At 35.5% G+C, this 144,179-nt stretch overlaps 4 protein-coding genes, 1 long non-coding RNA gene and 1 other non-coding gene across 7 annotated transcripts; 2 read left to right on the top strand and 4 right to left on the bottom strand.

Moving 5' to 3' along the window:
• The first annotated feature begins 25,475 nt into the window (after positions 1–25,475).
• On the top strand, positions 25,476–46,787 carry LOC120577349 (uncharacterized). Its single transcript, XR_005643402.1, has 2 exons — positions 25,476–25,852; positions 46,594–46,787. It is a non-coding gene; the product is annotated as an uncharacterized lncRNA (long non-coding RNA).
• LOC120577804 (small nucleolar RNA R71) lies at positions 30,015–30,121 on the bottom strand. The gene has a single exon (XR_005643784.1). It is a non-coding gene; the product is annotated as a small nucleolar RNA R71 (small nucleolar RNA).
• A 9,081-nt stretch (positions 46,788–55,868) lies between the features above and the next one.
• On the top strand, positions 55,869–72,957 carry LOC25502389 (probable LRR receptor-like serine/threonine-protein kinase At1g56130). 2 transcript variants are annotated; one of them, XM_024771724.2, is made up of 24 exons: positions 55,869–56,055; positions 60,751–60,934; positions 61,035–61,106; positions 61,634–61,705; positions 61,793–61,864; positions 62,679–62,750; positions 63,375–63,446; positions 63,554–63,625; positions 63,806–63,877; positions 63,985–64,056; positions 64,173–64,244; positions 64,595–64,666; positions 64,759–64,824; positions 66,075–66,140; positions 66,627–66,671; positions 67,522–67,586; positions 69,238–69,650; positions 69,762–69,960; positions 70,067–70,225; positions 70,529–70,650; positions 70,901–71,111; positions 71,227–71,455; positions 71,584–71,734; positions 72,382–72,957. In XM_024771724.2, the coding sequence occupies exons 1-24, from the start codon at positions 55,926–55,928 to the stop codon at positions 72,769–72,771; spliced, it is 3,150 nt and encodes a 1,049-aa protein (XP_024627492.1). In that variant the 5' UTR covers positions 55,869–55,925; the 3' UTR covers positions 72,772–72,957. The 2 variants fall into 2 exon arrangements, with proteins under 2 accessions (XP_024627492.1, XP_013445225.2); XM_013589771.3 differs by having other exon boundaries at positions 55,870–56,055; positions 70,532–70,650.
• Positions 72,958–73,907: 950 nt separating this feature from the next.
• On the bottom strand, positions 73,908–79,394 carry LOC25502388 (F-box/FBD/LRR-repeat protein At4g26340). The gene is made up of 5 exons (XM_039829395.1): positions 78,832–79,394; positions 75,830–76,277; positions 75,503–75,655; positions 75,042–75,320; positions 73,908–74,284 (listed from the first exon to the last, which is right to left on the bottom strand). The coding sequence occupies exons 1-4, from the start codon at positions 79,020–79,022 to the stop codon at positions 75,057–75,059; spliced, it is 1,056 nt and encodes a 351-aa protein (XP_039685329.1). The 5' UTR covers positions 79,023–79,394; the 3' UTR covers positions 73,908–74,284; positions 75,042–75,056.
• A 13,274-nt stretch (positions 79,395–92,668) lies between these two features.
• Positions 92,669–93,226, bottom strand: LOC112417346 (uncharacterized). The gene has a single exon (XM_024772926.1). It carries the CDS (start codon positions 93,224–93,226, stop codon positions 92,669–92,671), a length of 558 nt encoding a protein of 185 aa, XP_024628694.1.
• An 8,025-nt stretch (positions 93,227–101,251) lies between these two features.
• LOC25502386 (uncharacterized) lies at positions 101,252–102,095 on the bottom strand. The gene has a single exon (XM_013589768.3). The coding sequence runs from the start codon at positions 102,047–102,049 to the stop codon at positions 101,426–101,428; it is 624 nt and encodes a 207-aa protein (XP_013445222.1). The 5' UTR covers positions 102,050–102,095; the 3' UTR covers positions 101,252–101,425.
• Between the last annotated feature and the right edge of the window lie 42,084 nt (positions 102,096–144,179).

Here is a 144,179-nt window from a genome sequence, read left to right as displayed (position 1 = left end):
CTTTGGGAAAATTATTCTACAGCTTAGGTTAGGGTTTCTGAAATGTGAGTATCAAACATTTCCAGTTATGCACACAGTGCTGACATGTACGACATTTATCCATTTTGTGTTAGTTCATCGTAAGAGAGCACCATTGAATCACATGTTGTAATTTTTAGAATATTATTTATATTTCGAAAGTTATATTGTCATACTAATCATGTGCTACTATGTTGCCATTTCTTAAATAATTCATTTGAGCAATTATCTGCTGAGTCATTGCAAATAACTATTATTAAAGCACAATTAAATTGCTTACTAAGTCAAGGTTGTTACCATTTCTTCACAACGTTAACTTTGAGCTATTATTATGCCTTTATTCTAGCATGACTAAGCAGTTTGTTTTGCGGAATCTGGTTCGTTGTTATTTGAAGTTGCGGCGGCTGCGTTGTTATTGGAAGTTGTGATTGTTGCGTTATTATTTAAAGTTGTGGTGTTGCGGTTGCTGTTTACACGTGCAACAATCTTGAAATTTATTGATTAAAACTGTGACCGCAAATTAAGATTTGGGTGATTAATTTACAAGGTACACAAGTTTCATTTAACAATTAATTCACAGGCCAAATTGCCGAAACTTATATTGTTATATAATTGCCTTTTGAAATAGAAACATTGCTATTCATTCACTTAGTTTCATACGTGATTGCAATTGTTATTATCTTATTTTATTATTATTATTTTTATTATTATTATTATGGAATCTACTTTGTTGAAAAGCCCTTACAACAAAATTTTTAAATCAAAAATTGGACACCATATTGCTAAAGCTCAATATAGTTACAAAGATGGAAGAGAAATGATATTTGTACAACCACTTTCTGACAACCTTTTGACAACTTTCTCTCTCATACTCACATTATACTCTTATTCTCTCTCTTCCTTTTTCTCTCTCCATTGATTTTAACCAATAAAAAGATAGAAAAAATAAGTTGTCACATAAGTTGTCTCATTTAGTTGTTCAAATAACACTACTCAAGATGGAAACATCCAAGCTATCGATTCTAAATTTAATTTACAAGTTTTGACAAATGATATACATGTGAATGTTGTTTCTCATACAATACTTTCAATGAAGGAAAAACCATGGGTGGTAGACTCAGCCTCTACCTCACAAATTTGTGCAAATAAAAATATGTTCACATCTTATAAAACTATAGGGAAAAGAAAGGAACATATCATTTTAAGTGATTCGATAACAGTTGATGTTCTTGGTATAGGAAAAGTGGATCAACCTAACTTAAAATATTTAAAAGTGTGGGGGTGTCTTGCTAAAATCATGTTACCTGAACCCAAGAAAAAAAAGTTAGGATCTAAAACATCTGATTGTATGTTTATATGATGTGCTCAAAATAGTGATGCCTATAGGTTTCTTGTTTTGAAAAGTGATGTTTTAGGTTGGTGCCAAATCTTCAAACAAGATTTTGTATTTTTAAGTTTTTCCTTCAATACAAATCTTCCCTAACCTTCCACATGAAAAGATTTTCACTTATCTATAACAAACTAGTTGTAACCTGGAAGATCAACCCAACATTTGGGTATGTGTTGGGGGCGCGGACCCCTATTTTCCTCGACAACTGTTAAAGAGATTGAGCAAACGTCAAACAAACTTCTAGACAAAGTAGTTTGAACACAGTTGGATCAATGCACGCACAATCTTCTGACAAAAAGAATATATCAAGGCGAGTTATAGAGAGGTCGTCACCATGATACCAAGCAAAATTCCGACCACACAAGGAAAGATAGAAAAGAATGTTGTTGTCGATAAACTTGTTGAATAAAGAGAAATCATAATGCATGTAGCCTGCTGTTCTAATGATGTGTTCTTCTGCTAATCGGGTGGCATTAATGTCACTACACATACACACACCAATTATCTCCCCCATTAGAATTAATTACATCACCCAATCTGATCCACAAGTCTTGCCTACCGTTCGAATCACACGGAACTAAACATTAGCAACAATGAACTCACCACCACTTTGCACACATCTACCTTTGATAATCAACACATTAGTCATACTCAGAGTAAACTTTCCTTTTAAATAGCTCTCGAAGTTGCCCGAATCAACGGACCAGATGAAGTGTACACAGAGAGTCGAAATCAAACGTAGTCAAAGCGACGTGCTCGTGAAGCGTTTTCTCCGAGAGGCATGGACTTCACGAAATCGACACGTGGAAAAAGCAGGTTGAACGAACAATCAACCAAAAACCTTTCAGTTCAAGGCATTAATTGCTAACTGCTCCCACTAACTTACGTCGGGCGACACCTCCTTGCGAACGGAATAAAACCTTCTCATCAAATGCGACAAACGCCATTGCGTCAACCACTGAAGGCGCTCCATCGAACGCCTCCTTTCATAGCTAAAGCCATTGCGCCTAAAGGCATCACTAGCTTGGGGGAAATTGTTCTTGATCGGTTAGAAGACCAATCACACGTTACATGTGGCATAACTTGCACCGCCTTAAGGCTCCGTGCCTGAGGGAACACACCAACCTAAATGTGCTGTGCCACACAATAGCGCGATTACCTTACATGTGTCCTCTAACCATCCATAATCACAGGCCGCATAACCCGGAGACGGTTATGCCCAACGCGCCCCTATACAAGGGTGAACTTGCTTCACCCTTAAGGTACGATTCATTTTTCACAACACTTTCTACACACTCTTTCTCAGTTTCATTACTGACTTGAGCGTCGGAGTGCTAACGAGCATGCAGACACCTTCAGATCCATCGCGAATACTCAACGCCGCCGTACTGAAAGCCATTACCGTCACACCGGAGCATTATCTGCCACCGTAGTCACTCATCCGTTTTCATCGGATATATCAAATATGGTACTAAGACAACTCTGATATCGTATTTCCACCATTTTAACCTCTTACTTCTCCAAGGGCATAAAATATGGAAATGGACTATATTATTAAGATCATTCTTATTTTCCGAAGGGACACTTTATCTCGAAAGGGACTATGATCTCTGAAGAATACTCTTATTTCCGAAAGGAGGAAATTTACAAAAGGGATTATGCTATTAAGACCATTCTTAATTCTCAAGGGACATTATTTCTCGAAGGGACTATGTGTAACACCCCGATTCCCCAACAATTAAATTATTAAGTAAAATCATAGTTAATCAACAACGGAGTGTTACACTGCTTTTCAAAAATCCTTGAATAAGATAAAGTGTTATTCATTAAATAATAGTTTCAATAAAACATATCAATTCATCGCAGCAGAAATATTTTTCAACGTTAAACAACTTTCAATAAATCCTTGGCACATGGCCTCAACAAAAATATCTTTAAATATGAAATTCAACGTCAACAGGTTCATAACGATACATAAAGAATGAAAACATCACAACAGTTTCCCATCCCGTTACGTATCAGAGCCCTACGACACTTGAGCCACCTCTCCTACTAAACTTCATTACCTGCAAGTTACCCATACGAAGGGCAACATTTCCAAGCAGAAGGGGTGAGATTCACAAACAATAATAATAGATATATAAATCATCAACTTAATTAATTAACATAATTAACAACATATATTCACCAATAATACTCATACTTCTGCAATTTTAATAACACTTATTAAATCAACCAGCGACGACGACAACAACCCAATCGACAACCTCGACAACAACACAATCAACAACGGCGACAACTCCATCGACAACCATGACAACAACACAATCAACAACGGCGGCAACAACAACTACAACCACTAAACACATGGTACCATTTTCAACGTGTTGAATGACTAAGCATTCCGGGGCATAAGCCCCCAGCAATTGAATGATGAACATTCCAGGGCATGAGCCCTCAACAGATTGAATGACAAGGCATTCCAGGGCATGAGCCCTCAACGGTTTGAATGGCAAAGCATTCCAGGGCATGAGCCCTCAACGGTTTGAGTATACATCGGACTCGACTTTGTGTATATCAACATACAACTCAACTACAACATCGACAACATGGACAACAACAACTATTACCCAACAGTGCATATTTAAATATGTCTTACACCTCAACATCTTAACAACTTAGACAACTCTTTATGACTCCAATAACTTGGATCAACATCTTACGACTTGAACGACTTTGACCAACTTAGAATTCTTAATGACATTATTACTTCACAACAGCAAGGCAGCATCATATAATAATAAGCAGCAAGTCAACAGCAATAATAATCATCATATACAACAAGTATAACTCATATCAACATCTTTCATAATATTTAACTATCTCCTCATTTGTTTATTAACTTAAATCGACGTCATTAAACATTATATACATCCTCTCTGAATCTCTGTATAATCATAAATAACTTATCTCCTAGCTCAAGGGTCCTCTCATAACATCACGTGCGACAAAAGATCGCAAAATCCTAAACAAGGTTTCTGTAATTGGACAACTCGCGAGGCGAGAGCCTCGACTCGCCATGGCGAGTTAGGGTAAAATACTCACCATTCCATTTTGAAGCTAATCCGAGTTCAATCTCATTCTACAATCTTTCCTAATCATTAGTGTGCATCTTCAGGCACTCAAAAACATCTAAGGTTCCACTAAAAAGTCAAAATTCCGAAATCTTCATCACTCTCTGGTCACACTCGCTACAGCGAGTAAACTTGCTCGCTATGGCGAGCTGCGAAGTGCAACTCGCGAGGCGAGTAACTCCTGCTCGCGAGGCGGGCGATGATCTTCATCACTCGCCGTGGCGAGGATCATCACTCGGGAGGCGAGCGATGAATAACAGTACGGGCAAATTGCAGTTTTTCTCCAAAATTCACCCAATCCCATGGTTCTAACCCCAAAACCAATTCTAAACATCATTACATGAAACATCTAAGGTCTGTTCATCATTTCTACATCAATTCACCCTAATTCCATCATTTAATCATCAATTCTCAACATAACCCTAATTCCCAATTCTCCAATTTATTCATAACCTTTATTAAAACAGAATCAGAATTATATAAACTAATATCATTGCAAGTTAGCCTCACCCTTACCTTAGATAATCGAAATCGCAGCCCTTCTAGGTCCTCTTCCCTTTTCTTGACTTTTCTTCCTTTTCTCTGTTGTACGTGAAAACTGTAACATAAAAATTTCATAATATAATCAGAGTAAAACAACAAACGGAATGTTACACTGCTTTTCAAAAATCCATAAATAGAATAAAATACTATTTATTCTTAACAGTTTTGTTAAAACCTATCAAACATCGCAGCGGAAAGTATTTTTCAACGTTAAACAACTTCCAATAAAACCTTGGCACATGGCATCAACAAAAATATCTGTAAAGATTAAATTCAACATCAACAGGTTCATAATGACACATAAGGAATGAAAACACGACAACAATTTCCCATCCCGTTACGTATCAGAGCCCTAAGACACTTGAGCCCCCACTCCTACTAATCTTCATTACCTGCAAGTTACCCATACGAAGGACAACATTTCCAAGCAGAAGGGGTGAGATTCACAAACAATAATAATAGATATATATATATATATATATATATATATATAATCATCAACTGCATTTAACAACTTAATTAAATAATATAATTAACAACATATGTTCAACATTAATATTCATACTTCTTCAACTTTAATAAAACTTACTAAATCAACCAACGACGACAACAACAACTCAATCGACAACTACGTCAACGACACAATCAACTACAACGACAATAACTCCAACAATGACCACTACAACGGCATAACAAACAACAATAACAATAACTCCATCAACGATCACTACAACGGCATAATCAACAACAACGACAACATCTAAAGGCTTGTGGTACCATTTTCAACGGGTTGAATGACTAAGCATTCCGGGGCATAAGCCCCCAACAATTTGAATGATGATCATTCCAGGGCATGAGCCCTCAACAGATTGAATGACAAGGCATTCCAGGGCAAAAGTCCTCAACAGTTGAATGATTAACATTCCAGGGCATGAGCCCTCAACAGATTGAATGACAAAGCATTCCAGGGCATGAGCCCTCACCGCTTTGAACGACAAGACGTTCCAAGGCATGAGCCCTCACCGCTTTATATGTAATGAACTCGACTTTGTGTATATCAGCATACAACTCAACTACGACAACGACAACAACTGTGCATAATAACTATGACTTACTCCCCAACTTGGTCAACATCAACAACCTATGGCTCCGTTACTTAGAACGACAACTTGCAAATTTTACAACTCGAACCTACACCTTGTGTATTCTAATGGAATGCAGTTAAACATAAACCAGTAATCAGCAACAATCATACTCAATCAACAGCAACACAAACAGTATACAGACAGCGTGATATAACAATATCTTTGCAATTCAACACTATCTAACATTCCCACATAACACAAGTAATGCGTATGCAATTATATCATATTAAAAATAACCTCAATTCATCACAATCAGCTTCACAGATCATCCTTAATATCCTATACAACTTTCATTGCTATCCCAAAGTTCAACTCACAACATGAATTAAATACTCTTAAACACCTTAATTGAACTCATAGTACTTCTAGTTTTAAGCTTTGGAATTATCCCATAAGTTTTGGATTAACTTAGAAACGGTTATGCTGAATTTTCATAAGATTTCACTAAGACCTCCTTGGAGTATTTTCATCATATCTTAAAAACTAAAAATCATTTTCAAGTCAAACCAAATCCATTTTAAAGCTAACAAAATTATCTACAACTTTCATGTTTACACCAAAACCCAGTTCGAAACGGAAACGGGTGAAAAATGTGAATTTTTCCAGATTTTCCTGACAGAAAATCGGTGGCCGATTTTCGTCGAACCAAAGCTAGAAAATCAGCTCAGAAATCGGGGGCCGATTTTGGAAACTCGGCGGCCGATTTTGAGCTTCACATCAGTTCAAAAATCAGTTTAACAATGCGTTTTTCACCTAAGAATCACTCTTAAATCACTAAACTCAAACACAAACTCTCAAATTTGATAAGGAACATCACCTATTAAATAATAAAAATATCCATTTAATAAAATACACCACACCACAAAATCAACCTAAATCATTTAAAAATCATATAAAAGACTTTAAATCAACTAAAAATAATTAAATAAAATTGGGGCGTTACAAAAACTGCCTCCCCCTTCTATTTCCTAATTCTTTAATAAATATAACCTCCCAATATTCTTTAACTCCTCTTAATTCCATAAATTCTAATTTAACCCCAAACTCCAAAATAATTCCTAATTCTCTCTTATTCTATTAAATAATAAAAATAGTCATTTAATAAAATACACCACACCACAAAATCAACATAAATCATTTAAAAATCATATAAAGGACTTTAAATCAACTAAAAATAATTAAATAAAATTGGGTCGTTACAACTCTCCCCAACTTAAAGAATTTTCGTCCTCGAAAATATACCTCAGATCCGACGATCCCCATCTGCCGTCTGAGTACCAGCTAAAGCAAACACCTTACGGTAACGCTCCTATTTCTATTTAAGCAATTAAACATGCGAATAATACATTTATTCAAGAAATAGAGATTACGTCTCATTCAAAATTCAAAACCGATAGACATGTATGTAAATCTCAACAGTTACAGCGGAATACAAATCAGAGTGATCAAATATATACATGCCATGAGCAAATAAATCATGTCTCAAAGATAAATCTCAAAACCCAAACATACGGGTAATCATCAACAAAATCATAATCCAACGGAAAATACAAACAACCTAATCTAGACCGACACGACAAGCCTAGATCAGAGCCGACACGACCCAATATCGGAGAAAGCTCCTGATATCCCACGCAAAGACTCACCGAGCACTACTCCTTCACAACTTCTACTCACCCATACAGGCAAGTAGGCGGTTAAAACCACTGGGGGTAAGCATTACATTATCATAATCCAGATAATAATCAAAACAGATAATATCATGTACTTGAATAATAATAGTCATGCATAAATATTTACATCACCACTTGATAGTTCGTATCCACATATATCAATCACATGAATAATTTATCCAATCACAAATATTCATTCACAACATCAATCATAGACAATCATTATCAACATTCATTCATCTCAATTCATCACCAATCACATAATTCACATAGGACTCATGCTATGATATGCACTTATGGACACACAAATGCATGCGGTACCAAATCTCAACAAGGTCGTCACCTTTCGATGCCACTTGCACATCGAATGTAAGGGCTCACACCTGCCTTACAATAATCTCGAAGTAAAAGAGTCATCCCTTTTACAGCAACAACGACTATGATGCATGGACATGTATAAGGACTCGATAATGCGACAACAATTCACAATCTCAACTCAATATATAGGATAACACCACCATTATATTGATTATCTCCACAACATTGCATTATCAAGAAAACATGCCCATGCACAAATAAATCATAGTATTCATCACCACACATTATCATGATTATCAATAATCAACAACATCATTCAACATTAACTATATCATATAGTTTCACCATTCCAAATAATTCTCATATTCCAAGTAAGAGAACATACAACATCTCATGACAAATATCATATTCAATACAATCATTCATTCATACAACTTCACTTAGTCATACAAGAATAATCTCAATAACTCACAAGACAATTTGCTAAAGAAACATTTCCGACAAAATCCAAATCATGTGGCAAACGGCCAACATTGATAATTTTCAAAGTTAGGCAACTTATTCAAATTTGAAATCCTACAATTCAATCTTAATCATTCATGTAGCCAAGGACTTAAGCCACTTACAAACTATTAGAAATTAGTTCAAAGGATAGCTCAAGTTCGTATGAGAAATTCCAAGACAAAACAACATTTAGCTCAAAACCCGTTTTCACCGATTCAACTCCGCCCAAAATATTTCTTAAACCATCAACACATTCACATTCCCAAATGCATACTCAATTATTCACTCTAAGTACTTCATTAAACCCAATATCAAGTTTGGAAAAGTTCCACGGCTCAAAGAAAAAGTTATGATAAGTTTTCACAAAAATCCACATGACCCATGTGTAGTAATTTAATCATATCTCAAGTTCTAAAAATCATTTGGACGTCAAACCAAAGCCATTAGAAAGCTAATAAAATTATCTACAACTTTCATGTTTACACTAAAGTCCAATTCAAAACAGAAATAGGTGAAAAAGATGCAAGAACGCGAAACAGGGGGTGCTGTCACTGTGCAGCTCGACTCGCGAGTGAATCACTCGCCATGGCGAGTTGACACAGTGTCCACTGGCCCCCAGCTCGCCTCCAACTCGCCATGGCGAGTTAGGATAGTAAGAAAAAGTTCTGTTTTCGTAAAAATTCCATTTTCACCCCAAAATCTCAATTTTTGACTTCCCAATACCTAAATTTGATCCCAAAGTGTGTTAAACGTTTCTAGACATGAAAAGACACTCAATTCCATATACAAACTTGAATCAAACATCATTTTAAACAAAATCATCATTGACCCATTTTCTCAAAACAACAACAACATCTCATTTCTCATCAGCAATCCATAATTAAGTATACCCAAGTCATGATTCACTCACAACAGCATCAGTTAACAATAACAACATCAATGGAATATGAATTACATCTCATTTCAATCAAAACATATCAAATTTCATCAATGAAGTATAATTTCATAACTTAACATTTATACATACTTTGAAACATGTAATTTCACCCACAAACATACCATAACCATCGATTCATGCACAAGAAAATAGCATCACAGCAAGAGCACGAATTTAACAATAATTGTTCATCAACCCATTTTCATACAACATGAAAAGATGTAAAATTTGAAATTGATTATGATAATAACTAACCCCTTACCTTAGAAGAAGATTAACCAAACTCTTGCTTCAATTTAGCTCCTAAGCTTACCCAATTGGATTCTTCAAGTTCTTCTCTCCAAAACCCTTTTGCTCTTCTCTTCACCTCTTTCTCTCTCTACCTCTCTCTAGAAATGTTTGTGAAATGAATGAATTGGTTCTTCTAACACAACCCTAGTGTTATCTCCACTAATGGGCTTAACTTAGTTTCTAGTGGGCTTAACCCATTTCTATTCAAACCAAAAATATTACTACACTCCAAACGATATTTTAATTAATAACGGTAAAATGTAATCAACGGTCACTAACAGTAAAAACTAATCACTACACTAGTAACTTAGTAAAATAAGGGTTCTCGCTAATTATTAAAATAATTCTCACCAAAATTACCATTTTACCCTTACCCGTCAAATGACTAAAATACCCTTCTAATACGGTAATTCACGTAAATGCACCCGATGACAATTAAATACACACAAGCACAAATAATCACACACAAACACATAATAAAAGTAATTAAAATAAATCTAGCTAAAAATCGGCTGTTACAACTCTCCCCCCCTAAAAGAATTTTCGCCCTCGAAAATTTACCTGAAGGAAACAACTCCGGATGCGAAACCCTCATCCTACTCTCCGGCTCCCAAGTGGCACTCTCACCAGTTGGTCCAACCCAAATCACTTTGACCAAAACAATCTCTTTGCCACGCAAACGCTTCAACTCGCGATCCTCAATCCTAACCGGCCAAGTCTCAACGGTCAAATTATCTCTGACTTCCAACTCATCCACTTGAATCACATGAGAAGCATCATGCACATACTTCCTCAACTGAGACACATGAAACACATTATGAAGATTCGACAAAGACGGTGGTAACGCAATCCGATACGCTACAACCCCAACCTTCTCAATGACATCAAACGGCCCAACAAAACGAGGAGTCAACTTCCTACACTTCAAAGCACGACCAACACCGGTCATAGGATTCACCCTCAAGAACACATGATCTCCAACCTGAAACTCAATATCCTTCCTCCTCTTATCATGATAACTCTTCTGTCTACTCTGAGACGCCTTCATCTTCTCCTGAATCATCTTAATCTTTTCCGTAGTTTCTTGCACAACTTCCGGTCCTAACAAAGCATTCTCTCCGGACTCAAACCAACACAACGGTGTCCTACACCTCCGACCATACAAAGCCTCAAACGGTGCCATTCCGATACTAGCATGAAAACTGTTGTTGTAAGTAAACTCAATCAACGGTAAACATTCGTCCCAACTGACACCTTGCTCCAAAACACAAGCTCTCAACAAATCCTCCAAACTCTGAATAGTCCTCTCCGTCTGCCCATCGGTCTAAGGATGGTAAGCAGAACTCAATCTCAACTTAGTTCCCAAAGCAGCTTGCAAACTTTCCCAAAACTTAGAAGTAAACCTCGGATCCCGATCCGACACAATACTAGAAGGAATACCATGCAATCTAACAATCTGCTCAATGTAGATCTCAGCCAACTTCGCTACCGACATACCAGTCTTGATAGGAACAAAATGCGCTGACTTCGTCAACCGATCCACAATCACCCAAATCGAATCAAAACCCTTACTAGTCTTAGGCAATGCTCCAACAAAATCCATAGAAATGCTATCCCACTTCCACTCTGGCACAAACAACGGTTGCATCAAACCCGACGGTCTCTGATGTTCAATCTTCGATTTCTGACAAACCAAACAAGCATAAACAAACTCAGCGATATTCTTCATCATTCCAGGCCACCAAAACAACCCTTTCAAATCTTGATACATCTTAGTTGCTCCTGGATGAATACTCAAACTACTTCTATGACCTTCGTCCAAAATTTGCCTCTTAAGCTCAAACACATCCGGCACACAAACTCGATCACGAAACATCAAAACACCATTCTCATCCAATCTAAAGTCTCCACCTTTACCTTGATTAACCAACGTCACTCGATCCACGAGTTTCAAATCTTCCTTCTGACCCTTCTTGATCTCTTCCAAAATATTGCTTGTCAACTTCAACATACCCAACCTCACACCATCAGGTGTCAACTCACTAACCAAACTCAAATCTCGAAACTGCTCAATCAATTCCAACTCTTTAACCATCAAAGCAGACATATGCAAAGTCTTTCTACTCAAAGCATCCGCAACAACATTAGCCTTTCCGGGATGATAACTCAACTGAAAATCAAAATCCTTAAGATATTCCAACCATCTTCTCTGCCTCATATTCAACTCTTTCTGATCAAACAAATACTTCAAACTCTTGTGGTCACTGAACACCTCAAACTTAGAACCAAACAGATAGTGCCTCCAAATCTTCAATGTATACACAACTGCTGCCAATTCCAAATCATGAGTCGGATAATTCTTCTCATGCACTTTCAATTGCCTCGAAGCATAAGCTACAACCTGACGATTCTGCATAAGCACACCACCAAGACCCATCTTAGAAGCATCACAATACACAACAAACGATTCCTTCGGATTCGGCAAAATCAACACCGGAGCTGAAGTCAACCTCTTCTTCAACTCTTGGAAACTCTTCTCACACTTGGCATCCCAAACATAAGCTTGTCCCTTCCGAGTCAACTGCGTCAATGGCAACGCCAACTTAGAGAATCCCTCAATGAACCTCCGATAGTAACCGGCCAAACCAAGAAAGCTTCTAATCTCAAAAACAGACTTAGGAGACTCCCACTGCAACACTGCATCAACCTTGGAAGGATCCACAGAAATACCACCCTTAGAAATCACATGACCAAGGAAACTCACTTCCTTCAACCAAAACTCACACTTAGACAACTTGGCGCACAACTGGTTCTCTTTCAAGACTTGCAACACAATCCTCAAATGCTCAGCATGCTCTTCCTCGGACTTTGAATACACCAAAATATCATATATGAACACCACCACAAAACGGTCCAGATAAGGATGAAATATTCTATTCATGTATTCCATAAAGACACCTGGCGCATTAGATACTCCAAATGGCATCACAGAATACTCATAATGTCCATACCTCGTTCGGAACGCAGTTTTGGATATATCTTCCGCCTTTACTCTAATCTGATGATATCCTGATCTCAAATCAATCTTACTAAACACCTCTGCACCAACTAGCTGATCCATCAAATCATCAATTCTTGGAAGTGGATACCGATTCTTAATCGTCACCTTGTTCAACTGCCGATAATCCACACACAACCTTATGCTTCCATCCTTCTTCTTAACCAACAACACTGGAGCACCCCACGGCGAAACACTCGGTCTAATAAACTGCTTCTCAAGCAACTCTTCTAACTGATTCTTCAATTCACCCAACTCTGATGCAGACATCCGATACGGCGCAATCGAAATAGGACTCGTGCCTGGTACCAAATCAATTGCAAACTCAACTTCCCTCTCCGGCGGTAACTCGGTAATATCCTCTGGAAAAACTTCAGGAAACTCTTGCACTACCGGCAATTCACTAACTCCTTTCTCACCACTAACCTTCAAGGATGCAAACATCATAAACACACAAGCCTCACCTTCTAAAGACTTCTTCACTTGCCCCGCGGTCAAAAACTTCCTATCTAACTCTTCTACCGGCTTAGAAAAAGTCACACTCCTAGTCAAACAATTAATGCTAACCCCAAAAGCTAACAACCAATCCATACCAAAAATGACATCCATATGCTTCAACGGAAGACAAACAAGATCCAACTCAAAAGCAACATCCCCAAAATTAACAGGACACTTAGCACACATAAAAGAAGTAGTCACCGAACCGCTAGCCGGGGTGTCAATAACCATTCCACGCAACAAAGGAGTTACAACCAAATCCAAACGTTCAACACAACTAGCCGAGATAAAAGAATGAGTAGCACCAGTATCAATAATTGCAATCAAAGGAGTACTATTGATAAAACACATACCTCGGATAAGATTATCCGGCTGCTCCACCTCCTCCGCATTCAAAGCAAACACCTTTCCCGCCGCCTTCTTTGGCTTGGTACACTTGGTACTAATATGACCCTTCTCTCCACAATTGTAACAAGTAATCTCTCTTGCAACGCCTCTGCAATCGGCCGCCTTGTGACCCGCTTTCCCACACTTGTGACAAGTAAAATCGTTCTTGCAATCACTAGCATAATGACCCATAGCTCCACACTTAAAGCACTTGACATCCGCCAAACTTAGCTTAGAGCCTCCACCAGATTCTCTCTTCTTTCCTTTATCCTTGCTGTAAGGTTTCCCAACTCCATAGCCCCTTCCTTTCTTCTCATTCTGAGCCTTGTAGTAATTAGACTTAACCTTCCCAGCATCATCAAACATACGACACTTATGCACCAAAGTATCAAAGTCTCGGATCTCCTGAACACACATGTACTGATAGATATCCGGCCTAAGCCCACTCTCAAACTTCACACACTTCGAAACCATAGCATCCTCAGCATTGATGTAGGGACAAAACCTTGCAAGCTCCTCAAACTTCGCCGCATACTCGGCCACGGACATACTCCCATGCTTCAAATTCAGGAACTCCACTTCCTTCCTAGTCCTCAAATCCTCTGGAAAGTACTTCCTCAAAAACTCAGTCTTGAACCTTGTCCAAGTCACAACCTCTCCATCAATCTCAAGTCTCCCCTTAGCATTGGTCCACCAATACTCAGCCTCCTCAGCAAGCATGTGAGTAGCCAACCTCACCTTCTGATCATCACTAGTCACCATAGCACGAAAGATCCTCTCCATGCCTTGCAACCATGTCCGAGCTCCATTCGGGTCGAACCTTCCCTTGAACGTAGGTGGATTATTTCGCAAGAAACGATCAAGCCTCCGCTCCTCAGTTTCTCCCTCATTCCGACGACCAATCGCCGCTTGCTCATTCGATTGAGCCAACACCTGAGCCATAGCTGCCAAAGCTTGTGCAATCGCCGCATCATCACGACCTCCTGCCATCTCAGCACTACACAACCATCTAACCGATAAGAAACAACACAACAAAACAAATGTAGAAGGTACTAAGCTACCATTCCCATACAACAGGGAAAAACAACAAAGATTAATCCAAACACGACTAACCAGGCTCTGATACCAACTTGTAACGCTCCTATTTCTATTTAAGCAATTAAACATGCGAATAATACATTTATTCAAGAAATAGAGATTACGTCTCATTCAAAATTCAAAACCGATAGACATGTATGTAAATCTCAACAGTTACAGCGGAATACAAATCAGAGTGATCAAATATATACATGCCATGAGCAAATAAATCATGTCTCAAAGATAAATCTCAAAACCCAAACATACGGGTAATCATCAACAAAATCATAATCCAACGGAAAATACAAACAACCTAATCTAGACCGACACGACAAGCCTATATCAGAGCCGACACGACCCGATATCGGAGAAAGCTCCTGATATCCCACGCAAAGACTCACCGAGCACTACTCCTGCACAACGTCTACTCACCCATACAGGCAAGTAGGCGGTTAAAACCACTGGGGGTAAGCATTACATTATCATAATCCAGATAATAATCAAAACATATAATATCATGTACTTGAATAATAATAGTCATGCATAAATATTTACATCACCACTTGATAGTTCGTATCCACATATATCAATCACATGAATAATTTATCCAATCACAAATATTCATTCACAACATCAATCATAGACAATCATTATCAACATTCATTCATCTCAATTCATCACCAATCACATAATTCACATAGGACTCATGCTATGATATGCACTTATGGACACACAAATGCATGCGGTACCAAATCTCAACAAGGTCGTCACCTTTCGATGCCACTTGCACATCGAATGTAAGGGCTCACACCTACCTTACAATAATCTCGAAGTAAAAGAGTCATCCCTTTTACAGCAACAACGACTATGATGCATGGACATGTATAAGGACTCGATAATGCGACAACAATTCACAATCTCAACTCAATATATAGGATAACACCACCATTATATTGATTATCTCCACAACATTGCATTATCAAGAAAACATGCCCATACACAAATAAATCATAGTATTCATCACCACACATTATCATGATTATCAATAATCAACAACATCATTCAACATTAACTATATCATATAGTTTCACCATTCCAAACAATTCTCATATTCCAAGTAAGAGAACATACAACATCTCATGACAAATATCATATTCAATACAATCATTCATTCATACAACTTCACTTAGTCATACAAGAATAATCTCAATAACTCACAAGACAATTTGCTAAAGAAACATTTCCGACAAAATCCAAATCATGTGGCAAACGGCCAACATTGATAATTTTCAAAGTTAGGCAACTTATTCAAATTTGAAATCCTACAATTCAATCTTAATCATTCATGTAGCCAAGGACTTAAGCCACTTACAAACTATTAGAAATTAGTTCAAAGGATAGCTCAAGTTCGTATGAGAAATTCCAAGACAAAACAACATTTAGCTCAAAACCCGTTTTCACCGATTCAACTCCGCCCAAAATATTTCTTAAACCATCAACACATTCACATTCCCAAATACATAAATGCATACTCAATTATTCACTCTAAGTACTTCATTAAACCCAATATCAAGTTTGAAAAAGTTCCACGGCTCAAAGAAAAAGTTATGATAAGTTTTCACAAAAATCCACATGACCCATGTGTAGTAATTTAATCATATCTCAAGTTCTAAAAATCATTTGGACGTCAAACCAAAGCCATTAGAAAGCTAATAAAATTATCTACAACTTTCATGTTTACACTAAAGTCCAATTCAAAACAGAAATAGGTGAAAAAGATGCAAGAACGCGAAACAGGGGGTGCTGTCACTGTGCAGCTCGACTCGCGAGTGAATCACTCGCCATGGCGAGTTGACACAGTGTCCACTCGCCCCCAGCTCGCCTCCAACTCGCCATGGCGAGTTAGGACAGTAAGAAAAAGTTCTGTTTTCGTAAAAATTCCATTTTCACCCCAAAATCTCAATTTTTGACTTCCCAATACCTAAATTTGATCCCAAAGTGTGTTAAACGTTTCTAGACATGAAAAGACACTCAATTCCATATACAAACTTGAATCAAACATCATTTTAAACAAAATCATCATTGACCCATTTTCTCAAAACAACAACAACATCTCATTTCTCATCATCAATCCATAATTAAGTATACCCAAGTCATGATTCACTCACAACAGCATCAGTTAACAATAACAACATCAATGGAATATGAATTACATCTCATTTCAATCAAAACATATCAAATTTCATCAATGAAGTATAATTTCATAACTTAACATTTATACATACTTTGAAACATGTAATTTCACCCACAAACATACCATAACCATCGATTCATGCACAAGAAAATAGCATCACAGCAAGAGCACGAATTTAACAATAATTGTTCATCAACCCATTTTCATACAACATGAAAAGATGTAAAATTTGAAATTGATTATGATAATAACTAACCCCCTTACCTTAGAAGAAGATTAACCAAACTTTTGCTTCAATTTAGCTCCTAAGCTTACCCAATTGGATTCTTCAAGTTCTTCTCTCCAAAACCATTTTGCTCTTCTCTTCACCTCTTTCTCTCTCTACCTCTCTCTAGAAATGTTTGTGAAATGAATGAATTGGTTCTTCTAACACAACCCTAGTGTTATCTCCACTAATGGGCTTAACTTAGTTTCTAGTGGGCTTAACCCATTTCTATTCAAACCAAAAATATTACTACACTCCAAACGATATTTTAATTAATAACGGTAAAATGTAATCAACGGTCACTAACGGTAAAAACTAATCACTACACTAGTAACTTAGTAAAATAAGGGTTCTCACTAATTATTAAAATAATTCTCACCAAAATTACCATTTTACCCTTACCCGTCAAATGACTAAAATACCCTTCTAATACGGTAATCCACGTAAATGCACCCGATGACAATTAAATACACACAAGCACAAATAATCACACACAAACACATAATAAAAGTAATTAAAATAAATCTAGCTAAAAATCGGCTGTTACACTTACCACCTGTCCTAACCTTCTTAGGCTTTTTGCACTGCGAACTGAGATGACCCTCTTCTTCACAATTGAAACAGACAATGTCACCACGCTTGCATTCAGCTATCGTATGCCCCTTCTTTCCACATCGGAAGCACTTCTTCTCCTCACCATTGCAAACATTACTCTTGTGGCCCTTCTCACCACACTTGTAGCAAACGATCTCAGTAGGAACATCTCCTCTCTTAGGTCTCCTCTCATCATTTAGTCTTTGCTCTCCTTTGTCAACAGGAGCACTATAGGGCTTCGGACGACCTTGCTGACCCTTGTTCCTCCGCTCATTCCTAACCTTATAGTGAGCTCTCGTATCCTCTTCATAAATCCTACTGCTGCTTACCAATTCAGAAAAATTTCTAATCTTCTGATAACCTATGGCTCTCTTGATGTCAGCTCTCAAGCCATTCTCAAACTTGATACACTTAGAGAACTAAGCTGTCTCTGCCGTGTAATGAGGGTAAAACTTTGCAAGTTCTACAAACTTTGCAGCATACTCTATAACAGACATATCCCCTTGCTTCAACTCCAGAAATTCAATTTCTTTCTTTCCTTGGACATCCTCCGGAAAGTACCTATTCAGGAATTCTCTCTTGAATACGGCCCAAGTCACAGCAGCACCATCCTGTTCCAGCACAGGTAACAAACTTACCCACCAGTCATCAGCTTCCTCAGCTAACGTGTGTCCCAAACCGCACTTTCTGCACCTCTGAACACTGCATGACTCTGAAAATTCTTTCAACTTCCTTAAGCCACTTCTGGGCGCCATCAGGATCATACCTTCCCTTAAAAGTTGGTGGATGATTCCTCAGAAAAGTTTCCAACATTCTTACTCCATCGTTACCAGCACCAACTTGTGGATGTTGTCCTACAGCTTGAGCTACAGTCTCAAGCGCAGCAGAAATAGCAGCATCATTTCTCCCAGCCATTTCAAACTCTACACCACAAACAATAGTCAGAACAACAAAAGACAGTTTTAAAGTCAATACACTACACTATGTGGCTCAACACGACTCTACTACTTGGCCGGACGGACCAACCTGCTCTGATACCAATTGTAACACCCCGATTCCCCAACAATTAAATTATTAAGTAAAATCAGAGTTAATCAACAACGGAGTGTTACACTGCTTTTTAAAAATCCTTGAATAAGATAAAGTGTTATTCATTAAATAATAGTTTCAATAAAAGATATCAATTCATCGCAGCGGAAATATTTTTCAACGTTAAACAACTTTCAATAAATCCTTGGCACATGGCCTCAACAAAAATATCTTTAAATATGAAATTCAACGTCAACAGGTTCATAACGATACATAAAGAATGAAAACATGACAACAGTTTCCCATCCCGTTACGTATCAGAGCCCTACGACACTTGAGCCACCTCTCCTACTAAACTTCATTACCTGCAAGTTACCCATACGAAGGGCAACATTTCCAAGCAGAAGGGGTGAGATTCACAAACAATAATAATAGATATATAAATCATCAACTTAATTAATTAACATAATTAACAACATATATTCACCAATAATACTCATACTTCTGCAATTTTAATAACACTTATTAAATCAACCAGCGACGACGACAACAACCCAATCGACAACCTCGACAACAACACAATCAACAACGGCGACAACTCCATCGACAACCATGACAACAACACAATCAACAACGGCGGCAACAACAACTACAACCACTAAACACATGGTACCATTTTCAACGTGTTGAATGACTAAGCATTCCAGGGCATAAGCCCCCAGCAATTGAATGATGAACATTCCAGGGCATGAGCCCTCAACAGATTGAATGACAAGGCATTCCAGGGCATGAGCCCTCAACGGTTTGAATGGCAAAGCATTCCAGGGCATGAGCCCTCAACGGTTTGAGTATACATCGGACTTGACTTTGTGTATATCAACATACAACTCAACTACAACATGGACAACATGGACAACAACAACTATTACCCAACAGTGCATATTTAAATATGTCTTACACCTCAACATCTTAACAACTTAGACAACTCTTTATGACTCCAATAACTTGGATCAACATCTTACGACTTGAACGACTTTGACCAACTTAGAATTCTTAATGACATTATTACTTCACAACAGCAAGGCAACATCATCTAATAATAAGCAGCAAGTCAACAACAATAATAATCATCATATACAACAAGTATAACTCATATCAACATCTTTCATAATATTTAACTATCTCCTCATTTGTTTATTAACTTAAATCGACGTCATTAAACATTATATACATCCTCTCTGAATCTCTGTATAATCATAAATAACTTATCTCCTACCTCAAGGGTCCTCTCATAACATCACGTGCGACAAAAGATCGCAAAATCCTAAACAAGGTTTCTGTAATTGGACAACTCACGAGGCGAGAGCCTTTACTCGCCATGGCGAGTTAGGGTAAAATACTCACCATTCCATTTTGAAGCTAATCCGAGTTCAATCTCATTCTACAATCTTTCCTAATCATTAGTGTGCATCTTCAGGCACTCAAAAACATCTAAGGTTCCACTAAAAAGTTATAATTCCGAAATCTTCATCACTCTCTGGTCACACTCGCTACGGCGAGTAAACTTGCTCGCTATGGCGAGCTGCGAAGTGCAACTAGCGAGGCGAGTAACTCCTGCTCGCGAGGCGGGCGATGATCTTCATCACGCGTCGTGGCGAGGATCATCACTCGGGAGGCGAGCGATGAATAACAGTACGGGAAGATTGCAGTTTTTCTCCAAAATTCACCCAATCCCATGGTTCTAACCCCAAAACCGATTCTAAACATCATTACATGAAACATCTAAGGTCTGTTCATCATTTCTACATCAATTCACCCTAATTCCATCATTTAATCATCAATTCTCAACATAACCCTAATTCCCAATTCTCCAAATTTATTCATAACCTTTATTAAAACAGAATCAGAATTATATAAACTAATATCATTGCAAGTTAGCCTCACCCTTACCTTAGATAATCGAAATCGCAGCCCTTCTAGGTCCTCTTCCCTTTTCTTGACTTTTCTTCCTTTTCTCTGTTGTAGGTGAAAACTGCCTCCCCCTTCTATTTCCTAATTCTTTAATAAATATAACCTCCCAATATTCCTTAACTCCTCTTAATTCCATAAATTCTAATTTAACCCCAAACTCCAAAATAATTCCTAATTCTCTCTTATTCTATTAAATAATAAAAATAGCCATTTAATAAAATACACCACACCACAAAATCAACATAAATCATTTAAAATCATATAAAGGACTTTAAATCAACTAAAAATAATTAAATAAAATTGGGGCGTTACACTATGGTCTTGAGAATACTCTTTAAATTCGACAGGACAACAAAAGAGGGAGAAGAAAATAATAGTTCGTCAACACGAGCTATAGGGGGAGAAGAGAGAATAGTTCTTTGACAACTCAATAGAACTTTTGGTTTAAGTAGAAGTGAGGGATGTGAGCTATATTTATAAGTGAGGAGCCAAAAATGAATTTCAGATCGAACGACCAATATCATTTGACCATTACAAAATTAATGATTTAACATCACCTCATAAATGAGCAATAATTGAGAAAGTTGACATGAATATATTTTTTAATTCACACTATAACACCCTATGTGTTCCAATAGACTCCTTATAGAATGAACATAGATTGATAAAAGATGAATAAAAAAGTATAATGGTGATAATTATTTATATGAATGAGTTAGTCTTACTAACTCCTAAGCACCTAACTAATCAATTAACCATAGTTTATCTATCAACTAAGTATAGATAACTCACATAACATTGGATCCTTGGACTCTTCATGTCCGATAAATTTCAAGATGTACTCTTTTTTTTTAAATAAAATTCATGAATAAGCCACGTGTCAGGTGATTGGATAAATAACAAATGAAAAAAATAAAGAAATTACACAGTTAGTGTGCCACATGTGTAGATTCTATTGACTGAGTTAAATAAGGGATCAAAAGTGAAGGAATCTGAAATGACACGGATAAAATTTAATTTTTTTTTAAAAAGAAACAAAATCAAAATTCGCTAATATTACATGGACCAAAAGAGGTATTAACCCATTTTTTTAGGGACTTAAAAAACCATTAAAATTAATTAAGAACTAAACTTACAAGTTCTCAATTTTATAGGGATCAAAAACATATTTAACCCTATTTTATTTCGGTTTATTATTTTATTCTCATGGTTGTATTTTTTTTTTGAACAATCTCATGGTTGTATTTAAGCTTGCCTTTGTGATTCATATGAAATCAAACACTCAACAATTATTTTTTCTTTCTAAAACCCTAAAACTCTTATTCTTAAATATTCAGAACAATTTCTCCTTAATATCCGATTCTATTCTAAATCATTATAATATTTGCACTCGAGACTTGAATTTTATCTGTTCATCTCTATAATCCCATTTTACCATCTAAGTTTCAAACGTTATAAAAAAAAAAAGTGTACCTTCTATTAGGCCTCAATTATAGATGGTTCAATATTATTTAGGTTAAAGTGCACTTTTCCGCCCTTAAGTTTCAAAAAGTTACGATTTTAGCCCCCTATGTACAAAAACTACAATTTTGACCCCCTAAGATTTAGCCTTTTTGCATCTTTGGTCCTTTTGACCGGTCAATGTCTACGTGGCGTCCCACGTATGTAATTATTTAATTAAAAAATTAAAAAAACGATATAATTATTTTTTAAATTAAATAAATGAAAAATGAAATTATAAAAAAAAATAAAAAAATCAGGAAAAAGATAATTGTGTAATTAAAAAATAAAAAATAAACAAAAAGGAATAGGAAAGAGGCACGTGAGTCTCCTCCTCTCCACCTCTCATTTTCAGGTCCACCATCTCTCTCTATCATTTTCTTCCTTTCTTCCCTTCCTGCAAATTCAACCTTCAAACACACCACCACCCATTTCCTCTTCTCTCGAATCTCTCCTCTCTTCTTTCTTTTCCTTCATGTTCTTTCTTTCTCGTCTCTCTCTTCAAGTTCATATTGAATCTAGCTAGATCTTTCACTTTCTTCATTCTATTCATGTTCTTAGAAATGAAATGAAACCAAACAGCCACAAGTAATGAACTTTAACCCAACATAATGAATATGAATAAAATGAAGAAAGTGAAAACATGATGCAAAATGGGTTAAATTCTATATTACTATGTTATCAATAGCAAATTATTAAAAGAAGAACGAAAAAAACGGGTGTGACATAGAGTTGGGTGACATTGGTGATATTAGCCAATCACAATGTCACAATGCTTGTGAAAGAGAGAGAAACACAAGCATTGTGACATTGTGATTGGCCAATGTCACCAATGTCACCAACTCTATGTCACACAAGTGTTATCCGAAAAAAAACATGGACGGAGTTTCTCACAGTTAGTGGCGCCTACGGAACTCCGGTAGTGTTTCTGGTGTGGAGTTCAGTGCGACTCCAACTTGGTGTTTCAGATTTAGAGGGTAAAGCTATTTATTCTTCAAAAGATAAAACGAACTCATGAATTTAGAAATGTTCTTATTTCATTTTTAATATTCATATTCATGAATCTAAGTTCGTGTTCCTTTTATGAAAAGCTAAAGTTATCAAAGAATGCTCGTGAAACACATGTAGGGAATTTGCAAGCTTTAGTTTGGACAAATAACACAAACAATAAGTTAATCATCTAAATGAAGAGAGAAAAGATAGTTGACAATGTTTTGTGATGATGATGAATTGATGATTATGATCTTGGTTAAGATAAAGGATGATGTTCGATTTTTTTTTTTCTGCCCTAATTTATGCCAAAAAATATAAAAATGCTTCACTTTTTCGAAAAATTGCATAAATGCCCTACTTTTTCAGAAGTTCTGGTACCACTCCACTTGGAGTTGCGGGGTACCCTAAAAAGTGACAAAATTTTTGTCCTTATTGTACTCCTCTACTTGGAGTTGCGGGGTACTTTCCTTTTTTTTTTATTTGAATTTTTTTACTACCCCGCAAGTCAAACTTGCGTTTTATATATTGGTTTCTTTTTTAAATTTTTTTTAAATACCCCTCTACTTGGAGTAGAGTGGTATAATAAAGACAAAAAAAAAAAAATCAACTTGTAATAATTACTTTAATAATAAAAAACTAATTAAAATTATATAACAAATAAAATACCATAAAATCTATAATTATTTGCGGGAATGACCAGGCATCCTACAAACGAAATAAAGACTAGATTTCTACTGATGTCTAATATTAATGCAATCTTTGCGGGAATGACCAGACATCCTACATACGCCGCATCTTCTCTCAGTTTCCACATCGTCCATCTCGGTCCTAATGCGAGTAATTGGTGGACGACCTTTCTTTGCCCTAGGGCTCTTTATCGTCCACCAATTACTCGCATTAGGACCGAGATGGACGATGTGGAAACTGAGAGAAGATGCGGCGTTTGTAGGATGCCTGGTCATTCCCGCAAAGATTGCATTAATATTAGACATCAATAGAAATCTAGTCTTTATTTCGTTTGTAGGATGCCTGGTCATTCCCGCAAATAATTGTAGATTTTATGGTATTTTATTTGTTATATAATTTTAATTAGTTTTTTATTATTAAAGTAATTATTACAAGTTGATTTTTTTTTTTGTCTTTATTATACCACTCTACTCCAAGTAGAGGGGTATTTAAAAAAAAAAAAAAAAACAATATATAAAACGCAAGTTTGACTTGCGGGGTAGTAAAAAAATTCAAAAAAAAAATAGGAAAGTACCCCGCAACTCCAAGTAGAGGGGTACAATAAGGACAAAAATTTTGTCACTTTTTAGGGTACCCCGCAACTCCAAGTGGAGTGGTACCAGGACTTCTGAAAAAGTAGGGCATTTGTGCAATTTTTCGAAAAAGTGAGGCATTTTTATATTTTTTAGCATAAACTAGGACAGAAAAAAAAAATTCGCCATGTTCTTCAAAAAAGATGAAGATGATGTTGACAAGAATTGAGAACAAAAATGAACCTCACGCCCCTTCCAATTTTCTATTTTTTTTAGTTACACAATTGTTTTTTTTTCCTGATTTTAATTTTTTTTTAATTTAATTTTTTATTTATTTAATTTAAAAAAGAATTATATGGTTTTTTTAATTTTTTTTAATTAAATAATTACACCACGTAGATGTTGATAAGTCAAAATTGGTCAAAAGGATCAAAGATGCATGAGGGCTAAATCTTAGGGGCCAAAATTGTAGTTTTTGTACATAGGAGGCAAAAATCACAACTTTTTGAAATTAAGGAGGAAAAAGTGCACTTTAGCCTATTATTTATATTCTTTTTTATATATAAAAAATGTATCTCGTGATCTCACTGAAGCTGGACTATAGCCAAACCAAAAAGTTTGAGGAAGAACATTAATTCTCCATCATACAATCATTCATACCCGTAGTTGTACTGCAAACACATAAAAACCTTTAGGGGGTGTTTGTTTGAGGGTAGTAAAAATAATTTCAAGGAATCTAAGGTTGGAATTAAACATTCCTTTGTTTGGTAGGTGGGAACCACACAAATATGTCCAGGAATGCAATTTTCCCAGGAAAGCCATCTACCCACGTTTTCCCCCATTTCTTCCCCACGTTCACCCTTTGTTCCATCCCTTTTATTCCCATGAGATAGCTTGGGAAAGTTTTATTCCCAGGAAATGGAAACCCATGATCTTGAATAAAATACCATATTTTCCCTTGCCATTCCCGCTAAATTTTTCTCTGTTATTCCCGCTAATTTTTTCACCCATGATCTTTGTAGTGTTCATCAACTGCTTGTTGTTTGAGTTTTGGATTTCACTCTTCTCTTCAAGGTACCATCTAATTTCATTTTAATTCTTCCATTACTCAACATAGATTTGGTGATTTATATCATTTCTCTGTTTTTTTGTCTTCTGATGTTGCTTATTGCTTTGTTACTTAATGAATTTGTCATTTCTCTGCTTGCTTATTGCTTTTGATGTCGCATCATTTATCTGTTTGCTTTTTGTTCTTTTTTTGTGAGAATTTTAACCCAACTTTGATACTTAATGAATTAGTCATGTACAGATTCAATTGTTTTAAATTGTAGATTTAATACTCAAATAAATTGCTAGTACGGGAAAATTATGTATCGGAATTTTAAACTGTAGATTTTAAAGTGTATGAACTATGAATTATATATCAGAATTTAACTCCTCTAAAATAAGTGAAAAAAGAAAATAGTTATTATATATGTATGTGGAGTATCAAAGTGCTCATAATCTCAATCATTAAATACATTGTGTACTTGGAACCGTGTAGCCATAGGATACAACAACTGAGCTCCTAGTTGTATTGTTAAAGCTTAGCAACTTGATAGTGAAAATCTGCAAGATGTGGTACATAATCTAAGTCAAGTAGTATGATGTTCAATGTTATATCTCTGTGCACAATTTGGCATTCTTTTGTTTTTTCCATCATGATATTCCCAAGTGTGAAATATTATCTAAGAAAGTGAGATTTGTCAAATTTGGAATCACAATGTATTTGGATGTTTGTGCTCTGTTTAGAATGTTATATATGGTGTAATTCCTATGTCTCTAATATAGTATTATGATCTGCAGCAATTTTTTGTTTTTAATCATGACACATTTGATGGAAATACGTGAAAGGAAGAAAAAAATTATAGCAATGTTTATGATATATATGGAGATGTTGAATTACTTTATGTTGATGACAATTGTGTTATGCTACCTTGAGTTAAGTAAGCGTTCAAAAAAGTGAAAAAGGTCATGGGATTTTTATGAAAGAAGTTTAATTAGAGAAGTCCATTTTCGTAGAATTATTTACATAAGTGATTTGGCTTGCATTGAAAATACAAGGATGGATAGAGCTGCTTTCCATAAACTATGTGATATGTTGCAAGTTATTGGTGGATTGCTTCCTACTCGACACATGTGTGTGGAGGAGTTGGTGGCCATGTTTTTACATATATTGGCACATCATGTTAAGAATAGATTGATTAGAAGCCTATTGGGTTTGTACGTATACTTGTTAAATATCAGAAATATTTCAATAAGAACCGTGTATCCTTCTCTGTTTGGGTCTGTTTTGGTGTCCGATTGGTGTTGTTGGCTGCTGGTCCCGAAGTTATGGCAGGCCACTGTTGGATTTTTCTGCTATGGTTTGTCTGTGCCTCGGCGGCTGGTTTTTCTGCTATGGGTTTGGTGTCCAATTGGTGTTGTTGGCTGCTGGTCCAGCAGTTATGGCAGGCCAATGTTGGTTTTTTCTGCTATGGTTTGTCTGTGCCTCGGTTGGGATTGGCTTTAAGGTCCATTTAGGCGTTTTTTTAGGTGGTTTAGGCGTGTCAGTATGTTGTGTGGCAGCAATTGCGTGCTGTTGCTGCAGCTTCTGTTTTGGCCTCTTCTGTTGTATCGTTGCCTCCCCGTTTAGCACGTCTTGTGTGGGGCTTGTGTTAATATATTATTTTGATTCAAAAAATAAAAATAAGAACCGTGTATTTTTTTATGATTGCTCTGAGGATTTGTATTCAGGCCTGAGTATATGAATATTTGTAGAGTTGTTGCTAATCTCTAGTTTATCCCTATTTTACTTACAAGACTAACCGATGTCAATGTTGTAACACCCCGTTTTCCCAACATAAAAATTTCTTAAACATTTATCAGAGTAAACAGCATAAACAAACGGGATATCACATTTAACATAATCCAAAACAGTTAAATAACAATTTAACCAAATATCTTAAACATTGCAGCGAAATTATATTATAATCCATAAAACGCTTTGGCACACAGGCCTCATCAATATAATCTCAATGAGTTAGTTCAATATCACAAATAGCATATTACTCACGTAATAGAACGAAGCATGCATAACATATAGCCCCATCCCGTTACGTATCAGAGCGACCTAGACGACACTGTGAAGGCAAGGCCACTCACGACGGCAACTGTACACTAAGCACGATCACCTGCAAGTTACCCATACGAAGGACAACATTTTCAAGCAGAAGGGGTGAGATTTCATAACAAAATAATATTAATCAAAGTAATTTGAATCATAATTAACATCATATCAATTCTTAAACAACTTTTTATATTTGATAAACAATTATCACGTAATCACATATTCAATCATCATCAACAACATAACATCTTAGACACGACAATGCGACAATGCTCTTTGATGAGTCATTTATTGACTATTTTTATATGCTTTTTAGTTTAGTTTTATTTAGATTTTATTTTATTATATATTAGTATTATTTCCTTTTTAGGATAGTTTACTACAAATTGCATTTTATTTTATTTCAGGAATAAATATTGGATGGATTGAGTCTTGGAGCAAAAGAAAGGGACTTGGAGCCGATTGGATGCAAAAATATGAAGATTGAGAGACAAAAATATGTCTCCCCACAGTCAGAAGCTTTGCACGGCCTGTGCTAGCCTTGGCACGGCCGTGCCACCCTCCAGAGTGCCTTTTGCTGCTTTTTGCTTAGATTTTAAGCTACTCTATTTTTAGCCCAAATGTAATTGCTTAGATTTTAAGTCAAGTGTATGCTATAAATATAGTAGCCATCCATCACAAATCTTCATCTTTACTTGGAATACAATAAGTGACAATTGCTTTTCTAATTAAAGTTCTTTTCTTTTCCTTTATTTTCTTGTCATTTACCTTTATGCTTTCTCTCTTCTCCCCCATGTCTACGATGAACATGAGTGAGTAGACTTCTCCTTGTCTTGGGATTGTTGGATAAGTCTAAATGACATAATCCTAATCAAACCAAGCTCTAAGCCTTAATCTTATGTAACCCTAATTTCTTATCTAAATTCACCGCTTTAACATGGATCAACCATTATCAAACTGTGGAAACGAAAGTGGAGGGTTTGATAATTGTTTCTCCATTATTCCAAATATCAATTCATAAAACGAAAGTGGAGCTTTGATATTCGAACAAGTGAATTTAGACAAGGATTGCAAAGTCAGCGAAATAGGCTTTGCAATCTTTGAGACATATAGTTTCGATCTTCAAGGGAACTAATAACAATCAAGTCAGTGAAATAGGCTTGGTTGTTAGAGGAACCAAAATCTAATAGTAATCAAGTCAGCGAAATAGGCTTGGTTGCTAGAGGAACATAAGAGAAACTGTCTTGAGAAATTAGGTCTAACATAACATTATAAGCTTATAGTTTTGGTTTGAGAAGGACTTGTTATTTAGATGAAACCAACGATCCCAAGGCTCTTTTTATATTATTAATTTTCAATCGTTTGAAACCCCCAACTTACAATTCTTTTCTCTTCTAATCATTTCCAAAGGTTAATTGAATTAAACTATTCCCTGTCGGAACGATACTCTTTTCATACTACTTCGATAAGACCGTGCAGTTGCGGTTTTATCTCATCAAGTTTTTGGCGCCGCTGCCGGGGAGTAAACTAATTTAATTAACTTTTTCTTTTTGATTAGAACTCCTTTTTCTCTTCCTCTTCTCTTCTATTTCTTTCTTTGTATTACCAATTAACTTCTTGGGTTCTCGATTTCTTATGCGAAGAAGTAAAAGTCTCGGAGAATTTATTCCTAAGATCGAAAGATATTTGCATAAGAAAAAGAGAGAGGCACAAAATAATACTGTTATGGCTGAACGCACTCTCAAAGAGTATGCTACTCCTTCAACGGAAGAGCCACAAGCTATTATCGTGTACCCAACGGTTGAGGGTAATAACTTCGAGATCAAGCCTGCACTACTCAATTTGGTGCAGCAAAATCAGTTTTCTGGATCACCCACTGAGGATCAAAATCTCCATATTTCTTCCTTCCTTAGACTCAGTGGCACCATAAAAGAGAACCAAGAAGCCGTAAGACTTCATCTCTTTCCCTTTTCCTTAAGGGATAGAGCTAGCGCTTGGTTCCATTCCCTAGAAGTCGGTTCCATCACTTCATGGGACGATATGAGGCGAGCATTCCTTGCCCGATTTTTCCCCCCATCTAAAACCGCTAAACTTAGAGATCAAATCACGCGGTTCAATCAAAAAGATGGGGAATCTCTCTATGAAGCGTGGGAGCGTTTCAAGGAAATGCTTAGACTTTGTCCCCACCATGGCTTAGAAAAGTGGCTTATAGTCCACACGTTTTATAATGGCTTGTCATATACCACTAAGATGTCTGTTGATGCAGCTGCAGGTGGAGCTCTAATGAACAAAAATTATACGGAGGCTTATGCCTTGATTGAAGACATGGCTCAGAATCACTACCAATGGACCAACGAGAGAGCCATCACTGCTCCTACTCCCTCTAAGAAAGAGGCAGGTATATACGAAGTCTCTGAATATAACCACCTTGCTGCTAAGGTTGAGGCATTAACCCAAAAATTTGAAAAACTTAATGATAATGCTGTCACACCTTCTTCTGCATCCCCTCCTTGTGAAATCTGTGGTATATCCGGTCATATCGGTGTTGATTGTCAGTTAGGTAGTGCTGCCAATATTGAGCAACTAAATTACGCTCAATATAACCAAGGAACGAGGCCAAATCAAAATTTTTACAAAAATCCTCAAGGTTCCTATGGACAAACAGCACGACCTGGCTATACAAACAACCAGAGAGTGACTCAGAAATCAAGTTTGGAGATTTTGTTGGAGAATTGCATAGCTAATCAAAATAAAAATCTTCAAGAACTAAAAAACCAAACAGGATTTCTGAACGACTCTCTCTCCAAACTCACTACCAAGGTTGATTCTATCGCCACACACACCAAAATGCTTGAGACCCAAATCTCCCAAGTGGCCCAACAAGTGGCCACCTCTTCTCAAACACCAGGAATCTTTCCTGGTCAACCTGAAACAAACCCCAAAGCTCATGTCAATGCTATTTCTCTTGGGGGCAGTAAGTTAGAAGAGACCGTTACTAAAGCCAAAAAAATTAAGGGAGAGAGTGCTAAGTTTTTTGGTAAGAAAGATGAGAAACTGCTTGATAAGAACAAGGCCCTTAACACATTAAGGCTTACTAAGCTCAACTTGGAGGCTCAATTCTCTAAATTCTTAAACATACTTAAAAGGATTTGTATTAAAATTCCCTTTGCTGAAGCTTTGTCTCGTATGCCTCTATACGCCAAGTTTTTAAAAGAAATTTTTTCAAAGAAAAAGGCTATAGATCACAAAGAGACAATAGCTTTAACTAGGGAAAGTAGTGCGATCGTCAAGAAGCAACCCCAAAAGATTAGAGATCCAGGTAGTTTTTCCATCCCTTGTGTGATAGGGAAAGAAACCGTTGACAAAGCCTTGTGCGACTTAGGAGCCAGTGTTAGTTTGTTGCCTCTGTCCCTCTTTAAAAAGATGGGAATAGGAGAGTTGAAACCTACCGAGATGATATTAAAGTTAGCCGATCGTTCTATTATCCCGATAGCTGGATATGTTGAAGACATCCCCGTTAAGATAGAGGGGATATACATCCCAACTGACTTTGTGGTTGTTGACATCGAGAAAGACCATGATTGCCCTATGATCCTAGGAAGACCCTTCCTCGCCACTGCGGGTGCTATAGTTGATGTTAAGAGTGGTAGGATAGTTTTTCAAGTGAGTGATGACATGGTAGGATTTGAGTTCGAAAATGTTAAGGAAGGTCCCGCCCTTTATTATTACAATATGGTCAAACAACATGCTGTGAAAGAACGTTTTTTAGCGTCATCTACACAATACAACAGCTTTGACCCTTTCTAATGGACACTTTCTTTAACGTCAAGCTAATGACTATAAAGAAGCGCTTCGTGGGAGGCAACCCACGCATTTAACTGCTTTTGTTTTGTTTTGTTTTTGTTATTTTAAGTTATTTTGTAGGTAATTGTCCGAATAGGATTCAAGAAAACAGAAAATTTTGAAGCCTCGTCCTCCAGAACCTTGGCACGGCCCGTGCTTGTAACACCCCGTTTTTCCAATATAAAAATTTCTAAACATTTTATCAGAGTATTCAGCATAAACAGGATATCACATACAAAACATAGTCCAAAATTAGTTAAATAATAATTTAACTTTAACAAATATTTCAAACGTTGCAGCGGAATCTAGTTCGTAATCCATAAATCAGTTTGGCACGTAGGCCCCATCAAAATATCTCAAATGAGTTAAATCAACTTCACAAAACATCATAATTGTTCAACGTCATAAAACATAAACATGATAGTCACGTAAGAGAATGAAGCATGCAAATAACCCCATCCCGTTACGTATCAGAGCGTCCTAGATGACACAGTGAAGGCAAGGCCACTCACGACGGCAACTGCACACTAAGCACGATCACCTGCAAGTTACCCATACGAAGGGCAACATTTTCAAGCAGAAGGGGTGAGATTTCATAACAAAATAATGTTAATCAAAGTAATTCGAATCATAATTAACATTAACATCATAATCATTCTTAAATAACTTTGCATATTCAAATGACAAGTATCACGTACTCACATATTCAATCGTCATCAACAACATAGCATCATGGACATGACAATGTGACAATGCTCTTAGACTCCTTATATGCATGTGGTACCAATCGTCATCATAAGTATTAATATACTTTAATCGTGCGGAGGACAAAGCTCCTATAAATCATGCGGAGGACAAAGCTCCTAATAATCGTGGTGAGGACTACGCTCAATGAAATGCTATGCATGGACTCTTATGAACAAATCACCGTAATCAACATATCAACATGCATCCAATAATTTGGAGCTAAACTTCATCAGTTCATCATATAAATACACTATGCACTTAGTTAAATAACAGCAGCAGCATAAACAAGTCACATAACAGGATGGTATCATTATATCAATAGCACATCATTTGTATCATAGTTAAACCTTCATATCTTACATAATTGCACTATACATTAATCATACTCAATTAATATCAACATATCTTAAACAGCTTTACAGACTGCATTAAACGTCATCATTAGGTCTCATTATCATAAGGGGGTTCACTCTTGATCCAAACGTGCGACACAGATCGCACAAACACTCAAGACACTCAAAGCTGGAAGTGCTCGCAAGGCGTGAGTTCTTACTCGCCATGGCGAGTACCAAACAATTCCCAAACTAAAGTTGTTATGGGTCCACTCTTGTCCTACATTCATCCCTAATCACTACTAGGTATGTTCAGGCACTCAAAGGCGCTCAAGGTCCAACTAAAAAGGTCGAAACACAAAATCTAACATGCTCTCTGCCTTAGCTCGCTATGGCGAGTAAGGTTGCTCCCTATGGCGAGCGATACCAAAGGAACTCGCGAGGCGAAGGAAAAAGCTCGCGTGGCGAGCGATGAAGATCATCACTCGCGAGGCGAGGTTCATAGCTCGTCGTGGCGAGCGATGAATGTCGCTACGGCCAGGCTTCATATTTTCACAAAAATCCGACGATTCTCAGGGTTCTAAGCTTAGTATTGATTCCAAAGTTTGTCCTAAACATTATCTAAGGTCCAGGAACACTTTCTACACCAATTTAATCAATTCCTACCGTTTAATCATCAATTTTAGGGATTTGACCTAGTTTTCGTTTTCTCCAATTCAATCCTAATTCTTGCTAACTAATCATCAGAATTACATTCAATTAACAATACAGAGTTATTAGTCTCACCCTTACCTTAAATTGCAGAAAATCGCAGCTCTCCCTCTTGGTTTCTCTTCTCTTGGCTTTTTCTCCCTTTTTCTCCAAAAACGTACGTACAACAATGTTTTTCTAAAACTAGGTCTAACTCTTTTATATCACCTCTTAATTACTTATCTTATCTTACTTTCTCCCCCAAAACTATCTAAAATATCAAAATAGCCCTCAACTAAATATTTTCTATTATTTTCAAATCTTTATTTTATTTAACAATAAAATAAATCCCTTAACCTTATCAAATCTTCCAAAACTCATAACTTATCACAATATCAACCAAACCATCAATATAGTCGTAAATCATTCTAATCATATCAAAATCATGCATATATTATATAAATATAATATAATCGCCTAAACTCAATTAAATAAGCAATTAACAAAAGTGGGCGTTACAACTCTCCCCCACTTAAAAGATTTTCGTCCCCGAAAATTTACCTCAAGCAAACAACTCTGGATAAGACTCCAGCATCTTACTCTCAAGCTCCCACGTCAAGCTTTCACCAGTCGTCCCCGTCCAAACGACTCTCACGAGAGGTATCTCCTTGCCTCTCAACGTCTTCACTTTACGATCATCAATCCTTACCGGGACATACTTCCGAAGTTGCGACACATGGAAAACGTTGTGCAAATTCGAAAGATGAGGTGGTAAACCCACTCGGTAAGCCACCGTTCCAACTCTCTCCAATATCTGATACGGACCAATGAACTTCGGGGTCAACTTCTTTGACTTCAAGGCACGTCCTACACCAGTCATAGGAGTGACTCTCAAAAATACGTGGTCTCCTTCCTGAAACTCAAGATCTTTTCTACGTTTATCGTGATAACTCTTTTGTCGACTCTGCGACGCTTTCATTTTCTCTTGAATCATCTGAACTTTCTCAGTAGTCTGCTGAACAATCTCCGGTCCTAAGACCACTCTTTCACCTGACTCAAACCAGCACAACGGAGTTCTGCATCTCCGACCATATAAAGCCTCGAAAGGTGCCATTCCAATACTAGAATGATAACTATTATTGTATGTGAACTCGATCAACGGAACATGACTATCCCAAGTTCCTCCTTGCTCAAGAACACAAATCCTCAACAAATCCTCTAGCGACTGAATTGTCCTCTCCGACTGACCATCTGTTTGTGGATGATACGCCGAACTCAATCTCAACTTCGAACCCAAAGCCTCTTGCAAACTTTTCCAAAATCTAGAAGTAAATCTTGGATCTCTATCTGATACGATGCTCGAAGGAACACCATGCAACTTCACAATCTCCTTGATATAAATCTCTGCAAACTGGGCAATAGGGAAACTAATATTAATCGGTAGAAAATGAGCCGATTTCGTCAATCTATCAACAATAACCCAAATTGCGTCGTTCCCTCTAGGAGTATTCGGCAAACTCGTCACAAAATCCATTGATATACTATCCCATTTCCATTCTGGCACATCTAAAGGTACCATCATTCCGACAGGTTTCTGATGCTCGACTTTCGACTTCTGACAAACTAGACAGGAATACACAAACTGTGCCACATCTCGTTTCAAACCAGACCACCAGAAAATCTTCTTTAAATCATGATACGTCTTCGTAGCTCCCGGATGAATACTCAAGCTACTCCTGTGACTCTCTTCAAGAATCATCTTCTTAATCTCTTCATTGTCTGGAATACAAATTCTTCCTCGGAATCTCAACACACCTTGATCATCGATTTTAAAATCACTGTCTTCAGTCCGATCTCTAGCAACCAATAAGTCCACAAACTTTAGATCAACTTTCTGTGCTTCCTTGATACTTTTTCAGAAATTCACTATCAATCTTCAGCATACCCAGTTTCACACTCTGAGGTGACCATTCGCAAACCAAACTCATATCTCCGAACTGTTCAAGTAATTCGAACTCTCTGACCATCATAGCGGACATATGCAATGTCTTCCTACTCAAGGCATCTGCAACAACATTAGCTTTACCTGGATGATAATTCAAACCAAAGTCATAATCTTTCAGCAATTCTAGCCATCTACACTGCCTCATATTCAATTCCTTCTGATCGAACAAATACTCCAAACTCTTGTGATCACTAAACACCTCAAATCTCGAACCATACAAGTAATGTCTCCATATCTTCAATACAAAGACTACGGCCGCCAACTCAAGATCATGCGTAGGATAATTCTTCTCATGAACTCTCAACTGTCTTGAAGCATAAGCTACCACTTTACCTTCTTGCATAAGCACACCTCCTAAACCCAACTTGGACGCATCACAATACACCACAAAAGGTTCATCTGACTTCGGTAAAATCAGCACTGGAGCAGTCGTCAGACGCTTCTTCAACTCACCAAAATTGTTCTCACAATGAACGTCCCACACAAAAGTTTTACCTTTACAAGTCAACTGCGTTAGCGGAAGAGCTAACTTGGAAAACCCTTCAATAAACCTTCTATAGTAACCAGCTAAACCCAAGAAGCTTCTAATCTCTGTAACGGACTTAGGAGTCTCCCATTGCGACACCGCTTCAACTTTAGACGGATCCACAGCAATACCATCTCCGGAAATAACATGGCCAAGAAAACTCACTTCTTTCAACCAGAACTCACACTTAGACAATTTGGCATAAAGTTTCTTCTCTTTCAACACTTGCAAGACAATCTTCAGATGCTCAGCATGTTCTTCTTCAGTCTTGGAGTAAATCAAAATATCATCGATGAATACAACTACGAACCGATCCAAAAATGCATGGAAGATGCGATTCATATACTCCATAAACACTCCAGGTGCATTGGTCACACCAAAAGGCATAACTTTATATTCATAGTGACCATAACGCGTTCTGAAAGCCGTCTTCTGCATATCCTCATCTTTTACTTTAATCTGGTGATAACCTGACCTCAAATCGATCTTGCTGAAAACACGTGCACCCACTAGCTGATCCATCAAATCATCAATTCTCGGAAGTGGATACCTATTCTTGATAGTTACCTTGTTCAACTGTCGATAATCAATACACAACCGCATACTACCATCTTTCTTCTTTACTAGCAAAACCGGCGCTCCCCAAGGTGAAACACTTGGTCTAACAAACTTCTTCTCAAGCAAGTCTTCCAACTGTTTCTTCAACTCAGATAACTCGGAAGCAGACATACGATAAGGTGTCATCGAGACCGGCTTCGTTCCAGGAACAAGATTAGTAGAGAACTCAACTTCTCTCTCTGGAGGCACATCAGGAATCTCATCTGGAAAAACTTCAGGAAATTCACACACCACCGGTAACCTGTCAATCACTGCTTGATTCTCAATAGATAAGGAAGCCATCAATGAAAACATCAAGATACCATCGCGTTCCAGTTGCTTCAGCTGCTTAGTAGATAAAAACTCTGCACCACTTTCCTCTTCGACGGAAGAGAAATGTACTGACTTGCTAAAACAATTAATAAGAACGTGGTTGTACTCTAACCAGTTCATACCCAGAATCACATCCATACCACTCAAAGGTAGACAAACTAAATCCATTTCAAAATCACGACCAAACATAGACAAAGGACATTTCAAACATACGAGAGAAGTAGTCACCGAACCCTTAGCCGGAGTTTCGACAACCATCTCTCCATTCATATCAGACAAATCAAGACCCAAAGCAGAAACACAATCGAAAGCAATAAAACAATGCGTAGCACCAGTATCAATAATAGCAACTAAAGGAGTATTATTAATATAGCAAGTACCTCTGATCAAACGATCCTCGTTCTCCGTCTGCGTACCAGTCAAAGCAAAGACCCTACCAGTAGTCGGCGCCCTCTTAGGCTGAGTACACTGTGAACTAATGTGACCCTCTCCATTGCAGTTAAAACACACAATGTCCGTACGCTTGCAATCCGCTACAATATGACCTTTCTTGCCACACCGGACACACTTCTTGATTTCCTCAGGGCAGACATTGCTTTTGTGGCCTTTCGCACCACAATTGAAACACACAATCTCAGTAGCATCCTTCTTCTTAGGCCGCCTATCATCGACCATTCTCTGTTTCCCTTTATCAGCAGGGGCACTGTACGGCTTAGGACGACTCTGCTGTCCCTTGCCCTTCCTCTCGTTCACTATCTTGTAGTGAGCCTTGGTATCCTCTTCATAGATCCTGCAGCTATTGATCAAATCCTGAAAAACTCTAAGTTGTTGGTATCCAATCGCCCTCTTGATGTCGGGCCTCAAACCATTCTCGAACTTGATGCATCTCGAGAACTCAGCATTCTTAGCAGTATAGTGCGGGTAAAACTTCGTCAACTCAACAAACTTGGCAGCATACTCAGTCACAAACATGTTTCCTTGCTTCAACTCAAGGAATTCAATCTCCTTCTTCCCGCGAACATCTTCCGGAAAGTATCTTCTCAGGAACTCTCTCCTGAACACAGCCCAGGTCACAACAGCTCCTTCTTGCCCAAGGGTAGGTAGAAGGCCAACCCACCAGTCATCAGCTTCCTCAGCTAGCTGATTAGTACCAAACCGCACTTTCTGATCTTCAGTGCACTGCATAACACGGAAAATCCTCTCAATCTCTTTAAGCCACGTTTGGGCTCCATCAGGGTCATATCGTCCTTTGAAAGTTGGAGGGTTCTTCTTCATGAAAGTCTCCAACATCCTATTCTCAGCATTCGCACCAGCATTTGCGTTAGGTTGTTGTCCCACAGCTTGGGCAACAGCTTGTAGTGCAGCAGCTAACGCATCATCGTTTCTTCCAGCCATTCCTGATATTCTTCAAAAGTAGCAACAACAACATAAGATAGTAATATAAATATTACTAAGACTCGACACGACTCTTCTAATTGACCGGACGGACCAACCTGCTCTGATACCAATTGTAACACCCCGTTTTCCCAATATAAAAATTTCTAAACATTTTATCAGAGTATTCAGCATAAACGGGATATCACATACAAAACATAGTCCAAAATTAGTTAAATAACAATTTAACTTTAACAAATATTTCAAACGTTGCAGCGGAATCTAGTTCGTAATCCATAAATCAGTTTGGCACGTAGGCCCCATCAAAATATCTCAAATGAGTTAAATCAACTTCACAAAACATCATAATTGTTCAACGTCATAAAACATAAACATGATAGTCACGTAAGAGAATGAAGCATGCAAATAACCCCATCCCGTTACGTATCAGAGCGTCCTAGACGACACAGTGAAGGCAAGGCCACTCACGACGGCAACTGCACACTAAGCACGATCACCTGCAAGTTACCCATACGAAGGACAACATTTTCAAGCAGAAGGGGTGAGATTTCATAACAAAATAATGTTAATCAAAGTAATTCGAATCATAATTAACATTAACATCATAATCATTCTTAAATAACTTTGCATATTCAAATGACAAGTATCACGTATTCACATATTCAATCGTCATCAACAACATAGCATCATGGACATGACAATGTGACAATGCTCTTAGACTCCTTATATGCATGTGGTACCAATCGTCATCATAAGTATTAATATACTTTAATCGTGCGGAGGACAAAGCTCCTATAAATCGTGCGGAGGACAAAGCTCCTAATAATCGTGGTGAGGACTAAGCTCAATGAAATGCTATGCATGGACTCTTATGAACAAATCACCGTAATCAACATATCAACATGCATCCAATAATTTGGAGCTAAACGTCATTAGTTCATCATATAAATACACTATGCACTTAGTTAAATAACAGCAGCAGCATAAACAAGTCACATAACAGGATGGTATCATTATATCAATAGCACATCATTTGTATCATAGTTAAACCTTCATATCTTACATAATTGCACAATACATTAATCATACTCAATTAATATCAACATATCTTAAACAGCTTTACATACTGCATTAAACATCATCATTAGGTCTCATTATCATAAGGGGGTTCACTCTTGATCCAAACGTGCGACACAGATCGCACAAACACTCAAGACACTCAAAGCTGGAAGTGCTCGCGAGGCGTGAGTTCTTACTCGCCATGGCGAGTACCAAACAATTCCCAAACTAAAGTTGTTATGGGTCCACTCTTGTCCTACATTCATCCCTAATCACTACTAGGTATGTTCAGGCACTCAAAGGCGCTCATGGTCCAACTAAAAAGGTCGAAACACAAAATCTAACATGCTCTCTGCCTTAGCTCGCTATGGCGAGTAAGGTTGCTCGCTATGGCGAGCGATACCAAAGGAACTCGCGAGGCGAAGGAAAAAGCTCGCGTGGTGAGCGATGAAGATCATCCCTCGCGAGGCGAGGTTCATAGCTCGCCGTGGCGAGCGATGAATGTCGCTACGGCCAGGCTTCCTATTTTCACAAAAATCCGACGATTCTCAGGGTTCTAAGCTTAGTATTGATTCCAAAGTTTGTCCTAAACATTATCTAAGGTCCAGGAACACTTTCTACACCAATTTAATCAATTCCTACCGTTTAATCATCAATTTTAGGGATTTGACCTAGTTTTCGTTTTCTCCAATTCAATCCTAATTCTTGCTAACTAATCATCAGAATTACATTCAATTAACAATATAGAGTTATTAGTCTCACCCTTACCTTAAATTTCAGAAAATCGCAGCTCTCCCTCTTGGTTTCTCTTCTCTTGGCTTTTTCTCCCTTTTTCTCCAAAAACGTACGTACAACAATGTTTTTCTAAAACTAGGTCTAACTCTTTTATATCACCTCTTAATTACTTATCTTATCTCACTTTCTCCCCCAAAACTATCTAAAATATCAAAATAGCCCTCAACTAAATATTTTATATTATTTTCAAATCTTTATTTTATTTAACAATAAAATAAATCCCTTAACCGTATCAAATCTTCCAAAACTCATAACTTATCACAATATCAACCAAACCATCAATATAGTCGTAAATCATTCTAATCATATCAAAATCATGCATATATTATATAAATATAATATAATCGCCTAAACTCGATTAAATAAGCAATTAACAAAAGTGGGCGTTACAGTGCTCACACTAGCACGGCCGTGCCAGACCTTGACAAACCAAAACAAGCCATTGTTCCAGAAAGTTGGCACGGCCGTGCCCGATCATCAGGTAGGTATAACCACACCTTTTGGCCTTCTTCTTCCTTCACTCTCAACCACAAACATCTCTCCACCTTCAAACTTCTCTCTAAAAACCTCCATAACCATACAACCTCAAACCTTCACACCCCCCTCAAAATCTCACCAATTCCCAAAATTTCTCCACCTAATCAATCACATACACCATTCCAATCATAACCCACCATTCAAAAACAAATTTCATCCATCCAAACAACATCACCTAAATTCGTAACCCTCATTAACCTAACCCAAAAACCAAAAATTCTTCACCACATCACTAAACCAACCTTTTCCACCAAAAAGACAAACCATCACCACCACCACACCAAAAGCAAGGTCAAGGCAATGGCTTCAAAGGGAAGTGGAAAAGAAGTTGCAAGCTCATCAGGGGGACCTCCACCAAAGAAGAAAACACAAGCCAAGAATCATGGCATCACCTTCAGGGACAACAAGCAAAGAGATAGGTACAAAATTCTAATCTCTAAACCTTTACATCCTTGCAGGTACCCTGTTAACCATGACTTGAATAAGCTAGGACTTAAAGACAATGTGTTCAATCTGTTAGAGAGGTTAGGCTGGGTTGATATGTTACAACCTATGAGAGGGTATGAGAATTTCACCTACGAGTTTTTGAGTTCTATTGTTTTTTCGAAAGATAGGTTGAATTTTGATAACCCTAACCATAGAGTTTCTTTCCGGCTTATGAATATTGATTATGAGATGTCTCTTCAACACTTCTGTGATGAGATGGGCTTCGCAAATGCGGGGTTCATCCACGACTCTTGGAATCAAAATTTAAAGCCGGTTGACTATCAACCCGCCGCCTTTTGGGAGCGAATTACAGGTCTTGACCAGTTTAACACATGTGCCAACAAAGCTAGCAACATTCACAACCCCGTACTTAGGTACCTTCAAAGGGTTATGGCTTGTACTATTTGGGGAAGGAGCGAATTAGGGAACACTAGGAGTGATGAACTCTTCATGCTTTGGGCTATGCTGCACAACCACCCCGTTAACACTTGTTTTTACTTGCTTGACTACCTTTCCCATATAGGAAATAGGTCCGATAGTATGGGAGAAATAGTAGTTGGTGGTATCATAACATACATCGCTAGGCATTTAGGTGTGAGTAAAGACCAAGGGATAAACAAGATTGAGGGAAACAATAGGCTGAACATAGAAACCCTTATCTCTATGAATTTCATAAAACCTCGAATCCCATTTGTTTATACACTCAAGCTCAATGTGCCCACTTTGATATTATTGCCTAACCCATCTCGGACTAACACCGAGGTGGAAGAAAATTTTTTGTATGTTAATGATGACACACAGGTGCACATAGAACAGCATAATGAAGAAGCGGAAGGTGCACACTTGCACCAAGAAGAGGAAGGTGCACAATTGCACCATGATGAGGAGCACCATGACCATGATGAAGGTGAAACAAATGAAAATGCAAGATGGGCATGGATGCATACCGAGGTCGAGAGGAAAAGCACCGAGCAACAAAGGCAAGGTGTTGAGTTAATGGGAATAAGGAATGATGTCCAACAGGGCAACCGCATATCCGAAGAAAATAACCAAATGCTTCGGAACATGATGCACCACTTTCACCTCCAAGGTCCTCCATATGGACCTCAATGATAAAAATGTGAGCTTTCCTCTTCCTCTCTTTCCTTCTTTCTCCTCCTCCTTCTTCTTCTTCTTCTTCTTCTTCTTCCTCCTCTCCTTCTCTTTTATTTTTCTATCTTGAATCATTGAGGACAATGCTTCTCCTAAGTGTGGGGGGAGCCTAATAAAGTGTCGTTAGTCGTAGTGTTTCCAAACTCCCTTGAACTTTATTCTTTTGTTTTGTTTTATTGTAAAAGGTATGAATAAGCAGCTTGTTTTTAATGTTTTATTATGACATAAATTTTTTGTTGTCTCTTCAATGGTCATTTCTTGTACATGAAAGTGATTTCTTGTGTTGTAAGTATTCTTGCTATACCCACATCAAGTTTTATTGTGAAAATTCTCCAATGAGAATAGCACCTAGTTGCAATCCTTGAGTAAGTGTATGAATAGGTATTTTAAGGAACACGTTCTAGCTTTAATGGTAACCTGGACCCTTAAAAATCTTCAGAGTAAAAGTAGTATAAGTTTGTGTGGGAATAATTCTAATGTGATGAAATGTGTAAACCGAAATGGGGCAGAAGGATATCACCAGCACGTGGAGGAAAGGATACTCTCTCACTGACTTCCTAAATGTGGTGATGACTTCTCAAACAAATTGTGCTTAAATTAAACCCTCTAAAAAGAGGAACTTCCTAAGTGAAGTAAACAAGTTGTAGCACTACTTAGGGTGATCATAGAAACTTGGAGGAAAGGATACCCCCTCACGGACTTCCAATGTGAAATGATAGCCCCTAGGCATCTACAAGCCCCCAAATGTATAAATTCATCAAATCTATCTTAACTCTCCCACCTCTCTTATATGAAATGAAGAAAAGATTTTTCTCGGTCATTTTAGTGTTAAGGTTAGAACCTGTTCCTCATAATATCTATCTTATACAGGAGCAAGAAAAGGGTTGGACTACACACACACACTCACTTGAGATTTGTTGTTGGGTTGAATAAGTTTACAAGGAATACTTGAAGTTGTGATTAGTGTACATTGAAATGAGACCTCGAGGGAGACATAAGCTTTTATTTAAATTGTCATATATTAATCCTTTTGTTGCTGCCATGTCTATGCCTTTTGCTTGAGGACAAGCAAAGATTCAAGTGTGGGGGAGTTTGATGAGTCATTTATTGACTATTTTTATATGCTTTTTAGTTTAGTTTTATTTAGATTTTATTTTATTATATATTAGTATTATTTCCTTTTTAGGATAGTTTACTACAAATTGCATTTTATTTTATTTCAGGAATGAATATTGGATGGATTGAGTCTTGGAGCAAAAGAAAGGGACTTGGAGCCGATTGGATGCAAAAATATGAAGATTGAGAGACAAAAATATGTCTCCCCACAGTCAGAAGCTTGGCACGGCCCGTGCTAGCCTTGGCACGGCCGTGCCACCCTCCAGAGTGCCTTTTGCTGCTTTTTGCTTAGATTTTAAGCTACTCTATTTTTAGCCCAAATGTAATTGCTTAGATTTTAAGTCAAGTGTATGCTATAAATAGAGTAGCCATCCATCACAAATATTCATCTTTACTTGGAATACAATAAGTGACAATTGCTTTTCTAATTAAAGTTCTTTTCTTTTCCTTTATTTTCTTGTCATTTACCTTTATGCTTTCTCTCTTCTCCCCCATGTCTACGATGAACATGAGTGAGTAGACTTCTCCTTGTCTTGGGATTGTTGGATAAGTCTAAATGACATAATCCTAATCAAACCAAGCTCTAAGCCTTAATCTTATGTAACCCTAATTTCTTATCTAAATTCACCGCTTTAACATGGATCAACCATTATCAAACTGTGGAAACGAAAGTGGAGGGTTTGATAATTGTTTATCCATTATTCCAAATATCAATTCATAAAACGAAAGTGGAGCTTTGATATTTGAACAAGTGAATTTAGACAAGGATTGCAAAGTCAGCGAAATAGGCTTTGCAATCTTTGAGACATATAGTTTCGATCTTCAAGGGAACTAATAACAATCAAATCAGCGAAATAGGCTTGGTTGTTACAGGAACCAAAATATAATAGTAATCAAGTCAGCGAAATAGGCTTGGTTGCTAGAGGAACATAAAAGAAACTGTCTTGAGAAATTAGGTCTAACATAACATTATAAGCTTATAGTTTTGGTTTGAGAAGGACTTGTTATTTAGATGAAACCAACGATCCCAAGGCTCTTTTTATATTATTAATTTTCAATCGTTTGAAACCCCCAACTTACAATTCTTTTCTCTTCTAATCATTTCCAAAGGTTAATTGAATTAAACTACTCCTGTCGGAACGATACTCTTTTCATACTACTTCGGTAAGACCGTGCACATGCGGTTTTATCTCATCACTCTTCGACTCCTTATATGCATGTGGTACCAATCGTCATCATAAGTATTAATATACTTTAATCGTGCGGAGGACAAAGCTCCTAATAATCGTGCGGAGGACAAAGCTCCTATCATGGTGAGGACTAAGCTCAATGAATGCTAATGCATGGACTCTATCAACAAAACATCGTAATCATCATATCAATATGCATCCAATAATTTGGAGCTAAACGTCATCTTATTCATCATATATAGACATTATGCACTTAGTTAAATAACAGCAGCAGCATAGTCAAGTCACAATAACGGATGATATCAATATATCAATTGCAATTCATTAGCATCATAATTATTCATTCATATCTTACATAATGCATAATACATTAACTCATACTCAATTAATAGCAACATATCTTAAACGGCCTTACAGATTGCATTAAACGTCATCATTAGGTTTCATTACCAATTAGGGGTTCACTCTTGATCAAAAGTGCGATACAGATCGCACAAACACTCAAAGCACTCCAATCTGGAAGTGCTCGCGAGGCGAGAGTATCTACTCGCCATGGCGAGTACAAGCCAACTTCCCAACTAATGTTGTTCTAGGTTCAATCTTGTCCTACATTAATTCCTAATCATTACTAGGTATGTTCAGGCACTCAAAGGCACTCAAGGTCCAACTAAAAAGTCGAAATTGCAAAATCTTACATGCTCTCTGCCCTAGCTCGCTATGGCGAGTAAGGTTGCTCGCTGTGGCGAGCTGCATTGTGCAACTCGCGAGGCGAGGGAAAAGGGTTCGCGAGGCGAACGATGAATGTTCATCACTCGCGAGGCGAGACTCATAGCTCGTCGTGGCGAGCGATGAATGTCGCTACGGCCATACCTGCTATTTTCACAAAAACTCAGCGATTCACATGGTTCTAAGCCTAATTTTGATTCCAAAGTTCGTCCTAAACATTATCTATGGTCTAGGAGCACTTTCTACATCAATTTAACCAATTCCTACCGTTTGATCATCAATTATAGGGATTTGACCTAGTTTTCGTTTTCTCGAATTCAATCCTAAAGCTTGCTAACTAATCATCAGAATTACAATCAATTAACATTACTGAGTTATTAGTCTCACCCTTACCTGGTTATGAAGAAATCACAGCTCTCTCTTTGATCCCCTCCCTTCTAAGCTTTTCTCCCTTTTCCAAAAGTTTTCACGTACAATAGTTTTTCTAACAATTAGGTCTTCCCTATTTATATCTCTTCCTAATTACTTATCTTATCTCACTTTCTCCCCCAAAACTATCTAAAATATCAAAACAGCCCTCAACTAAATATTTTTCATATTTCTATTTTCTTATCAAATCTTATTTTATTTAACAATAAAATAAGTCTCATATCCTTATCAAAACCTTCAACTCATAATTTATCACATTATCAATCAAATCATCTAAATCAACTTAAATCATGCATATATTATATAAATATAATATAATCGCCTAAACTCAATTAATTAAACAATTAAACGAAAGTGGACGTTACAAATGTCGTCACACCAAGCATGAATTTTAAGTTGCTTATTTGGCCTCTATTTTACTCTTTATATGATTCAAAGAAAAAGAAGAAAAAAAGTTTCAGGCCTCTATTCTTTAGAATTTCAATGTACACAATTCAAAGAAGAAGAAAAACAAAGTTTCTAGCCTCTATATTTGAGATCATGTTAATATCACTATAAACAGAGTGTGTTTTTGTTACTTGTAATAATTTATGCTTGTCTTAATTTCTTTTATCCTTTTCATTTCCAATTGCTAACCTATATTTTGATAACCAAAACTTGAAATTGATTTATACTTTTTTTTTTACCAAACTTTTATTTTTGATTCTAGGAACAAGATTTCCAGCTTTTGGATCCGAGCTTTTCTCAAGCTTCTGATTTTTTCTACTGATTATTTACCGAGCATATTCATACTTTTATGATTTTTTAGGTTTTTGTGACTGCTATTGCTTTTCATTTAGTTTTTGTGGCTGCTACTGCTTTTCATTTAGATTTATGGTTTATACAACGGGGGCATTTGCGTAATTATAATGTTCATTCCCAGGATTCTACATCGGAAACCAAACCTATTTTACTTGTTCCGTGGAATTATTTTAAAAAAAGTTCCCAGGAATTAAACAATTAACCAAACACTTTTTTCTATATTTTTCTGGGAATAAAATTTTAACCTTCACATTCCTGGGAAAGTTGATACCTGGGAATAGATTTTGTAACCCTCAAACAAACGCCCCCGTAGTTTTTTATGTTTATTTAATTTTTATAAAAACTTTCCATTATAATCTTTGGATCTACTTCAAAAATAGTAGTGAAGCTAAGAATACCAAAACTCAATGAAACTTATGAGGTGAGTTATGCCGTGGAATAAACCACAATTTAATGTTTTCACCAAGAGAAAATAGTCACATCTTCACAATTATTGTTTAACTTTTAATATCTATATTTCAAAATATAAAAAACTTCAAATTCATGTGCTACTGCTGTTCATTTCGTTTTTTAGTTGTATTATGTGCATTAACATTCAAATATGATTGAAATTTTGAATGTAGCAAGAGTTATGAACCAAGTCTTTAGCAAAATGGGACATATCAGTAGTTCCAAGTTCCAACTGAAGGGAACATATATAAGTGACGAGTTATGCAGTGGAAGGGGAAATCAATGCGTTGGAGGCGGTCAAAGTTTCGAAGATTGGCCTTCATTGCACGCATGATACCGTTGAGCTCTCTGGCCTTCTATGCATGTTTACCGTCGTCAAAATGCTTACGGGTGAAGAACATATCAACGAGAAGAATTTGAAAAAACCAGACCCCACCTTAGCATGCATTTTTGTATATCCCAGCTAACCAAATAGAAGTGACCAGACTCATAGAAAGTAACTATAGACGCTTCTTTGTATTATACACCATGACATGAATGTAACAATTGTCACTACAAGAATTTTGGTTTTTACTGGCAGAAATAATCCCTCAGTAATGCAAAAAATTCATCAGTAATCTGCATTACTGGCGGATTGTGTGACGAAATGAATCCCTCAGTAATATGAGCATCAGTAATGTTACTAACGGAATTTTCCCTCAGTAATGGATAGGTAGTTCTGACAAAGCATTACTGAGGGATTATTCCGCCAGTAATTACTGACGGATTTTCTTTGGTCTTTTTTTGACTTTGATATATTTGTATATATGTTATTTGACTTGTTATGAGATGTTTTCATAAAAAGTTAAAAAGTTTTACATAACTAATATCTTGAAATATCTGTCCCTGCATTATCTATTTTTCTGCATAATTATAATTTTTTCAGTATTGACAGAATTTGTTAATCATAAGTGTTTGTCATAGGAATATGGGGTGATTAAGATTTGGCTTGTTGCATCCTATCTTAAGTCTTCTTAATTGAATTTACATGACAAATAACTTCATTTTTTTTTTTTATCATTGTTATACAACTTCTACATAATAATTCTAATCTAACGAAGTTTAACTGTTTTACAATGCTAAGCTTAAGGTTGAAATGCTAAACCCTAAAAAGAAATGCTAAACCCTAGTTGTTAACAGACACAAGCATTACACTTGAAGTAAGCTAAAAAATGACTAACTAGAGGTCCCATTAATATTACAGCTTCATAATCTTCTAGGAGAGCTAGATAGGTCTGGTTTGAAATTGTTTGATCACTAGGAATACCATTTGGAATTTAGAACTTGCATGCTTGTAGTAATTGATTCTATTTCTAGAAGAATTGTGGATTTCGATGATAAATTTGATTCTAAGAAAGATTATACTCCTCCGCTCCTAATTATATAACGTTTTGGGCATTTCGCAATTATTATGAAATGTAATTATGTTCGTGAGAAAGAAATATTATGACTTGTTTTACAAAATTGTCCTTAATAAAATATATTAGAAAAATTAAATCAAAGAATTGAAAGAATAGAGAGTAATAAATAGTTAATGATATAATAGGAAAAATAACATTAATGCTTCATTGATATTGTAAAGTATGAAGCATTAATTATACGACTGGTTTTGATGAACACGTAGAGCACATCGATGTTGTCCTCGATTATCGCCAGGCAAAAGGAGTTGCGAAATGCAAGCTTTTCGTATTGACCTTGAAGGGGGTTGCGATGACCTCGTTTAAAGGACATGAAGACAACTGCATTTACTCTTGGAGGAAACTCTGTGAAGAATTCATTTCCAATTTCACTGTTAAAAGAAAACAACCAAAAATGATGGCGGCATTGAACACCATCATCCAAGGAAGAAAAAAAAAAAGAAACTCTTAGGGAGCACGTGGAAAGATTCACCAGTGAAGGCGTAGAAGTTTATGGCGCGCACGATAACTTGGAGTACTTTATCTTTGAGAATAATCTCTGCCATTAATGCAAATTCAAGGAAGAATTGGGTCTGAGGGCGGCAAGAGATATAAGTGACCTTCTAGTTCAGGTACAACCTTACATCAATTACGAAGAAAAAAGAATGGCAGAAGAAGCCATGAAGAATAAACAGTCCCACTGATGAGTCAATAATTAGATGTTTTAGTTTAATATTTAATTTCGTTTTAATTAGATTTAAGTTTATTTTATTTTTAATATTATTTCCTTTTTGAGCTATTTTACTTCAATTGCATTTTATTATATTTCAGGAATGAATATTTGATGGATTGAGTCTTGGAGCAAAAGAAAGGGGTTTTGGAGCTGATTCGGTACGAAAATACGAAGATTCGGAGACAAAAATATATCTCCCTCAAGTCAGAAACTTGGCACGGCCCGTGCTAAGGTTGGCACGGCCGTGCCACCTCCCAGACAGCTTTTTGCTGCTTTTGCTTAGATTCTAAGCTACAAAGCCCTTTGCTTGTGGAACATTCTAGTGATGTAATTGCTTAGATTTTAAGTTGAATGTTACCTATAAATAGAGTAGCTAGCCATCACAAATATTCATCTTTTCTTTGGAATTCAATAAGTGACAATTGTCTTTTGAATAAAAGTTCTTTTCTTTTTCTTTACTTTCTTGTTATTTACTTTTATGCTTTCTCTCTTCTTCTCCATGTCTACGATGACCATGAGTGAGTAGACTTCTTATGTCTTGGGATTGTTGGACAAGTCTAATTGCATAATCTTAATCAAGTCAAGCCTTAAACCTTAATATTATGTAACCCTAGTTTCTCTTCTAAATTCACCGTTTTAACATGGATTAAATATTATCAAACTTTGGAAACGAAAGTGGAGGGTTTGATAATCGTTAATCCATTATTCCAAATGTTAATTCATAAAACGAAAGTGGAGCTTTAATATTCGATCAAGTGAATTTAGACAAGGATTGCGAAACATGAAAATAGTCTAGTGAACCTTGAGACTTATAGAGTTTCGAACTTCAAGGATTCTAATTGTAATCAACCATGAAAATAGGTGTCCTTGCTAGAGGAACACACTCACTAAGACCGATAGGAGATGTGATAGGCTTAAGAGAAACTCGTCTTTAGAAACTAGGTCTAAAATAAGGTTTTAGGTTTAATGGCTTGACTTGTGAATGATTTGTCACCTATGACGGACCAACGATCCCAAGGCTCTCTTTTATTATATTTTCTCTTTCAACCAACTGAAAACAACAATCTCACATTCTTGATTCTCTTCTAATCACTAATTAAAGTTAATTAAATTAAACAACTCCCTGTCGGAACGATACTCTTTTCATTACTACTCTGGTAAGACCGTGCACTTGCAGTTTTATCCCATCACCCACAAGGTGAATGATAACAAGCGAAGTGATGACAACGATAAGGAGAATAGCAAGGGCTTCCGCTCTCGGTTTTTTGATTACACACCGTTGAGCACCTCCCGGAAACAAATTCTCCAGGAGTGCCTGAATGCAGAGTATAAAGAGGCTAACATAAAGAACCCAACTCCACTGTGAATCCTCTAGGACAGACAACTAGTATAATAGATTCCACTGATGTCATGGCCACGACATCAATGACTATTTTCAGCTGAAAGACACTAGTGAAGAATTGAATAAAAAAGGAAAGCTCAGCCATTTCACTAAAGCGACTAACAAAAAGGTGACAAGAGGAAGTTGAGAGACTCGCCACAAAAGTCTTCGCGCCGAGAATCCCCAAAAAGGAAGCGATCTTTGGTTCAGGAAGAATCTCCTCCGTGAAGGAAGATGTAACAACCCAATTTTCGCTAGATTTATTTTTAATTGTTTAATATGTGTTTTTATGTGCTTTTGTGTGATTATTTATCGTTAGATGCATTTTAATGGGTTTTTGTGTTAGAAGGGTAATTTGGTCATTTAGTGAGTAAGGGTAATTTAGTAATTCCATGGTGAGGAATATTTTTACGTAGTGTTTCAAGTGATAACCATTATTTTACTAAGTTACTAGTGTGATAATTAGTTGTGAACTGGTGAGTGATCGTTGTTATTATTTTACCGCTAAGTGAGTAGAAATATTTTAGAGTTAGTGAATGGGTGAGTTAAGCCCACTAAGGCTTTAGGGTTAAGCCCATTTGAGAAGAGCCTATATAAGTTCTAGACTTTAGAGAAAAATAGGGTTTCATTTCATAAGATTTTGAGAGGTAGAGAGAGAAAGTTCAAGAGATGAGGAAAAGGATTAGAAGGGAGAAAGCTTGAAGACCCAAGAGGTGATAGAGATTCTAGGAGCTAAATTGAAGCTTTTGCTAGGATTATTGCTAATTGAGATAAGGGGGTTAGATTTCAAGCATAATCACTTAGTTAGTTTCTTCTCTCTTTTTCTATGCATAAGTGCTTATTTGAATAAGTGATTATTATGAACCCAATCTTTGAAATTTGTGCTCATGTTGTAGTGATATGTTTGAGTATGTTAATTTGATGATGATTGAATTGTTAATGATGAAATTGCATGTTCATGATGTATATAAAAGGGTAGTTTGTGAATTATGTTCAATTGATGAATTATGACATGTTTTTGTTGATTGTGATGAATTCATGTTTAAATGAAGTTGTTGTTGAATTAGATATGTTGTTGTTGTTGATTTGTACCATGGGTATTCCATTTTGTGAAGTTGTAGTTTGAATTGATGAAGTTGAGTTAAGTGGTTCATCTGAAGGACCAAAATGAATTTTGTTACATGAGGTTGTTGACTGAATTTTTGATGTTGTTGGATGAATTGAACCTAGAAGAATTTATGGTTTCATGTTGTGGTCGTGTTAGTTGAGTCGTTTGGGAGAAAACGGGTTTTTTTCGTGTAAAATGTCGATGTTTAAGCATTTTTGCCACTAAGTGATTATGTGAGGTTTTGGAAAATGATTCTTGGGATGGTTGAAACTTGAAATTTCTGTAGATTATGATAGAGCCAAGTGTCAGGGGCGTGTAGGCGAAAACGGCATCAAAATCCGATTAACGGTTTGAATTTTACGCGCGAAATGGTGAAAAATGCACTTTTTGAAAAGCTGATTTCTGGACCTGATGCTGTCAAAATGTGTCACGATTTTTCAGGCGTGTCATGATTTTGTTGGCAGAAAGTTCAGTGGTTCTGGACATAAAAACGCGCCGCGATTTCTAAAATCGTGACACGATTTTTGTGAACCAGATCCTTCATATTTCACTATTTTTCACCCCTTTCCGCTCTGAACCGGGTTTTGGTATAAACATGAAAGTTTGAGATAATTTTATTAGCTTTCCAATGGCTTGGGTTTAACTTAAAAATGATTTTTAGATTTTGAGATATGATGGAATTACCCCAAGCAAGTCTTGGTAAATTTTTATGAAAAATTAGCATAACCGTTTCTAAGTCAATCCAAAACTTATGGAATATTTCCAAACCTCAAAACTAGAAGTACTAGGAGTTTAATTAAGAGGTTTAAGAGTATTTAACCTATGTCTTGATGAGTCAAACTTAGTTTTCTTTGATAGTGATTTGGTTTTGGAAAAGAATACGAACTTGTTGTAACTTTGTGATTTCGATGATGTTGTCGTAGTCAGCCGGTGAAACGCACATGTATATTCAACTACACTCATATGTGATCTAAGTGTATACATAGTCGAGGCACTAGAGTTTATATACTTGGATTGGTTCATCTGTCTCAATTATTTTAGAGTTGTAAAATGAGAGACGAACTTTGTCGAAAATAATTTTTGTAAGACCAATTACCTTATAATCTTTTGTGGATAGCTTTATATGATTAAATGAAATTATGTGAATGATTGTTAGGTGTTGAATATGATGTTTATCATAAGGTGTTGTATTTCATCTTTACTTGGAATGTGGGAAATTCATGTATTGATATTGAATTATGTGAAGAAGATGATAATTGTAGATACATATATATTGAGTAATTATGATACTGTTGGTGAATATATATATTGAATGATTGTGGTGAATTTTTGGTGAATGCATATATGTCAGGTAGCGGTGAATTGTTGGTGAGATTGCGGTGAATTGTTTGTATGAACATATGTATTGTTGTTGAGATATATGTTTATACATACATGACTGATGGTGACGGATTTTATATCCAATGTGGTGAATGGTTTGTGTGAACATATGCATTGTTGTCGAGTCATATGTTCATGCATTCATGACTGATGGTGACAGATTTTATATCCAATTGAGGTGATTATGATGTTCAGTTGGCATCATGGGGTGACGGCCTAGACGTTGGTGATGACGGTACCGCATGCATCTAGAAGAGTCTAGAACATTGCATGCATTTGAATAATTGATGAGTTGTGTCATAATTGAATATGTGACTTGTTGAATTTGTGCATTGGTGAAATTTGGTGAATGTTGTGATTATGTGGATTGGTGTATATGTACATTGGTGGGTTTGTTGATGATTGTGAATAATGAAACTATATGCTCTAATTGCATGTCTTACTTGCTTGTGCTTATACACTTGGTGAATCTATTTGATGATAATTATTTGGTAATAGTAATGAGGTGAGAATTGTATATGTATATTTGTATATATGATGTGGTGATTTCTTTGATAATGATGATTGCTTGCTTAGAACTTGAAATGATTCATTTATGTTCAAATTTATTTTAGTGATTATGTTTGATGTAAAGCTTACCCCCAGTGGTTTTGACCGCCTACCTATCTGTATGGATGGGTAGACGAAGTGCAGGATTAGTTGCTTGGTGGTTGCTTGGATAGCGGGAGCTATCTCCGTTATCGTTTCCTTAGAATCTTAGGATAGGCTCTGATCTAGGATGTATGTTATATTTATTCTAGATTATTTATTCTGACTTATTTACGTTGTGGAGATTTACCCATTTGTTGGGATTCGGAGAATTTATATGATGATGTATTTTGATTGCATGGCATGTATATTTTGGAGATGTATGATTTATATCCGCTGCGACTGTTGAGAAATTTTATATATTCATGTTGATTTAGTTTTTGTTGAAGACGTAACGTCTATTTCTTGAATATTTATATTATTCGCGTGTTTTATCGCTTTAATAGAAGTAGGGCGTTACAGAAGACATTGAATATTGTGGACGGAGGATCTAAAGACTCGGACATCGTGAGTGAAAGCAAGCAAAAGGGGAAACATGCTTTCCTGGGCGCCATCATGGGAGGATTCATAACCCCCACCAATGTGTCCAAAGGAACCGCTAAAAGGAAACATACTAGTTTATATAGATGGTGCCTCCACTATTCGAAATTCCTGAATTTGTCACTGCTTGTGGTTCACCCTCTTCTCCATCTCAGTATATGTTACTATCAAACTTTCAAGTCGTTCAAAATGCCTAGATAATTATTTCGTTTTTTTAAGTTATGTAATTTAACTTTTTGATGGTGAACTTTATGGTTAATGTTTAGAGAAATGTTAGCAACACTCTCTCTAGCACTCTATCTTTTATTGGATGAAATCAATATATGTCCCACCATTTTGTGTTGGTTCAATTTTCAAAGTGTAGATCCACAATGATTTAAACCAATAAGAGAGTGAGTATTAGAGAGAGTTGTCAAAAGAGTGTTGCTAGCATTACTCTAATGTTTATTAAAACATAAATTTTGTGTGTGTATATATAATATATTAGTTAAAGTTCCAAATTTAGTTCTCGTGAGTTTGACTCAGTTGGTAGGGACATTGCATAATTTATGCAGGAGCAGGGGTTCAAACCATTGACACCCCACTTCCCCACATTTAAAATGTGTCAGCTCTAGCCACTAGACTACTTGACCAAAAGAAAAATTCCAAATTTAAACCCAAATCAAAATATTCAACTATAACAATAAGAATATTAACATTGTCAGTTAAATCATGTTTACGAACTTTGCACACCACACCACTTTATCAAAATGCAATATAGAAAGGGTTAAATATGTTTTTGTTCTCTATAAAATTGTGACTTTTTAAGTTTAGTCCTTACTTAATTCTAATAGTATTTTTAGTCCCTAAAAAAAATTACGCACTCTGTATTAGTCCCTCCTCAATTCAAATTTGTTTAATTTATGCTTAAACTTTTGAGTTTTTGAACAATTTTTTGCAGACATATAAAGAAAATTACTAAAAGTTCCTCTGCAAAAAATTGTCGCAAAATTTGATTTCTACGTTCAAATTTTGTTAATTTTATCTTTAACTTTTGTCGTTTTAAAAAATTCATATTTAATTCGTTTCATATTAAAAAATTCTAAATTTTAGTAAATGAATCTTTTATAGTGTTCTAAACTTGTCTCAAAAAATTAGAAGAACTTTTTTTTGTATGAACTAAAAATCTATTAAGATTAAGTAAGGACTAAACTTATAAATTTCCAATTTTATAGGGATCAATAACATATTTAATAAAATGTCTTAATCAACTAAAATGGGGCTTGAAAAAGTCTATAATAACTCATCCACTAGGCCTTTATCATAGTCTGTCTGTAATCAAACTAAAAGGAGGCTTGAAGAAGTCTGTAATAAACTTTGACAACCCTTATATTTTTTCACCGTAAATTTGGAAATTATTTGAAAGAGACACCAAATCACATAGAAACACTAGGGGTGTCAAAATCACACTCTTGCAATTTGTAAAATTAAAATAAATACGAAAGACCATCTCACTATGATTATATTATTATATATTATCACAAATGAGTTTACTAGTCATAGATGCTAACTTTGACTCTGCAATTAGTATTAATCTACAAATTCTCATGGACCATGATGAAAGATTACTGTGTGAGGGTTCATCATGAAACATTGTATGTTGAGTTCTTCATTTGTTATTTCTCTCTGTGTCTTCAGCTTGATTAACTTTGCACACTTTGAACAAGCACAAGCACAAACTCAAACTTCAAATGCTACTACAGATCCTTCTGAAGGTTAGTGATTTCCATAAATCTTTATGGTTTATTTCTTTCCCATACTTTTACATAAGAACTCTTGATATGTCACTTATCAACTTGTTTATGGAAGTGGGAAATTCCAAAATTTTACTAGTATTTGTTTACAAGGGAATTATATATTGTCAAGTTCTTAAATATTTTTAGGTAATACTTGTTACAGTTATACGGTATGCATATTCTGTTGGATTAATTATTTAATTAATCAATTATGGATTGATAATAATCAATTATTATAAGTTAATGTGATGATGAATATGTGTGATTGGGTTATTCTTTCTAAATGGACCGTGATGGGTTGGACCATTTAGCCAAACCCAATGAGAGGTCCCTGCCCTCAGTCGTTTAGCTATTTAAACGTCATCCCATCAGACGGTTATTCTATTTTGAACATTATGGTGCTAAACGGAATGAGGGTAGTCATTCTTCTCATCCTTCTGACAGCTATCCTTCATGAATCCTAAATCTTAAAGGTACACAATCTCTTATTCCTTCTTTACTGTATTGATATGCTATAATTTGTATCTAATGATCCATGACTAAATCCTTAAACTTTTATCATATTCAACTAGATTAACGTCAAGTAACTCATAAGGTTTACAAAATTCACAATCAATATCTAAAAAAATTCAAAGAGTGTAGAAGGTACAAGATGAGTGTTTGAGAGAAGAGAGTGTGAAAATTCACAACGAAAATAGGTGTGTTATGTTACTTATATAGTTTTTGGAAATTAGTAAAAAAAAAAAAAAAAAAAACTAATGTTATAAAAATGTTGTAAACAAAGGAGTGAAATGACTCACGTAAACTTCTATTTCTATGAAATTATTTACTCATTGAAATGAAATGATTCACTCTGTCTCTGATTTTCCAACAAAATATTTTTTTTTAGTAAATTACACTCCCCTCCCCCTCAAAGATGTTTGAATTACACTCCCTCCCCTCTTATGTTAAAATATACAATCTCTTCCCCTCTTATTCAAAACATAATAGAAAATATTTCACTCCCCTCCCTTGAGAGAAGCTTCAATTACATTCCCCTCCCCTCTTAAGTTAAAATCTACGCTTTAGTCCCTCAATAATTTTCTTCTTCTAATAATCTAGCAAAAAAATAATCTAGCACACTTTAAAGAAAAATAGCATTGCGGATTCATTTTAATATAATCAAATTTTGAATCATATCTATCTCTATTTTTTATTCACAATTTCATTAACATATAGTTTTAAACCCTATTATAAAATATGAAACAACCCAAAATAAAATTAAAATATGTGAAAAATTACTAAAGTCGATTAACTATGGTTATTTAAAAGCGAATTTTGTACTCTAAATTATAAAATTAATTACAAAATATTTAAATTTAATTGTCATTGACATTTAGATTATAAAGAAACAAATTTATATTTTTTAAATGGTGATTCAAAATTAATATATATTAAAAAAATATTTATTTATGTTAAAATAGATTAAAGTGTTGTTCATATTTAATTATTAAGGGAGGGGGTTGTAATTCAAGCATCTTATAGGGGAGGGGGAGTATAAATCTTACTTTTCAAGGGAGGAGAGTGTATATTTTAACAAGAGGGGATAAGAGTGTAATTCAAGGATCTTTGAGGGGAGGGGAGTGTAATTTACTCTATTTTTTTTTATCCAAATGGGTGAAATGATTCACTTGAAGGAGTGAAATGATTCACTTGAAGGAGTGAAACGATTCACACTATTTCTCTGACTTTGAAACAATTCATGCTTCCTCCGTCCTATATCAGGTGACATTGTTGACTCTATCATGCATGTCAATGCACAATTTTAATCTTAAATACCTTTAATAAACCATTAGAAAAAACTATAAAAATCTTATATTTTGAAAAAAATATTAATCAAGACAAATCCAAGAACATCTTATATGCTACAATTTGTCTTTGTATAGTATAAGAAAAATATGGTCAAAATATGTTATATTAATAGTGCACATTTTTAAATTAAGTCATTTAAAACGAGATGGAGGAAGTACTATGTAATAAAACCGTTTATAAGCTTAAAATCATGAAATTTCCAAAAACAAAATGTAATGAAATAATTCAAGTTTTACAAAAATGCAACCTAACTTTGACCATGATTATGAGGGATAACACTTGTGTACCATTGAGATATCAATGGTGCATAATATTGGTCAATGAAAATGTGTCACGTAGCACTTCACATGCATATATTTTCTCTTTCCTCTTTAACCCTATCTTACATTAGCTACGTGACACACCATCATCGATCAATGTTATATAACATTGATATCCTTATGGCACACAAGTGCTATCCGATTATGAGACACTTGTGGTCAACTAGGTACACAAATTCAAAAATAAATTTTGTCGTCTAATCAAAACCAAAATCAATTTCCTGATTCCTAAGGTAAAAGGCAATGCAAAATAGGCTTAATCCATTTTACAATAACTTTAGAGATACTTTTATAAACAAACATTGCAACGAGAGATATGTCTGAATTGAGAAATAAACTCTTATTCATCAGTTTTAAGGATTATCACAACCTAGTTAACAATAGAATGATTTACCCAAACCTAATTAACAAAGTTGAGAAGAGAGTGAACAACAATGTCCCAACATGCTTATTTTTTTTAAAAAAAAGTCTACACATTGTTGTAAAAATAGAGTATGAGGATTAATTTTGCCATTTAAAAAGGTCTAACGACATAATTTGTTGCTCGTTTGTCTTCTATTCATGTGTAAATAATTTAATTGATACATAATATATATATATATATATATATATATATATTTAAGGTTTGAAAAAAAAATCGAACCTATTTAGGTTTTTATATACCTATATACCCTAGTTTTACTATGTTAAATTACACTTTTAGTCCCTTAACTTAATTTCAGGTAACATTTTGGTCATTTATCTTTTTTTCATTTCAATTTGGTCATTTTTATCCATTTTTATATGAATTTTTAAGCTTAAAATTCATGATTTTATTTTCTTATGGTCTTTCAGTCTTCAAATCTATGATCCTCGTCTATGTTTGCATAAGAATATAAGATTTAAAGCTTGAAAATGAACAAAAAGGACCAAATTGTTTCCTGAAATTAAGTTAAGGGACTAAAAGTGTAATTTTGCTGTTTTTTTTTTTCCTTTAGTGGCTGTCACAACTTGTTGCTCGTTTGACTTCTATTCATAATCATTCATTCAATTATGTTAAAAGTGTCAAAGACCAAGTGCAATGATGGTTCATACTTTCAACACCCATTTTTCTCTTCCCAACATTCTCCATCATTTTCTCTCTCTCTCTTCCACCTAATAATAATTCAACAATCATTGAACTTTTACCCTCTCCAATGGTTTTTCATTCAACACTCTACCCCACCACTTTTTATTTCATATTCTTATTTAATTTTATATATTTGTTTTTATAATTACATAAAATTACAATTATCGATTATAATTAAATTAAAATAATAAACTCTTAACAATTTTGAAATGATTATTATTGGGATTCATTTCACTAAAAAGAAGTTTAAAACTTCAAAAGAAAGCTAATAGAAGGATAATAATAAGATTAAGATAGTGAAAAACTTGTTTTTTTTTTTTTTTTTTTTTTTTTTTTTTTTTTTTTATGTATCCAAATCAAATGAACCAAGTTTCTATGTATAGACAAAAAAAAATCATGAATTTTGGTAAAATAAATTTAAAAAAAAAATAATTTGCAATGAAATAATTGAGTTCAAATTATTAAGATGAGAAAAATCAGACAGTCAATCAGAATCAGCCATGTGTTATCCACTTACCCACTCAACATTCTTCTCTCTCATCCGCCTGCAAGCTCACTCTCCACTGTCGGCGCATGTAGCACACACGCCTGTTTTCACAAATCAAAACACGTCGCATGTCCCTCTGTTGCAGGCTTCAACTATGTTGAACTCATTCAACTCCTCTTTCCTCCTCGTCATTTTCCCCCAACTTCAACACACCATTGGAAAGAAGCAAGTGTTGGATCATGCGTTCAACATCACCATTCATCACCATTGCACATGGTCTAACTATTTGATGAAAAAACATACTCCCTCCGTCCCTGAATAAGTGACCTATTTGATCATTTCACACAGATTAAGAAAAGTGTAAAGATGAAAGAAAGAGAGTGATACTTTTACTAAGTTGCCCTTGTCATTATTTTGAAACTTTTTCATTTTTAAGTAATGATTACTTTATTTGTTCCACTACAAACTTTAACATGGGGACCACAAAAAGTATTTATAAGGGGTAAATCTGTCAAATTTTGTTTAGAAATCTGAGAAGATCAAGTATTGTGGGACAAATATTTTTTACAAATAGGTCACTTATTCAGGGACGGAGGAAGTATCTTCTAATACTTTTGCTGTAGTTAAAACTTTTGTTACACTTCTCTAAAACAAAAATGTATGATAAATTTATAAAGGGAAGAATACAATTAAATGAATAAACACAAGTACACATTCTTTTAAAAAAAAAAAAAACACAAGTACACATTTTTTTTAAGGTATATTGTCAAGTGCTCCAAAAATTTGTTAAAAATAAAAGAAAAACAATTATGTTAAAAATAATACTTTTAAACTTTCAAAAAGTTGTATGCTATCAAGACAGTATTTTCCATTTTTGAAATATGAATGAAGTTGTGATGTGAATGTAGCAAGAGTTGTAAATTCAATATTTAGCAAATGGAAGATATCAGCAAATCAAACTCAATGGAACGTAACCGGTGATATATGCAGTGGAGGAGCCATCGATACCGTCATCGATGACAACACTTATAACCCTTTCATCAAATGCGATTGTTCCTTTAACAAAAACACTACTTGCCGCATCATCGCACTGTATTCTCTCTCTCTCTCTCTCTCTCTCTCTCTCAATTTGTTTTTGTTTCAATTCAATTACTACTTTGTTTATCTTTCCTTTCTCTTTGTAATGTAACAGGAAAGTTTATGCAATAGATGTGATTGGTGAAATTCCAGCTGAGCTATGGACTCTTACTTATCTCACCAATTTGTATGTTTTCTTCCATATTTTTCTTCAATTGACTATACTCAATTTTTATGTTGAGTGAAGATTAGATGACTCACATTTTGGCCTAATTAAATCAACTATAAAATACAACTTGAAATATGAGCCGTCTGATCTTCATCCAACTGATTAAGATCACTATATGCCTCTATAGAACTTTTTATTAAAGCGTGTTATTTGAACAACCATTCGACAAACAACCATAAATTTATAAAGAAAAGTCGGTATTGACACGAAAACCAAAACCAAAACAAAAGAGTATGACAGAGAAAATTGTTACAAAAGTTGTCACAAATGATTGTACAAATATCATTTCTTTTTTTTATTTTTTTATTTACAATTGTTCATAAGTGTCACTTGGGTGTAAGAACTTGACTTTGTAACTTCCAGCAACAGAGTTTAAATTTCATTTGAGATAGTTTTAAAATGGTCATTATTGTCACCACTATTAACAATAATACATGAACCTACCAAGTTTTTGGCTATTGCTAAGTTTTCTAAATGGCAAGCAGGAACCTTGGCCAGAATTACTTGAACGGATCTCTACCTCCGGCAGTTGGAAATCTGACTCGTATGCAATACATGTAAAGCAATTGACTCAAGTTATTGATATTTTGTATATTCAATGTCCGGAAATATAATTTTCTAATGCTATTTTTTAATCTAATTAGGTCCATTGGCATCAATGCTTTATCAGGAAAACTTCCAAAGGAATTGGGAGATCTAACTGAGTTGATTGTATTGTATGTTAATTAAATTTTAATTTATTTTATTTGCTTTTATTTCTAAGACCGGCGATGTTGTATGCAATGGAGTGTTGGGCGGTTAAGAACCAACACGAGAATAAAGTAAGCTATGTAGAGATGACTGATGAAGATGTTGTGTTGGATATGTGGTAAGACTAGACGGTATCCGTTTCAAAATAACAACATTAGAGAGAGTTTGGGTATCGTCAATAGTAGAAAATATGGTGGACAATAAACTTAGGTGGTTTGGGTATGTAGAGAGAAGACCTATACATTTTGTAGTAAGGAGAGGCACAGGAAGACCTAGAAAAACTGTAAGAGAAACTATTAAGAAAGACTTGGAGATTAATGAGTTGGACCAAAATATGGTTTATGATAGAACATTATGGCGTATGTTGATCCATGTAGCCGACATGTAGCCGAGGATGTCTTAGGAGAGGCTGTTGTTTTTTAGTCCTTATGACAATTGACGTGTTTTGACTAGATTGCTGATGAGACCATATATAATAATATAACTTAGAGATAATTTTGATAAACTTCTAATCTGCTAATTAGAAAGAAGAAATGTTAAAAGAGTCTCTCTATACCATGTTTTCTTAGAAGTTCTATTATTAAGTTTTTCATAAATTCTTATTCGGACTTTTTTTTAAGTAGAGAATGATAAAAAACATTTATTTGGGAAGCTTTCAGAAATTAGAATCTAATCCAAATTAACTGATCTTTTTCTAAGATTTTTTGTTTTTAATACACAATTTACATGCAAACTATTTTGTTACTGACATTTGAGATATGTAATCCTCTAAATTTCCAGGGGTATTGGGACTAATAACTTCTCAGGATCTCTGCCATCTGAACTAGGGAAGCTGACAAAACTAGAACAACTGTATGTCCTTTTCCAGTCTTACTTTCCATATTGACTATTGTTTTATTCAAGTTTAAGGTTTTTGTCAAGCTTCATTTTCAAAAGTGAAGTGGATATTTTCCCAATTTTAATGACCATTAATATAAACCAATTGAAACAACTATGTGGCAGAACAAACACAAATTGGATAAGATTGTTATTTATGCGGATATACAAAATAAATTTTGCTGAAACTGATGCATATGGTTCAGTCAAGTTTTATCTATAATTTTTAGATTGTATACTTATTATGTCACAAATTGGATGTTATTGCATCTCTCTTTGAAGATAAATGTATATCCCATAATTTTGTTTTGATAAATAAGAGTGATCTTTAACAGAAGAGGACGAACTGTGGAAATTGTTTTCGACTAGGATTTAGAATGTATATAGTAAGAGTATTGGAAATTGAAATCAGTTTGAAAGATTTGTTTATGGAGTAATGTCAGCTATACAACCCTTAACAAATAAAATTTTAGTCATTTATGTAAAATGAAATTCATTCACAAGGAGGCTTCTCTTAAGCATAAACTATTGTTTGTTGCAAATGTATATATCTTCATGTGGCTACAAGAGATATTGATTTCAAAGAATATTTTCTTGCAGCTACATGGATAGTTCTGGAATCAGTGGTCCAATTCCGCCCACATTTGCAAGCCTTAAGAATTTGGTGACATTGTAAGATAATGTCAATCCCTTCTACCTCATATGATAATAGATTCTATTATCAATATATTAAAAAACCAGAACTCTTATGGCAAAACTGGTTTTTCTACTAATTTTAGATGGGCTTCAGACAATGAACTCACAGGTAGAATACCGGACTTCATTGGAAATTGGACTAAGCTTCAATCCTTGTAAGACAACCTTACCAATTAACTTATTTTACTTTTTAATTTAAATTTATATGGTGGATATATTTTGAGAAGAAACAATCATATAGTATTTGAATATAAATTATTTTTAATGGTTATTTTCATATTTTGTTCTAGAAATGCGCACTAACAGTTTCTGTGAATTGGTGTGTGGTTTCATAGGAGGTTTCAGGGTAATTCTTTTGAAAGTCCAATTCCCTCGTCATTGTCCAATTTGACTTCTTTGACAGACATGTGAGTTTTGTTACTAATTTCTTGTATGGTGTCCGTTGGTTCATGAAAGTGTTTTTTTTTTACGGGAATTCATGAAAGTTAATATATCATATGTGACATAAATGCAGAAAGATAAGTGGTTTACTTAATGGGAGCTCCTCATTGGATGTAATAAGGAACATGAAGTCCTTAACGATCTTGTAAGGATGCAACTCGGCTAATTATCATGTCTAATAGTCTGCCAAGTAGAAAGAAATCATTAATTGTGCTTTTTAGTTTTAAATTTAATCTAAGAATTCGGTTATCATTGTTGCAGAGACTTGAGGTATAACAATATTTCTGGTTCAATTCCTTCCACCATAGGAGAATTTGAAAATTTGACTTATCTGTAAGTATTACTTGTTCGTGTTTCAATATAGATGCATTTGAACCCATTAGGTAAAAGTCGTTTCACTTAAGGAGATGTTCTATTTCACTTTAGAACATGTTTTGTTGCTTAATTTTGCACAACATCAATGCTTTCAAAGGGAATTAGTGGGACATTTTTAAGCCATGTCATGTCTGTTCAGTGTTTAACATGTTCATGACTGGTTCCTCATAAACTTCCAATGTTTATACTTTTCAGTTTCAATATTTTCCTTTAGTCATATGATATAAAGATTCAACTTTTAAGCTTATAGTCATCCAGATATTTTCTTTTGTTGTGAGATGGTCATATACTTATGCTTGTTCTTCCAGGGATTTAAGCTTCAATAGCCTCTCAGGACAAATTCCTGGATCGATTTTCAATTTGACTTCGCTCACTTCCTTGTAATATTTCATTTCCTAAGTAGTTATATATTGATTTGGTGATATGCTATGATATGTGGTATAAATGATGTTTTGGTTTTATCTAATTCCAGGTTTCTTGGAAATAACACATTTAGTGGCACTCTCCCTCCGCAGAAAAGCTCATCTCTTATCAACATGTGAGTAGGCTTCACTTACTGATTTATGTGCGAGGTAGAGCAGTAAATTCTCAATTGCTTGGATCTGATCCTTTAAAATGTCATTTTACCATTGATTTACTATCGTAACCATCGATACATGTGTTCAAATTCAAGCTAAGTTTGAGTGGTTAGTCTTACATCAACTATAAATGAGCTAAATGAAAGATATATAAGATAAGTGACCCATATATTCAATACCTTAAGGTTGAGTGGAGATGTAGTGTCAAGATCTCTAGGCAGTCATAACAATTAGTCTGATGTTATAATGGATCATTTACCAGTCTTCCTGACCGTGTGATAGAGTCGGGAGGCATATTGACGTGGGAGACTCACAATTATGAGAGATCAGTAATCTTTAAGCTTGAGTGGTTAATTCTACATCAATTAGGAATCATGCAAATAAATGATATACAAGAAAATTGACTTGTTTACTAAATTCTTCAATAAAAAAATTCAATTTATAATTTTGGTTTATTTAATAAAATATTTCAATTTCCCCTCGAAAAAAAAAAATTACATTTGACTGTTGAAATTATTCACACTTTAGAGAAGCTTATTATACGCAGTAAAATATAAAAAATTCAATTTATAATTTTTGGTTTATTTAATAAAATATTTCAATTTCCCCTCAAAAAAAAAATTTACATTTGACTGTTGAAATTATTCACACTTTAGAGAAGCTTATTATACATGGTAAAATTGAGATCACTTTCTTCAACAGTCTATTTTTACATCATTCTGCATAAAATTCAGAATACTTAATTTGCAAATGAAATTTCATGCAATGAACGTCCAAACTATGGGTCATACTAAAAGAATTGGGTAACAGTCATTTTGCTCCCTGAATGTGTAACAAGTAGTCACAATAGTCCCTCAATGTAGCGAAATTTCAAAATAGTCCTTGATTGTGAATTATGTTGGTCAAAATAGCCATTTATGTTAAAATGTTTCGTTAATATCGTCATATTAGTCCCTCAATATACTTACTTATTACCATATCAGTCCCTATAAGTACTTACTGTCACATCAGTTCCTATATGAAAAGAGTTAATGTCAACATTGACGGACTATTTTAATGTCACAGACTATTTTAATGTCAAGATTAATGTCACATCAGTTCCTAAAAAAACCATTTGGTGTTTTGAAAATTACCAACATATTGATTTAAATTTTAAATCACCGATCTTCATTTTCTCTCCTTCAAGTACTTACACTTAAAATGCTTGCAGAGACTTGTCATACAATGATCTATCAGGAAGCCTCCCCTCTTGGATAAACGAACCAAATTTACAACTGTAAGTTTTCTGTTCCTTTTGTTCCCCCATTTGCATATTAACTTTCTGAAGTTTCAACTAGTTTGAATGCTACCTGTTCAATGCATGGGATGCTCCGATTCTTTATATCCACGTCATGATTTCTAAACTTTTACAATCAATATCAATTTTCATCAGTTTTTCATATACTTCATAATCTTATTTGTCATTGATCCAAAACAAGTCTAATGTCTGCCTTTGAAGGAGACAGCAGCTAAGTTCAAACTCAATAGAAAATGGACGTAACTTTGACAAAGAGTTTGGTATCGCTATGAGCTGGGCAAAATCATGGTGTCACCGTGATACCAAACTCTTGGTCAAAGTCACTTTCATTTTCTCTTGGGTTAAACTCTCAATTCTTTTCCCTAAAATAATAAAATCACGCATGTCTCTCTCCGTTTTTTAGGTATGATTTCCCTGTTTCTTTTTATGTCTGTTGTTTTAATTATTTTTGGGTTTGATATGCAGGAACATAGTTGCCAACAATTTGACAATAGGAAATTCAAATATCAGGTAATTTTTATACAGATTCTTTTTTGCCGTCTGTTTCAATAATTCTCTTAAAACTTTTTGAACTCACCATTCTAGTCAAAATTGAAACACTGGTTGCACCCTTCAAAGTGAGAGATAATGATATCAAAATTTGTATTATGATCTGTAGGAGCCTAGAGTTATTCCCTAGGCTGGGAGCCGTAGTACATTCTCTGTAGTTGTATTTCCCACATACATTTTGAATCGCAGTACCTTGAAATAGACATTTCTTGATATGTCCCAATCATTTCTCATCCTTTGGTGCCTTGTTACATATATTTGATTGTTATCTTAACTTATATCATGATTATCAATTGCATCATTATAAGCATGTTCTTCAATTGCTACATTGGTTGTTACGCCTGTGTTCTATAGTTACTTTATGCACAATTACTATCCAAATTTCATATTGCAATTTAGTCACTGTTACTAGCTAGATATTAAAAGTGAAGAACTATTGTTACAATAGTTACCTCAAATTGCATTTTACAATTTAGCTAGTCCAAGTTAGGATGTAGTCTCTACTCTCTGGTTAAGAATTTGGAACGTTATCATATTCTTATGTGATTAACTGATTATGTATACTTTTTGGGATTAAATGTAATAATTTGGGGTCTATCAACATTTATTTATAGAGAAATGCTTATAAATTAAATCTGAGTTTTTTTTCTACTTAGAAAATTCCATTTGAGTACCATCTTTTACCTGGTGTAAAACTAAAACCTTAATTATACCACTAACTGACATTAAAATCGTATCCAAATAGTCACTATTTCTTTTGATGATATCAATTTGTTTAAACCATCTGAATTTCATGGTCTGAATTTTGCAGTGGTTTGCCTATTGGGCTTAACTGTCTTCAGAAAAATTTTCCATGCAATCGTGGTGTTGGACGATGTAAGTTTGACTATAAGCTAGTTTTCTATTGTGACAATGAAATGGAGAAGAAACTATAATTTCAAATAAATTGTCAATATTATTATTATTACTACTACTACCACTACTACTACAGAAAATTAGATTCTAAACTCTAATGAAGATAATTTTGATGTGCTCTTTCTCCTTCCAGTGTACTAATACTATGTTTGTGACTATGTGGAAACATACAAATTACATATTCTTTACTATGTGTTGTGCACTATAAGCAACTAATTACTAACTATAAGATTTTCCGAATTGTTAGTTAGTGTTATGTTATTCCTTATAGTAATTCATTTGATCGTATTTTATGATACAATTTATACTTCTTTTGTCTATATGTACTATGTTTACTTAAAAAAAAGTACATAACCATGCTGTGTAACACCCCAAGTTTTAAGTACTTTTGTTTTTACCCTTTCTTTAGTCAGTCGTGTTAATTGTTAGATGTTTGGATGCTTAGACATCAATATAGGTTAGTTAGAATGGGTGGAGTCTGTTTTTATAAACAGAAATCGATTTTTGAATCTCAAAAATAGAGTTAAGTTGAGAAATCTATTTTTCTATTAAATAAATTGATTTTATCAAATTGTACCAGACAATGTTATTTTCACTCCAAGAAATCGATTTTCGCTATGACAAAAATTGATTTTTGACATTCAGTTCCAAAAATCAGAGTCCGTTACCATTTGAAACTGTAACAGTTGAGAAACCGAAACTTTGGCTATAAAAAGAATTTGAATCAGTGATCCTTAATTTTGATATCAACCACAGATATATCAATTCTCAACCGTTTCCATATGATGTAGGTAAATCATATTAAATATATACTATGTTAAATTGGTTGTATATGATTTGTGATGGTTATTGTGTGATTCTGCGATGTTTGGGAGGTTTCCCAGTACATAAATCATTTTAGGGAACAAGAAACCTAAGTGGTCTTGCTTTTGAGGATCGAAATAATGAGACCCTTTCACATCACATGAAGTAGTCCAGAAAGATGTGGGAATCACCCAAAACAGTAGAGACATCTCATCTCGCAAGAAAATATTGGGCTAAAGCCTAATCGGGTATCTAACCGTGGAATATTAGGAAATCAAGAAAACAACATAAGAATAATCAGTTTTCAGGTTATAAAAATGGATTTTTAGACAAACTTAAAGATTTTCAGAGAATTGATTAGAGAAATCAATTTTTGGCTTAACAAAAATAGATTTAAGAAGAAAAATGGAAATTGAATTAGGCGATGATCTGGACTTAGATTATGGATTAAAATGTTGGCTGAGGATGAATTAAGTGATAAAAGGTTCAACAAAGGATTCTAAAATCGATAAATCGGTTTTAGGATAAGTAGAAATCGATAATATGATGAAAAATCAGGAAATTCCCCAAGCTTTGTGGAAATTTATTTTAGGGTTATTAGAAATCAATTTCTAGGTTTATCATAATCGAATTGCCTTAGTAATGGTTAGCTAGGGCTAATTAATTTAGGTAACAACCGTAATTAGAGATTAAGTAGATGATTAGGATGCTTGGATGTTTGTGTGTTAAGTCTGTGTTTAATGATGTTGATGTTGATGTTGATGTTTGTAAATGATGATGTGTTTTGGATGTTGCTGTTATCATACAGATTCAGACTTTGCGATCAAGTGTGGTGGTCCCCAACTAACTACAGATGGAATTGTGTATGAAAAAGACAATGAGACACTTGGTCCTGCTACTTACTTTGTTACTGATACAAATAGATGGGCCGTTAGTAATGTTGGATTATTTACCGGAAACCCCAATCCTCTGTTCCAAAGTATTGGCTCAAATGAGTTCAACGGTACTGTGAATTCGGAGCTTTTAGAACATTTGATCTGGACTTTACAACAAAGAGTTTTGTTACAAACTGCTCGTATCTCTGCCTCATCATTAAGATATTATGGTCTGGGGCTACAAAATGGTTTTTACAACATTACCCTCCAATTTGCGGAAACAACTATTCTGGATTCTCCAACATGGAAAAGCCTCGGGAGACGAATCTTTGATATTTATATCCAGGTATTTATGTTATTGAAATCTCACAGTGACTAGAGATATAAATGTAGTCCTTATGCGGCTAGGGGAATCTTCACAGTGTCTAGTTTTAATATTTTTCGTTCAAAATTTCAGGGAACTCGTGTTTTGAAGGATTTTGACATACAAAAAGAAGCTGGAGGCGTCTCTTACAGTGCAGTTCAAAAGCAATTTAGGTTTGAAGTTAAAGAAAACTATCTCGAGGTCCATCTTTTTTGGCCCGGAAAAGGGACTTGCTGCATACCCGGCCAAGGTACTTATGGGCCCTTGATTCAAGCCATCAGTGCTACCCCAGGTAAAAGTTAAAAAAAAATCATGCAGTTCAATGTTGACTTGTCACCATATGTAACTTTTTCTCTAAAATAAATTTAAATTTTTAATTCAATTTATTACTTGTATAGATTTTGTACCTACTGTCAACAGTAAACCTCCCAGCAGCAAAAAGAATAAAGTGGGTCTAATCATTGGAGTTGTTGTGGGGGTTGGAGCTGTTTGCTTCCTAGCAGTTTCTTCCATTTTCTATATCCTTAGGAGAAGAAAACTCTATAATGACGATGATGGTAAATTTTTCTTTTTCAATACGTGTTATAGTTTTGTTGCTTAGTTAATTTAATTGCATATTTTTAGATTGTATGTAGAATATAATCAGTATCGTATATTTTTGCATGATGAAAGTTTAGATCTAATGGAAATGTTATATGTTTTTGTATAATAGCAAGTCAAATCTTCACCTATATTTAGATGTTTGTAGTGGAAATATATAATTGTACTCAACAGTATAAATAATATATATGTGGTTTTCTGGTGTTTGATTTCTTATCATGATCCATTGCATTCTAAACTAAGTATGTGTTTAATTTTAGCAGATCTTGTAGGCATTGATACGATGCCAAACACTTTCAGCTATTATGAGTTAAAAAATGCTACAAGTGACTTCAATCGTGACAATAAACTTGGAGAGGGGGGTTTTGGACCTGTGTATAAGGTGAATATTTTGCTGTCTTTGTATAAGAAATTATGATAACATGCTACTGCAATCATGGACAATACTTATTTAAACAATAAACATGAAAATTCTCATATTTAGTAATACTTTAAATTCATGGATGATTATAGTTCTAGCTCACAAAAGTTAATTGTAGATTGTTTTTTAGACAATTAATTATTGTTTATCTTTTATTTATAATATTGTTTTAAGTTATGAAAATGTATTTTTTTCCTTTTTGTCCTTGCAGGGGACTCTTAATGATGGAAGATTTGTAGCTGTGAAACAATTATCTATAGGATCCCATCAAGGAAAGAGCCAGTTTATAGCTGAGATTGCTACTATATCCGCTGTTCAACACCGAAATCTTGTCAAATTATATGGATGTTGTATTGAAGGGAATAAAAGACTTCTTGTCTACGAGTATTTAGAAAATAAGAGTCTTGATCAAGCATTGTTTGGTATGAGATACGACAATTTTCTTCCATGTCTGTGTTTTCTTGTATGTCCGAACACTTATTTGCTTTATCGTTTCTCTTGTTTATAATTAAGGACATTGTTGTCTTGTTTGGGCAGGAAATGTTTTATTCCTTAATTGGTCGACCCGTTATGATGTTTGTATGGGTGTTGCAAGAGGATTGACATATTTACACGAGGAGTCACGACTCCGAATTGTGCACCGTGATGTGAAAGCTAGTAATATTCTACTCGACTCTGAGCTTGTCCCAAAATTATCTGACTTTGGATTGGCCAAATTATATGATGATAAAAAAACGCATATCAGCACCCGTGTTGCAGGGACAATGTAAGCCATTAATAACACTTCATCATCTTGTATTAGTTTATCATTTTATCAGTATTTAATTTAATTTGGGTTTATTATATTTCAAAATTTACTAAATTGTCAATGTACTCTGAAATCCAATGATGAAGTGGATATCTTGCACCGGAGTATGCCATGCGTGGACGACTCACCGAGAAAGCGGATGTTTTTTCCTTTGGTGTTGTGGCTCTGGAGTTAGTTAGTGGGAGACCAAATTCTGATTCAAGTTTGGAAGAAGATAAGATGTATCTTCTAGACTGGGTATGCATGCTGCTTTTGTTTCATTTACTGTTATATAAACAAGTGAATATTCTGATTCGGCCAGGCTTAACTATCTCAATGTGTAATGTGTTACACCCACTTTTCAGAAACCTTTTCTATTAAATGTCAATATCACCATTTATGTCTATGACGAGCTTCTTGAAAACAATCTTAACTTCATTTTTCACATTCATCATGCATACATTATCACCATGTTTTCAACAACCAAGTAAAAGTTGCATCCTCATTTGACACTAGAACACATCATAATATATTAAAATTGACTGTGAAGATTAACGCTAACAAAAAGGGAATATGACATGGATGCAATTTATCGTCCACCTCAATGCATGATAAAACTAATTGTTGTCTGCGATTGTTTTACCCAAATATAACTAATGTTGTCGATAAATGTTATAAAATCTATTGCTCAAAAGTCAAAACGAAAAGATTTGTGTAGTCAACATCCAAAGATAACAAAATCATCTTCACATTAGTCCTGATTTGATCATGAAGTCCTAACCTCCTTTGTATAAGGTCTAAAATTTTTCTTTTGTTTCTCTTATATAGCTCATGAATATTCAAACCATTTCCATTGTTTATAGCTTTCAAACATTTCTCAATGTTGTTATTCATGTTTTGTTTAGGCTTGGCAGCTTCATGAAAGAAACTGTATAAATGATCTGATAGATCCTAGACTATCAGAATTCAACATGGAAGAAGTCGAACGCCTTGTGGGAATAGGATTGTTGTGCACTCAGACATCACCAAATTTACGACCATCAATGTCACGTGTAGTGGCAATGCTTTTAGGAGATATTGAAGTGAGCACAGTAACATCAAGGCCCGAATACTGGACTGACTGGAAATTTGGCGACGTGAGCAGCATCATGACTGACACTTCAGCAGAGGGATTAGATACAAGTAATTACAATTCAACAGCAAGTACAAGCATAGTTAGTGGTGCATATATTCATTCACCAAATGATCCTTCTAAATCCATCCTTCATGACAATCTTAGAGATGATGGTTGGTAAAAATTTGTGCATTCTTTGGCGGTCTTCATCAAGTGTACAAAAAATGATAATGCACTCTGCTCCAACATTTTTTTCCTCTTTTTTCTTTATTTTTTTGTTAATTTTTCTCCCTATGTTGTGTTGTATATGCTACTTTGTAATGTAAGTACGAGGGCATCTAATATGGACCTCTAAAAAATGTTCTAAGGGTCGACTATTACTTAAGAAAAATTAAATTTTATAATAATAAAAAATGGAAATAAATTTAACATTTAATTAAAATTTTATTAAAACAGTAAGATCTACATTTGAACCAGGTTCATAATAGACACCAAAACTTATTCTGATGTGCACGACCAAAACTTATTTTGGACAAACAATTTAATTAAATGATTATAACAGAAGTGTGTTTCATTTAATTAATTATTTCTATACCAAAGATAAAATAGACCGAAACTAATTTTATATGATGTTTTCATAAGTGCACTATCCCAATTTGAGTATTAAGAATTTAAAACACTTTTATCTAAGATGAGATTTCACTTTAGATTTTAACTTGAAACTTTGAATGAAATAATTTAGAATAACTTGCATTCCATGAAACTTGTATAAAATAATTACAATTTATTTAAAAGATATCTTTACATAACCAATAAAAATTTAAAAGGGTTTATACTTGAAAAAAGAAAATCAATGTTGGGAGAGATCTTAATTATATCAATGAGCTTCCCAAATGGGATAAGACACAATCATGCCATTTAATAAGATTTTCAATTAAGAACATAAACATAGACAAGAAATTTGAATGTGATGAGAGAAAATCATATAATCATTTCCAGTAATTTCATTTTTAGGCATTCCCTTAATCTTAACCTTATGATTAATAAATAAAAGGTTAATTGTTCAAATTGACCTTGTAAAATATGTGAAGTCTGAAAAAAGATTGTAAAAAGAAAAACACATATTCTAACCTTGTAAAAAAAATTAGTTATGAATTAACTAGTTTAGTTAACAAAACAATTAAAAAAACAAAACAATAGAAATCTCAACATAAAAATAATTTTTGTAGTTGATTGTCTGTGGAGACATCTATAAAAATAGATAGAAAGGATCTGGAAAGTTTTATAGCATTTCATAAAAGCTTGAATTTATTTTGATTTTTCAACCAAAATGTGTAAAATTGCAATTTTCTTCTGAGTAAACATATACTCACGAGTCAAATTTTGTTCCCTAATTTTGTAGGCATAGTTGGAACATCATAAAAACCTGCACTATATTTGTTACACCATACACCTATTGTATATTGGCATTAAGACATTCATTAAGACCTACAGAAACTAAATTTCCACATTCTCTGATTCAATTCAACACTCAGTGTTTCAGAGTCATGATGAAACCCAAATGGCACAAAGCAGAACTAAAGGATATAATTTGGTTCCTTTTACTTACAACAGGTTCAGGTTCAAAAGGGAGACAATTTTTTCTTGAAACATGATTCTGTCAACTTCAAACATCATGGCATTACAAATGCGAACTGCCAAACATAAAACAAAAGAGTTATTCAAATCTCATTATGTTTAGTACCAACACTGGAAACTCGACAAGCAGAATTTACATATGTCTAATCAATGCTGCTATATTGTGATACTAATAATTAATGTCCCTGGTTAAATTAGGCTATTCAAATTACGCCATATAGCATTAAATAACAATTCAAATCTGTAAAGGTATCTAATAACAAAAACTAAAGAAATTTGAGAATGGCAGTAACATGCGAAAGATAATGGTTGATCTGTTGAAGAAAATCGTTGGCCGCAAACTTGAAAACAGTTAATTACATTTCTCAGTATACAAATCTGAAGCAAAAACAATTAAATGAGTTCAATGAAACATCACAACCACATCTACTTGTGTGAACTTTGTACTCTAAATTTGAAAGAGTTTGTTAACATCAAAACTGGTTGACTACTTTTACTACAAAGACTGAACAGCTGCATGAAAATATTATGTGTCCTTCAATGTTACAGTTACAAAACTCAATTCCTCTAGCTAAGCATGAAAATCACTAGTTTGAAAATTTAGACACTTTAAGGGTATGGTATCATGTCTTTCCACTCCAATATAATTGAAATCGGAATGCGGTGACTGTTGAAATTTGGGAATTTCCAACAGTGACACGTATCTAAAAAAATATATAGCTATTAATAGTGCAGACTAAAGACAATGTTAGTCATCTTTGATTTGATGCAGTACTGAGATAGAGAAAATGGATTGAGGGAGATAAATCACACCTTAGGAGAAACAACTCAATCAAATGTAAGTTGGCATGTTGTAGAAGCCCTAGGCGCATTAGATAACGTTTTGACAACGGAGTACTTCTTTTCTAGGTCCAAGGATCTAACAGCAATAATCATTGTTTTTAAAACAAGTCCATTTTGCAAAACATACTCGACAAATGACACCTCATCTGGAAATCCTCGCAGTCCTTTAAATTGAATAAAGGTCAGGTGGGATACGAGACAATCAGGAACCCTTGTCTGTGGAGCCCATCCTAAAATTGGTAATTGTTGCTGTAGGCAACAAAGGACTTGAATAAGATGCAATATTCATAGTAATGAATTAATCATGTTATATATTAAGTGGTGTATTGTGCAATAAGATAAAACTTCTAATTCATGTAATCTATTTCATAAAAATTGGTTAATTTCACATCAAAATTAGATAGAGCAGATTAAGCTTCGATTATACAAACCTTGTCGTTCTGAATTATAAGAACTTGCAGCATCGGACATTTCTGAAGCAAGCTGAGCAGAGAATTGGAGTTAAACCAGAGAAGAATGAGCTCTAGACGTATCAAATAGTGAAATTCTTGAAAAAGTAGATTGTGGGGTTCACCAAGCAGCCACTGTTTGTACAAGACACCAACTACTAATTAGTACAAAAATATATCTATCTATATATAAATAAATCATGATTAATAGAGTTAAAGTTGGTTAATAGTTTATTAATAGGTAGTTACCAATTTACTCTCTCTACAAATGATGACATAAACATATAATAACTTAGGAAAAGACTAAACCTGGGTTGTTGAATGACTCAACACTAAATGTTTAGTCCCAGAGAGAGCACCAAGGAGATTGTGTAAAGCGACGACGGAACCAAGCGATTGGGGAAAGACATCAAGATACGCTTCCACCACATTGTGCAAGTTATACATGGTGAAAACTTGGCCGAATGTGATTCCGGTAATGTTAAGGTACTCAAGATTCGGTGCATTTATTTCAAGGTAAGCCCCAACAACATTTGCTACGGTGATTTTAAGCCTTTTCAAGGGAGGTGGGATGCAAACTTTGTCTAAGCTTTGCGGAGAAAAGCCAAGATTCAGAGATTCTATATTTGGGCAGCCACAGAGGAGTGCATTAATGGAAGGTACTTCCATATGACCAATATTGATTAGCAGCATCTTTAGTGACGGTAAACTAATCACCGTAGAGTGTTGGATGTTAACACAAATTTCACCACAGAGACTGAGGAACAAATATGTAAGTGTTATATCACAATTCAGAAACCAAAAAAATCAAATATAGTAGTTTTTGTTCTTGGAATTTCTTGTTTTATTTTAGGCCTCTAAAATATGTTCATGTCGAATGTATAATTATTGTTTCAGTCATTGTGTAACCAACATCAAAAGAACTACAATTACATATTCCACCTATTATAAAAATCAATTTCAAACTTTTGGTTTGAATGGCAAATAATGAGTACAAACATATACAAATAATGAGTACAGCAAGTACTCAAGCCAAGTGATAACAAAACCCAAAGATCCCTCCCACAGTAAAGCAAGAGCAAAAACTAAAACAACACTAGAAAACCATCTAACCTCCAATGAGGATCACCCAACCCGGAGCATTCAGATTGATAGGCTAGAAATGACCGCGTAAACTTGTTGTTTTGTCTCAGTAAGTGGTTTGCTTCGTGGATCAACTACTGTGTTGGCGGTTGGATTCATTGTCATTCGTGAAAGTTCAAGTTCAAGTTCATATAAGTTCGGGATGGTACGCGGGTATTAGAAATCGTGGTTGAGCCTAACACAACCCCACAAAACCGGCTTGTGAGGTGAGGATTGCCCCCACTTATAAACAAATTGTCAGGCCAACTCCTAACCGATGTGGGACTCTTAACACACCCCCTCACGCTCAGGATTACACATCTGAAGCGTGAACATAAATGACGGGTGGCCCGATAACGGAAACCTGATAACAGGTGGCCCAAACAATCGTGAAGAGGCTCTGATACCATATTAGAAATCGTGGTTGAGCCTAACACAACCCCACAAAACCGGCTTGTGAGGTGAGGATTGCCCCCACTTATAAACAAATTGTCAGGCCAACTCCTAACCGATGTGGGACTCTTAACACACCCCCTCACGCTCAGGATTACACATCTGAAGCGTGAACATAAATGACGGGTGGCCCGATAACGGAAACCTGATAACAGGTGGCCCAAACAATCGTGAAGAGGCTCTGATACCATATTAGAAATCGTGGTTGAGCCTAACACAACCCCACAAAACCGGCTTGTGAGGTGAGGATTGCCCCCACTTATAAACAAATTGTCAGGCCAACTCCTAACCGATGTGGGACTCTTAACAGCGGGCTTGCTAGATTCTACTGGTCGTGCATGTATGTTCCTTGTTGTTTTTTGTAACCCTTTGGACTGAGCTGTGTTATCATTTGAGTTGGTTTTATGTTGTTTTGATTTTCATTGGGTCAGGTTATGTCCCCCAATTTTATGTAACTTTTTTATCTTAATTTACAAGGGTATGCAGCTTCGTTTGCATCCCATTTGTTTAAAAAAAAATATCACTAAACCCTGCCGAGCAGGAGGACGACTACGAACAGAACCAATGTCATGTCAACCAACCCCTGTACGAATTTGCCACATGGCGTTATTGATTCAACACCTACTGGGTTCATTATCATCCACTCATAGAAGGAACATGTGTAACTGAAACTAGGCATGGCAACAAAACCCATACCCGTAGTTACCCACCCGAACCAAACCCAATTTGACGGATTTTCCCCGTTTTGACTGGGTTTGGGTTTTCCCCGATTTCAAAACACGGGTATGGGACGGGTAACGGGTATATAGGTACCCACCCCAAACCCATACCCAAACCCGTCCCAACTGCAGAAAACTACTTTATGTTGATATGCCATGTTATTTTGTTTGATAATTGCCTTGTTATAAAAGCTACCATTGATATTTAAAGGAGAAACTAAATCAATGGGTCTAAAAAATTTTAAAGTGAACATATTGTTGGATAATGCATTACAATATTTCTCTAGAGGTTGCAAAAAACTTCTATTTTTTATTAAAAAAAATTATTCAATGCGGGGACGGGGATGGGGCAGGGATACCCGAACCCGTCGGGGATGAGGATGAAGTTCAATTTATCATCCCCGTTGAATATGGGTAGGGTAACGGATAAGTATATGAGAATCGGGTATGGGGACGGGGAATGTAAAACTCGTCCTCACCCCGCCCCATTGCCATGCCTAACTAAAACGTTTTCCTAAAACCACTTCCAAAAATCTGAATTTAACCATATCCACCAATTAGAGCACTTAAGTCTCCTGCACAAAAAGATGTGGGCATTTTGTGATCTTCACAAGAGCCACACAACAATTTGCCGAACTAATGAGAAACCTAACCTCTCAATTTTTCCACCACCTAAGTCCAATATAATACTAAGAAGACTCGCTAATCAATTTCAAATTCGGTATTTCAGATTGTGTATGCAATCATACCTGAGTGAAACGAGGTTGGCGGAAGTGAATAGCGTTTTCGGGAGCTTGAAGTCGTGTCGACACAACAAATAATTTGTAAAAATCACATAATGCGGTGTAATTACAAGTGTTGGTGTCGTGTCGTGTCGGTGTCGGACACGAGGGGGACACGCCTAATCCGAGGAGTGTCAAGCACCACACAACAATTTACCGAACTAATAAGAAATCTAACTTATCATTTTTTTTTTCACGTAAGTCCAATAGAATATTAAGGTGCATACAATCATACCTGAGTGAAATGAGGTTGGCTGAAGTGAACAGGCTTTTCGGGAGATTGAAGTCGGAACCATCAAAGTCAGCCATAAGAGTAAGGTTAAGTTCTTGAAGATGGGGACCAATGGCAGCACGAACCCAATTATCAACAGAATATTCACGAAACTGATAATCATCACGAGTGGAGTGAGCACAATCAAGAGTCATCTTCCGAATGGTGCAAGGGTTACGGAGAAGAACGAGGAAGACGCTGTTAACGAAAAGAGCGAAGGTTTTAAAAAAGTTCTGACTGTTGGGTGTAAGGGATGAAAGATAAGTGGGAGTTGTCGGAGAAGTTGAGAGCGGATAGATGCTTCCAAAGGTGGCGCCATCGGCGAGATAGACGGCCTGTTGTAACGGCGGTTTTGGTTGGAAGGAGTGATAGGATGTGGTTCAGTAAACCGTCTGGTAAATTACTGATTCTGTCTTCATCACCTGCTTTTCGTTTGGATTCCTCCGCCATTGCTTTTGCGTAACCGCTCACCACACCCCTTGCTTGCTAGTTCTAGCTTTTTGTTTTCACCAAGAGTTGTATTAACGAAGGAGCTTACTAATTGTTTTAAGGGTCTGCGAACCGGTGTCGCATATTATAAAATTGAATTATTATAGTAAAAGGAAATTGTTTTTGATTTTATTATCAATTAATTACACAATTTCAATGCATTAATTACTGCATAATTTCCTTTTTCATATCATTAACTAGTGTTTCGGGGGTACCGGTTAGCATTTTCCTTGTTTTAATTCTTCTAAAGTTTTTCCTCACATTTTAGTCCCTATAAAAATTTTAATTAGTACTTTGGTTTCTATTTTTAAGTTATTTCTGTATTTTTTTTTTAATAAAATTATGCAGTAATGTATAGAATATTGAAAAAAACTCTTCCATAAAAAATTAGATTTTTTTTAACATAACATAAATAAAATTTGAATTTTTAACCTCCAAAAATATAAAAATTCATATTTAATTCATGTTTTCAAGGTGAATAAGTGGGGTGTCCGGGGTTCGAACCCGGCCCCTGCATATAATAATGTATATCCCTACCAACTGAGTTATGCTCACAAGGACAAATCTATTTTTTTTTTTGGAGAGATTCTTATAATAGTATAAATTTTTTAGCATAATTTTATTCAAAAATATGAATTATACATATGAGTTTACCTTAAGCGAGCGACCAAAAGTGAAGATGAAAAACTTTTGGAAGACTAAAAGTTAAAGAAATTTTTTAGAGGAACTAAAATGAAAAGTTGACATATTTATTGGGACAAAAAAATATTTAACCCAAGCAATTATATATCATCATGACGATTAAATAGACAAATATCCTTTGAAATTTTAAAATCTTGTAATTACCCTCTAAAAGTTGAGAATAGACAAATTTTTATGAAATTGTCAAACATTAGTCAATTTATCCACTTAATTGGTTTTCTCTGTTAGTCAACATGAGATGGTTGTTGACTGTTTATGTGACAGTGTCTGTGGTCTAACATGTCATGTCATGTCATAAGAGGTATTTTTTTCTAATAGTTTTGTTATAAAAAAAAATCTGAATTTTTAAAACGGTTATGAGCAAATATCTCCTCTAAAATTTTATCCTTATGTGCAAAACGTCGCGAAATTTATATTAATCAAGAAAATTGGTCATTGTGACAAACAATTTTTCTTGTGCTCTTTTGAGAGATTTTTCTTTTATATAAATATAAACATGCGCACACACATTTGCAATAAAAAAACTCATGCAATGTGAGGTAGTTCTTGGATAGAAGATAAATTCAGTCTTCATATTTTTCATTTTCACCACTTCATGGATGATGTTGCATACTTCTAGTTTTATTGAATTCGATTTTGCAACAATAACTTTTATCACCCCTACCATATAAAAATGTAATTTAATAATAACATGAACTGAACACAATACTTTATCATGACATAATGCTTTGTCATAATGCTTATGATGGTCTAAGGTACTTTAACTCGTGACAGATTAATGCTTACACTATGACAAATTAACTCATGGCAGAGAAAATAAGTAAACATGATAGGAATTAACGGACAAAATATCCCATGAAATTTGTCACTAATAGTGAATTACCCCTGAAATATTTTTATTTATGTCAGATACCCCCTGCGCAACACATAAAAACCAGAACACAACACACACATGCCATAATTGTACCAGCAGTGAGTACAATATTAGAAACTAGAGTTTAGTCTTTTTATGTCATGCTTTGGGAATGATCTCAAGAGGGATATTTTATAACTTTTTGTGGGCTTGTTTCAGCGTGACTTAAGCCCCAAGCAAGCTGGGCTTTAGGTCTTTTTACCCAGTTCTAGATGCTTCTATAAGCTGGCTAAGGCGGCGTCCCCTGAAAGAGGGCACCTAAGCTTTTCTAGAGGACTTTTAGGCCCTTAGGAATATATTGGTGGTCCACATTCCCCAAGCACAAGCTTTGGGAACAAGACGAAGCGATGGATCTATGAGTTTGATTTTGTTTGCTAAGCCACATGTGCTTTTAGATGTTTGTGTTGGGGCAGTGTCCTTTTGAGGGACACACCTAGATTTTTGGAGCTTCTTTATTTGTTGAAAAATAAAGAAGTTAGTGTAACTGAGCATGAAAAATAAACTGACGAGGAAGAGAAAACGATATCTATTTGATATTTGAGTAATCATTTTACAGCAAATGAAGAGTCTTGTACAAAGGTGATTTATAAAACAATGAAAACAAGGGATAGAAGGACCAATGACAAGGTCGAGGACCAAGAAAGCTAAGGAGGCCCTAACACAATTGGTGGCAAAAGTCTTGGAGTCCAAACCTACACTAGAAAGCATGGAGGATAAAATGGTCATGTGCATCAAACCATTGGAGGAGGGGTGGGGCGCATCTCTTGCTGCCCATTTTGTTTAGTTGTTCTTGTTATGTTGTAATAAAAAGTGCAAGACCAATTTTGGCCCAAAAACACTAAGCATGGTTATTTTGTGTGTTTAATCCATTTTAAAGATTCCAAAGCTTTAAATGAAATGTTTTGTGTGTTTATTTCGTGCAAAGGAGTGCTGAAGACAAAAGAAAAACAAGGCATTAAAGAGCTTTTAATCTGAAGGAGGAAAGAATGCAAGAATTGAAGAGGAAAGAGACAAGACTTCAATGAGACAATGAAGACATTTCATTTCAGCATATGAAACCACCATCATCATCAAAATCACGTCCATCATCATGATCATCAAGACCAGCCACCCTCATTCATTGATTTGTCTTGTAACCATTTCTTGTATTCATGTTAATTTACTTCAGCCATAGGAAATAATGATAGATTAATTTGGCTGAAGGAATCTTAAGAGTTATTTGCATTTTCTATTTGTAATTCAGCAAGTGTCCCTCCTACCTATATATAGGACACAAAAATTGAATAAAAAGGCAAGTTAATTTTTGTTAAAAAAGTGAGTAATTGCTCCTTAGGTGCTGCACTTAAAGAATAACTTACCAAAGCACCAATTTTAGCATTACCAAATTTTTCCAAATCTTTTGAAATTGAATGTGATGTTTCTAATGTTGGAATTGGGGCTGTTTTGATGCAAGAAGGACACCCAATTGCTTATTTTAGTGAGAAGTTAAAGGGTGCTTCCCTTAATTACTTCACTTATGATAAAGAATTGTATGCTTTGTTTAGATCATTGCAAACTTGGCAACATTACCTACTGCCCAAAGAATTTGTCATTCATAGTGACCATGAATCTTTGAAACATTTAAAAGGGTAAGGTAAGTTGAACAAGAGACATGTCAAGTGAGTTGAGTTTCTTGAACAATTCCCATATGTGATCAAACACAAAAGAGGTAAATCTAATGTGGTTGCAGATGCACTTTCAAGAAGGTATGCCTTACTCTCCACTCTTGAAACTAAAGTTTTTGGACTTGAGCAAATTAAGAGTTTATATGAAAGTGATATTGATTTTTCATCAAAATTTTTATCTTGTGAACATACTGCCATTAATGGATATTTTAGGCACAATGGTTATTTATTTAAAGAAAAAAGATTACGTGTGCCAAAATGTTCCATAAGAACTTTGCTTTTAAAAGAGGCGCATGAGGGGGATTAATGGGACACTTTGGGGTTGTTAAAACTTTAGAGTTGTTGCAAGAGCATTTTTATTGGCTTCATATGAAAATTGATGTCCAAAAGTTGTATGAAAGATGCATAGTGTGTAAAAATGCCAAATCAAACGTTTTGCCTCATGGTCTTTATACACCGTTACCAACTCCTGAATTTCCTTGGGTTGACATTTCCATGGATTTTGTTTTGGGTTTACCTAGAAGAAAGAATGGGAAAGATTCTATTTTTGTTGTTGTTGATAGGTTTTCCAAGATGGCACATTTCATTGCATGCAAAAAGGTAGATGATGCAAGTCATGTGGCTGATTTGTTTTTCAAGGAGATTGTGCGCATTCATGGAGTTCCAAGGAGCATAGGTTCAGATCGTGACACAAAATTTTTAAGTCACTTTTGGAGGACCTTGTGGGGTAAGATTGGAACAAAGTTACTATTCTCAACAACTTGTCACCCTCAAACAGATGGTTAAACTGAGGTAGTAAATAGAACTCTCTCTACTCTTCTTAGAAGTATTCTTACAAGAAATTTGAGATTGTGGGAAGAATGTTTACCCCATGTGTAATTTGCTTACAATCGTGTGGTTCATAGTACTACAAAAATGTCACCTTAAGTTGTTTATGGTTTTAACCCACTAACTCCACTTGATTTGTTACCTATGCCTAACAATTCTTTTTTGAAGCATAAAGATGGAAAAGACAAAGCTGAGTTTGTGAAGAAAATGCATGAGCAAGTGAAGTTGCAAATTGAAAAGAAAAATGAAGGGTATGCTAAAAATGCAAACAAAGGAAGGAAGAGGGTGATTTTTGAACCCGGTGATTGGGTTTGGGTGCATATAAAGAAAGAAAGGTTTCCTAAACAAAGGAAGTCAAAACTTCAACCAAGGGGTGACAGACCATTTCAAGTGCTAGAAAGGATCAATGACAATGCATACAAGCTTGAGTTACCCGGAGAGTATGATATAAGTGCTACTTTTAATGTTGCTGACTTAACTCCTTTTGATGTAGGTAATGGTGATTTCAATTCACGGACGAATTCCTTTCAAGAGGGAGAGGATGATGAGGGCATGGTTGTCCATGACACAAGTGCTTCAATTCAAGGGCTAGGAGGACCAATGACAAGGTCGAGGACCAAGAAAGCTAAGGAGGCCCTAACTCAATTGTTGCAAAATTCTTGGAGTCCAAACCTACACTAGAAAGCATGGAGGATAAAATGGTCATGTGCATCAAACCATTGGATGAGGGGTGGGGCGCATCTCTTGCTGCCCATTTTATTTAGTTGTTCTTGTTATGTTGTAATAAAAAGTGTAAGAGACCAATTTTGGCCCAAAAATACTAAGTATGGTTATTTTGTGTGTTTAATCCATTTTAAAGCTTCCAAAGCTTTAAATGGAATGTTTTGTGTGTTTATTTCGTGCAAAGGAGTGCTGAAGACAAAAGAAAAACAAGGCATTAAAGAGCATTTAATCTGAAGGAGGAAAGAATGCAAGAATTGAAGAGGAAAGAGACAAGACATCAATGAGACAATGAAGGCATTTCATTTCAGCATATGAAACCACCATCATCATCAAAATCACGTCCATCATCATGATCATCAAGACCAGTCACCCTAATTCATTGATTTGTCTTGGAACCATTTCTTGTATTCATGTTAATTTACTTCAGCCATAGGAAATAACGATAGATTAATTTGGTTGAAGGAATCTTAAGAGTTATTTGCATTTTTTTCTTTGTAATTCAACAAGTGTCCCTCCTACCTATATATAAGACACGAAAATTGAATAAAAAGGCAAGTTAATTTTTGTTAAAAAAGTGAGTAATTGCTCTTTAGGTTCTTGATTGGACCTTGTATTGATCATATCAAGAATCCTTTTCTTGTGGTGATCTTCATTCCATAGACTTATAATTTTCTAGGATTAGAAAGTGTGGTGTAACACCCCGTTTTCCCAACATAAAAATTTCATTTAAATAATCAGAGTAATCCACATTAACGGAATGTCACACTTCTTAAAAATCATAAATGGAATAATTAACTAATTTTTCTTCAAATTTCAATCAACATAAATATTCAAAACTTCGCAGCGGAATTTATTTCAACATCTAAAAATAGTAGTCTTTGGCACGAAGGCTTCATCATAAATATCTCATAGAAATCCAGTCTAAAAACATAGTCATAAACTTCATAAAGTAATACGTAAGGAATAGAAAAGCATGCAACAAAGTTCTCATCCCGTTACGTATCAGAGCACCTAAAGACACACATGAGAGATAGTCCACTCACGACAGCAATCTAACAACAGCTTAAACTCGGTCACTTGCAAGTTACTCATATGAATAGCAACATTTCCAAGCAGAAGGGGTGAGATTTCACAAACAATAATATTAAACATATAATTCAACAATTAAATTAAACAACATAAACATTGTTAATTAATAATAATAATTCTTCATATAGTGCTTCATTAATAGTCCAATCCACTTTTAACCATCATTAACTCATAACCAATATAAACAACAACATAATCATCATCTCATAATAATATAAACAACAACATAATCATCATCTTATAATGACATAAGCAACAACATATTCATCATCTTATAATAATATAAACGACAACATAATCAGTAATATTTCATTGTTTGTCATTAACAACAACTTCAACGATTCGACGATGACAACGTCAACCTGACAATACAGCTACGTGAGAGTACACTACCTCTTATGATACGACCACATAAAAGTACACCACCTCTCACAAAAAAAACGTAAGAGTGCACCACCTCTTATAAAACAACAACGTAAGAGTACACCACCTCTTATAGAACAACAACATAAGAGTACACCACCTCTTATAAAACAACAACGTAAGAGTACATCACCTCTCACAAAACACCTGGACATAAACAGTCACCAACAACAACTTAGACATCATTAACAACTTAAGACTCCAATACTTTGGAACACTTTGGAAAGACAACTTACAACTTTACAACTTAGACAAACACCTGCAACTTGATCAATATGCAACAACAACAGAAACAGTACAAGCAATTCACAACATAACAATATTAATGAAAAGCACCAACAACTTAAACATCTTACATTTTCCACATAAGGCATATAAATATTTCACATAACCAACAACATCAACATAGGAAGCACGTAAACATCTCGAGATATAACAACATCAAATGATAATCAACATCAACTTAAACATCTTATATAATTCACATAATGCATATACAAATATATTACATTACTATCAACATTAAATCATATTATAACAACTTCACAGATCATCAGTAATATTATATTCAACCTCCATTCCTACCCCAAGGATCAACTCACAACATAGGTTAAATACTCTTAAACACCTTAATTGAACTCATAGTACTTCTAGTTTTGAGGGTTGAAATTATCCCATAAGTTTTGGATTAACTTAGAAACGGTTATGTTGAATTTTCATAAGGTTTCACTAAGACCTCCTTGGAGTATTTTCATCATATCTCAAAAACTAAAAATCATTTTCAAGTCAAACCAAAGCCATTGAAAAACTAACAAAATTATCTAAAATTTCATGTTTACACCGAGAGCAAATTCAAAACAGAAAAGGGTGAAAATTATGAATATTTTCCAGATTTGCCTGACAGAAAATCGGGGGCCGATTTTCGTCGAACCAAAGCTAGAAAATCAGCTCAGAAATCGGTGGCCGATTTTGGAAACTCGGTGGCCGATTTTGGAAACTCGGTGGCCGATTTTGAGCTTCACAGCAGTTCAAAAATTAGTTTAACAATGCGTTTTTCACTTAAGAATCACTATTAATTCACTAGACTCAAACACAAACTCTCAAATTTGTTTGGAAACTTAACCTATGATTATTCTACAACCTGAACATCAATTCTTAACACAATTACCATGGTTTCTACACTTTTCTAATCAAACTCAACAATGGAAAACCTAATTCCCAATTCCCAAAATTAAACCTCTAACATGTTAAATCTAATTATCAGAATCATAGGCTTAAGAAGATTGAATGTTAGTCCCACCCTTACCTTAAGAAAATCGATACGCAGCTCTCTCTTGATTCTTCTCTCCTCTTGTTCTTCCTTTTCTCCAAAACTGGTTGTATGTGAAGATAATTCTAAACCTAGTTTCTCCTATTTATCTCTTCCCATCTATTTTATATTATTTCCACTTAATCCACTAAATTCTCTAAATCCTCAAAACAGCCCCACAACTTAATCTTATTTCTATTTTCAAGACTTATTCTAATAATAATAAAATAAGCCACTTAATAAATCAACAACACCTCACAAAAATTATATAAATCACACAAGTCATAAAAATAGACTATAAACTCAATAAAATAAATAAATATTAAAATAGGGCATTACATGTGGCGTCCCTAAACTCTCCATTCTATTTCTTGTTTGAAACCACAAATCAGCCTAAACACCAATTCAAAACCAAATTCTCATTTTCAACTCAAATCATTGTCAAAATTAATCCCAATACATAATTTTCGTTTCCTTTTGGCACACCCTTTCATTAACAATATTTTTAGTTCATTTCTTGTGTTTTGTGCCTTTAATTAATCTTTCAGCAAGCAACTTTTATCAATTCATAATTAAAAGTCAAATATGAACAATTTTCACAAAATAGTGTTCATCACACACGCTCATGGGGACCGTTGAGACTCTCCACCATCTCCCGCGGGCTCGAATGATTGTGTTCCACATCATTAGAAAGCGTAACAGTGACATCGTCCACTATGGGGTTCTCCAACTTTTCCCGCGATGTCGGATGCAATTGCTCTGCTCTCTCGGAATGCACGTCAACGTGCACAACAGGGCAAACAACCTTTAACACTGGCATATCACATGGCAACTCCTCAAGAGAAATTCTGTAAACACATTATGTAGAGGAAAACTGAAAGAGTTTGACGAAAAAGACGGCATGGACACATAGACGACCATCTGAGAAGTAGCCACTGTCGAAGTAACAATAGAAACCGACCCTAACTGTGAGTTAGAATGCAACGTCGGGATAATAAATGTTGAAGTCGAAGTATCCCAAATAACTAGTGAAGTCGAAGGAAATGATGTAGGAGCAGAAGAAACCGGCACCCTTTAAGTAGCAGTAACTGTTGAAGTAACTTGAACTGGAAGCTCCCACATCATTGTACTGCTGAGTTGGTTTAGGGGGTGCTACTTCGACAATAGTAAGTTGCTTCCCACAATCATTCTTGTCCTTTGGTGGATGGAGATGTAAACATCGACAAGTGGAGAGATTGTGTCCAATAAAGTAACAGTGATGGAAAAACAACGGTCTCCTCTCATATTGTACTTCCACTGTGAAAGTGAAGCCTTCTCTCTCGACAAGAATTTCATCACATGTTCTCTTTGATATATCCATGTCAACTAAAATCATTGCATAGTGACCAAAAGTGCAGTTTCTTGTAGATCCATCAATGTCAATCGGGGTGCCAACCGCGCTTGCGATTTCCTTCGAAGTTCTCTCCTGCCAATATTCCTGCGGTAACTCAACCAAGTGAATCCAAAGCGATGTGTCTGTTTTTGAGAAAGATATTTGAAATATTTGGTCCAACGAGATAATCTTAACAAACCCGGATTGAGGTTGACTGTGCCTGCTGCCCATATTTTCCGTAGATCATCCGCCAAGTCAAAGTGGAAGTCATAGTAACCTTTGCCGAGAGGCACCATTTTCCAGCCCGCCAATGTTTCCCAAAGCTTTCCTATTTTGGTACTTAGGTCTCGTGCAGAATACGGCTTATCCCCCTTGTTAAGAGTTAATTGATCCCGTAACGAATTCTTGCATTCCTTTACACCCCTAATATACTCGTCCTGACCGATTTGGATGCTCAAAGCATCTCCTTTGAAGCATGGAGCATGGAGAGGTTTGTCATCAATCACATTCTGACTCGCTAAGGGTGCTACAAATGATTTAGCTGTTACTGAAGGTGGTTGCACAACTGCTGAAGGAAGTAGTTGCACAACTGCTGAAGGAATGGTGTCGGACACACACGGCTAGGGGAAACATGTATGCCATCAAGAGCTTGACTGCAAAGCACCAGACCCGATTCTAGGTATGAAAGAATCAGGCCAAAAAGGCTTACGTAACCTCAAAATATGAGAATAGCACAATTAATGATAATCCAAGGAGAGAAGCAATTAGTGGAATCCACACTTATAATTCAATGAAGCAATGAGAATACAATGAGAGAAGAACCTATTTGAATTGATCACGAAAGAATAAGAAGGCCTCTTTGAATTCCAATTGGAAAACACGTGAAGGCCACTTGAAGAAAGTGAATCAAATCATGCAAATATTGTGAGCAATCAATGGAAAATCAATCGAGGCAAAGGGATGCGCTCATGAAAGGGTCAAACCCTAGCTGAGCCATCTTGTTTCACACATTCCAAATTTGAAATTAGGCCTAAATTACAAAGTATAAGGCAAAATGAATTAAAATAATTAAATTTCAAACGTAACATGGATCAAATACATTTGACTTTTAAAATTATTTTAAATTATTGTTTGCTTACTTAGAATGCATATTTTCATTCCCAATGTAAAATTTAACAGCTTATTATAGACTTTAATTGTACTCCCTCCGATCTTAAATGTAAGCAGCGTTTCATTTTTTAGGTTCACTCAGTAAATGATGTATGTGGTCATATTGACCACATACATGACCAGATACATATTTACTGAATGAACCTACAAATGAAAAGTTGCTTACATTTGAGACCGGATGGAGTATTCTATATTTCCAATGCATTGTACTTCTTTATTTAAACTTCAATGCATTAATTTTCTCCTTCCCAATGTATCTTTGCATACCTATGCATCTTTATTCCTTCCGATACATGTTTACCTTACCAATAGTCTGATTGAGAAAATTTTATGAGAAATACAAAAAAATTATGGAATTGATATGAAAAAATAAATCCTGTAGGTACGTTTTTCTTTATATATCATTGTAGAAGATGAAAAAGAGAAATTATTAAAAAAATGAAAGGGATTAATGAACAAATAAAAAAGTAGGATAAGAGGAATTTTTTTGTCTTTTAGATTTGACTGACTTTTCTTAAACCAAAATTCAGCGTTGAAAGTATAAATTTTGAAGTAATAAATGCTAATAAAGAAAAGATATTGTGGGAAAAAACCAATATAAACTTGTGTTAAAATAATTGTTAATTCATTTTTTTTATAAGTCGGGATAAACGACATGTATCAGGAGGAAACAATGACATCCCAACTAAGATGACATTCTGCGAAACCTCCATCTTATATTACCGAACTCAAAAAATTTATTAAAAAGAAATAGAAAAATATTTACATGAGGGGACTAGACCAAAACACTCATAAGTCAAAAAGAAAAGAAAAAAAAAAGAAAATCACATTAATTATGACATATTTATTTGCAATAATTATTTCAACTGGTGGAATCCTTTATGCAATCCAATTTACCAGTAATTCAATTTGTTTTTGATTACTATAAAATAAGGAGTACATATCACTGTTAAAGGCGGTGGTAAGGTATGGAAAATAAGAAAAACTAAAAATTGATGAAATCAATCTTATATGATGGATTCTTGGGTAATTTATCCTAGTCTATATCATAGTAAAAGATGATATATCAAGAAAAAATAAGATAAGGGATCCATTTATTAATTAATATGTTTTTTGACAAATGAAATATTACAAATCCCATATCACATCAAGAAATATTAGCATCAAGTTATTGGTTTCTCCCTCCAAATAGCCCTTCTTTCCCAATGGATATGGTCTATTGTATGGAAAAATCCATCACTCTTTATTATCCAAAAATCGGGTTTAATAGGGCCACTTTGGTCATAGTTTGCTTGGAAAAAGGACCAGAAATGACCCCAATACACCGAACATGACACAATTTCGTTACCAGAAACATGCCATTCAAGTGTTTTTCCTGGTTGTGTATCGAAACTTCCCACCTCCTCAGGTTCACAATCAAAGTGCAACGATTCTGAATTTAGAGGCAATGCAATAAAGACTTTAGTGATATTGGAGACGGGGATGGTATTCATGGTTTGGTTTTCCTGAAGCATGACATCATTAGAAGCATTACATAAAGAAGATATAAGAGAAAGGAGGATGGTGACATAGCACATGGCTAACATTTTGAAGATGTGATGTGCTATCAAAACATAAATGACGAGGCAAGTGTGAACATAGACACACACACATATATATATATATATATATATATATATATATATAGGTAAAACTTCACAACTATGATAATTAATACTAATTCAATTTTGAAATACAAAACTATTGTTTAATTTTTCTCTGTCCTTTTTTATTGGGATCCCTTTAAAATTTTCAATTGCATTTACATAATTTTTTGCAACTTGTAATAAATACTATGGTAAAAACATAAACTTATTATTTTTTGTTGAAGGGTAACCATTTTAAACATACTAATTATCAAGAAACTTACACACATATTTAGAATATTATACACATCTCCGTATAAAAAAAATAATTTTTTTAAGAAATAATGAATCAAACATGAATTTTTTTAAGTGTCAAATGCTTAACTATAATAGCCCAAATCTAAATATACTAATCAAACTCAAAGTGACAAACATTTACCAACAAGAGGTGTTCATTTCATCTGGTCCAATGGCAGAAGAGGACAAAGACATACTGAGAGTAGATTTTATAGAGTTATTTGCAATCTGTTATGGTTGGATTTGTACAGCTTCCTGAATGTTATGCACCAAGCAGTTTGCTTTTGAATCACAAACATCTTCATATGGTGTTTTTTTTTTGTTTTTTGTTTTGGATTTTTTTTTTATAACTATTGATGAAGATTATATGAAGATGGTGAAGAAGTTGAGGGAAAAAGATGAAGAAAAGTCTAAAAATGTTGGGTGTTAGTGGTACATCGTAAGATAAAATAGACCTGCGTAATCTAATGGTCCTCTTTTAAAAAATAGATAAAACGGTTCAAATTAAAATAATTAATAAGATCTATGGTGGACCACTTTTAAGATTGGTCTAGCATAGATATTTGAAGTTAAAGTTAACATAAAAGGATTTATTTGAATGAAGGAGACAAACATAAGGGACCAAAAAGTTGATTTTACAAATTATGTGACCAAAATGAAAACAAAAAATTAGTTAGGAAACCAAATGACCGATTAAGCTTTTAGGTTATACCCAAGGTAAGAGTCTTTAGGGTTTGAGTGACTCACTCTCTATGAATAGAAGAAAAGAACACTCCACAAGCTTAGGCAAAACCTAATGGTCAAATTACTCTCATAACCACATTTGAATTTGCGCTTGCATGGAGTGATTAGAGGTGTTGTCATTTGTGTGGCGCTCATGATCATCGTTACTTCATTTCTCCTCAATGTCTAGGCGTTATTGTTGTGCGGCGCTCATGATCATACTTGATACGGTAAAGTAAAGTGCACTCTTCGAATCAATGTCAAACTCCAAATCTCTTTCACGAAATAATTCTCAATACCTTCCAAAGTCTCAAAGGAGTTACTTATACACAAAATATGAAACTAAATTCCCTATTATTACTCTTAGCATAACAAACGAAAATAAACTACTTTTCCTAATAATTAATGGATAGTAACTACTGTGCTAATCTTTTTTGTTATTAACTTGTAACGTAATTCTTCACTTAAGCATTGTCATGATAAAGTCGCGGGTCCATGCTGGTTTGTTAGACGTCGCGGTTCAAGCTTATTTGTTGTTTCCTCTTCATTGACTTCTGTTTCAGCCCAATCTTTCACCAACTGCTGAATGTGCCCCGTATCTAGCAGCACTTCCTCATGACTTAAGCTATCACGACTGCCCTCCTTGAAATTGACCTTGTCCTCAAGGTCAGGGATGCCATAAAGCTCGACGAATGATGATAAATCCTCCCAAGTAGCATCCTCTGGTTGGCTATGAGACCACTGTACCAAAACTTGTTTGTGAGTACGACCTTGTTGCTTGCAAATGCGTCCAGCCAAGATATCTATTAGGTGCAGTAAAGGCCGGTTGACAATACTTTCTTTTGGAAATGGGTAAAATTTGTCAGTAGCTGATCCTTTGTAAGCTCGCAGGAGGGATATGTGGAATGTGGGATGAATGCGACTTCCAGGTGGCAGACCTAGCTTATATGCTACAGCACCAATGTGTTCTATCACCGGAAATGGCCCAAAGAATCTTCTACAAATCTTGTGATTCAGTCTAGCAGCCACCATTGCTTGCCTATAAGGTTGAAGTTTCACAAGGACCAAATTGTAACACCCCGTTTTCCCAACGTAAAAATTTCATTTAATTAATTAGAGTAATTCACATAAACGGAATGTCACACTTCTTTTCTTAAAATCATAAACGGAATAATTAACTAATTATCTTCAAAATTCAATAACATAATATTTAATACTTCGCAGCGGAATTTATTCGAACATCTAAAATAATTTTGGCACGAAGGCCTCATCAAAGTATCTCATAGAAATCCAATTAACAACTTAATCATGTAAATTCATAAGCAATACATAAGGAATAGAAAAGCATGCAACAAAGTTCCCATCCCATTACGTATCAGAGCACCTAAAGATACACATGAGAGATAATCCACTCACGACAGCAATCTAACAGCAACTTAAACTCGATCACATGCAAGTTACTCATACGAAGAGCAACATTTCCAAGCAGAAGGGGTGAGATTTCACAAAACAATAATATCAAGCATATAATTCATTAATTATATTTAACAACATAAATAAATTCATCTATTAGTAATAATAATCATTTATGTAATGATTCTTAATAACTCAACCAACTTCTAATTATCATTAACTTCATATTCATCATATTATAAACTTCATCATATAGCACATAATAACCAAATCATAACCAACATAGATCATCACATCATAAATATCATCTTTAACACACAACGTAATCATCATCTCATAATAACTTAGACCACACAACATAATCATCACTTAATAATAACAATCATATACAACACAACATAATCATCACTTAATAATAATACAACAACACATATTCATCATCTTATAATAATATAACAACAACATATTCATCATCTCATCATAACATAACAACACATATTTAATCATCATCTCATAATAATATAAGCAACACAACATAATCATTAATATTTCATGGTTTGTCTTTATCAACAACTTCAAAAATTCATCAACGACAACGTCAACCTGACAACACAACTACGTGAGAGTACACCACCTCTTATAATACGACAACGTAATAATACACCACCTCTTAAAGAATAACAACGTAAGAGTACAACACCTCTTATAAACGACAAGTAAGAGTACACCACCTCTTAAAGAATAACAACGTAAGAGTACACCACCTCTTATAAAACGACAAGTAAGAGTACACCACCTCTTAAAGAATAACAACGTAAGAGTACACCACCTCTTATAAAACGACAAGTAAGAGTACACCACCTCTTAAAGAATAAAAACGTAAGAGTACACCACCTCTCACAAAACACCTGAACATAAACAGTCACCAACAACAGCTTCAACTACAACTTCAACAACTTAGACAACATCAACAACTTAAGACTCCAATACTTTGGAACGACAACTTACAACTTAGACAACTTAAACCAACATCTGCAACTTAATCAATATTCAACAGCAACAGAAACAGCACAAGCAATTCTCAACATAACAATATTAATGAAAAACATCAACAACTTAAACATCATACATTTTCCACATAAGACATATAATTATTTCACATAACCAACAACATCAACATATGCAGCACTTAAACACCTCAAGATATAACAACATCAAATAATAATCAACATCTTAAGACATCATATATACATATAACACTTCATCAATCATGGACAATATCGTATTCACAGCATAAACATACATATACTAATTCATCAATCATATTCAATTATTCACTGTGACCTACGTGCAGTAATTTGACCATAACTCAAGTTTTATAAATCCTTTTGAAGTCAAACCAACGGCATTAGAAAGCTAACATTCATACCTACAACTTTCGTGTTTACACCTAAGACCAATTTTGTACCAATCAATACCAGTTTTCATTTCAAATTCTGACAAAGTTGTGCTGAAATTCATAAAAATTCACTGTGACCTACGTGCAGTAATTTGACCATAACTCAAGTTATATAAATCGTTTTGACGTCAGACCAACGGCATTAGAAAGCTAACGTCCATACCTACAGCTTTCGTGTTTACACCTAAGACCAATTCTGTACCAATCAATACCAGTTTTCATTTCAAATTCGGACAAAGTTGTGCTGAAATTCATAAAAATTCACTGTGACCTACGTGCAGTAATTTGACCATAACTCAAGTTCTATAAATCTTTTTGACGTCAGATGAACGGCATTAAAAAACTAACATCCATACCTACAACTTTCGTGTTTACACCTAAGACCAATTCTGGACCTATCAATACCAGATTTCATTTCAAATTCGGGGCAGAGATGAAAAGAAAAATCAGAAAAAGCAACCTATATTATTCAACTTCACTTTCATTCAAAACCATCACAATCATCACTCTTAACCTTAATTCCCAAATTCTCAAAAACTAAACCTACAACATGTTAAATACAATTTTCAGAATCATAGATTTAAGATTATTGAATGTTAGTCTCACCCTTACCTTAAGAAATCGATTGCAAGATTCTCTTCTCGTTCCTCCTCTTCTCCAGGTTTTCTCCCTTTTTCTCCAAAAACTGGTTGTACGTGAAAAACTATTCTGACTTCTCGCTTTTCTCTTTTTATAACCTTAACCTACCTATTTTCTCTTAACTCCACTTATTCTCTTAAACTCTTCTAAATTCCCAAATCAGCCCGCAAAGTCTCAATATTCTATTTTAATATATATATAAAATACTTCTACACCAAATAACAAATATATTTCTATAACAAATATATTTCTACACTAGATAATATAATATAATATAATATATTTATACACCAAATAACATATATATATATATATATATATATATATATATTATACTAACAAATAACATAATATCCCTACACCAAATAATATATATATTATAATATAGGGATAGGATCAAATGACACCATGGTGTCAAATTTAAATTTGACACCAAATCATAACCATTAATTCAACTTTAATCCGACGTTTTTCATCAATTCATTGAATGCTCACATGCTTAACAAATTATATAAATTTTAATTTTAGAAACAATTTATTCTTTCTTTTTTTGATTAATTATTTACCAAAAATTCTCTATTGGTATTATTATAGTTTGTTTGCCAAAAATTATTCACTGTCATTCTTTTTTTTAGGGCTTATCATCCTTATTTTTTTTATTCCTATTAACCTTTTTTTTTTTTTTTCCTAGAAGAACCAAAGGAAATTGATTTATAAAGAGCACATTGCACCAAAAAATAAAAAAGAACTTATGCTACTAAACGAAAGCAAAACACAAATGTTAGAACATCCGATACAAGAATATTAGCAGCATGAACTCAAGAATACTACTATCCAACAAATGAAAGAGTAGTCAATACAAAGATGATTGAACAAAGATTAGTAAAAAAAAGAAATTGTAGGGAGAAATCAAATGGTAAATAATTAATCAAAAAAAGAAAGAATAAATTGTTTCTAAAATTAAAAATTAGATAATTTGATAAGCATGTGAGCATTTAATGAATTGATGAGAGACGTCGGATTAAAGTTGAATTAATGGTTATGATTTGGTGTCAAATTTAATTTGACACCACGGTGTCATTTGATCCTATCCCTATAATATAATATGCTACTAAAACACCAACTTATAACACAAAAATAACACACATCATCATAAATCAAATAAATTATTCAAAAAGACTCTAAACTCAATAAAATAATCAAATAAAACAAATAATTCAAAGAGGACGTTACACAAATCACCTACCTCAAATTGCATGTCAATGCGATGTTTATTGGCTTGTTGCACCATCCAGTGTTGAGAGTGCATCAAGTTCTTCTTTAGGTGTTGTAGAATTTCATCTCTCGTCAACAGGTCGCCTTCTACTGCTTGAATTTTGGATTTCCCACGCACATATGTTGGAATGGTGGGGGGGAGGACGCCCATAAAGGGTGTCATGGTTATTGCTGAATGATGACTAGTGTTGTAGTGGTATTCGGCCTAGGTTAGGAATCTTCCCCATTTCTTAGGGTAATCGGCTGCAAAAGCTCTCAAACATTGTTCAACATATCTATTTGTGATCTCTGTTTGCCCATCAGTTTGAGGATGGTAAGATGAGCTCATCTTGAGTTTAGTGCCCATTAGATCAAACAAATTACGCCAAAATTGGCTTGTGAACAACTCAGCTACCTTGGATGTAGTGTAATGAGTGGGAAGAGCTCCAAAATGTGCATATTTGGTGAATCGATCAATCACTACTAGTATGGATGTGTTGTTGTTCGACGGGGGGAGTCCTACAATGAAATCAAGTGCCACATCTTCCCATACTCGCTCCGGTAGTGGTAGAGGTTGCAGCAACCCATTTGGAGGAGTGGTCGCATACTTAACGGTTTGACAGGTAAAACATTGAGAGACAAATGTCTTAACCTCCTGACGCATCCTTTCCCATGAAAAGTTTGCATTTAAGCGATGAAATGTGCGTTCCACGCCTGCATGTCCTCCAATATATGACTCGTGGAATTCCTTCAATAGAAGAGCCATAAGTGTCGAATGTTTGCTGATGTATAGTCGTCCTTTAGACCGCAATAGACCATCATGCACATCAAAACCGGATTCCTTTCCCTTACCTTGTTGAATTTGTTGGTGAAGAGCTTTGAGGTCTTCCATGGTTGTATTCTCTTGTCTTAATTTCTTTATGAAATCAAATTGACCTAACGATAGCGCCAGCTGCAAGGTGGTCTGATCGTCTTCAAATTGTCGAGACAAAGCGTCCGCTGCTGAGTTAGTGGAGCCTGATTTGTACTCGATAGTGAAATTGAATCCCAATAGCTTGCGGAGGTAATGGTGTTGATCAGGGGTTTGTACTACTTGGGTCAGTAGTTCACGAAGACTCTTATGATCAGTGCGAACAATGAAGTGTCTACCAAGCAGATATTGCCGCCATTTGGTTATAGCTTCCACAATGGCTCGCAATTCTCTATGGTACGCTGATGCTCCTCTCCCCAAGTTTTTGCTAAAGAAGCCAATTAGGTGTTTATCTTGCATTAGAACTCCTCCTACTCCTATGTTGGATGCGTCTGTTTCAACTATAAATTGTTTGGTGAAAAGGAAGCCTTAGAACTGGTGTTACCGTCATTGTGTGTTTTAAGAGCTCAAATGCGTCGTTGGCTTTGTCATCCGACGTGAAGTTATCTTTTTTGAGTAATTCGGTTAGAGGTGCATCTATTGTTGCATAATTAGCTACGAAACGTCGGTAGTATCCTTTAAGTCCCAAAAAACCTCTTAGTTGTTTAAGGTTCTTTGGTTTTGGCCAGTTATGCATTGCACCGGTGACCCAAGTATTCCACAGATTTTTGGAAGAACTGACACTTGCTTCCCTTGGCAAAAAATTCCTTATCTTCCAGACATTGTAACACTTGCTGCAGGTGAGACACATGCTCTTGAATACTCCTCTTGCTGTAAACTAGGATGTCATCAACGAAAACAGTGACAAAGCGTCGTAAAAAGGGTCGGAAGGCGTCGTTCATGGCTGACTGGAAGGTAGAAGGGGCGTTAGTGAGTCCAAATGGCATGACCAGAAACTCATAGTGATCATTGTGCGTGCGGAATGATGTTTTGTGAATGTCACGGTTATCCATGCGAATTTGATGGTACCCAGCTCTAAGATCAAGTTTTGAGAATATGACTGCACCGCCTAACTCATCTAATAGTTCGTCAATGGTGGGAATTGGAAAACTGTCTTTAATGGTGATATTGTTGAGGGCGCGATAGTCAACACAAAATCGCCAAGAGCCATCCTTCTTTCTAAAACTAAGAGCACTGGCGAAGAATAAGGACTATTACTGGGACGAATATAGCCACAATCAAGCATTTCTTGAACCAACTTCTCCATGGTATCTTTCTGAAAATAGGGGTAATGGTAGGGTCGTACGTTAACCGGTGAGGATCCATTTTGCAAATGAATTCGGTGATCGCTGCTTTGGTACGGTGGTAATTGAGATGGTGTGGTGAAAACCTTATGATGTCGTAATAGTATGCCTTGCGCTTCAACTGGTAGGGAGGCATCAATAGTAGAAATGTTGCTGTCGTCGTTTGGTTGTGAGGCGACAGTAGTGGTCTTAGTGGCGGTAAGATGAAAGAGACCTCTAAAATCACCGGCTTCGAGGATGGTTCGCATTTGTGCGAAGGTGACTGGGCTGGGGTTGGTGCGAGACTCACCCATCAAACGAACTTGTTTCCCTTTCCATCTAAATTCCATGGTGAGAGCATTATGATAATGTAAGCAGGTGCCTAGTGTTCTTAACCACTGCATGCCCAGAACAATATATAGTCCACAAATAGGTAAAATATAAAGGTCCACTTCAAACAAATGGCCTTGCATAACGAGTGGCACCCCCACACATTTTTGTTGACAACTTAGATGTTGTCCATTACCCATATATACCTTGAAGTGTTTAGCAGTCTCTGTTGTTAATCCCAATTTCTGAACGAGGCCTTCTTGAATGAAGTTATAATTGATGCCTATATTAGCACTTCTAATATTTCTGTTTTGTGCTTGGCCAAAAATTCAAAATATGCGTGGGTTCATCGGATTGGTTAGAGAGTGTAAACTTACCTCCGGTGTCTCTTCAAGCGTCTCTTCTGTAGCGTCTGGATAACTTTGAGTTTCACTGTTATCTTCATCTTCTTTGTAACCACACATTATCATCATTCTGTTTTTGCAGCGGTGATTAGAGTGGAATTTTTCATCACAACTGAAGCAGAGTCCTTTGTCACGCCATTCCGCTGGTGACAGCCATTTCACGGGTAGTTGCGATTTCCCTGTTGGAACTGATTGCAGAGTGGCATGGCTGCTGTTGGAACTCGTCCACGAAGTTCTTCGTTTCTATCCTCATCAATTCTTCGAATTCAGATCCGAATCGAGCCACTGTATCGCGATGGATTAGTTTAGAAATACGTCCTAGTGGATCTTCATATAAGGAGGGTCCAAAACGTTTCTGAACTTCTCTGAGAAAATCCTCCCAGCTGTTGATCGCACCACTTTTTTTCCATCCATTGAAACCATGAGGATGCTTCACCATCTAGATGGAACGAAACCATGGTGAGGCGCGATTCTGTTGCTAACTGGTGGAGGTTAAACAATTTGTTGATTTTGTAAATCCAATCTTCGACTCCTTTGCCGTCGAAACGAGGAACGTTCAGGCGGAGTGTCTTCATGACGGCAGTGATGTCGGCTGGTGGTGGTGCGTTCCCTTGTTGTCGAATTTCGGATAATTCCATGAGGCGTGCATCGGTGGATGTCATGTATTGTTCGAGGGAGGCGGTAAAGCAAGCTAGTCGGTGGATGTCTCAATACCTTCCAAAGTCTCAAAGGAGTTATTTATACACAAAATATGAAACTAAATTCCCTATTATTACTCTTAGCATAATAAAGGAAAATAAACTACTTTTCCTAATATTAACGGATAGTAACTACTGTGCTAAACTTTTTTGTTATTAACTTGTAACGGAATTCTTCACTTAAGCATTGTCATGATAAAGTCGCGGGTCCATGCTGGTTTGTTACGACGTCGCGGTTCAAGCTTATATGTTGTTTCCTCTTCATTGACTTCTGTTTCAGCCCAATCTTTCACCAACTGCTGAATGTACCCCGTATCTAGCAGCACCTCCTCATGACTTAAGCTATCAATGCTTGTATCGGTTCTCCTGGAAGCGGTAAACATATGAATCCTTTTTGAAATTCGCGCTTACGAAATCATGGTAAAGGGTTTATTCCAAAGAGAACGAAATTAGAAAGTTGAAGTCATTCTTTCACAAAACCTAAGTAGCTTGTTTGCTGTCTTGAGTTCATTAAAGAACATTACAAGCATAATTGTACAATAGACCATTACAAGCATCAAAACTAACAATAACAATAACCACATTCGTTACTATTATGCTTGTTTACTTTGTCACTTCGGCTTACATCATGCAAAATAAAGCTATTAAGAATTCAAGATTAATATAAAAATTCATGCCAATTAAATAAAAAAGCATGCTAAATATCAATGTAAAAAACAGCCTCAAATTTAAAGAAGTTATTATTTCATGAATTTCAATTAATATTCTCAAATTACAACAAAAATAGAAATAAAAAGAAAAGCAGAACAGTACATTCTGCATCTACCCCAATCAATAACAAGTAACAAAAACATCAACAAAAAAAGAAACCCAAAAAAACCCATGTTTCTATTTCAAATCCCTAACTACACAAGATAACCCTTATGACAGCAAGAGACAAACAAGCCATTGAGAAGAAAAACAGAGAAACAAAATCCCTTGAAGACCATTTCCTAACCTCTTTACTTTCAACTCTCAAACTCTTGGCCCTTCTCAAAGCATCAACTTCCTTCAACAAATCAAACTCCAACCCTTTCTTCTTCAATTCCTCCACACATTTCCTCAACAATCCGCGATCCTCTTTCTCCCTCGACAGCATCTTCTCCATATGAGCCTCTACATCACTCTTATACCTCAAAGCCCATATAAGCCCCAATGAGAATAACAGAGAACAGAGTGATGGGACCCATGATTTGTGACAAGCTTTAGGTGTTGTAACAGAGGAAGAGTTGAAGAGGAGCATGAGGGTAGTTGAATGGAAAAGGAAGAAAAAGATGTAGAGCATTGTGATTTCTTTGCGGATTGAATCTATCTGGGTTTCTTTTAAAGCTATGCGTCCATTGATGAGTTCTTCTTCTTTAAGCCATTGCTTTAAGAGGAGTTTGTGGGTTGGTGTTTCAGCTATTTGGTGAAGTGGGTGCATTTGTTTCCATTCCATGATTGAAGATCTTACACTGTTGTGTTCATCGGTGTTTGTATTAGCCATTGGAGAGAGAGAGAGAGAGAGAGAGTTTTGAGAGAGAAACAGAGGAGAAAAAGGAAAAGTATTATATGAACGAATTTGAATGTCTATAACGGTCGGATTTAATGTGAATTTACAGGAATAACCCCACCGCCCCATGTTACTTTGATTTTGTTGATGTTATTTGATCCAACGGAGGAGCGTATTGTCACGTGACCTTAACGGCTAAGTAAACGGAAAAAGCTATCTCTCAAACCAAACCAAACCAAACAAAGAAAAAGGTTTTTTTTTTTTTTTTTTTTTAAAAAGAAAAACAAAAGGTTAAATATGTTTGTATAAAATATATTTTTATCGAAGTTAATATTTGCTCCAATATTCATTGATGTTATAAACAAATATTGATGTTTACGATTTTGATTAAAATTTTCAACTATTTTATATATTTTTTTGTCTTTTATAGTCGCAAAAATATTGATGTACACTTGTTTTTACTAAAAAAAAATGAATTAGAGTTAATATAAAAACTTAATTATGATTGATGCAAGTTTAACTTAATTGATAGGAACAATATATAATATATCTAGAAAAAGGGGATAGAATACGATACTATCTATATCAACAATGCATTTTCTTTTCGATGACCCAAACCATAAGAACTCAACCGTTAAGCACTTGAAACAATTTTAGAATGAGTGACTTTCTGAAGTTGATTTTGGAGTTTTCTATAATTACGATGTTGATTTAGATTTAACTTTATATTTGTATAAGAATTGAGTTAGTGGTTAATGAAATATCTTGAAGCAAATGTTGAACAAAAATACAGTTTATTTTTATATTTAATTTTAGAGTTGTTTTTGTACATTGGTCTAGATACTTTAATTAAGATTTTTTTATCAAGTAGTTTAGTGACTAGAAATCCACTTATTTGAATGAGAATAATATTATTTTTTTTTTGTTTTTGTTTTGAACAAGCCAAAATAAAACTTATATTAATGTGACTGATAACATCGCAAACTGCTTTCAAGATTGTCGACTAACCCCACAAACCAATACGAATCTTTTCAACTTTAAAAATATATTTTTTTAAAATTTTTTTAATTTAATTTGAAAAACATATAAATTTATATAACATTTTTTTTGACAAGATATAAATTTTAATAACATAAATATTAAAATACGTAAACAAACAAATAAAATTAATGGAGATATTTATACTATATATAAAAATACTTTTAGAATGATTTTTCACTTTCGATTATACTCTTAAATAAACTTGTCTAAATAAGATTATGAAAAATGTTACATAGACACCCTTGTACAACTCATGCACTGGGAAGAGAGAAGAGAAGATGAAAGAGAAAGTGTCTTTGTGTGGGGTCCACATGACTACATGTCAGATTTTTGTGTGGATGTTAAGAGGTGTATTGTCACCTAAGGTTGTCTATGTATCATAACTCTAAGATTATATTGTTGGTGTCATTCAAAAAGATAAAAAAATATTATATTTGTTATATTGTTAGCGTATTTGAAAAGAATAAGTATGGTTCGTTACAAGATGAAAGAGAAAAAATTTGAAACCTATAATTTTATTCGAAATCAAAATTATTTTAAGAAGAATTGCATAAAAACTATTGTTTGTAATTTATGCACATTATAGAATAAGAAGAACAGATTGATGGGCAAGTTGTGCCTTCAAAACGCTAGTTAAAATATAAACTATATATGTAAGAATAAAATACAAGTAATATAAATATGTATTGCTCGTTGACGAGTTTGGTAACACAAACTTATAACCTAAATAGGATCTTAAGATGTTGGAAGGTCTTTAGTGTGCCAAGCAATTGTATTGCTCGTTAATATATAAAGAAAATTGTTTTTCTGACATAGAAAACTTCACAATGACACAAGTAAATTGCATAATTACCCCCAGCGAAAGTTAACTGGCGTTCAATAATACGCCGGAAGTTAACAACCGCTGGAACCCAACGGCAGTTAACTGCCGTTCACACCAGTTAACAGAATCAGTGCAGTCTGCACTAGTTTTTTTCCTGGAAATTTGTCCTGTTTTACCTATAATTTCAAACGGAAAATCCGGAGGAAATCAAACCGAAACAACAACATCCAACAATCACAAACATCAATATTTCATAGGTTATCAATTATTCGGTAACATTACATAAAACCGATAATGCTTTAACGTTTCACAATTGTTTGAAATTCATCAAATTTTCCACATTATGCAACACATTACACGTAATGTACATTAATTACTAATAAATGTGAAACTACAATATATATATATATATATATATATATATATATATATATATATAGTTAAAGGTTAGTTACATATCACCTAAAAAATTGGTCATTAGATTATATATCCCAAAAAATACGTCGGCGCGTATCGACCAAAAATGGATTAACATCAACCAAAAAGTGTCATATTTCATCTAATAAAAACAAATCTGAAGGTGAGAAAAACACAAGAGGGGGGGGGGGTTGAATTGTGTTGTCTTTTTATTTTTTTTTCTCCTGTGCTGAAAACACTGATCAGAAGCAAATAGAGTTCTACTTCTGAAGTGATGTTCAGAACTAGATGCAGCGGATAAAAACAGATATATATATATATATATATATATATATATATATATATAGAGAGAGAGAGAGAGAAGAAAGACACAGAGAAATTATACAGGTTCCTTCCATAAACCGGAAGTCAGTCATGTCCCCCTTGCACTTCCGAGGAGAGTTCACTATGTAATATCTGATTACAATTGCTCACTGCTAAAACTAGCAAGAGACTTCAAATGCTCAAGCACAACTGCAAGAGACTTCCTATGCTCCTGAACACAATCAAGAGACTTCTTATGCTCCAGCACAACTGCAAGAAACTTCTAAATTCAAACAGAATTACAAAGAAAAATGTTTGATGTTGAACACTTGATACACAATCAGTGGTGTTCACAATACAATCAGATACAACCTCTTAAGACTCTAGAATTTCTAAGATATGAACTTTGATAAGAAATTTTAAGTGAACTTTTGATGCAGAACAATTTTGACAGAGTTTAGGCGCTTTCAAATTGTTGTTGAGTCTTATTGTTCAGACATACCATTCTTTAAGTCTCCACTCCTTTATAGAGGTGTAGAAAAGAGACGTTGTCACATTGTCAGCACATCAAAATAGAGTCGTTTGAAGCTTTGATCAATCACCAATGATCGTTTGCCTGATATGGTTATTGTCATCTGAAGGATCAATTTCAAATCCATTCCCAATATGTAGGAACATCGTTGCAGACGGAGCTGTTATCCTTGTCTTGTAGTAGAGACACAAAATGAGTAGTGGAGATAGTGGTTGTACACTTAGTACAATTGTACTTTGTCAACGCTCTTCAAAGAATAAGCATCCAATGCTTCAAATCCTTTCAAAATAGTCGTTGCTTTAGTCTTCCAGTCTTCTGCAATGCTTAGAGGAGATTAAGTCCATTGAACAACCTTTAAAGCTTTAAGTCTTGCATCTCCTGATGAACTAGAGCTTCTGGTGATCTTCAGCTTCTGATTAGATGCTTCTGATGACGTCATCACTTCAGGAGCACTTTGACTTCAGGAGCACTTCTCTTCAGACGCTTTAAGCTTCCTTTTCGTTGATTCCTTTGCTCTCTTTTGTTCTTCCAGAACCTATTTAAGATGTCAAATTTTTGTCTATGGTCATGTACACTTCAACAAATATTAGCATATGCAATTGACAATTTTTAATAACTTGTCATAATCAAAACTCTCAAAGGGTAATGTTAAACACATTTGGTTCCAACAAAATCATCTAAATGTTCCAGAACATCTTCAAATTCGGTGTTTGCTTTAACCGGAGTGTCATCAAACATAATTGGATTGTCTTGATTTGTTGGTTTGTTTGGTGGAACCGGTCTCTCTTTGTCCTCAATCTCCATGAGTGCTCAGAAACGATCGTGTTGATTCAAGAATTCATAATCCCATGTTTTTGCCTCATCGCTCCTATGATTTCTCCACTCCATGGATGATGGAGGTAGTTGACAACCATCTTTCAATGAAAGAATGATAAAATGATTTGAGATTAAACCAAGGCAAATCATGTTGCTTTTTGGATTAACCGGAGGCACACCTCTAAGTGGGAAAAAAAGTCTCGAAGACTCCAATATCAAGGGTAGTCATATCCACCACCGGCCTATTGTAACAAGATACAACGATGTGTCCCATATACGGCAATGTCAACCATTTGTCGGGAGGTGCAAATCTACTAGGATTTTTAGGGGGATGCGATCCATCCACAATGTACTTGTAACAGTCCTCGCTCGCAGATATCTCGGTGTATTTGTTCGTATGCTCTTTCAACTCTTTAATAAGTGCTCTCCGCACCATAACATGACTTTCTTCTGTCAAACCCACGCGTTCGGAAATAGCCCTTTACCCACAATGTTCGTCACCAATAACATCCACAAGTCCCTCAATGTATGGTCTCATGAATTTTGGCATGTAATACATAGGATTTGATGAATCACAATTTCTTGAAACCAAGCTAGGCTTAGGAACCGGAACCGGAGAAATGCAAATGCAAGCACCTTTTCTTTTAGGTTGTGAAGATTTTTTTCGTGGTGAAGATTGACTTTTCGGGTGTTCAGAATCAATAGTCTCCCATGTAGATGGGATCCTACGCATTGATTTTGGTGTAGTTTTGATTTTTTTTGGGAGCTCCTTTGGTTGGCACCTTTCTTGGAGGTGGTGACAACATTGTGGTCTCCGGAAACGCTAACAATCGCATACCCTCTTTTGTAACATCCCGTTTTCCCAACATAAAAATTTCATAACAAATAATCAGAGTTTTCCACATAAACGGAATGCTACACTTCTTAAAAATCATAAATGGAATAATTAACTAATTTTCCTTCAAAGTTCAATCAACATAATATTCAAAACATCGCAGCGGATTTAATTCAACAACTAAAATAGTCTTTAGCACGAAGGCCTCATCAAAACATCTCATAAAATATCCAATCTAAAACATAGTCATGTAAATTCATAATCAATACGTAAAGAATAGAAAAGCATGCAACAAAGTCTCATCCTGTTACGTATCAGAGCACCTAAAGACACACACGAGAAGGAAACCACTCACGACAGCAACTACAACAACCTATTCTCGATCATCTGCAAGTTACTCATACGAAGAGCAACATTTTCAAGCAGAAGGGGTGAGATTTCACAAACAATGATATTAAGCATATAATTCATCAATTATATTTAACAACATAAATAACTTCAACATATCATAATTAACAATGCTTCATTAAACACTTCATTAAAATATAACACCTTAAACAATTCATGGACACAACTCTTCAACTTGACAACTTGACTCGACAATGCGACTTCAACTTGACTATGCAACTTAGACCTCTTAATCATGCATGTGGTACCAATCCAGGACATCAAGCCCTCAACGTATTTAAGTATTAATATACTTCCAGGGCATTAAGCCCTCAACTTAATTGAGCAAAGGCTCCAGGTCATCAAGCCCCCAACGTGTTGAGCAAAAGCTCCAGGGCATCAAGCCCCAAACATGAATGAGTATGCATGAACTTAACAACTTACATCTTAAAAACATCGACCTCTTATATAAATCCAATAATTTGGAACAACATTTTTCATCTTAGTCCGACTCATGCAGCTTAGTTAATAAACAAACAACAACATAGGCAGTACATAAAACAGTTCATGATATAACAATATCAAATGCAAATCAACAACATCTCAAACATCATATATAATTCATGTAATGCATATACAAATATATCACATTATTATCAACATTAAATCATATTATAACAGCTTCACATATCATCATTAATACTGTATTCAACCTCCATTCCTACCCCAAGGATCAACTCATAATATCTCGTGCGACAAAGATCGCAAAAACCTAAACAAGGTATTCTGTCTTACAGGAGCTCGCGAGGCGAGGACCATTGCTCGCTATAGCGAGTTCAGGAAATTGGCATTCGCCTTGGCGAGTAAGCTGCTCGCCTTGGCGAACAAGAAACTGGGTGCTCTCGGGAATTTGACATTTTTCACCCAAAAATCCATTTTTAAACTTTCCCAGGTTCAATCCCAATCTAAAAACTTGCCTAATCATTATTGTACATATTCAGGCACTCAAAATCATCTAAAGCTCGACTTAATAAGTTAAATCACAAAATCAGGTTTCCTCACTCGTCAAACTCGCTATGGCGAGTGATCTGCTCGCTATGGCGAGCTGCAACATGCAACTCGCGAGGCGAAGGAAAGTTTCTCGCGAGGCGAGCGATGAACTTCATCACTCACGAGGGCGAGGATCATCCCTCGCGAGGCGAGCGATGAATACAGGCTCGGACAGAATGCAGATTTTCACGAAAATCCACCTAAAGGCATGGTTTTAAGCTTAACATTGATTCTACACAGTTTCTACATCAATCTAACAATTTTTCATCAATTAATCATCAATTTCTCACTTTAACCTAATTCTCAAATTCTCACAAACTAATCCTACAACTTGTTAAATACGACCATCAGAATCATAGACTTAATAGAATTGAATGCTAGTCTCAACCTTACCTTAAGAAATCGAAATCGCAGCCTCCCTTGGTCTCTTCTCCTCTCTTGACTTTTCTCCCTTTTCTCCAAAAACTGATTGTACGTGAAAACTTTTCTAAACCTAGTTCTCACCTATTTATATCTCCTCTATCTATTCTATCTTATTCCTCGTTTTCCCACAAAACTCTCTAAATTCACAAAACAACCCCTCATCTCAATATTTATTTTATTTTCAAATCTTATTCTAGTCACATATAAATCATATAAATCATCTTAAATCATCTAAATCATCTTAATAAACTCTAAACTCAACAACGTGTACAACATCAACAACTTAGGACTCCAACACTTTGGAACGACCTCTTACATCTTAAACCGACACATGCAGCTTAATTAATATACAACAGAAACATAGGCAACACATAAACATCTCAAGATATAACAATGTCAAATAATAATCAATCATCAACTTAAGCATTTTATATAATTCACATAATGCATATACAAATATATCACATTACTAACAACATCAAATCATATTCATCAACATATACATTCATATAATAATTCATCAATCATGAACAACATCATATAACATCATATTCATCAACATATACATTCATATGGATATTAAATCATCCAACAAGGAATTCACATCAAACCAAATTAGATCCATCACCACATAGGTTAAATACTCTTAAACTCCTTAATTAAAATCCTATTATTTCTAGTTTTGAGATTTGGAATTATTCCATAAGTTTTGGATTAAATTAGAAACGGTTGTGCTGAATTTTCATAAAATTTCACTAAGACCTCATTGGAGTATTTTCATCATATCTCAAGAACAAAAAATCATTTTTACGTCAAACCAAAGCCACTGGAAAGCTAACTCAATTATCTACAACTTTCATGTTTATAGAAAATGCCAATTCAAAACAGAAACGAGAGAAAAAGATGCAAGAACATGAAACAGAACGTGCTGTCAGAGAGCAACTCGGGAAAAACCCACTTTTCACCCCAAAATCCCAATTTTAACTTCCCTATGCCCAAATTTGATCCAAACACTTGTCTAACCATTTCTATACATGTTAAGGCACTCAAAACCATATAAAACATTGCACTAAAAATAACCCATGATCTGAACATCAATTTTACACAAATTCAACGAATTTTCTACTCTATTAACAACCAATTACAACTTCAAAACCTAATTCCCAAATTCCCATAACTACTACCTACAACATGCTAAACTCAATTTCAGAATTATACAACTTAGAATTAGAGAAAGTTAGTCCCACCCTTACCTTAAATTAGATGATCAGACTCTACAAGATTACTCCTCTTCTCACAAGATTCTTCTCTTCTCTGACTTCTCTCTTCTCTTTGTTTTCTCCCTTTTTCTCCAAAAATAGGTTTCACGTAATCCTTATTTTCTAATTCTAACTCTCCCCTTTTATATAAATCCTTAACCTACTTATTTTCTCTTATTTCCAAATCTGCCCTCAAAGTCTCAATATTCTATCCTAATATATATATATATATATATATATATATATATATAATATAAAATATTTCTATAACAAATATATTTCTATAAGATATATATTTCTTCACCAAATAACAAATATATTTATACACCAGATAACATATATATTTCTACATCAAATAACTAATATATTTCTACACCAGATAACATATATATTTCTACACCACATAACATATATATTTCCACACCAAATAACATAATATTTCAACACTAAATAACAAAATATTTCTACACCAAATAACATAATATTTTATAGTAATATATACCAACATATAACATAACAAAATATCACTCATCAAAATAAATCGACTAAATTATAAAAAGACATCTAAACTCAGTTAAATTAAATAAATAATAAAATAGGGCGTTACAACTTTGCTCTAGAGGGGTGAACTAGCACTGTTTGTAGTCATAATATTTTAGAGTTTGCAAAGCTTTGGATTTTTGTATGTTAAAAAAGGGGATCGCTTGTAATTTTCCACAGACGGCGCCACTGATCATACCTGATCAGAAGGTGAACACTGTTGCAGTTTTGTACAATGGTAAATTGGTGATAGAATGCATCAAGTTATAACTAGAACGGTTTGGGTGGGGGGTGTAACTGCATAAACTCTGACACTCAAGTCAATATGAGATTAAAATGAGAGTTTAGAGAGAGAGATAGAGTAATTTCTAACCTTAGGGACTACTAAGAGTCCCCTGTATGTAGAGGTGGGTGTTTGCAGAACCGTTGTATGAGACACCTGTGCTCGGCGGTTACAAATTCAATGGAAATGTAACCGCCGATGGGAGTTTATCGGGAGGCATGATGTTGACCATTACTGTTCGTTTGAACAAATCTCCTTTTCTCTGAGCACCCCTTCGCGGGGAAGGGGTGTGTTGCGTGTAGTTTGTCAAATGTGATAGTTGGGCTTTGTTTGAATTGGGCCTAAACGATTTGAGCAGTCCACAACAAAAACCAATATAAAAACCTAATAAATATTATTAAATTTCAAGGTAGAAAAGGTATCTTTCAGTTTAAAGAATTTTTTTAATTTTTCAGAATTCGATTTTTTTCTTTGGCTTAATTGCACTTTTCCCCCTATAGTTTGCCAATTGTGCGATTTTGCACCCCATAGTTTTAAACGAGCGATTTTGCCCCCTATAGTTTTCTCCCTTTCTGATTTTATGGTCCCCGTGACATTTAGTGCTGATATGTCTGTTTTTTTTATCAATTAATGTGTGCCACGTGCGTAATTCCATTTTTAAAAAAAATAAAAAATATGGTATTTTTCAGATTTTGAGAGAAGGATGCGCGTGATGTAACGCTCCTATTTCTATTAAAGCAATTAAACATGCGAATAATACATTTATTCAAGAAATAGAGATTACGTCTTATTCAAAATTCAAAAACCAATAAACATGTACATAAACCTCAACAGTCGCAACGGAATATAAACCAGAGTAAATTCAAATATACATGTTATGAATAAATAAATTACATCAACATAGATGCATCTCAAAAATCCCAACAAACGGGTAATCTCCAAACATAACAAAATCCAAAATAAACTAATCTAGACCGACACAACGAAGCCTAGATCAGAGCCGACTAATTCTAAACATCGATATTGGAGAAAGCTCCAGATATCCACCAAGCACAAGAACTCACCAAGCAACTAAACCTGCACAACGTCTACCCATCCATACAGATAGGCAGGCGGTCCATAACAGATCCACTGGGGGTAAGTATTACATTATCATGATCCAAATAACAGTTAATCATGAATATTTCAATTAAAACATCATGCACTTGATCAATAATAATTACACATTAGTACTTACATCACACCCCAATATCTCACATCAATCTTCATCAATCATATGAACAATTATCAATTTACAATTATTCATTCACAATCACCAATCACATTTATCATGAATAATCATTAATCACATTTCATGAACAATCACCAATTACTTGTATCATGAATAATCACTAATCACATTTCATGAAAAATCACCAATTACATGTATCATGAATAATAATTAATTCACAGTTGTTCATACACAATCACCAATCATATACATCATGAACAATCACCAATCGTAAGCCATGCACAATCATTAATCATATTTCATGAACAATTATCAATTCACAAATATTCATTCACAATCTCCAATCACATTTCCAAATAAGACTCATGTCATGATATGCACTTATTGACACATAAATGCATGTGGTACCAAATCTCAACAAGGTCGTCACCTTTCGATGCCACTTGCACATCGATTGTAAGGGCTCACACCTGCCTTACAATAATCTCGAAGTAAAAGAGTCATCCCTTTTACAGCAACAACGACTATGATGCATGGACATGTATAAGGACTCGATAATGCGACAACAATTCACAATCTCAACCTCAATATATAGGACAACACCCAATTATATTGATTATCTCCACATCATTGCATTATCAAGAAAACATGCCCATACACAAATAAATCATAGTATTCACCATCATCACATCAACATGATCATCAATAATCCACAATGTTATTCAACATCAACTGTCACATATAGTTCACCAATTCAAGCATTCTCATATTCCAAGTAATATGGAAAACAACATCTCATGATAAACATCATATTCAATACAATCATTCATTCATACAACTTCACTTAGTCATACAAGAATAATCTCAATAACTCACAAGACAATTTGCTAAAGAAACATTTCCGACAAAAATTCAAATCATGTGGCAAACGGCCAACATTGATAATTTTCAAACTTAGGTAACTTATTCAAATTTGAAATCCTACAATTCAATCTTAATCAATCATGTAGTCAAGGACTTAAACCACTTACAAACTATTAGAAATTAGTTCAAAGGATAGCTTAAGTTCGTATGAGAAAAACCAAGACAAAATGACATTTAACTTAAAACCCGTTTTCTCCGATTCAACTCCGCCCAAAATATTTCTTGAACCATCAACACATTCACATTCCAAAATACATAAATACATACTCAATTATTCACTCTAAGTACTTCATTAAACCCAAATTCAAGTTTGGAAAAGTTCCACGGCTCAAAGAAAAAGTTATGATAAGTTTTCACAAAAATTCACATGACCCATGTGTAGTAATTTGATCATAACTCAAGTTCTAAAAATAATTTGGACGTCAAACCAAAGCCATTAGAAAGCTAACATAATTATCTAAAACTTCCATGTTTACACCAAAGGCCAATTCGAAACAGAAATAGGTGAAAAAGACGCAAGAACACGAAACAGGGGATGCTGGAACTGGCAATTTCGCTTCTTGAGAAGCTTCTGGCATGCTTCTGAAGTATGCTTCTGAAGAATGCTTCTGAAGTCTGCTTCTGAAGTATGCTTCTGAAGTGTGCTTCTGGCCTGTTCGCTTACAGCTTTTCCAAAAAGTGCGTTTTTCACCATTTCGTGCGTAAAATGCAAACCGTTAATCGGATTTTGATGCCGTTTTCACCTACACGATCCTGACTCTTGACTCTAACATAATCTATAAAAATTTTCATGTTTCAACCATCCCAAAAGTCATTTTCTAAAACCTCACATAATCACTTATTGGCGAAAACGCTTAAACATCGACATTTCACACGAAAAACCCGTTTTCTCCCAAACGACTCAACTAACATAACCACAACATGAAAACAGAAATTCTCATAGGTTCAATTCATCCAACAATAACAAAATTTCAGTCAACAACCATATATATATCAAAAAGTTCATTTTGGTCCTTCACATGAACACTTAACTCAACTTCACCAATTTCACAAAACCACCAACAACAATTTATTTCTCATCATCAATCCACAATTAAGTATACCCAAATCACAATTCACTTACAATAGCATCATTTGACAATAACCACATCAATGGAATATGAATCACATCTCATTTCAATCAAAACATATCAAATTTCATCAATTAAGCATAATTTCATAACTTAACATTTATACATACTTTGAAACATGTAATTTCACCCATAAACATACCATAATCATCATTTCATGCACAAGAAAATAGCATCACAGCAAGAGCACGAATTTAACAACAATTGTTCATCAACCCATTTTCATACAACATGAGAAAATGCAAAGATTGTACATGATTATGATAATAACTAACCCCCTTACCTTTGAAGTTGATTATCTCTAACCCTTGCTTCAATTCAGCTCCTAGATCACCCAAATTGATTCCCCAAGCTTTCCCTTCAACACTCTTGTTCTTCTCTTCACCTCTTTCTCTCTCTACCTCTCTCTCTCTCTAGGAAAATGTTTTGTGAAGTGAATGAAAGATATTTTCCTATGACAACCCTAATGTTATCTCCCTTAATGGGCTCAATTCCAAATTCTAATGGGCCTAACTCATTCTAACATAATTCCAAAAAGTTTCTATACACTCAACGGTAATTACTAACAACGGTAAAATATAACGAACGGTCACTAACGGTAAAAACTAATCACTACACTAGTAACTCAGTAAAATAAGGGTTCTCACTAAATATTAAAATGATTCTCACCAAAATTACCATTTTACCCTTACCCGTCAAATGACTAAAATACCCTTATAATACGGTAATCCACGTAAATGCACCCGACGACAATTAAATACACACAAGCACAATTAATCACACACAAACACAATTAAAAGTAATTAAAATAAATCTAGCTAAAAATCGGGCTGTTACACGTGATATTTCTTCTTAAAATCTGAAAAATCATGTGCCCCCTTCTCTCAAAATCTGAAAAATACATTTTTTTATTTTTTTTAAAAATGGAATTACACACGTGGCACACAATTGATAAAAAAACCAGCACTAAATGTCATGGGGACCATAAAATCAGAAAGGGGGAAAACTATAGGGGGCAAAATCGCTCGTTTAAAACTATGAGGTGAAAAATCGCACAATTGACAAACTATATGGGGGAAAAGTGCAATTAAGCCTTTTTCTTTATATAGAGTAATTTATATATATGGCTTTAAAATTGATTTAATTACCATATATTAAGATTCCTTTGACGTAAAAACATTGAACATATGTAGTTTATATTCATATAAATATCTATGTACATTGATATGTAATCCATAGACATCTGTAAATCCAAACCGACCTTAGTTTTCTCTTTTTAGGTTATCTCTTTCATTTATTTTATTAAATGGGTGTTTTTAGGCTAATATTAAACAGAAATCCCCCATCATCATCTTTCTCTCTCTATGTCAATCTAAATAAGTGCTTTTCAGATAGATCTAGGTTTTTTCTTCTTCGTTATTTCGTCATCTGAGTGTGACATTGTGTTATTCTTCATCTTGTGCGTCGTTGTTTAATTTCTCGTCTTGGTACAATGTTCATTTGCTTCTTATTGAAAGATCATCAATTGAATCAATGATTTGGATGTCAACATTGAAGATCCAGAAACATGGGTATTCCACGCACTTTGTTTATATCAATCATATTATTTATAGGCGTTTTGTCGTTGTATGCTATTAATTATTGTGTTGGCAGATTTATCCTTTACGTTTTTAGCGATGTTGAATGATATAATCTATCAATTCAAATCAATGAATATCGCTTTGGTTTTGTAAAAAAAATTAATTAATTTTTGGGCCGAAAATATAATCATGTGTCTTGAAGCTTGGTTCGTCCTTACTTTGACCGATATAAAATTTAAGGGCATTGCTATAATATCGAGTTAGTTCAGTTTAGGTTGTTTTTGTAAAAATAGATTTAATAAATAGTTTAAGAAAAACATTTGATGGCAAATTAAGATAATTAAAATAATACTAATTACCTTTTTGTAACTGTTAAAATCGTATTTAAATATTTGTTTTGATATTTCTAAATTACTTCATCAAAAGGAAGGAAATCACGTAGCTGATTCACTTGCTAATCAAGCGTTTTCTTTGAATTCTTACACAGTTTGCCATGATGCTCCTTTGTTTATAGGAGAACATTATGTTAAGAACAAACTTGGTTGGCCAAGTTATAGATTTTGTTAATCCTGGAGTTTGGTTTGGCCCCCTCCAGTTTGTTTGTTTGATCTTTCATCCTTCTTAATATATTTTGGGGTTGGTTAGTGTTTTGCTACCAACCTGTTTTTTTTAAAAAAAAAATTACTTCATCAAAAAATAAAAATATAAAAAAATTATTTTTATGTATGATGGTCCATATGATAAATAAAATATTTAAGGTGCTAATCAAAACAATTTAATCTATTTTTCTAATTTCTATCTAATTTGTTTGTATTTTGTGACAATATTTTGGATGAAAAAAGAAAGAGGTGAAAGTATTTTCAAGATTTACAAAGTAGATTGTTAGTGATATTTTGGTTTGTTATTAGTTTTCTTTTGTAAAAACATATACACAAATGTGAATTTCAATAATTTTAATAAATAAATAAAAACATTCATTGTTTTTCACCAAAGCGAGAACATGATCGACATGATCTTCTAGAATCTGCACTGAAGAACAAAATCTTGCGGTGGTGCCGATTGCAACTACGCAACGTTCTTCTAACAAGAACAAGTTTTAACCATTGAGAAAAAAATTAACTGAAAAAAGGTTATGATATTGAACTTGTGGAAATTCAAAGTAGATCAGGTGATTGATGAAAATGTTCATGAAGATACATCTTGTTGATATAGGTAGTACCAAATAATACTCATAAGTCTTCCTTCAACAATGCAGTCACATATATGCACGGTCTCAAGATCCTCTCATTCCGATGTGATTTGAGGACGAGGACCAAGAGTTCCTACGACATCTTGGTCGAGTCCTTCTTGAAGAAGATCGTCGACGATATTTCCTGCTCCTCGACTATTGATGTTTTTCAACGAACCGCGCGGAGAGAGACCGTGCATAAGATCTGACACTCAAGTCAATATGAGATCAAAATGAGAGTTTAGAGAGAGAGAGAGAGAGAGAGAGAGAGAGAGAGAGAGAGAGAGAGAGAGAGAGAGAGAGAGAGAGAGAGAGAGTAGTTTCTAACCTTGGGGACTGCTAAGAGTCCCCTTTATATAGAGGTGGATGTTTGCAGAACCGTTGTATGGAACACGTGTGCTCGGCGGTTACGAATTCAATGGAAATGTAACCGCCGATGGGAGTTTATCGGGAGGCATGATGTTGACCATTACTGTTCGTTTGAACAAATCTCCTTTTCTCTGAGCACCCCTTCGCGGGGAATGAGTGTGTTGCGTGTAGTTTGTCAAATGTGATATTTGGGCTTTGTTTGAATTGGGCCTAAACGATTTGAGCAGTCCACAACAAAAACCAATATCAAAACCTAATAAATATTATTAAATTTCAAGGTAGAAAAGGTATCTTTCAGATTAAAGAATTTTTTTAATTTTTCATAATTCGACTTTTTTTGTTTATATAGAGTAATTTATATATATGGCTTTAAAATTGATTTAATTACCATATATTAAGATTTCATTGATGTAAAAACATTGAACATATGTAGATTATATTCATATAAATATCTATGTACATTGATATGTAATCCATAGACATTTGTAAATCCAAACATGAACGAAGGAAACAAACATGCTAGGGTATGTCTTTTGTGTCAATGCCATAATAGACATTGCAATAATGATTGTGAATACGGTGAGTTTTTTAAACCACATAGAAATGAAGATTTTCAAAGTGCTCTTAGAAGTTTAGGTTTATCTAACATCATGAGTATGATGGAAAGTGTGGAAACCTATGACAGACAAGGTGCAGCAAACTCGATTCTCAGTCAAGGTCGAGATTGGCAACGACGCCAATATGGTCGTCAATTAGAGATGGGTGAAGAGATATCTTCCTTTAAGAGGAAAGCATTATTCGCTAGTACATTTATGACATTTTGTAGGTATTATGCTAAATCTGTACCATTCCCCATCACGTCTCGTAGTTACAAGATGAACGGTATTCTAACCGCTAGTGAAAGTGGAGAATCCAGGTAATCTCTATATTTTACTTCTTTATTATTCAAATATTCTCTTATGTTGTAACTACATATTATTTTTTCTATTTGCCTATAACACACTCTTTATATCAAATTTTGGTATACAGCAATGCATCCAAGGGTAAGCAAGTCCTCATTGAGCAAAGTGATTCTGAAGACAATGATGACATGGAAGATCTCTCTCCAAATGAAAATGCAAGATCTGAAGAGTAAATTGTGGTTAGTGGTCTATGTATGGGTGTGGTTTGCTGATGTATTTGGTCTAGATGGTTGCACTCTATATTGTATTTTTATTTTATGTTTCTCTTTGTTGGTTCCTTTAAGCATGACTTTTTGTACTCTTTTGTTTGGTTTTAATATTTATTTTCCAATAAAACTAATCCTTCTATTTGAAATGCATATTTTTTTTTTTTTTTTTGCTATTGCAGAATTTTATGTTTAGGTATTTATATAATTATTTTTCAACTTCATGTATGAGTTACCATCATTAAATATTTTCAAAAGAATTTACGATTTTCTTCCATATAAATGATCAATTAGATTATATAAAAGTCTTTATTAAATATCACAAGTATTTTTATTAAATACCCCACTGATATTATCTACGATTTTTACCAAGTGCAAGGTACTTGTGATTGCGAGGTGGTCTAAATTGTAATCGTTTTCTTAGATTTTTGTAAGATTCCTTCGTTGTCTCCCTTCTTTCCTAAACATGAAGCATTAGTTGGAATAAAATTTTAACAAAAATTATGAAGCGTAACTCAATCAAAAAGTAAATAAATAAAAAAAAGGAACGCAAGAGCTTCTCCCTCTCCAACAAACCGACATTAGTTTTCCCTTTTTAGGTTATCTCTTTCATTTATTTTATTGAATGGGTGGTTTTAGGCTAATATTAACCCGAAATCCCCCATCATCATCTTTTTCTCTCTATTTCAGTGTAAATAAGTGCTTTTCAAATAGATCTAGGTTTTTTCTTCTTCGTTATTTCGTCATATGAGTGTGACATTGTGTTATTCTTCGTCTTGTGCGCCGTTGTTTAATTTTTTGTCTTGCTACGATGTTCATTTGCTTCTTATTGAAAGATCATCAATTCAATCAATGATTTGGACGTCAACATTGAAGATCCAGAAACATGGGTATTCCACGCACTTTATTTATATCAATCATATTATTTATAGGCGTTTTGTCGTTGTATGCTATTAATTATTGTGTTGGCAGATTTATCCTTTACGTTTTTAGCGATGTTGAATATTGTAATCTATCAATTCAAATGAATGAATATCGTTTTGTTTTTGTAAAAAAAATTAATTAATTTTTGGGACGAAAATATAATCATGTGTCTTGACGCTTGGCTCGTCCTTACTTTGACCGATATAAAATTTAAGGGCATTGCTACAATATCGAGTTAGTTCAGTTTCGGTTGTTTTTGTAAAAATACATTTAATAAATAGTTTAAGAAAAACATTTGATGGCAAATTAAGATAATGAAAATTAGGAGAAAACTTAGGTACAATTTTTTAGGTGCTTTTCGTATGGTTCTTAACTAAAAATGTATATTTTTTTTGGATATAACAAACTTTGAGAAAATTATAGATTTGAGGAAATCATGGTGAATTTAGTTAAGAACCATACGAAAAGCACCTAATGAATTGTACCTAAGTTTTCTCCTTAAAATAATACTAATTACCTTTTTGTAACTCTTAAAATCGTATTTAAATATTTGTTTTGATATTTCTAAATTACTTCATCAAAAAATAAAAATATAAAAAAAATTATTTTTGTGTATTTGTTAGTCAATATTTGTGAGAATATGATCATTTAATGCACTCAAGGGTTTGACCCAAAAATAGGGCGTAGCTTTGTGAAGAAATTCATCGACAAATACATGTGTACCTCAGCAGGAATCGAAGAAGCTGTTTTAGTTCGACGGATGAAAGAAGCTGTAGACGCGCCTTCAGGTCTTGTGGATAAGACCAAGCGGTTAGCAAACGGCTAGTTTTCGAACGGCTAGATTCGATTTTTGAATCGAAAGGATGTGATTAGGTAGTTATAGGACTATCTGTATAAATAGTAGTTTTTCTTAGGAAAAATGGGTCACAATTCAATCATACTAAAAACTTACACTCAATACTGTCCGTATGGAAGCGACAAACGAGTCACAAGTTGCAAAGTATGCATATGTGTACCAACTTTCATTAAGTCTTTACAAATTCAATACAATCTTTTAAACACTTTTGTAATTCAAGTCTTGTTTTACTAAGTCCTTTCAAAGTACTTCCTTTTACTGTCATTATTTACAGAATTTCGATTGGATTCAACACGGATTGGATTCGATTCTTTACATTTTGTTCTTGTCTTTACTTTATCGAAAATACTTTACGAACAAGTATTAATCCTATTTTCAAACAACAAAAGCACAATATGCTCCTAAGATTTACTGGTTGATCTTGCAAGTAAACATCATTGAAACCAGCGATTGTTTACCAAAAATCAGTGTAAACAAATTGGCATGCCCAGTGGGACCTTTTGTGCTTTTAACTTTAAATTTTTTTTCAAATTCTAAAATTTTTGTTGGTCTGCATTGTGTATGCGTTTAAGGAATAACAAAGTACTTCCTGAAATGACGCGTCCTTCTATAGTTTCTGGCACAACAGCAATGAACACTGCTTCTACTTCAGGAACAGCGACCAATCAATCAATTCCGATAGGGTCTACGCAACTTGGCCAGCATATTAATATGGCTAATGTGTTAGAGCCTATAGAGACCATACTTGAAGAAAATGTAATCTCACAAACATCACAGGCCAGTACGTCGAATATGATGGCCAATAATACTTCAAGAAGTATCCCGGCGGCTACGACGGCCGCTCAGACTACCCAGTTTGCGGGAAATATGTTTTCTCAAAGGTCTCTCAATTTGGGAAACAATGGAAGAGGGTCTTATGGTATCCTAACCTCTTCGACCCAAACTTCACACACCACCACGATCATACCACCCTTTTCTAACGAAGGGGAAAATGTCTCGTTTGGTAGATCCCAACAAACGTTTATCCCATTCGGTTCGCCTCAACAATTGTTGACCAACGCTTCGATGAATGCGTTAAGGCAAACCATGGCAGTGACTAACCATGATATGGTTAATATGGTGACACAACAAGTTGCGACTGTTATTAGTCCTTTGATTCAGGAGACGAATAGCAGTTACCAAGCCCTGTCACAACATATGGGGCGGATAGCGGATTTTCTGGGCGCACCCCAAGTGCGCGTTACGCCGGCTACTCGAAATGCGAATGTCAGGCCAAGAGAAGCACCCTTCGAAGAACAGGCTAATCAAGTGCTCGAAAACCAGTCGCAAAACGAGCAGCCTGAAATACCAGAAGAACCCGTTAGGATTCCTGTAGTGGTAAATAGAAACCAAAATGCTGACCAACTGGTTATGCAGGCCCGTCGAAATAATTATGGAGGCCATAATAACATAGCCGATATAGTCGAAGCATTGATGGCTCAAAACGGTTTCAACACTGGAATACACTGTCCGAATTTCGTTTCTGCGTTGGCTGATTTCGTTTTAGAAACAGAGATGCCAAGAAACCATAAAATCCCCAAATTCACCAAATTTGCTGGGGAAACAAATGAGTCCACTGTTGAGCATGTTGCTCGATATATTATGGAGGCCGGTGATTTGGCAAATAATGAGAATTTGAAACTGAAATATTTCCCAAGTTCTCTGACAAAGAATGCATTCACATGGTTTACAACATTGCCTCCACACTCCATAGTTAGTTGGAATCAATTAGAAAAAGCGTTTCATGAGCAGTTTTACATGGGCCAGTCTAAGATTAGTTTGAAAGAATTGGCCAGTGTTAGACGGAAAATGCATGAGTCGATAGACGATTATCTGAACAGATTTCGACTCCTCAAAGCCCGATGTTTCACCGCCGTGCCAGAACACGAATTGGTTAAAATGGCTGCAGGTGGCTTAGATTATTCTGTTCGAAAGAAATTAGATACACAGTATCTTAGGGACATGGCGCAATTAGCAGATAGAGTCCGCCAAGTGGAAAGACTCAAGGCTGAAAAAGCCAGAACAAATAGGTTCCCCAAGAAAGAAAAAGTTGCTTATATCGATACTGGGGATAGTGAACCAGAATTCGATTGGGGTCTCGATTCTGTAGAGGATAGCGAAATAAATCTCGCAGAATTAAAGGATAGGCCGCCTTACATTTGCAAATTATTGAGGCCATCAAACGGGAAAAACGTAGAAGAGCCCAAAAATGACAAATATCCCCCAAAAACTTATACTTTTGATGTATCTAAATGTGAAGAAATATTTGATCTTTTAGTTGCTGATGGCATAATTTTAGTGCCAGATAATATGAAACTCCCTCCTCTAGATTAAAGGAAGAAAAGGGGTTTTTGTAAATTTCATGGTTTTTTGGGCCATAACTTATCCCGTTGTACTCGTTTCAGGGATTCTGTGCAGAAGGCTCTCGATGAAGGAAGACTGAAATTCGGAGAAAAGGCTAAAGCAATAAACAAGCCTGATGTCGAATCTTCCAAAAAGGCCGAGTCCATGTACGCTGAAGTGGTGGGTATAAACATGGTGGATGTTGCAGCACCAAGCGATGGCAAACTGTTATCGAGAAAGGCTGTATCTGATGACACTGAAATGGTTACTGAAGGCCACATTCAAAATGCCAGCCTGGTTACTGAGGACCAACTCCAAAAGGATGTCGAAAGGGCATATCCTAAAGCTGAAGAAGATCTAATTGATTTTCTAAATCGCTGCAAAATTTCAAACACCAACGCCATGCTTTGTCCAAGATGTAGCGCAGTCTTCGATAAGGAAGCCGCTAAAGAAATAGAGAGCGCTCAGCCGCAGGCAAAGTGGAAAGGGAAGAAGAAGGATAACCGCCCTAAATTTAATTTTAATAAAAGGGGTGTCCCATATAAAGACCATGCTGCCGGAAATTCTCAAAAGAGAAATTGGAGAGGAACTTTCAATCCGTCTGCAAACTCTCCCACAGACACTTGGGTCTTTTCGGGAGGAAGAAAGTCTGGCTATTCTGCTCCTCCAACCAAATGGGTGAAGAGAAAAGTTCCTGCCCTTCGACTTGATGTGCCAGAACTGCCTACCAGGTATTCTTATAATAATAATTACAAAGGTAAGCAACCTATGACACGAACTCAATGGCGTAGGTACCAACGCCAGAAAAAAGCGACAGCTTTACAAGACATCACCAATGTTGACAAAACGGAGGATAAGCAGAAAGTGGTGTTCGAAATGGTTAAGAAACCAGCAACAGAGAGAATCTCACCCCCATTGTCAATCTTGAAGAAAGATCATCCCAAAGAGGATGAGGAGATGACTTCGAATTTCACGGGATCTGACCCGAGCCTCGACATAGTTTGCAATGTGGTTTCTATCCTACCTGTGGAATACGATGTCCAGTCAGAAATTAACAAAGTGGAAAGTGATTTCGTCGATGAAATGGCAACCCACAAGCCACTATGCTCTTATGTCATGAATAATGGTTGTGTAGAAGAGCAACATGCAGTCTTCGAAAAACCAGACACTTCGATGAAATCACATCTCAAACCTTTATTTATTCAGGCCAAGATCAATGGCGTAGGGGTAAATAAAGTACTAGTGGATGGTGGAGCCACCGTCAACTTGCTGCCTCAATCATTTCTGGGAAAAATTGGACTTTATGACTCCGACTTGAAACCTCATAATGTCATTCTCACTAACTATGAAGGTACTTCAGGAAATTCTTTGGGCGCCATCGAACTGGAATTAATGGTGGGCAGCACCAAAAGGATAACAACGTTTATGGTGGTCCCGTCGAAAGCAAACTTCAATGTGCTGTTGGGTAGGGAATGGATACATGGTGTGGGTGCAGTTCCCTCTACGGTGCATCAAAGGATTGCCATATGGAAACAAGATGGGCTAGTTGAAAATGTGGAAGCCGATTAAAGTTATTTCTTGGCTGAAGTAAACACTATTACCAAGAAGAATTTCGATAAACAGCTGGCACATATAGCCCCAGTCATATCTCCAGGACCCAAACAGATAACTTCGAATGATGAAATGTACTCAATGAGGCTGCAACCAGAAGCAGGGTTCGTGTGGGAAAAAGAATTCAGAGACCATGATTTTGTAATGGTCAATCAACAAGAAGCTCAGTTGGAGAGTGAAAGTTCGCTCGTAACTAGAGCCCAAGCATACAAAAAGGTTGCTGATAGCCTTGTCCCTAATGCTTCTGAGTATGCTACCCCACCACTTGGGGGGGGGGGACGCAAGAAATTGAAATTATGTCTAATCCTAGTATGTGGGAGAGAATTACGGCCTACTTGGCCGAAAAAGAGTTACAAACGGCTAGAGAGGCCGAATCTTCGAAGCAAGAAGAAACTGAGAAGTTAGAAGACGGATCGACAGATGTTGATGTCGAAGACCAGAAACTGGATTGCATTTATGATGATGAACCGTTGTGCTTCGAAGAGGATCCTATGGGATCCACCACAAAAATGAAGGCACAAGATCCCCTCGAAGAAATTGATCTGGGTGATGGGACAGTTAAAAGACCCACTTATGTGAGTGCCAAAATCCCTGAAAAATTTAAATGTCAAATTGCAGAGCTGTTGAAAGAGTACAAAGATTGCTTTGCATGGGATTACAACGAAATGCCTGGTTTGAAACGAGAAGTAGTGGAGTTAAAGTTACCAATTCGACCAGACAAAAAGCCAGTCAAACAGATTCCGCGTAGGTTCGCTCCACAAATCCTACCAAAGATCAAAGAAGAAATCGATCGACTGTTGAAATGCGGCTTTATCAGGCCTGCAAGGTATGTAGATTGGCTAGCAAATGTAGTTCCAGTTAAAAAGAAAAATGGAACCATAAGGGTATGCATAGATTTTAGAGATCTGAATCTCGCTACCCCTAAAGACGAATACCCAATGTCGGTAGCAGAAATGCTAGTCGATTCAGCGGCGGGTTTCGATTACTTGAGTATGCTAGATGGATACTCTGGTTACAATCAAATCTTTATTGCAGAAGAAGATATCGCTAAGACCTCATTTCGATGCCCAGGGGCGTTAGGATGTTATGAATGGATAGTGATGTCATTTGGTCTAAAAAATGCTGGTGCTACATACCAGAGAGCGATGAATTTAATGTTCCATGATTTCATAGAGAATTTTATGCAGGTTTACATAGATGACATTGTAGTGAAATCTTCTTCGGAAGAGAAACACTTGGAACATTTACGACGATCATTCGAAAGGATGAGGCAATATGGATTGAAAATGAATCCTTTAAACTGTGCATTTGGGGTTTGTGCAGGTGATTTCTTAGGGTTCGTCGTGCATAAAAAGGGAATCGAGATCAACCAGAACAAAACCAAAGCAATAATTGAGACCAAGGCTCCTTCTACAAAGAAAGAGTTACAATCTCTATTAGGAAAAATCAACTTTCTCCGAAGGTTTATATCAAACCTAAGTGGCAAGACACAAGCTTTCTCACCACTACTCCGACTAAAGAAAGATGATGTTTTCAAATGGGAACCAGAGCACCAAAAAGCTTTCGATGAAATCAAGTCTTATTTGGTAAATCCTCCGGTTCTTTCCCCTTTGTTGAAAGGTAGAAGAATGAAGTTATATATAGCAACGTCAGATGGCACCATCGGAAGCATGTTAGCACAAGAGGATGAATATGGCACAGAAAGGGCCATTTATTATTTAAGTTGAGTACTTAATGATGTTGAAACAAGATATCATCCTAGTGAAAAACTTTGTTTGTGTTTATTCTTCTCATGTACAAAACTTAAGCATTATATAAAGCCTTTTGACGTTTATGTGTATTCCCATTTTGATATCATTAAACATATGCTGTCAAAGCCAATTTTACATAGCCGAGTCGGGAAATGGGCTTTGGCACTGACAGAGTATTCATTGACTTATCAATCATTAAAAGCTGTCAAAGGCCAAATTGTGGCCAATTTCATTGTAGATCATTCAGTGAGCGAGGTTTTGACAACTGAAATAGACAACCATCCATGGAATTTATATTTCGATGGTTCTAGTCATAAAAATGGTACTGGCATAGGGATAGTCATAATCTCGCCTAAAGATCATACATTTGAATACATGTTTCGAATCAATCAGTTTTGCTCTAACAACGAGGCCGAATACGAAGCCTTAATTACAGGTCTAGAAATTGCACTCGAACTAGGGGCAAGACACATTGAAATCAAAGGAGATTCTGAACTTATCCTCAAACAGATGACTAAAGAATATAGGTGCATTAAAGAAAGTTTGGTCACCTATCATGCAATAGCTAGCAGATTGCTAAAACAATTTACCCATGTGGGCACGTACCTCGAATGGAGAACCAACATGCAAATGATCTGGCACAGAAGGCTTCCGGATACAAAGTCCCTAAGGAACAGACGCAAGAGCCAATAGAAATCAGAAACAGGCGAAATTCGATAGAGTCTTTTTCTGGCGAATCGTTAACGCCAAAACTTGGGGGGACTAGAGCAAGCCAAAAGTCCATAAAAGGTACGGATTTTGTCGAAATTTTTGTCATTAACGATTTAAATGAAAATGATCGGCGAAAGCCCATAGTAGATTATCTGGAAAATCCAAATGGAGCCACCCCTCGAAAAGTGAAATACAGAGCCTTGAGCTATGTAATAATGGGTAATGAACTATTCAAAAAGACTTCAGAAGGAGTTTTATTGAAATGCCTAGGGGAAACAGACGCGTATTTGGCTGTTTCTAATACTCATGATGGAACATGCGGGACACACCAAGCAGGCCACAAAATGAAATGGCTCTTGTTTCGACAAGGTTTGTATTGGCCGACTATGCTCAAAGACTGCATAGAATTCGCAAAAGGATGCCAAGGATGCCAAAAATACGCTGGAATTCAACGCGTCCCAGCAAGTGAACTCCATGCGATAATCAAACCTTGGCCATTTAGAGGATGGGCTTTAGATGTGATAGGGGAAATTAAACCCACTTCATCGAAAGGATACAGATATATCTTAGAAGGAATAGATTATTTTACAAAATGGATAGAAGCAATTCCCTTAAAAGATGTTACTCAAGAGGAAGTTATAAGCTTTATCCAAAAGTTCATCATCTATAGGTTTGGTATTCCAGAAACCATAACCACAGACCAAGGATCCGTATTTACTGGTCGAAAGATAGTGAAATTCGCCGAAGATACAGGCTTTAAATTGCTAACTTCGACACCATACTATGCGCAAGCAAATGGTCAAGTTGAAGTAGCAAACAAAAACTTCATTGCCATTATTAAACGAAAAAATAAAGGCAAAGCCCAAGAGCTGGCCTGAAATATTAGGCGAAGCTTTATTGGCATGTCGAACGTCTCCCAAAGAATCGACAAACACTACACCTTTTAGGTTGACATTTGGTCATGATGTTGTACTACCAGTAGAGATTCTGTTGCAATCAGTCAGAATCCAAAGACAATGTGAAATACCAGTTAATCATTATTGGGACATGGTCATGGACGAATTGACCGATCTCGATGAAGAAAGATTAACAGCGTTAGAAGTCCTTGCGAAACAAAAAGAAAAGGTAGCAAAAGCATATAATAAAAAGGTAAAATCGAAGTTTTTTGTCCAAGGAGATTTGGTATGGAAAGTGATCTTACCAATGGACAAGAAAGATAGAGCTTTGGGAAAATGGTCACCCGGATGGGAAGGACCATGGCAGATATTAAGGGTCTTTTCGAATAATGCTTATGAGATCGAAGAATTAAACGATGATCGAAGGATTTTACGAGTAAATGGAAAGTACTTGAAAAAGTATAAACCAACGTTGCAGGAAATTAAAATCATACAAGAGTAATTCGAAAAGATAAATTCAAACATAGCATTTCATGGGGTCAACTAATGGGCGGTTTACACAAAAAGCTTCAAAATGAGCCTTAAAAGAGCGCAGAGTAAACCACTACAAAAGAAATGCTACAAACAGAAAATGATTCTTCGATGGAAAGCCCTACATAAGCTGGCCAAATCCAAAAAGATCGAAAAACCATCGAATCTCGCTATCCAGACGACACCTAAGGCAGAAGCGCTGGAAATCATATTGTTCATCTTCAGCAGGATAATACCCTCGATAGTTGCGCCTCAACCCATCCCCGCGACAGTTGTGCCAATTGTTGCAGAATCGACGACGGATTAACTGGGGAGGCAGTAATCTCTTGTACCAGCCTGAGACGAAGCAGAAATGGGTATCCCCGCCTGTTATCTCCCTGCGATAGCGCGCGACGTTTCTTGTCTCCAAAAGAGACCAGAAATCATGAAAGAGTTCAGCAGTATCAGGTGTGATACCATCAAGCGCCCTCAGCAGTACGTCGAAGTAGAGAGCGGTCACAGAACCAGCATCCATGGCGTTCTTAAGAAAACCTTTGACGGTAGGAATGCATGGCTCAATATCCAACATAAATTGGGTACATCTCAAAATGCAAAACATATGATGTCCATGCTCCCACAAACGAAGTTGGAAATCCAACTTAGGATGAGTGGGCTTCAAATCGGTGAGCAGCCTGATGCAATCCTCACCAAAAGCTCTTGAGACCTTATGGTCCCTGCAGAGAGCAGCAATCCTTTTGTTTTGTCTTTGAAAACAAAAAAGATCAAACATGCTGTCTTTAGCAACTCTTGCAGCGATGTCTATGATCAGATCATCACTCAAACAACTTATGTAATCCATGAAGAAAGTTTTTGTTTGTGGAGAAGTGTTTGATAAGCACAAAGAAAGATAAGTGAGAGATGAAGAGACAAGACCCAAAGAACGCTATTTATAAGAAGAGTGGGAAGTTGAAAAGTGGTTTTTCCCCCTTGAAATACAAGCGACGGTTCTTTTCTTTGGATCGTCATGGATCATCAAGAGACACGTGGCAACAGATGGACGGTTTGATTGCCAAATCTTGGGAAGGAAGTTGTAAAAATACTTTATGTTTTATCTTCCCTAAAAAGAATCTCATAATTAGATTTTTTGGAAGATTTACGGTTCCCTAGGTGAACTAATCCTACCAAGTTATGAAATGACTTTTTGGTTTCTCATCATTGTGATCATCTTGAGATTTGTTCCAATAAAAAGAGCAATTAGAAATATAGTTTCTCAATAAATATTACTCCAAGTTTAAAAATGGTTGCTAGACCGTTACAAAGTTAATACGAGTACAATGAAAAAACAAAATAGGAACTAAACTCCCATGATGGGTTCGATACAAGATGGTTACATTTGAAAACCAGAAGTAAGTTGATGCAGTTGTTGTTTCAAGCCATCGAGTTTGTCTTCAAGGGCTTTACCTTGGGCAGTGAGAAGTGATATTTCCTGCTGAGAAGATTTCGATTCCTTAATCTTCTGGATGGCAATTTGGGCCTCTGACTTCATTATACCCTCTTTGGCCAAAAGCTGGGCTTTTTGGCCCTCCAGCTGCTCGATTTTGGCTTTATATTGAGCAATCGACAAGTCAATATCCGCTACTTGAGATTGGATGAGAGGAGTTTCTTGTCGAAAGGCTTCCAGCTTGAATTTAAATGCAGCAATCTCGTCCAACAACTGATCATATCGGAAGGTCTGTTCCTCAAGCTTAGACTTGCCATCTTTTCTTTGAAGACACCCTTGCTTTATGCTATCCAATAAAGGCTCTAAAGTTTTAAAAAATTGCTGGAACTTGAGACCTGAGGGAAGAGCTATGAGTTTGTGAAATATTTCTTGTATTTCGAGAACAGCGTTCTCATCTTGCTCTATGATTTCAAATAAATCAACCCTCAACACTTTGCTTCGAAATTCCGCGAAGAGGTTTTCGGTCGAAGCTTGAGAAGGATCCCCAGTCGACACATTGGAGGATTTTCCGGTGCTCCTAGACATGAGGATGTCACTGGCCAAAAGATCGAAAGCATCCAAGGGATTAGACTCCTCAAGTTGACTTAGGTTTGTTGGAACCAAAGTTGGATCATGTTGAGATGGCTCAGCATTGCCCTTAGAATCCGGGGTATGAGTGAGCGGAGGGTTTTCAGAAATGGGATCGTCTCTGGGAATAACGATAAATTGATCGGCATCGAGATCCACTCCCATGTCACTACCTTCTTCCGGCGCTTCACCTTGACGATCACTTGAGTCAACCATGATGTGATTAGGAGAAGTGATCTCCAGATCAGGTGTAAGAACGCTAGTTTCGACACCTTCATCCTCTTCAGCAATAGGTGAAGCTTCGGCTTGACCAACTTGAGCATGTTGGGGAATATCAATTTGCATGGCATGCGAGAGAAATACTGTTGTGAGAGGCATATTTCGAGACCCTTGGCTAAAAATAATTAAACAAAGAGGGTTTTGTGAAAAAATACCTTCGAAGCGTTGTCACCAACGCAAGAGTGAGCACTGTTAGGATTTGAATCTTTGTGGGTTTTCATCTTCTTGGGACTAGGTTGACCCAAAGTTTCTTCTACTACAACTGTCTCGAAGGCCGGAGAATCATGTTTCCTCTTTCTACGACTCTCTTTCGGTTGAATAGGCTCAGAGACAGCGGCTCTTTCGGTAGCAGCAGGAGGAATTTCAACCTGCAAGGAAGTTTAAGTTTAAAAGACTTCCTACGGAGAGTATGGTTTGAAGTCATTCGAGGAATGACTTACCTCATCTTCGACAGTCTGGGTTTGTTTTCCTTTGGAAGATTTTTCGGACTTCTTCCTCTTGTCCGTTTTCGAAGATTTCTTCTTGTGAGCAGTCTTGTCAGACTTCGATCTAGATGTCCTTCGAGAGTTGTCTTCTTCCGGATATTCTACATCTCTTGAGGCCAAAGGAAGCGCTGCTAGCCATAAACACAAAACATATAAGTATCCTCTTTTATTCAAATATAATAGACTCGGAATTTGGATGTTCTTCTACAAGAGAAAAATCGAAAGGGTTCATTACCTAATCCCATTTCGGACAAAATTCGAATATGAGGATCATTTAAGTGCAGATGCCATCTATATGTATATAGGCTGTGCTTGGTCGCAGTTACTCTGTCTTTTTCCCTCTTTATAAATCTTTGTTTCATCCCCATTATACTATCACAAAATAACCATTTGGGATAGGGTGGCCTAAAGGCCAAGGCCAACGGACTAGTTGGCAAAACAGGAAACCTCGTTTTAAAATGAAGTGCAAAAAGATATTTACTAGAGGTAAAGGGTGGAAAAGACATCGAAGGAAGTTTGTCGTGAATCTTATCCTTTAAAGTTTTAGCCGCATAATGAACTGTCCTCTTTAGATGGAAAGGATCATATACAGTTTGAAAGAAATTTTGAAAAGCTTGAATTTCTCGAATATGCGTACATTTGTTTTTCTTCGATTTTCTCTGCACAGTGTGAAAAGCAAGGATCAGTTCAGGAAGTAGAGTATCAGGATCTATACGATCGGATTGGTGCTTAAAATAGCACTGCCACCATCGATAGAACACTTCCGTGCATGCAAAAGATGAAGTAAATGGTTTGGGTTCGAAAATAAGCTTTTGCCGTTGAGCCCGACGCAGGATAGACCTCCAGACATGCTCTATGAGAGGTTGCCTCAAATCATCTAAGCACTTGTACAATGAACTTGGCTTGATCTGAATTAAGCCAAATTGCCTAGCCACATGGTTAGGTTGATAGTTGTACACACCGTATGGGCTTCCAGCAGTTACTCGACTAGACAGAAAAGTGGGGGTGAGGTAAGCTTCCCAGATGGCATTAATATCTACTTCTTCTTCAGTAGAATCAGTTGGGAATCTTGCTGTAAACCATGAAGGCCAATGAGATCTAGTAGTAAAGGGAGCCATCGAAGGTGTGAAAGACGTGCAGCCTAAGAAGGCGTTGTAAGCCACTGCAAACAAATCAGGAGATCTCCTATTTCCGTACTGAAGCATGGCCAAACCTAGACCTTCGATTGACCTATTATCATAAGCTTTCGAAAGAGCAGGGGGCAGGTGAACTGCCAACTTTGTTCTGAAAGTGGCCAGAAGCCACAGTTGGAAATAACCAGATAGGGCCAGGAATAATGAGACTGCTACCAAGTTGGAAATCTTTTATACTGGATACTGCATGGTTCAAACTCTCGTATAGAGATCCTAAGATAAGCTTGCTTAGGCATATATCCCTCCCTTCATGCAATTGGATTGCTAAAGTGGTGAATTTCTTGGGAATCTGAATCGATCTTGAGCAAAAAATGTACATGGATAGCCAATAAGTCAAGAAAGCGATATGCTCCTGATCAGACACTGTGGTACTAGAAGTGTCGTGATGATCAATGATGAAGTTACCATAGGCAGGTCTCGAGAAATCGAAAGATATCTCCGAGGAATGAGTATCAGGGTCAAAAATTTGGCCTACAGGTTTCAGACCGACTAGACCAGCAACATCTAGCAAAGTAGGAGTCAGCATCCCACACTTTAAGTGAAGGCTATTGGTTGAAGGGTTCCAGAAATGGAGAGCAGCGATTATCATCTCATTATGATATTTTGGTCCCTGCCGGGATAGCTGAATAAGTCGAAGATTCCCATTTCTTTCCAAAAGGGACCTTTGATTTTCTCCACTTTATCCAGCCAGTCAAGGTATTTCTCGTTATTTTCTATCTTGGGTTCAGTCCTAAATACTTCTAAAAACTTAGGTCATATGGACCTTTTGAGAAAATAAGAGGCAATTGCGCCTCGTTGCAAGGAAAAACGGTGTCTAGTTTTTTCTGATCGTCGGAGTCGTCCGGCAAAGGCCCTAGGTATGCATGTGATTAGTTTGGGCATGATATGATTACCTGGGATTTCCAGATTTTGTCTTCATCTTCTTTGACATCTGGTTCTTCCATAAACTGAGGATTTATGGGAAAATTGGCACTTGGTTCATGTTGTTTCGTTGGTTGAGAAGAGGAACCTTCTGCGCGTGTCATGGAGATTCAAATTTTTGTTTCAGTAAACAATGAACAGTGTTTGAATCGTAAGTTAGAAGAAGGGGATGGTGAAAAGAGTAAAAATACTAAAGAGAAACAAAGTAAGAGTAAAAGTATGACTCAGGGTCATATATAGCTTTTGATGTTGGACAGATGTCAATCATCGCATGGAACAGTTGTTTTTGATGGTTCCCAATGACGGCATGGCCCACTAAGTCCTGATGAAGGCGGTTTTGAACCTTTTCAAATATCCCGTAGTTAAAAGAGTGATGTCATGCTGAGGAGTCATACTTTATCGGAAATTTTCAGAAACGTCAAGTTTCTCCTGATCGAAAGAGAAGTTCAAACATAACGTTTCTGGGGGGGCAATTTGTTAGTCAATATTTGTGAGAATATGATCATTTAATGCAGTCAAGGGTTTGACCCAAAAATAGGGCGTAGCTTTGTGAAGAAATCCATCGACAAATACATGTGTACCTCAGCAGGAATCGAAGAAGCTGTTTTAGTTCGACGGATGAAAGAAGCTGTAGACGCGCCTTCAGGTCTTGTGGATAAGACCAAGTGGTTAGCAAACGGCTAGTTTTCGAACGGCTAGTTTTGATTTTTGAATCGAAAGGATGTGATTAGGTAGTTATAGGACTATCTGTATAAATAGTAGTTTTTCTTAGGAAAAATGGGTCACAATTCAATCATACTAAAAACTTACACTCAATACTGTCCGTATGGAAGCGACAAACGAGTCACAAGTTGCAAAGTATGAATATGTGTACCAACTTTCATTAAGTCTTTACAAATTCAATACAATCTTTTAAACACTTTTGTAATTCAAGTCTTGTTTTACTAAGTCCTTTCAAAGTACTTCCTTTTACTGTCATTATTTACAGAATTTCGATTGGATTCAACACGGATTGGATTCGATTCTTTACATTTTTTTCTTGTCTTTACTTTATCGAAAATACTTTACGAACAAGTATTAATCATATTTTCAAACAACAAAAGCACAATATGCTCCTAAGATTTACTGGTTGATCTTGCAAGTAAACATCATTGAAACCAGCGATTGTTTACCAAAAATCAGTGTAAACAGTATTATGGTCCATATGATAAATAAAATATTTAAGGTGCTAATCAAAACAATTTAATCTATTTTTATAATTTCTACCTAATTTGTTTGTATTTTGTGACAATATTTTTGATGAAAAAAGAAAGAGGTAAAAGTATTTTCAAGATTTACAAAGTAGACTGTTAGTGATATTTTGGTTTGTTATTAGTTTTCTTTTGTAAAAATATATACACAAATGTGAATTTCTATAATTTTAATAAATAAAAAAAACATTCATTGTTTTTCACCAAATCGAGAACATGATCGACATGATCTTTTAGAATCTGCACTGAAGAACAAAATCTTGCGGTGGTGCCAATTGCGACTACGACGACGTTCTTCTAACAAGAACAAGTTTTAACCATTGAGAAAAAAATTAACTGAAAAAAGGTTATGATATTGAACTTATGGAAATTCATAGTAGACCAGGTGATTGGTGAAAGTGTTCATGAAGATACATCTTGTTGATATAGGTAGTACCAAATAATTCTCATAAGTCTTCCTTCAACAATGTAGTCACATATATGCACGGTCTCAAGATCCTCTCATTCCGATGTGATTTGAGGACGAGGACCAAGAGTTCCTATGAAATCTTGGTCGAGTCCTTCTTGAAGAATATCGTCGACGATATTTCCTGCTTCTCGATTATTGATGTTTTTCGATGAACCGAGCGGAGCAGGTTGTTGAGCATTGCCTTAACAGCGATGGCTATTCATTTAAGTCTTCGGGTAGCACCATTAGATCTTCAACAAGGTGGAAATTCTCGTATTCTTTATGTACATGTTCCTGCGGCTCGGATGAGTATTCTTGTTTATCGGGGCTGTTCACTTTAACTTGGTCGCCTGGTATCTTTGAAACCTCTTTGCATGCAGAGGCAGGAGAAAGTCTGAGAGAGCGCTTCGCGAAAGAATCGGAATCGTGTGGCGCAGTGAAAGGTTTCCCGAATCTAGCTTCGCTAACGCTCGGCTAAGTCTTGAACCTTCGCACGTTCGCTTTCTCAGTAGCAAAAGCACTTCTCTTTGCCCCTTAAGTAGAAGGACAAGAAAGATATTTTTTGTTTAATTGCTCCCGCTTCCTCGCATCTGTGCTCGTCAAGCCAACTTTGCTTTTTGGGAGGTTAAACTGCGGTTGAAGCGGACATTTCGAAATGTGTGGAGTTGTTAGTCACTTCGTCGGGTCGAGGAGGACCAATGAGGGGCCGGTCCTGCAGACGAATAACCTGTTGGGGGATCTGCTGAGAGTTTCCTCCTCTAGGGCTTTCTACAAGAGACGGTGTGGAGGTTTGTCCGTCACGGTAGACGCGGTGGACTTTGCTCTAGAGGCGTGAACTGACACTGTTTGTAGTCATAATGTTTTAGATTTTGAAAAGCTTTGGTTTTTTGTATGTTAAAAAAGGGGATCGCTTGTAATTTCCCACAGACGGCGTCACTGATCGTACTTGATTAGAAGGTGAACACCGTTGCAGTTTTGTACAATGGTAAATTGGTGATATAATGCGTCGGTTAATAACTAGAATGGCGTAGGGGGGGGGGTAACTGCATAAACTCTGACACTCGAGTCAATATGAGATCAAAATGAGAGTTTAGAGAGTAGTTTCTAACCTTGGGGACTGCTAAGAGTCCCTTTTATATAGAGGTGGTTGTTTGCAAAACCGTTGTATGGCCCACGTGTGCTCGGCGGTTACGAATTCAATGGAAATGTAACCGCCGATGGGAGTTTATCGGGAGGCATGATGTTGACCATTACTGTTCCTTTGAACAAATCTCATTTTCTCTGAGCACCCCTTCGCGGGGAAGGGGTGTGTTGCGCATAGTTTGTCAAATGTGATATTTGGGCTTTGTTTGAATTGGGCTTAAACGATTTGAGCAGTCCACAACAAAAACCAATATAAAAACCTCATAAATATTATTAAATTTCAAGGTAGAAAAGGTATCTTTCAGTTTAAAGAATTTTTTTAATTTTTCATAATTCGATTTTTTTCTTTATATAGAGTAATTTATATATATGGCTTTAAAATTGATTTAATTACCATATATTAAGATTCCATTGACGTAAAAACATTGAACATATGTAGATTATATTCATATAAATATCTATGTACATTGATATGTAATTCATAGACATTTTGTTTTTAATCTATTAAAGATGATGAGACTAATTTAGCTTCTATAGGAGATGAAGAGATTGATTTATCTTTTACTTGAGATGAATAATTGGTGGGGAAGAAGAAATGTTAAAGCAAAATAATGAAGTAGGGTTTGAACGCGCAAAGAAAAGAAACTGAAGCCATAACACATTGTTGCATAAAGGATGAAGTGAGGACTAACACATGACTCACTCAAGTCATGTTTTAATATCACATTAATTTTAATACAAGGGCTACAATTTATTCATATCATTCTCATATAAAGATAACATTCTCACATGATATGTCTCTAATACAGTAAATAGATTAAAAAAATAAACTTATAGGCTAAAGATTGTCAAATAGTGAGTCGAAAAGACAAACAGATAGAACTTTTTCAAGGTGTGTAGAAACTCTCTTTTGGGTTGGCATGGTGGTATTGGCTTGGGACTTGGGAGTGTGTTCCTTCTTAAGGTCTCATGTTCGATTCCCTTCAGTGTCAATTTGGATGGGCTAATTTAACTTTTGAAATAGAGCAATTAGTTCAAATATATTAAAGTAGGAAAGATATAATTGCTTATTCTCTATAGAACTTGAATAAAAAAACTGTATAGTTTTCAGGATATATTTTCTAGGGCTGCCTAATATCGACCCTGTACAATGATGGACTCTTCTAATTTAAGAAAATTTTGTTGAGGACAAAATTTTTATTTGATGTTTTAAAGATTACAAACATTCTATACTTGTTTTTTACTTGTTATCTACTAATGTATTTTGTAAGATATGTTTCATAAAAATGTTTCATAAGAATGTTCTTGTTAAAGAGAAGAACATTCAAAGCTTACAAGTAAAGAAAACATCCTCATCAAGAAAAAGAGCAAAAAGACATGCATGAACTTTTTGCTACAATTCAACATTTACATCATTAAAAACAAAGAACAAAGTATTCCTTATGTTTGACTAAAAGAAGATATAAAGATAACTTTAACATATGACACAAATAGAAGGAATCTAATGTGTCACAACAAGGCCTTGTATTAAAAGAAGAATCAACAATTGAATGGTTGAAGAAATTTGAAGCCTTAAAGAAAGAGGAAAAATAACAAATTCAGTTTACACAAAAAGAACGTTCTGGTAAAACTACAAAGAGATATAAGTGACATCATCAATATGACATCATCATCTCTCATCAATGAGCCACCAGATCAAAACTGGTCTACACCACATGTTTTGCTTCAAAACTACCTGAAACAAAAAGAACGTTCTCCACTTAGAATTCACATTTTGGGCATTCTTGCTCTTCAAGCAACAAAGGACAACATATATATCATTGACAAACGTGCCCAACAACCATTTTATGAAGTGGCCTCCAAGCTTCTCAGTTGCTATAAATAGCGGAACACTATAATGGACTTTGCAAGATATTTTACACAAAGAAATCATTTCTTTCAAGTAAAAATTATCACTACACTTAAAAGTTCTTCAAACAATAAACAAACTTCATCCCTCTCATAATCATTCAAGTATGTTTCATCATAATCTCAAATAAGTGTTGAGAAAATTGGATCCAACACAAAACCTTTCATCATAAAAATTGTATTTTAGTCTCAAGTCTATTTGTCGGAATAGTTTGAGAAAGAATTGTTCAAACCTTTCTTGTGCGAAAGCAAGGAAATTTAGAAGCTTACTGAGGTTGATAATACATGATGTAATAGACTGATCTAGTATGATCAAGAATTGTAGTGCTGCTAAGAACGTTATGGTGGCTTGAAACTATAGTGGAAAATCTCACGCGAAATATGAAGACTAGACGTAGCCTGCTTTTAATTACCTAGTATAAATATCTTGTGTCATCTTCTACCTTTCTCTCTTTATTTGTTTCAACCACTAAACACACACTATCACTATCATAATCTTTATTAATTAAATATCCAGAAAGTTATGGTCCTTAACTTAAAACAATACTACGTTATATCAATATTTCTTTGGTCCTTAACTAACAATTAATATTGTCATATTAGTAGATAGTAGATGTGTCACAATTCCTCCTCAAGATCTCAGGTGTGATTATTTTTTGTGTCAATTTAGATTGACTAATTTAACTTATTCAATAAAAAGTAGACATGTCATAAGTTTTTACTTCTTTTAATGTATTAATTTTTATTTTTAGCGTTTCTAAAAAATTTCTTCGACTGTGATCCTTCTAAAGTTTTTGTTATTAATTTTCAGTCCTTATTTTTTATGAAAAGGCACATTGCAAGTTACAACTGATTTTTTTGGACATACTTTAAAATATTATTGTAAAAGATGTAAAAACTAAAATTGGTAATAGAAAATTTAAACAAGTCTTTGAGAATATATCTTATAATATGCGTAAAAATCTATGAACCATGAACATTCTACTTATTCATCTTCAAATGATAAATTATAGCTATTATTATACTACTACAAAAAAAAAAAATATTAAACAAAATAAAATTTGGATTTTTTTTGTGAAGAATTAAAAATATAAGTTGCTATATTTAGTGGAGGTAAAAATAAATTGAACCCAAGGATAATGTTTATTTTTGGCGTTTTTATCATCTGTTTCACACCGCTTTATTTAGAAAGAATGCGTCAACTGTTTGAGAATTGCTGTTCCCACATATAGTATGGCTGTGCCACACGAGTAAAATACTAAAATACCCTTCGGCAGTTAACTACCGAAGTTTGTAGTAAACCGGCGGCAGCTTACTACCGAGGTTTTTAGGAAACCGGCGGCAGTTAACTGCCGAGGAAAACCTCGGGAGTTAACTGCCGAGGAAATCTGGACATAACCAGAACCTCCCATTTACAAAAAAACATTCAAAATTCTCAATTTCTCTCCAATCTTCACCAAATCCATTTTCACGAATTGCAAGCAAATCAAGTGCACATTATCACAAGTAAGTTGTGTCAATCATTTTAATGTTAATGTTAATTTGTTTATGTTAAGTTTTTTAAAAAAATTGAGTAGTTTGCATGTGGTTAGGTTTTATAAATGAATTGACAATTTCATCATTGCATGTGTAGTTTATGTATTGATAAATGAATGTAGTTGTTGCCTATGTAGTTTAAATCATAATGTGGCTTTGAATGGTGGCAAATGAACACAATTTGAATATGTTTTATACTTTGCACACAAAGTGTTTGATAAAATATCTCAATGACAATTTTATTGATTATTTAGTTAGTTTAGTTATGGAAATGATAGAAATGATGTTAATTATAGTTTGGTTAAGTTTATTTTGATTTTTTAGTTAGTTTAGGTTACACGAGAATTATGTTCATTGTTGTACTTTTAATGAGTTTAATTTTGTTTATGTTTAGTTTAGGTTTAATGTGTTTATGTTTATGTTTAATTAGGTTTAATTAGGTTTAATTATGTTTAGTTTAGTTTAGGTTTAATTAGGTTTATGTTTATGTTTAGTTTAGGTTTAATGTGTTTGATTAGGTTATTGAAATGATGTTAATTTTTTTTTTTTTTGTAGATATGGCCGATCAGGACCCCATTGATCCATCGAAGATGATTGGTGGTAGGCGTGCCATGACTCAGAGCCACCGCAGGGAGAGGCAGAGCGGCCACATCCCAAAGAGGGGTAGAGGTCGGAGGGGAGATGGCTCAGGAAGCTCTCAGGCTACACAGCCTGAGGAGTCACAGGTTGTTGACCCGTCACAGCCTGTTGACTAGACTGGGGTGGAGTACCTGAACTATCAGGATCAGGTACAACATGATGTGACGGATGGTGGATATAACCAGGATCATATACCACAGCAGCAGGATGCAGGAGACGAGGATGACATTGCAGCAGCTGCTGCACCGGAGGTGTTACCTACGGACCCTCCCTTTCCTGGTGGACCGACTGACTTGTCCTTGCTCCACTCTTATGCCGGTCATGTGGCGTTGCCACTCTGGTATAATTCAAATAATGTAAGTGTATTTTTTTTACTTGTTTTTTCTTTATGTTAAAATATTTTCTTTAATTTAAATGTGTGTTTGTTTAATTATTATATCCACTTTTATATGTGTTTTTTTTAATTGGTTTTTCTTTATGTTAAAATATTTTCTTTAATTTAAATGTGTGTTTGTTTAATTATTAAATCCACTTTTATATGTGTTTTTTTTAATTGGTTTTTCTTTATGTTAAAATATTTTCTTTAATTTAAATGTGTGTTTGTTTAATTATTAAATCCACTTTTATATGTGTTTTTTTTTTAATTGGTTTTTCTTTATGTTAAAATATTTTCTTTAAATGTGTGTTTGTTTTTATTATTATATCCACCTCTATATGTGTTTTTTTTAATTCTTTTTCTTTATGTTTAATTATTTTCTTTAAACGTGTGTTTGTTTTAATTATTATATACACTGTTATATGTATATTTTTTTAATTCTATTTTTTATGTTTAATTGTTTTGTTTATGTGTTTTTGTTTAAACCATATTTATTTTTCTATTATTTCAGGTTCGTAAGACCCGCGTGCTTAAACCGATTAATCATGGGGCCAAGATTCTCACTCTCGGACGCCCTAACGGGAATGAGAATTGGTTTTGGGATGCGCTTCAGCAGAGCGGGCTACATGATTTGGTTTACTTGGGGTACTCCACCGTGCCTCATGCCCTGCTGCTTACTTTATGCGAGAGGTGGCATCCGGAGACCAGCACCTTCCACATGCCGATGGGGGAGATGACTATGACATTGGATGATGTCGCATGTCTCATTCATCTTCCTATTGAGGGGCGGATGTTGGATCATGGGAAGAAGATGCCCAAGCATGAGGGAGCGGCACTGCTGATGACGTATCTGGGTGTGTCCCAGCATGAGGCTGAGAAGATCTGCAACCAGGAGTACGGTGGGTACATTAGCTACCCCAGGCTGAGGGACTTCTATACCTCGTACCTTGGTAGGGCCAATGTATTGGCGGGTACGGAGGATCCTGAGGAGCTGGCGAGGTTCAGGACATACTGCGTCCGGTGTTACCTTCTGTACTTGGTCGGATGCTTGTTGTTTGGCGATAGAAGCAACAAGCGCATCGAGCTGATATATTTGACGACCATGGCGGACGGCTACGCAGGGATGCGTAATTATTCCTGGGGAGCTATGACCATCGCCTACCTATACGGCGAGTTGGCGGATGCATGTAGGCCTGGACACAGAGCGCTTGGGGGGAGCGTGACACTGCTCACTGTAAGAAAACTGAAATTTTATATTTATGTTAACTTTATTTTTTTGTTAACTTTTATTTTTTTGTTATATTTTTCCGTGCGTAATAATTTATAAATGTTATTTGTTTGGTTTGTGCAGGCATGGTTTTTGGCGCATTTTTCAGGGTTTTTCAGTGTTGATCTCAACACCGACTACCTGGAAAACTATCTGGTTGCAGCGAGGTGGAAGCTCCAGAAGGGTCATGGGGAGGGGATCACGTATCGGTCACTGCTCGATCGTATACAGTTAGATGATGTATGCTGGAGGCCGTACGAGGAGCACAGAGAGATCCAGGACTTCGAGGAGGTTTTCTGGTATTCTGGATGGATTATGTGCGGCGTCCGTAGGGTGTACCGTCACTTGCCCGAGAGGGTTTTGAGGCAGTACGGATACGTGCAGACCATCCCCAGACATCCGACTGATGTTAGGGACCTCCCACCGCCTTCCATTATGCAGATGTTCGTCGACTTCCGCACTCACACGCTTAAGGCGGACGCTCGGGGTGAGCAGGCAGGAGAGGATACATGGCGGGTGGCGGATGGCTATGTCATATGGTACACTAGGGTGTCTCACCCTCAGATCTTGCCACCTATTCCAGGAGATCTTCCGAGGCCTGCAAATGAAGAGCAGATCATTGCAGAGCAGTGGGAGCGGTATGAGGCGAGAAGCTCGCCTGACACCTATGACATGGTTAGTGGCGCTGTTGCCTACGCTGATGCGCAGTTAGGCCAGGAGGAGGTTATGAGCATGACCCCTCAGCAGTGGTTTGAGGCCATGACCCATATGAGGGAGCAGATCGCGCCGATTTTGACCAGGAGGAGAGCCCAGAGGCCGAGGAGGAGGCACCATCAGCAGGATCAGGCCCAGTAGTACTATTTTCCTTTTTTAGGACTTATTTTTTAGTTTTAGTCTTTTGATGACATTGAGTTATGTATATTTGTATATTTGTATATTTCTACTTTGATGACATTATTTTTAATTTCATGGGCTTTTTTTACTTTGTTTAATGTACAAAATTGTTGGTTTAATTAAGTTGTGCATTTGCACCAATATTTTTTTGCTATTTGAACCGTTATGATGAATTTTAAACGTTTGTGTAAAAATCCGGCTTTCAAAATAATTTAGAATGACATTGAAATGTTTTTTAGAATGATGAAGATTTAATCGGCATGAAAATTAAAGTTTGTTCTTGTAACTTCATGTATTGATAATAAGCAATTTTCAATGAGACGTGATCGTTATTTTTATCCTAGAGTGTAGTTGTAGTATTTTATTACTAATGACAAAGTTTTAGTTGTCTAGTCAAATCTGAACACTACTATATAATATAAGTGTCCCGTTGATTTGCTCGCAATTCGTGAAAGAAGATTTGGCGGAGATTTGAGAGAAATTGAGAATTTTGTGAAGTTTTGGATGTTAAAATTTCCTCGGCAGTTAACTACCGAGGTTTTCTGCGGCAGTTTTCTTCGGCAGTTAACTGCCGAAATTTTGAAAAATCCGGCTGCAATTAACTGCCGAGGAAAACCTCGGTAGTTAACTGCCGAGGATCTCCTGCCCTACAAAATCTGGCAGAATCTCCTCTCATCCATTATCCAGGAGATCTACCATCTCAATAATTTCTTCAAATTTCTCTCAAAATCTCTCTAAAAAACACACCCAAATCCAACCAACTTTTTTCAACAAAATCACAAGTAAGTAATTATAATGCTATTAACTTACATTTTAGTTGTTATAAATGTTTTGATTTTTTAGTTTTTGAGTACATTTATTATTTGTTAGTAGATTTACATGTTATAATTAATTTGTAGGGTATATGTTAGTTGATTAATGTTGTTAAAATATTTGCATGATGTTTATGTTATATGATTAATTTTTTTATTTTAGTAAGAGTATATGATTTATAATTTTAGGGTTATTTTTATGAATTTTAGGGTATAATGTGCACATCAAGTGTTCGATGAAATGTTTGAATGAGTTTTTGATTGATTGTTTTTAGTTTCTTATTGTGTAGATGAAATGTTTGAATGAGTTTTTGATTGATTGTTTTTGAATGATTTGGAATTGCCCCAAGGCACAAGATGGGAGTTTTTTGATTACCCGGCGGTGGTGGCCCTCTTAGTGGGAAAAACGATTCCGACTTTCCAACTTCAAGATTTGTCAACACCACCACACACATTTTGTAATAATTAGCAACAAGGTGTCCCATGTCCGGAAAAGTCAACCACTTATCAACAAGATGTGCATAAGTTTTTGTATTTGCGGGAGGATGTAATCCGTTTAAAATGTAGTTATAACGATCCTCACCCGCAAATACTTCAACATAATCATCTCTATGATCCATCAACTCTTGAATAAGATGTGTACGGATCATGAGATGATTTTTTTCGGTCAAGCCCATGAACTCGGCTATAGCCCGGAATCCGCAATGTCCGTCGCCGATAACATCCACCACTTTTTCAATAAATGGAAGCATGAAGCGTGGCATATAATCAATAGGACGCATAACCGGGATAGCCTTAGGCTTTGGATACCGAGTAGGTGGTGGAAGTGGGGAAAGTGATGTTTTACCAAGACGAACACCTTTTTTCCTTTTATACGATGATGTTGTTGTTGATGGTGACGGTTGGCTATCCGGATTTTGGGAAT

This window comes from Medicago truncatula, chromosome 8, assembly GCF_003473485.1.
Source record: "Medicago truncatula cultivar Jemalong A17 chromosome 8, MtrunA17r5.0-ANR, whole genome shotgun sequence".
NCBI lineage: Eukaryota > Viridiplantae > Streptophyta > Magnoliopsida > Fabales > Fabaceae > Medicago > Medicago truncatula.
This window is presented reverse-complemented; position numbering and strand designations above follow the sequence as displayed.

What these genes read in the sequence shown, in the direction of transcription:
- LOC25502389 (XM_024771724.2), top strand. Translation starts at nt 55,926, where the DNA reads ATGAAACATTGTATGTTGAGTTCTTCATTTGTTATTTCTCTCTGTGTC. An exon ending in CTTAAGAATTTGGTGACATT is followed by an intron (nt 63,447 to 63,553) that starts GTAAGATAATGT and finishes TACTAATTTTAG; the next exon opens with ATGGGCTTCAGACAATGAAC. An exon ending in ATAGGAAATTCAAATATCAG is followed by an intron (nt 66,672 to 67,521) that starts GTAATTTTTATA and finishes TGAATTTTGCAG; the next exon opens with TGGTTTGCCTATTGGGCTTA.
- LOC25502386 (XM_013589768.3), bottom strand. Translation starts at nt 102,049, where the DNA reads ATGGCTAATACAAACACCGATGAACACAACAGTGTAAGATCTTCAATC.
- LOC112417346 (XM_024772926.1), bottom strand. Translation starts at nt 93,226, where the DNA reads ATGGTGGCTGCTAGACTGAATCACAAGATTTGTAGAAGATTCTTTGGG.
- LOC25502388 (XM_039829395.1), bottom strand. Translation starts at nt 79,022, where the DNA reads ATGACTCTTGATTGTGCTCACTCCACTCGTGATGATTATCAGTTTCGT. An exon ending in GCCAACCTCATTTCACTCAG is followed by an intron (nt 76,278 to 78,831) that starts GTATGATTGTAT and finishes TTTGTTCCTCAG; the next exon opens with TCTCTGTGGTGAAATTTGTG. An exon ending in TTATAATTCAGAACGACAAG is followed by an intron (nt 75,321 to 75,502) that starts GTTTGTATAATC and finishes TGTTGCCTACAG; the next exon opens with CAACAATTACCAATTTTAGG.